This window comes from Pinus tabuliformis, chromosome X, assembly GCF_031772625.1.
Source record: "Pinus tabuliformis cultivar Carrire ecotype Pingquan chromosome X, CPIR1, whole genome shotgun sequence".
In the NCBI taxonomy this organism is placed as follows: domain Eukaryota; kingdom Viridiplantae; phylum Streptophyta; class Pinopsida; order Pinales; family Pinaceae; genus Pinus; species Pinus tabuliformis.
The window spans coordinates 334,022,584-334,166,762 of NC_142308.1; the positions used below are offsets into that span (position 1 = coordinate 334,022,584).

Genomic DNA, 144,179 nt, shown 5'->3' on the forward strand with positions numbered 1-144,179 from the left:
CTCTCCAGTGCCCTTAGTATGCACTGGAAGTATAGACTATCTGCCATCAGAATACTCTGCAATTACATGGAGGAACCTATATTGTGTTTTAAAGTTGTCCATGGTGTAAAGTAAGTCCCAAGATTAAGGCATGGTGAAGGCTGAAACGATCCTATATCTGATTGGGAAACGCTCAAAATTAGCCAAATGATTAGAGTAATACACGACTGAGGCATGGAATCAAACTGAGCCAAATAAGATAAATACATTACTGAGGAAAAAAAGAAGGAGAAGTGTTCAATGAATGGATCCTGCAATGTTACCCACTCATCATGAGTTGATTTTCCCACTTGCTTCCTGACCCTTGTCTAAGAATTAGTTGTATGTGGGATCCCAAAACCTCTGATATTCAAAGGAATGATCTGTAATGAATCTAATGTGATTTGAACATCAATCAGAAATAATTTTATAAGTTTATGTGTGCCATAGTAGTTCAAAAAGCTTCTCTAACCATAACATGTTCTCCGTATACATGATAGATGTCAGTCATGGAGGGCTTCAATTCTTTATGGTAGTAGGTAATTTTTATCCCAAAAAACCTGCTTTGGCTGTGAACCTTTTGAACTTTGAGCAAATGATAATTTTTTCTAATCTGTTGGCATATCATTTATGCCTTGTAAGTGCACATTTTCTTGAACAAAAAGACTCCTGGTAGCACTGAAACAATACAAAAGACACAAAATATAGGTTCTACCCCATCAAAGGTGGGAACTGTACAAGGAGCTATGAATGCAGGGTGTATTAATACATCATCTCAGAAGAGTTCTAAGTCATCTACCAATGCAACTCCTCCTTGTTATCTAGTCAAGGCAACTGTCAATCACAAGAAATTGACTGATAGCAAAATTTCATGGGATGCACTGCCATCCAGTTTTGTTGGACCTGGAAAGGTAGTTTCTCTTTTTTACATTGATTTTCCTTAGAAGCATATCTTCCCTGTATGGCTAGTTAACAGAAACTCATATGCGTTGGATTAGTATCAGTTTTTATTTTGATTTTGTTTATGATGTTCATTTCAGGAAGCTCTGCAACGATTAGATGCAGCTCTTTCAGCTGCAGTAGAAGCCTTACAAGAAGCATCATCAATAGAAAGTGTTATTTGGTGTTTAAGGTAATTGCTGACATGCTTGAAAGAGCCATCTGCATTTGTCATTTATGTATGACAATCAAGCCTACTATTGTAACAACACTGTAATTCATACCATGAATATACGACTGTTATATGTTTAGCAAAATTGGAGTCATAGACACATCAATACCCACTGCTGCCACTTCTCATGATCATATGTTAACAAATACATCTGTAGACACATCAATATCCAACACTGCAACTTCATGTGTGAAGATGTTCTTGAGTATGTTTTGAGAGGAAAATATTTTATGTGATGTGAGTAAATTTTGGAGTGGAAAATACAGAGGATGGTAAAAAAAATTCAAACAAAGCATGCTATTTTCCAATTGTTGGGGTTAAATCCCTTAAGCAGGGAGGCAGTGTCAACTCATGTGTTAAGTACAACCCGAAAGATTATCATTGAATTCGCAAATCTGTTATAGGTTTCATGTGTTATTTCTTGGTAAGGGTAAGTGATTTTTTCATCCTCGGAGAGCTATAAACCCCAACGCTGCATTATTGGAGTAAATTCTAGTTTAATCTGAGGGCTGTCAAACTTGGCCACATGATCAGGGCTCTATATTATTGGGGTTTGAACCTGGCTCATTATTCTGTAGATGCCCTGCCAGACAAATTCACAAGATTCTTTGTATTAATATGGTGAAATTTTCTACAACAAAGTAAGAAGTGAAAAACACACTTACATAACAATATTGGTGCTTAAGGAATTAGCCATACTAAAGTGTCAATGGAGCCTTAGGGGTGACTTTGAAAATAATAAATGATTCTATACAGCTATTATTCTATTTGAGGCAACCATTATTATCAAAGTTTGCATTCATGACTGAGGCGTCTCAGGTTAGTTTGTAATTTTGTATTGTTTATGTTGTTTCTAGAGATCGGTCAGCTTTTGTTTTTTTGGTTTTTTTGTTTTTTTTTTTTTTTTTTTTTTTTCAATTTCACTTTTCAAACTGATAGTATGCCTTCCAATGTTGAATGGGAGTGCCTTAAGGAAGCTCAATCGATCAGAGAATCTCTTTTTGCTCATGGTGATGTTCTATCTACATTAGCAACCAAAAATAACCACATGCCCTATAAGTTTATTGCATTGCAACTATCTAAAGGGTTCAAAAGAGTTTCACTATTGTTCATTTGTACTTTCTTTTGCATATGCTATCTCTTTTTGAAATCAGATTTAATAATGACATGACTGTTGTTTTTGGTGATTTTAGGATTTCTAAGCTTACAAATTTTCTCCAAGATTCATTAGGTGCCATTCCAATACCTTTTCTCTTCATGTCCTTTTTCCTTTAAGTTGATTGAACTTTGCCACCAGTGTGAGGGGCATAGAACTAGGTCCAACGTGGAAAAAAATTGAATCTTGTGAGCTTTTGAAGTATAAGCAAATGGTGCTTTCAAATAAATCGATTTTACATTGCTAGTTAGCATACAATTAGAATGATTTTGCATGCATCTTTTCAATGAGTATTGTTATTGAATTCATAACATTCCCTGTACATTAGGCTGGTTAGGCTATTCCTGAAAGTGTGAATGCCTTTGTGTAGTTTGAGAAGGCCAAACAAGAAGGAAAGCTAAAGGATGACATGATGCAAAAGTATAAACAAATGGTGTTTTCAAATAAATTGATTTTACATTTCTAGTTAGCATACAATTAGAATGATTTTGCATATATATTTTCAATGAGTATTGTTATTGAATTCATAACATGCCCTATACATTAGGCTCGTTAGGCTATTCCTGAAACTGTGAATGCCTTTGTGTAGTTTGAGAAGGCCAAACAAGAAGGAAAGCTAAGGATGACATGATGTAGAAGATGGATGAAAATATGCATAAATTGGACGTGAAACTTAAGGGAAGAGAAAAACTTTGTAGAAATTTTCAAGAAAAGTTATTGATTGTGCATTCATTTTTTCCAGTACATGTGATGGTCAGGAAGTTCATTTCTAGAGTGCATTAAAGATCTTGAAGTTCTGTAGGTAAAAGAACTAGAAGGACAACTTGAAGCCAGTCTCACAAAGCAACAACAACAATGGGAGAAGGAGATCATGCAATATAGGGAAAAATTCAGAGGAAATGAGAAGATGTGTAGGAAATCTTCAAGAGAAGGTAATCCTTATTTTAATTTTTTATTTAACTTTCTTTTTAAGGCTAAAGTTTTCATTTGTTTGATTCAGTGTACTGAAGTAATATTTTTCCTAATATTACTAGTCATGCAAGTAAATGATATTGAAGCACAACTTTAGGCCAAAGTGAAAGGGCAATGATTATAGACACAAAAAGAACTAGAAGAGAAAATTGAAATTAGACTCAAAGAATAGAGACAACAATCAGAGAAGGGGAGATTGCAATATCTGGAAAAACTTAAAGGAAAAGAACAGATGCCCACCACTAGTCCATCAGTTAAGGGGATTCATAACTTGCAACATATGTTGTATTGTCTGAGGGGTTTGGAAATCAAGGGAGAGTTTAGGAGGCCAAACATATTTTTCTTGAGTTTTTGTGAAAGGGTTGTTTGAGTGAGGACTCAGGAGACTCACGGTTAGTTTGAGAAACCACAATCTTATATGTTTTTTTGGATGTTTTCTTTCTCAAGGATCTAAAAAATGGTCTTATAGAATTAGTAATTATCTTTCCATCCTTGTTTTGCAGACCATTTATAAACATTATCACAACAATGGTAGTCTTACATTGAAAGAATTCATCATTTTGTTTGGAGTGTTTGAATTGTTTTTGTCATAATTTCCAGACATCCATTCTTTGAGATGGGTGCTTCAATGTACAGATTCACACTGCTGAATTTGCTACCACAGCTATCGGTTTCTCTTTATATGATGGTACTCATCTCTATCCCTCAGAAACTGATTATTGTAAGAACTTATGGATATGTCTCTTTGAGTTGCATGTATCTTTGTTTTGGGTTAATTTGATCTTTGGCTATATAATCTCTTTAGGGAAAGATTTTATCATAACCAACATGCCACTGACAAATATTTGGGATGACCACGCATTGGATGCCATGTTGAGAATTCAATAGGGAAATGAATATGTTAATTCTATTTAGCTTGATAATTGTTTGTTTTTCCATTTTTCCTTATTATCTTTCTTCCTTATTATTATAATGTGAGATACATTTGAGTGGAATTGTCCTTAGCTCAATTGTAATCGCAGCACTATGTCTTTATTTAAATTCAGTGACTGCAAAAAAATATAATGGGTGTGGATGGTTTCTAAGGTTGAAAAGGAGATGTCAATATGGTGTAATAGATGGTTATCATCAAGGGGGATAAGTTAGTGCTGGTGAAATCCCTACTTGAAGCCATCCCTGTGAGCAAATGCAGACCCCAATGGTTTATCATCCTCCACCTGCCTTGGTAATGGTCTTATTTTTGAGTTTGGGTGTTTCATTTTATCTAATTTTCCTCTCCCTTTATTTATTTGTATTGTCATGTCCCAACCATTTATGCAGGCACTTAAGGAATTGAAAGAGAGTACTTTGAGACATTTGAGAAGGAAAGGGCCAGTGAACTAGGTTTCTTTGGTTTTTAGTGCATTTGTTTGCATTCTATATTTGTAGAGATTACATCTCAGATTAAACTTTGAGTTGGGCTCATGCTCTGGCCATCAAAGCATTTGAATGCTGGGGGTTTTACACCCCTTTAAAGTTTTGCAGCGATCTTTTGATTAGATCTTCAATGTAAGACTTCACGGAAGTCAAAAACTGGCAGGCAGAAAAAGTCCTGCATGTTGTACTGACAATGAGATGTCTAGGGTAGTTTAAAATAACTTCTTGTTTCTTTTGAATAAATCTTCTTGTAATACTAGAGAGGCCACTCAGTTTTGGTGATATTTTCAGTGCTTTGTTTAGTTATGTGAATTCGTTAGATGCAAAACAAGTATTGGTTAATTTCATGAAAACCAATCTGCAGAATTGGAAATGTAAGCATATGTGCATGAATGTAGTAGAGAAAGGGGTACTGTTCTAATTGAAGTGAGAGTGAAAGAGACCTTTTGAAAATGTTATTGTTTCAAGCAGTTGGAACGGTATCAGTAGGAATCAGTATGCAGAAATTAAACAGAATAAATGGGAAATTGACAGTACTTTCAGTGTGCCTTGCTTGGCATATCTTGTTGGATGGTGCCCTTATACATAAAATTGAACAAGAACTAAATCGTATTATATCATGGTACTGATTTGTTATAGCGCTTCAATATTTCTAAAATAGTTAAATTGATGTTCACTAGAAGTGTAACAGAGGAACTGAAACTATGAACAGGTTGGACAATCATTGCTGATTCAAATATAACAAAAGATATAATTAATGTTTCTAGAGTAGAAGATACATTTGAGTGGAATTGTCCTTAGCTCAATTGTAATCGCAGCGCTATGTCTTTATTTAAATTCAGTGACTGCAAAAAAATATAATGGGTGTGGATGGTTTCTAAGGTTGAAAAGGAGATGTCAATATGGTGTAATAGATGGTTATCATCAAGGGGGATAAGTTAGTGCTAGTGAAATCCCTACTTGAAGCCATCCCTGTGAGCAAATGCAGACCCCAATGGTTTATCAACCTCCACATGCCTTGGTAATGGTCTTATTTTTGAGTTTGGGTGTTTCGTTTTATCTAATTTTCCTCTCCCTTTATTTATTTGTCTTGTCATGTCCCAACCATTTATGCAGGCACTTAAGGAATTGAAAGAGACCACAATTCAGTTGGCCGCAAGTACTGGGAATATGGATGCCCCAGTTGATGAATCAATTTTTAATGTTGACAAGGACGTGGATGACCTGCTTCCTGTTGAGGTGAAAGAACGGCAATTGAGTAATTTGTTGCAATCTCTGATGGTGGTTGGCTGCTTTGCAGTAATGCCCATCATTAGAAAGATCCCAACTTCTGTGCTTTGGTCCTGATTGCTGGCCATCTAACTGGCAGCGTGCACCAGTCTTTGTCCTTAGAACACCAGGCGAATCAAGCATTGTATTGCATATCAAATCTAATAAAGTACCAATGATTCTACAGCTCTGGTTAAGTACTCAATAGTGCTTCCAAGGTTGCAGAACTTCAATCTACAGTCATAGATATTGAATGGGTGTTTGCAGTTATATTATTCCTCTTCCAAGAACTCTGCTCTTTTGGACCTCAATTCCCCTCAAATAAAAATGTTTTGTTTAATTGGAACTTATTTACATCCTAACATGCAGGTCGATTTCTCCAAGAGAATGTACCTGGGCAATAAATGATATCCAAGTTGAAATCTTAACAATGGAATTAACTAATTATTTTCAATCGATTTCCTTCATTGTTGCTGGTTGATTTTTCCTGGGATTATCGACATCTCATTTATTGGGTTCACCTCACCCTGATTTGAACTTATTTCATTTGAATCAACTTCATCTCTGGTTAGAACATTTTTTGATTGATTTCATTTTCCAACGAATGTGGTATTTAAGTTACTTTCTTCTTGCAAGTCGATTTTACCTTTATTAGTACACTGCTAGTAGATTTGTTTGACATGATCATTTTCTTCAATTTCAGGGTCGACTAGCTTAATGATAGTGTCCTTTTGCTTCAACTCATGTTCATTCATCAGTTCTCAATTGATTCTCTCTATGTTCAAAATGGATTTAAGTAGCTTAGGAATTACATCGATTTCCATGTTCATTCATCATTTCTCAACTAATTCTCTGTGTGTTCAATGGATTCAAGTAGCTTGGAAATCACATCAATTTCCTTTTATATTGTATTAAAATGTACAGGAATGTCATAGTGGAATTGCTTTCCACAACAATACTTCTTTGTAACTATGGACTTTATCTCAACTCAACTGGATTTCATTTCTAACAAGAGATTTCCTTAATAAATTCCTCTTAACAAATTTTTCTGTTATAAAACTTTGCAAAAGCATACCCTTGTGTATAGCTCACTACACAAGAAAATTCATTTTTGAAGCATAATATACTTGCAACTTTCATTTCTCTGTATAGACTTTCTAGAAAATAAATTGCGTGTGAAGAGTCTATATTCCACTCTTGGATTCATTTTGTTCGAGAGTTATGTGAAGGACTAACGAACCTAGTAGTCACAGGACGAAACAAACCCTGAGGCAGTAAAAATTTGTACATGGGTCCACATTTGCTCCCGTTATGGTCCTTACAGAGAGTGCATTGAAGGTAGGTATGTTGCAGTTGGTAGAATATGACGAATGTGCTCCCTTCATGTTCTCTAAGACGACAACTTACAATTATTTGACAATTTCCTCATCCAAATGATTTTGAATGAGTAATTTCATCTAAATTTAACTGATTTTCAAACTGGGATTTAGTCTTCTTAATTTAACTGATTTTCAAACTGAGATTTAGTCAGTGTTATTGAGGAGTTAAATAGAAACTGATTTTCTCTTGCAGAGAATAACAAGGATTGGTGTGAGCTTATACTCTGCCTTATAGACCTTCAAATACAAATAAGCTCTTGTATCCCTATTTCAATCACATAATTTAAATGAATATAATGTCATTTTATTAGAAAAATGCAATGAGTATGAAATAGATCATCAGAATGGCCACTGTAGCCCAGGCTGGTGAGAACTTAAGTATTTTATATCTGACTAAACACATGCACATGAAAAGAAACATCACCTGACACAGACATGAACAGGATAGAATCTAGATATTAGAATTTTGGGGAAAAAAAATTGCGCCTTAACAGAGAGCTTCTTATCCTACACCACACATTTCACTCTTTCAAGGTGGAGTTACAAACTGAACATGCAATGACTGAGCTGCATGGTCACCAAAGTTGTAACACACCCAAAAAAACAATGCTTCATATCGGCTTCTCAATTATGTGTGCTTAGCATTAGTGATATAGTCTCTTCTGAACTTTTATTTCAAGTAGAAATTTGATTAAATTTCAGAAGTGCAAGAAATCACAGAAAACCCTCCGGCAGTAAATTGATAGGAGAAATCTTCAAAAAAACCTGGAAGCTGTCCTGTTCATATTGTCCTGGACTTTTCAGCCAAGTTAATATATCTGTAAAGAATACTATTTTATCCTGAGAAAAGATTGGTACTTTGTTTATCACCAGATGAAAATAAATTAGAAGCAAAACATCAGGTTGGTGACAAATCCAAAACAAGTTGCAAGACTGTAACCCAATCTGCAAAACATCAAAAAACTGATTGTCCCAGAGTGGGATGCACTATGGGAAGCTGTGCTGTCCCATCTTTTACTAGTGTCAGCTTCATAGCACCTGCTTCCATTTCCAGCAGCTCTGTCTTTAAGAGAGCATCGGCCTCTATCTTGATAGTGTTGTCATCAAGAGATTTGTAGCTGATTTCCATTTTTAATCTTTATGGCAGCTGTTTATAGTCCTGTAGGACTGGAAGTATGGATGTTGCAAAGCTTCATTAGCTGTTATTCTTTTGTTTCCATCCACTTGTAACATTTGTTTCAGCAAATCCACACCTTCTAGACACCCAACATTTTTAACAAATCTTGTGAGGGATGGGAAAGGCTTTCCTGGATTTGGAAATATGATATCCAACTGCTCCTTTACAGATTGCCCACGAAATAGTAGCTCACCGATGAACAATTCTGCCGACATGTTATTTGTTGCTTTTTTCTAGACTAGCTCTCACAAAGCATTTGAGTTGTTCCTGTTCCTGGTTGGTTTTTTTATAATTTTATAGACAAGTTCCATGTCGTGGAAATGTGAAAACAGATAGTGATATTGCCACCATGTGGCTCTTATCATATATGGTTTTATACTTCTTCAAAAAATTCTCTAAGAGTTCACAATGCTAAAATTCACTAGGACTTTACAAAGTTTTATTATTTAGTGAAAGACTTGCCAAGTTCTTACAAGATTTTATAATTGAGTAAAATATTGGCCATGCCTGGTGAGAGATTCGCCAGAAAATTATATATACATATTATATTATTGATAAAATCGCCTTCCATTTTTCCTATATACCATGGAGATTCGCCAAATTATTATATTTATAAATTTGGGGGGGGTTCTTAAAATTTTCCCTGCTTTGCAGAATTCAGACTCATCTCTTTGTGCAACTATGTGTACAAAATTGTTTCAAATATTCTAGCCTCTAGAATAATTTTTTATTATCACAAATGCCATTTCTCGAGAGCAGTTTGGCTTTCTTGGAGATAAGCAACTTTATGAAGCAATTGGTGTTGCCTAAGAAGGGCTTCACACAAGAAAATCTAAAAAGTGCAAGGCAACAATTTTAAAACTTCACCTCTTCAAGGACTATGATCAAGTTCTATCACACAGGGCCATGTATCCTACTTTTCCATGAGTTCAACATGTAAATTAGTTGAAACACGACATGTCTTCTACATGCCTATGAGAAATTTTTGTATAGCCTCAACTTTTGAAGTGATTGAAATAATTTTTCTAAGCAGATTCAAAATTGTAGAATCCTTCATTTGTTTTTTAAACATAACATATTATTTTAATAACTTTTGAATGTTTTTCATAAAATCAAAATGAATCCTCTACCTTTTCTAAAAACGAAATGATATTTTTTGAACAACTGTTTTTGACTCCATTTTTTTAAACTAGAATGATTGGCCGTAATCATTCATATTTAAAATCACAAACTACTAAATTAGTTATAAGTTCTTCATACATTTCTGAGCCATCCATCCTACATTTTGAGATCTTCCTTTCTATAAAACAACAATTAAATAAATATGGACTTTATTGCAAATATAGGTAGAAAAAGTCCCTATCCAAAAAGATGAAATTAGCATAATCCCAAGACAATATTAAAACAAGCTCTATCTACTTGGAATTAGATATGGATCCCCCTCCTTGCTCTGCTAGTTTCACTTCCTTGCTCAGCTCCTCTGTCCTTTTCATCTCGTCTCCTTCGCTTCACATAAATTGTTTCATTGCAGTTATCAAGTCATTCCTATTGAGCATTGTGGTGTCACCTTCAAAAAACCTAATTTCCACCTTGAGATAATCAACTAATAATGCATCAATATAGTATTTATCTGCAGTCATGGGCCATGTTATCAGTGTGACTCCCATTGTGATGCTCTCTAGGGTAGAATTCCACCAACAATGGTTAAGGAATCCTCCAATAGAGGGGTGTGAGAGGACCAAGAGATGGGTTGCCAAACATATAACTACCAAGCCTCTGCCATTTGTTCTCTCTTCAAAACCTTGAGGAAGCATTCCATATTCATCAACAGGCATACTAAAAGGTGGATCCCTAATGACCCAGATGAAGGAACCTTCACTTGCCTCTAGCCTTGCTTCCATCTCCTTTATTTTTTTATTTGAGACAAAGGTCTGGCTGTCAAAGAAAATATAGATAACAGACTTCTCCTTCTGATAATCCACACATTGCAGACATACCGATTCCTTGATTAAAGTAGGTTTCCCTCTCTCAATCATGTTTGTTCCTTGCTTCAACCCGAAAACATTAGAAGGAAGCAAAGGACCTACATACCAAACAGACCTACCAAAAAAAACCATGTGCAGATGATGTATATAAACGAGTTCTAGATCATAAAAAGTATTGATAAGGGTACCCCAACTTTCCACATTCAAATCCATGTTATATCTCACGAATTTAATGACACTATCTGAATTCTTGTACCTACAGAAAAGGGGGGAGATTTGATATCGGAGAAAACTAATAGGGTGAGGTAGATCAAGAATATGGACTGCATCATTATCTGCTGATACTTGTTCATGCGACATGTATTTCTAGAGAGCATGAATGACAGAAGAAAAAAAAGCAGCGATGGGGTAGAATACTATCCTGGGTATGCCGAACTTGGCAGCTGTGTTATGAGTCCATCCAAGGAAGAAATCGTTGATAATGCAAACAGGAAGGTGAAACCCATCTGAGCTCTTCTTCTGATGGTTGAACCAATCTTCTATTGGATGAGTGAGCTCCTTGATTGAATACATGAAGAGTAGGAAGAGATGAAGGGCAAGAAGTTGCTCCGTGTTTTCACATCCCGAAGGAATTCCTTGGGTAGGAAGGAAGGGGATTATAAGAGGTTGAATGTGAAGGCCCTCTGTACAAGAGAGAATTAAGGAGGGATTAGTTTTTTGGAGTTGTGAGGACTGTTAGCAAGAGCCCATGAGACGCGAGAGACTCGAAAGATCAAGAATATGAATGTATATGTTCGAGGGTACATAATTTTAGGTGCATCTCATCTTTTTTAAGTCCTCATATATGGATTTTTAGAGAGTCTATTTAGTGTTAATTATGCATGTTAGGAGATAGTATAAGGGGATAAGAAGTTTGGCATGTGATTACGATATGAGAATATAGGAAATGAGGTGGAGATCTAGATATATTATGTCTTTATTTTCATCCACTAAATATGTATGAAAAAATAAAAAACTCTACACATGGGCATAAATAAAGAGGTGGGAAATAGCCCAAATCAAGTAGACAATTTTTAATTGAAGAAGATATGAAAAAACCAAAATGGTATCAAAATACGTATTATGGTATTTAGATGAGACCCTTTATATAAGAGACAAGGGAGAGAAAAAATAGGTAAGCCATATCTTATTATGAAGTATGATTTTATAGCTAACCTTCAATAAGAATATGGGATAGAGGGTTATGGAGAAGTCAAGGGAAGACTACAATGAAAGTAATCTATGAAACTTGAATGTGAAACCTTAATAAAGCTAGCATTAGAAAAGAAACCCATTAAAGAAAAATGGTGTTATCTAAAAGACATTCAAAATACTTGATAGAAACAAAGTAAGCTATGTAGCAAAGGGTTTTGGCTAAAAATAATTCCTTGATTACACCTTTTTTTATACTACACAAAATGAGAATAATTTACATGTTATTAACAATAATAAGGTAAGGATAAAAAAATTATCAAATGAATAAAAAATACCTTATCATAAAGGAAGAAAACTACATTTACCCATCATAAGGTCACAAGAATTTCAAACTCTAGCAAAGAACATCTAATTTGTATATGGAAGAAACATGGTTTCCTTTCATATGACAATCCACTCACCTGAAGTCTTCATATAGAAACATGTTTGCCTTTCATATGACCTCCTCGCATTCCCAGGAGACCCTACAAAAAGTATATGACATCTGAATCATAAAATGTTGCTTCGAAAAATTCACATGCTTTTGGGTATGAAATTTAGCATTACTAAAATTTGGTTGTATTTTGTTCACCACATGACAGGGGTAAAACAAATTCTTTTTGGTATCATTTAAAAAGTGATTATGCAAAACCGATCAACATATAACAAAACATTTCACACAAACAAATAGAACATATAACAAAATCCAAAGTAAAACACTCTTCAACAAGCATCCTTAGATACAACAAATATATCATCCCATGGTGAACAACAAGACTATTTTAAATTAAAAAAAAAAAATACTAGACTTGTTGGTAGATCATACCCTGTTAGTCTTGAGCTTTCATTATCTTTACGATGTTAGCATAGTAATAAATGTCCCTAATAACCTAAGGTAATGCATTGTCTATGGTTTATAGAGGTGAGGGAAGCAAATAAATACGAATGGTGCCCATAGATGAAAATATATTTGTGACAAGGTAACTTTCTCCTAAGATAGAGGATTTAGGAATGATTCGTTGGAGGCCTTGAACTAGTCAACTCTATTCTATATTACTAGAATATTTGTTTGATTATTACATCAATAGCAATATGAACATGTGTGGAACAAACATAGACACTTTTTATTGCATAAATTACGAATTCAAGGAACATATCCAATCCTACCCATTGCGTATACAAAGACATTCCCTAGCCCATTGTATTACATATGCCTCCTAATTTTGAAAATTACTTCTGATCAATAATAGTTCATTCTAAGGGAATTTCTTTCATCATTTTGTTGTATTCCTATTGCCATTTGGATGTTTCCTGTTCTATCTTGAATATAAGCAACTAGGGATTACATTTCATCTCATTGATTGGTTGATGTGAGAGCCACCTCTGCTGACATTATCAATAGTTTAAAGTATTATTATCTAGGGTAAGCAATGAATTCAGGCAACTTGTTTCTGCATACTTTTCCCTATGCAATGCAGCTTTTAGGGAAAATTTCTTAAAGCGCTCTCAGAAAGAATTGTTGAGACAAAAACTAGTAGGAGTAGACCACACCCTGTACTACCACTCTATTCAGTTGTTGATTACAAAATCCTAACAATTGACAATGTATGTTAGGGATACATTTCTACACTCACTAGATGAAAGAAAACATAGGAATATGTGCTCAATTTCATTGGAAACCACATTTATTCCAAAAATTCCAATGAAACCTTGGCTAAATCATGAGCTCCTCTGGCCCCAATTCTCCAATTCTCACTATGGTGTGCTCAACCAGTATGACATTTCAAAAAGGAATGAGGCATCTTTGATTTCACACAAATATAACACCACAAAGAATTCTAAGAGAAAGCATGCATCTTGAGGTCTCTAATTTGCAACTATGCTCGTGACATGAAAAATAGAGGTGAATATTCATAGAAAATACACAACTAAATGAGCTCTATATCCTTCTAATTTATATGCAATGTATGTTAATCATGATATAAGAAAGGCAGTTCAGAATTCCCTAAAATAAACAAAAAATAAAGAGATTTGTCACAAAGGGAAATTTTTTTCAATGTCATCTCCTAGGGTTTTAGCAAAGAACAAAAAATCAATAAGGTTCGAGCAAGAAGTATAATTAAGACATTTGACCATACCTCAACATGCAACAAATAGTCATAATTTATGTTCTGGCCATATTGTGAAAATATTACCCTTGTTGTGGTTGTTGAAAATCATGGAGACATTGGATGGAGAAAGGGCTATGAGAACCCTCCATTTTGCAGTGCATGGCATGATAGTCACAATGTCAGATTGAGAGTGGTGTGACTGGTAAAGAATGGTTTCCAAGCCTCTCAGTGGCAGTAATAAATGCATGAAAACACAACCGCCCATCTCCATTAGCCTTTATAGATAGATAAAGCTCGTGATGCAGTGCAGTCCCGGAAAGAGAAATCTCGATTTTCTTAGTGCCCTGCAATGCCATACCATGTACCCATATCGTTAAGCATATAATATGCAAAAACCCCAGGTGAAAAATCTCGTCCGATAAGCCTCTCTCCAAACAAATGTTCCATGACCTTCGACCCTGTTGCTCCCTAGGAAAGAGACAAGTACTTAGACACGTCTAGCCCAACTTTATCATCAAATACAAGGCCCTCGCTCAGACTTCCCAGGTTCACCACAACCATAATTTGATTCACTATTTTGCAGCTCTGGCTTGAGCCTGAATGCCCTAGATAAGTCGATAATCCCATAGCCATGAACAAGGAGTCCAACTTCACCACAGTCTTGGCATGGCTCCCCACCACGATAGCCAGTGTTGACCTTAGCCCCTTTGCCCCCTTCAACACTGACGCATCCATGGATTCACAGCCTGTAACTTGGTCATCCCATAGCCTGAAATAGGGATTCTAGGTGTTAGGGCCTAAATCTGCCTCAGGCTGAAGGAAGGCATGTCTAGGGTAACATCAAGCCACACTTAACCTGGTATCTAGCCCTACCAGGTCGGGAGAGGGCTCTCTCCTTCTCAATCTCAATTAGAATATTGGTAATTAGGGCTTGAGATGACTGAAATGAATTCTGATTTTAGGCTAGGTATATTAGGTTAGAGGATTTTGTTTGATTTTGATGGTTGGTTGCTGGATCAAATGAAGAAGGCAGCTTGGGTCCGAGAAATCAACTTAGATTTCCATGATGTTCTGTGGGGCGAGGTAGGTAGGTGTTTTGGCATTTTGAATTAAGTGTGATGATAATTCTAAGACCAGTGAGGAGTTAGGGAGGGCATGAAAAGTTCATGAGTCCTCCTCAAGCAACAAAAAACACTAAAAACTAAATGTATTCCCATTGAGGCAGAGCACTGAATATCAATGGATTCCACCTATCTATCTTGATTCATTTAGTTATGAAGAACGAAATAGATGCTGGCACATATAACACATAAGAGAAACTAAATAACAAAGGAATAAACAATGCCAAGACACATTACCACAAGAATCCCACAAAATTTTGCAAAACCCTAGTTCATTTCCTTGCCAAACTGCAGAAGTGATTTACAATGAAGCTCAAAGCATCCACAAGAGTCCAACCTTTACAAATGACTAAGAAAGTACATAATATAAGAATAAAACCACCTATTCTCACCATCGGGGGTCGAATCCATGAGAAGAGAGGTGGCTTCAACCATATCTAAACTAAGAACAGGAATATAGGCAGTGGAACATCTTGCCCCTAAAACCATGGAAATAGATTCATTCAACCTCAAAGCACCTCTAACTGATGTATCTACCCCCTCAAGTCATTTTTCATCAAATTTACATCATATTACATCATTTACCATCACAAATTTACCAAGGAGAAGAGAAAAAGTCAACTAGTAGTCAAATTGGGCGAAATTCTGAGTTTTAGGCAAAATTGGCAAAAATTTGCCTGATGCGCAGCGCCCTGAGCCTAATGTATAGTGCCGCTTCAAGGCTGCTTTTGGAGGCCTTGCGCTTCACCAAATCAGGCCCAAGATAGCTTGTTGGAAAGCTCTGCCTGTCTAGTTTCTGGAACACTTTGAATTTTCTGATTTGGAGTTGATTTTCCCCTTCAAAAATTATTTCTCCCAAGACTGCTTCATGTGGGTCCAAAAAGTGGAAAAGAGGGCATTTTTTAGGTGTTTTTTGCCCTTTAAGTGACCCAGATCTCCTCCAAAATTTATGAAACTTTCTGGGTTTCATTGCTTTTTCATGAGGAATCCAAAAATACAAGCCATTTGGCAAAAGAGTGAGCCAATGCAATGCGAAGTCCCACTGAAATTTCATGTGTTTTTATTTACAAAATTGCAAAATGACAAAAATTTCCCAAAATTTCTTCAAATTTGGCAAGAGGCAACCTCATTAAGTTCTTTTATAAGCTAATGAATCTTTATCCAATATCTTGAGCTTATCTTGTTCTTTCTTGGCCCTCAAGGGTCTCTTTAACTTAGCTTTTAGCCTATTTACCCTTGTTTTGCAAATCTTATTCCGAGCTAAGTAATGATAGGCCATATGGCGCAACATTTTCTTTTCTTTGTTAGCTTTTTCAAGCATCTTCTCAAGGTGAACGTTCACCCCCTCCAACCATGATTCTCGGTCAGCCTCAATTTCTTGCTCAAGGGATTCATCTTGATTTTTCTTCTCTTTGCCTCTTGCCTATTTGCTCTAATCATTTGCAACTCCATAATAGCTTGCTTATTTGTCAGTTGCTTGTTTTCCTGCTCAAGAAGGTTGATGATTCATTTGGCCCTCTCAAGGTCAAGTGATAAGGCTTGTATTTCAGCCTCCTTCTCTTTGATAATCATGTCCTTGAGTCTTGAGCTTTGAGAGCACAAATCAGTGACATCCTCCTCAATCAAAACAAAATCCCTGTCTTGCCCTTAAGTAGGGCCCTCCTCATGCATCTTTTGTTTCCTTTATCTCTGCCCTTTGACTGTTGGTCAACCTGTATAGCTGGAGAAGAAGGAAAATACCCTTTCACCCTTGGTGAAGATAGCATTTGCCTATGGTCTGGTGAAGAAAACGAGACCCCTTCCACCCCTGGTGGAGATAGTACTCGCTTGGAAGCTGCAAAAGGCATCCTAGTGCCTCTTCCATAAGTGACAAACATAGGAACATGAGCCTCCTCTGTTTACTTTCAGGCTCTTTTAGTTGCCCAGAAGGTTCACCTTCCTCTTCAGGATCTGGAAATATTTGTGGCCCCTTGAAGCATTCATGGGCAATGAAAGTTTCCCATGACACTCCCAACTGAGTGAGTTGATGCAAAACAACAATTTTGATGACATAAAAATGAGAAATACTATTGAGCTACTGTGGATATGGTTTTGTTTTTGTAATCACTATCATCCTCTCTATGTTTTTACATTTGAAAAAAGGAATTCTCATCATTTTGACCCTGGTGAAGTGAATAAGCAATTTGATGTGGTAGGCATAAAGTCTAGAGAACCTACCCTCACATGTAAAGTATTTGATTATAAGCTTCATAAGTGGAACATACTTTTCCTCCAAGAATTTGAAAGGAAACACCTTGCTAAGTTTACCATGTGTCACGCGGAAAGAGTCGTTAGTGTGGACACAACCGACCTTCCTAGAAAGCCTAAGACTCTCTAATGACAAACAAGAAAAATAAGAGAAATCCTTCCCTAAATATGCTTTTACAATATGAGAAATCAAGTGTTTAGATCCTACATGTAATCCAACACTGTTGTAGTAGTCCAGCTTCGTTGATCTGGATGAGCTCCTCCTTCCCTTCGAAACCTGCATTCACCAACAATCAAACGATTAAATAGCACCTGAATATCACATAAAATAAAACATATTTAACATGTAGACCAAGGAGTACATGAAACAACTCATTAATAACAAATTGTTGAGAAGAATGGACTAATTTGTATTAAAAGGTAACAAAAGGAACCATTACAACCTGAGCCTTGGTGTTGTGCAAGCTCCTCCCAGGGTCCACAAGAGTTCTCCCTTACTCTAATCAGCTCACACACCTCCCGATGGAAACAAGTAAAGATGGTAATCTCTCCTCACAAGCTTCTACAAGGAAGTCCTAATTCCAGCAGCATCTACCCTTAGGAATGTTCAGCTTTCAACCTCCCCTCCCTTTGGCCCAATGCCTGTATTTATAGTGCTCTAGAGGAAGTTATTCAGGTCCACCATCAATGGGATAAGTCCCTCTTTGGATGGGATAGCTCCCCTATTGATGGGATAAGTTCCTCTTTGGTAGGGATACATGAACCATCTGGAGGCGCTTCATACACGTCAAACATACTTCTAGAAGACTCTAGAAATGACCACAAGTAACTTTTTTGGAGTGAAACTTGCGCCTTTTGACCTTTACAGGAGTACGCACCCACCCCTTTACATACAGAGCGTACAAGTACGCAGGTATTGTGAACTTGGGTTGCGTACCCGCAGGTAAGGCTAAGAGAAACTGCGTACCAGAGATAATTGACTTTAAATGACTTTTCTCTCTTTCTTGAAGTTTGACATGGAGAGCAGAGGCATGAGACTTGCCAAGGAGGATAGTATGACAGTGGATGGAGCCATACTAACTGCAAATAGTCATGGTGACATTTTTTAGTGTAACAGATTGCCCCCTAAAGTGCGAAGCCTGTAGTAGATTAGGTTTTTTATGATCCAGGAAGGGTGAAGTACTTTATCATTTCAAGGAGTATCTTGTGGAGGACCCGGTCAGAACCTGCAAATATTCAACACAAAACACATATATAAGATGATATCATCGCTGAGGTAGGCATTCTCATACTCAGATTGAAAACTTTAACTAATGATCTAACTACTGCTCTGATACAAGAATGATTTTGCAGTACATCACAATCATAGACTTTTGTAGACACAGTATGGACGAAACCATCTGTTTATGATTAGTCTACTGTATAATGAATACAAAACTCCTCACATCCTGGATGGTGGAAACTAAATCCAGGGTCTTCATTTCTACTTCCCAAATTGGTACGATTCTATTCATGCGAATAAATGAGTTGATGTCGAGCATGGTAGAAACCACTTGATTACCAGTCAATGATGTAAACCGTTAACAAGTGTGAGAGAGACCACCAGTGATGTCAATGGTTCTCAAAGTACCCAGTACAATCCATGAAATGTGAATGAATGAGTTGATGTCGAACACGTCATGGAATCCTTCGATCGAAAGTCAATGATGTAAACTGTCGTCAAAGGCGAGAAACCTGCCATTGATGCATGCAGACTTCAAGGTACTGTCAATTTCTAAGTCATCTTTCTAGATAATGTGCTGATGTCGATATAAAGCGACTCGTTGCGGGCAAGCCCACAACACGAAATCATTGTTCAAGTTGAAGAAATGTTGCTGTAAGGACTGACTCAAGGATGGTCAAATGGATGACAAGTATTTTGCATATGAATGGTTTATTTGCAGAGACCTCTTGAACACATAACGACACGACAGATGGTTTAGTGACGATTGACCCAAAGTTAATACCCAAAAACGGTTGAAGACTTTCAAAGTGGTTTGATCAACTTTTAAGGCAAAGGATTTCCCAACCCAGGTGAATGAAAAGTGTCGTGTTCAAGAGCGGTGATAAGGTTCTTCTGTAACAAAGGATGACAAATCGGTTCATTCTTCTCTCTTTTCCCCCACCATTTCTGGCAAGTACCTCTTTATTTTTTACAAGCTTGAGGAGGATAACATATGCTTAATTATAAGCTCATCCTTCGGATGAGTCCAACTTAGTTTAGATTCGGAACCTAAGAAGGAGTGGTCTGCTCCTGTTTGTAATCGAACAGGTCCTTTACTGTGAAATTTTAACGAGTCCAGTATAGGAGAAACTCGGCGTTTTTCATTTTTAGAGACTCTTAGAAAACTAAAGAAGACTCCACGGTGAACTTTTTCGTAAATTTGTGTCTCCCAAGACCGAAAAAGTATAAAATAATACCTGAGAGAACCGCTTGATCTCACAACCAAGGAGTACTTTCATGATTATTGTCTCTGACCTGAAAAGTAAAAAGCGATCAAGGACACGTCGTTTTATTTCCGTATCGAGTTTGAAACGACAAAAACCCGGCAATCTTTTCCTGTTTTTACGGTCAAAAAAGAGCTATAAGGGGACCGTCTTTTAGTTTCGTTTTAACGAGTGAAAAAGAAACGCTCGACAATCTTTTCATGTTTTAGGAGTCAGAAAAGAGCTTAAAAGATGACTCTGATGTTTTGGTTCATGAAAAATGATGATTTTACTCTAAAGTCCTTTTGTCCTGCACAAAAATGACACATTACTCATACCTGTTTAAGATGGGTAAAAATACATCGAAAAATGTCCTTTCATGGTGAAAAATAAACAAACTTAGCATTCATTCATCCAAAAAAACCTATAAAAAGACTTTTTACCATGTCATTTTTACCATTTTACTGCTGAGATTGAGAAAAGGGCTTTTGACAAGAAAACTTCCCGTGGACTTTGCGGAGAATCCGACCGTCAGAATCGAGCGCCGTCTCTTTCAGGTATTTCACAACATCCTCCTCTTAAATTTCATCCGTTTAGAATTTCATTTCAAGTTTTAGTTTGATTTTTTGGAGGGTTTAGGGTTTTAAAATGCATTTCTCGGGGGACGCAGGTGCCCCATGGGCGACCTGCGTACCCCGGCTTTTTTGTATATGGGAAAAAGGTCGGGGTACGCAGCCCGCCTTCAAACTAGCTACGTACCGTCGCTCTGTCTTCTGAACGCGGGGTGCGTACCCTGGGAAACGCGGTTTTTTAAACCCCAAACCCCATTTTTAACCAATCAAAAATTGTTTAATGAATTCTAACTATTGTTTTTTGGTGTGTAGGTCACTCACCATGCTGGATTGGCGTGAAAGAGAGCACGAAGACGTTGATTTGGCCGCAATAGGTCATCAAACCTCTATTGATGCGTTAAAGGCATGCAGTCTCTATAAGTACTGGGCCATACCTGGCATGAGGGCCCAGGTGCCATTCTTAGAGTGGCTGGTTGAAAGGTGGAACATTCAGGATCAATGTTTTTACATTGGAGAACACCAACTCGAGATAGAGTCCTCCGACATATACTTTCTCATTGGCTTGCCTAACAGGGGCGAGCAACTCTCTCTATTCAGGACTAGGCCGGGTGGCCAATCCCTTGCTAGTCTTCGGCTAGAGTGGTGCAACAATCAAAACCAGGAGAAGGGGATAGAAATCAAATATATATCCCGACCTGAACTTATGGTAATTGCCTTTACAGTTACCAGAATTTGCGGCACTTTCGCCTTGCACATGGCCACTGGATCCCAAATGCGGATGGCTATAGATTGCTTCCAAGGCACCATTTTCAACTGGTGCGATGCTGTGTTGGCCAATATGAAGGGCCAACTAACCAGGGCAAAGAGAGGACAACTGAAGACATTTGGATACAGGCCTTTAGTTGTGAGCTTTGCCCTAGAGAGAGTTCCAATGCTGATCCCCCAGCATCTTACAATTCCAGTTGGGGCTCCTCGGGAGCCTAAGTTGACGAGATGGGTTGCGGTAATGGCCTGGCATCCTGACGAGGGAGCAGCAGTTGTTCGATTTCCTGATGGTTACTTTCACTGGCTGGAGGGCCAGGTCTTTGCGATTCAGGATTTTCCTTATGGCGGAATGGATTTTCGCAATGATCCGGACATGGTTCTTCCACAGGGAGAACAATGGGACGACAGAGGTACTTCATTCTTCACAAGTTCTTAAATTATGTATTTTTTTTGTTTTTTATATATCGTCTCAGAACTGACAGCACAAATTTTCAAAATGCAGATGTAGGTCCACGGCGTCTGGCCAACCTCCGGGCTTTTGAGAGGAGAGTACCAACTGTACCAGCACCAGCCCCACAGGATGCAGCCACAGAGACCTTAGCCGAGCTGGAACAAGATCTAGAGCGTCTAACGGCGGATATACCAGAGACCACTATAGATGACATTCCTATCCGACTTCAGCGCTACGTGGTCGCAGTCCCAGGACCTTTCAGAAGGTTTCTGTGTAGGGTAGCGCGGGCAATGGTCTCGTATAGAGAGCACCACCAGTGATTGGCTAGTCACTTTTGTAGACACATATGACATTTTTGGTTTTTTGTACTTATCATTTTTGCCGATCATAAGGTGTTTTTCAACCTATGATCGAAGACGATGTATATTTTTGACACACTCCTATCTATATATATCATTATTACCGGCTTATTTTGTTAAACATGTGTGATGAAATGTTTATAAATTTAAATTTATGATTGTTACAAATGTCTATTTAACATTCAAGACGCCATTGCATCTGCTAATGTATTTAAAGACCTTGGAATATGCTGATATTCAATGTAATCAAATTCACGTGCCAAGAGACGCACCCTCAAAAAAAATCTTAATAACACTGGATTTCTAATGGCATAGACTCTATTAAGCTGTAACACAACGAGTTCAGAATCTAACCTCACTATCAAACTCCGAATCCCAAATGAAATAGATTCAGATAATAATTCAATCACTACACTGTATTCTGCAATGTTGTTTGTTGTTTGACCGAGGCTCACCCCATGCATAGAAACTAACTCGTCAGAGGGCGAATAGATAACCCAAGCTGCGGAAGAGATATTCCGTGTACTACGACAAGCACCATCAGCAAATCCAATGTATGTTTGGAGAGGCGTTGACATCTGCAATATCAAGAGTAAAACCAAGATAAGCCAGAATAACGACAAAAGCACACTCTTTAAACTAAGCACACAGCCTAAACTAAGCAAACACTCCAACTAGAAAGAATATTAACCTAACTAGAACTAACTAAATCTCCATACCCACCATTTAAGCATAATACCTCTTTAGGTAAAGGCCATTTCTGGGCTTACCCAAAGAGTCCCCATCAAAATCTACCAACTCATAGGCCCCTTTTTCCAGCTTTCGCTTGACAATGTAGGGCCCATGCCACATGGGAATGAATTTTCCAGCACCTAATTTATTGTTAGCTTGATCATATAATAGCACTAGGTCTCCTTACGAAAAATTACGAGGGGTCACGTTACGGTCATACTGAGCTTTCATCCTTTTTGCATGAGTCTCGATTTCCAAAGCAGCATCACGCCGAGTCTCATCTAATTTAGCTAAGCATAACAGACGCTTCTCCTCTTCGGAAGTAGCTGGGAGTAATTCGATAGCCATTTGAAGTGATGGGATTTCGCATTCAATGGGCAACACTGCTTCCAAACCATAAACTAGCTGGAAAGGAGTGAACCCTGTTGATGTTTTTACTGAGGTTCGATATGCCCAAAGCGCTGAGAATAACATGTTGTGCCAATTCGACCAATGAATACCAATGATTCGTCGGATCATGATAACTAGAACTTGGTTGATGGATTCAACCAAACCGTTTGCTTGAGGATAATAAGGAGTAGAACTATCATGGCGTAAACCAAGCTGGCTTGTAAGTTCTGTCATCATAATGTTTCAAAAATGGCGCCCATGGTCAGTGATTATCTCTTGTGGGACACCAAACCTAGAAATAATATGATTGAATACGAAAATCGCTGCTGTTTTGTCGCTTGCCTCGAATGTAGGCATCGCCTCGGCCCATTTAGTAAAATAATCAACCGCAAGGATGATATACGCATGCCCCCCGGCCGAGTGAGGGTTACAAGTAATAAAATTGATACCCCATTTAGCAAAAGGACCAACGGAAATTATAGGGTGGAGAGGAGCAGGTGGTGCGCGCATCTTGCGATCAAACACTTGACAGTTGTGGCATTTTCGGATCGCAATGATACAATATTTAAACATGGATGGCCAGAAATAGCCAGCACGCAACACCTTCTGAGTTGTGGCATACCCAGACACATGACCGCCACACGCTCCAGAATGACAGTCATTCAAAACCCTTTCTGCCTCTTCATGAGTTAAACAACGACGAAAAACCAAGTCCGTCCCACGACGATAAAGAGTATCTCCAATAATTCTGTATTGTTGGGACTGGAATTGAATTTTCCGGCGTTCCGACTTTGAAGCTTCGGGCCGAAAAGATTGGGTTTGGAGATAGACGATTATATCCCCATACCAAGGATCTAAAGTGCTGATAAGAAACAGAGATTCGTCCGCAATGGGTTCCTCTGCCACAGTCTCCGTGTCAGCACGCAGGAAGTCACACATCAATTCCGCAAAAACTAAGGATTTCTTAGACTTGGACTTCTCGAATTCCAAATCGAACTCATGCAGGATAACAATCCATTTGGAGTACTTGCCACCTAGCAATTTTTTTGTCAAAATGTAGATCATAGGGTTGCAATCCGAAATCACTGTAGTTTTACGGAGAAGAATGTAATGACGAAAACGCTGGACAGCCTGAACAACTGCCAGGGCAAATTTCTCCACATGCAAATATTTTAGCTCAGTGGGATTTAACGTCCTACTAAGATAATATATCACATGTTCCGTTCCGAATTCATCTTCCTGAACTAAGACCATTCCAATGGTGGAGTGGGAGGCGGCAAGATACAAAAAGTAGTCCTGGTTGTAGTTGGGAGGATGCAGCAACGGTGCATGGGTCAACGCGTGCTTAAGTGCATCAAAAGATTTCTGAGCTATCTCATCCCAAGAAAATTGAGCGTTTTGTTTCAACAACCAGGTGAAACCCTTTGTAACCTCGGCGTAGTTAGGAATGAATCAACGTAAAAAGTTTGCTTTCCCTTGCAAACTTTGGAGTTGGCGCAAACTCGAAGGAGGAGGCAATTTGATGATAGCTTCGACCTTCGAGGGATCGACGCGGATACCGGCTTTTGAAACGACAAATCCTAGCAATCGTCCCACTTCTATGCAGAAGACACATTTGTGTGGGTTCAACCGAATTCGATAATGCCGACACCTCATAAAAATAGCGCGTAAGTGGACAAGGTGATCAGCTCGATGTAAAGAATGAGCAGGCAAATCATCGAGATATGGTTGCACAATGTGCTTGATGTCGTGAAACGCGTAAGACATTGCCCATTGGAAAGTGGCTCCGGCATTCTTAAGTCCAAAAGGTAATTTGCAGTAAGCAAATGTCCCCCAAGGACAAATGAAAGCCGTTTTTGGTTGATCGGCAGGTAGAATATTGATTTGGTTGTAACCGGAAAAACCGTCCATAAAGGAAAATATTTCACTGCCGGCACAATCATCAATTATTTGATCGATATAGGGTGTAGGATAGTTGTCTTTCGGACAAGCACGATTTATATCCCTATAGTCGATACATATTCTTATTGTTCCTTGTTTCTTGTTAACCAGAACAATATTCGATACCCAATCCGTTAACGGGATCGGATAAATGAAACCTGCTTTCAATAGCTTCTCGACTTCTGCTTTAATCGCAGCTGCTTTCCTAGGGTGTATCTGACGCAGACGTTGCCGAACGGGTTTAACGTCCGGGTAGGTCTTGATTTCATGAACAACAATGGAGGGATCAATTCCTGGCATTTCCTCATAGGACCAGGCAAACACGTCGCTGAATTCTTGAAATAGGACCTTGTATGTTTGAATTTCATTATCTGTACACGAGGCACCTATATGAATGTTTTCAATAACTCCAGTTTTGACTGAAATGTCGATGGCAATAGTTTGGGAAATATTTCCCAAATTCAACTCTGAATCAAGATGTTTCATGGGATTCTGAGCTTCTTTGACATATTTAGCTGTAAAAATTGATGAAAAATCATTTCCAAAGTCATCAGCCTCAAGTAAAAACGAAGATCTATGATGAAGATCTTCCCATGGTAGATCGTCTACACTTAGGATTTCGCGAAGTTGTTCGTCAGATGACACAACTTCGGGAAACGTTATCCATTCTGAGGTTGATGTGAAAAGTGATTCCTCACAGACCACATTCATTTGGTCGAATTGGGTTGAACTGGAGTCGGAAAAAGACTACACGGCCTCATAAGCAATTTCAAATGGACTCAAAGGCATTGCATTACCAAAGGAGTCTATTTCAGATTCAGATGGGACAATCCAAGGATCATCGTAAATAATAGTGTCTGAAGTAATCATATGAATGGATGCGAATGAAGGGTCTGCATTGATCGAAGGAAAGGGAAAAGTTCCCAGTAAACCGGAATCTTTAACCAATCCTACACCAACATCCCTGTAAGGGATAGTCATTTTACCGACATGCTGGATACTCTCTGAAGAGGCTGGGTCGGATGGAAAGTAAGCCAGCTGGTCTATCGTCACGATCTTACCATTATGTGGAAACTTTATAACTCTGAAGACTGATTACACGACTGCTGTCATAGAATAAGACCAACTACGACCCGAAAGAAGGTTGTAGTCTAGAGGGGCATCAACCACCTCCACATCCAGACTAACGGTTTTTCCTTCAACCCCTATAGGCAAATCCTGTAGAATGCCAAACGGATGGAACCCACGGCCATCAAAGGCCTTAAGAATCGTCGGGGATTGGTTCAGTGAAGGAGAACCAAGCGATCTCCAACATAATACACGTAGAAGCTCCTTCATCAATTACAGTCCGATGAATAGGCCTGTTTTTTACTATCACTGGAATCTGGAAAGCCATTTGATGAGGGAGACGCAGTGTACTATTTTCTAGATCAAAGATTATCAGGTTCGGGTCCTGAATATCAACAGCACCTATAGCCGACAAGAGTAATTTTCGTTGTGCTGGGCATGACTGTAGCACTTCCAAAGCCGACATTGCTGAGGGTGAAACAGCTAAATCCTCAACAATGTTATAATTCTGAGCTGCTCTCGCATGTGGATTGAAAGCAGACTTTCGAAGTATACCCTTGGCGGGCGGTTTAATTACCAAGTCCGGGTTAGGTTTCTCGATCTGTAGTGGATCGGAACCGGGAGCTGAGGTTGATGGATTAGAATGAGAAGATTCTGCTTCTTTACCATCAACAGGATTCTTACTACCATAATCTTGCGATCGAGTCGCAATCCGTACATGAGACATCATCAATATGGGTTCTTCACTGGCACTCGAGGAAGAACCTATCATTTTACTCTCCTACTTCGGAAATGGATCTTTCAAAACAGCAGGAGTTGGGGAACCCTTAACGATTTTCACAACCTCTGCCCGATGAGGGCAATCTCTTGTTAAATGATCTTCTTCACAAATTAGACAAGGATAGCGAGGTTTGCGCTTTTCGTCGTTAGATTCCGACTTCTCTTTTTTCTCCTTTGGAGCCTTGTCTGCTTTATCCTTCTTCTTGCCTTTCTTCTTACCACCGTTTTTTGATTTAGCCGAAGATGACTCTACAGCGTGAATATCGGCAGTAATTTCAGGGGAAGACTCTCCTGTCGGGGAGTCTGGTAAGGTTATTATTGGAGAAGAATTCTTTGAGGATTTCTTCTTACTTTTAGTATTTACCGTACTAATCATGCCATCAGCAGCATGAGACCCCGAAGGAGCAGCAACAATTTGATTCGACTTAGGAAGATCTGGGATCTTCTCGTGCAACGTACCCGACTGAGTGTAAACTAAGTCAAGGTATTGGGCTTGAGCAATAACTTGCTCCTCAGTAACTACTCCAGCCTTAGCTACATCTTCACTAATCTTTGGTAATAATGATTTTACAAACCATTCAGCTAAGATTTGGTCCGAGATAAAAGCTTTCACTAAACGTCTTCGACGTCTCCATTCATGAATATGATCGGAAATATAAGTGGAGGACGACTGTTTTAATGAAGTTAATAGCTCCGTGCCGTTATCGTATCTGACTGGCAACTGAAAATGAGTTAGGAACGAGGTAGCTAACTGGCTAAAATTGTAAAAAGAGGCCCGTGGTAAATCAATGTACCACTTGGCCGCGAGACCAATGAGCGTACGCTGGAAAAGACGTAAACGGATCGAATCATCTGAGATAGAATTTGAAGCACACCAGAGGTGGTAAGTCATCACGTGATTGGACGGATCCTCTCCAGACTTACCTTCAAACTTGGGTATATCACTGGGCAGCTTATTTGGCATTGGCGGCCAGAACGGAAGATATTGAATTGGATCGTTCGCTAGGCGCATCAAGTCTGGTAAATCCAAAGTTGCGATAAACGGTAATTGCTGGTTAGGATCTCTAAAACTTTGGGTCACAAGACCAGTCCCAGGAGGAGGATATCTAGGATAACTAGGGACAGGAATCGCATTAGGGATATTATATCCTCCTGGAAAACCAGGATTAACCGGACCATACTGGGGTTGTTGAGGTTGTTGATAAGTGTACCCAGGATACGGTTGATACTGGTAAACCGGTTGTTGGACAGCAGGACCGAATTGGTACTGTCCCTGGTACTGTTGGTGGGTAAATTGAGGTTGACTTGTTACAACAGTACTTATACCAGGCGGCCCTACAGGCATCTGGACCGTAGTTTGAATCGTAGATCCGGACAACGGTAAAGATGTCTGAGGAGTGGTTGTAGAGACAGTAGAAACTGGGGTTGTCGACACTCCAGAAGTAAGTGCGGTAGATGTTGCAGTAGTTGCAGCAGCCGTTTGAGATGGAGTACTAGGTGCAATTGGCGGTTGAGTAACTACCAAAGTTACAGAAGTTTGAACGTTTGACTAGACAGGTTGCGGTTGCTGGGGTGAACCAGAAACTACGGGTTGTCCAGTTTGAGGTAACAACTGTATACTTGGCTGCAACACCTGTTGACCCTGTGATGGATCCCACACTATCATCCCGGGGTATTGACCCGTAACAAGTTGAGGATACTGAGATCCATAACCGGATTGAGGATAGGATTGATAACTGAAAGGCATAGTTCCCAGACCTTGAACATATGACTGACCTTGAGGTGGTTGATAACCTTGACTCGAGTATTGACCTTGAGGTTGATAACCTTGGGGTAAATACTGATACTGGGGTTGACCTTGACCTTGAGGTTGATACCCTTGAGGTTGATACCCTTGGGGTAAATATCGATACTGAGGTTGACCCTGGGGTACATATTGAGGCTGGGGTTGACCTTGAGGCATGTATTGTACCATGGGTACATACTGACCTTGAAGCTGCCCCCCAGACACAATTTGTGTACCTTGAGGTTGCCCCCCAGGCGTTAATTGAGGCTGCCCCCCAGGCGGTAATTGACCACCTTGAGGTTGAGAAACGGGAATTGAACCTGACATCATGTAAATGTCCCCTACACCCAACGGTTTATTACCATTGTTTCCAGCTAATAACCCATGATCAATGGGTTGAGGAGATGCCCCCGCAAAGGTACCAGAAAGTGACTGATACCTGGTGGGAACAGAAGGACCGCCGTGTAAGAAAGATTCAGGAGATTGAGTAAACACGGATGACTGACCAGACATATTTACCGAAGTATAAATACCTCCAGGTGGAAAAGGAGTACGAGGTGGAGAAAAACTTACCCTTGAGTTGTCTAAATAATTGGTTAACGAAAGGTACCAAGTAGTACTTCTAGGAGGACTGTAAAAGATAGATTCACGCTCCCTTAGATCAATAGTAGGTTGAACTTCAAGGGTAGATACACCTAATTCTTCCTCTGGAGCAAGTTCTTCAATAGCTATCAAACCAGTAGGAATATTTTCGGTGATGACTCTTTCTACCCTAGGTGAATCTGGTACACTAGAAGTTGGAGTAACAGGTTCAGATATTTCAGGTTCTTCGCCTATATCACTAGTAGATGAAAAACTACCAGCAAGCTCAGAAACTTCAACTGCTTCAGGATTATAACCTGTTTCTAGACTTTGGTAATCTTGATGGACTACCAATGAAGACTCTCCTTCTTCTGGTGAACCTACTCTACTGCCGCTAGGAGGAGTTACAAGGACCTTTAAACCTTCGTAATGACTTGGGACCTCTTGAGGAGATTCACCCCGAAGTCTACGGGAGTTTCTCAACAATTCGGCCACAGAAACAACCTCAGGAGACTTTCCCCGAAGTCTACGGGATTGTCTCGGTAATTCCGCCATAGTTAAAAACTTTTAACTACTGCACACGCAAACAAAGTAAAATCTCAAAGCAAACCACCTAAAGTATCTAAAGAATCAAACAAATTTGAATCATATGCCTAAAGAATCTAGGGCGTCAAACCAAGCACAAACAGTAGCCTTCCACACCGAAAACGCTAGTTGGAGATGAAACCCAACATCGCCGGATTCAGTACAGAAGTGGCGGGTGGAACAGTTACCCCGACAACCTGCTTAATGAATAGACTGGCACAAGTTCCTCCACTTTAACCGTCTCGAGTGAAGTGAACCCCCCGGAAAATCCAAGTGAGTCTGGCCGACGTCTGCTCCAGGTACAATGGGATCTTCCCTCCACCGTCGCCTCGGTAGAATCCTAAAGATAACGGTCTCTAAGGTCACCAACCGCAAAAAATGCACCTGGGGGAACAGTCTAAACTCCGACAACACGCAAGGGCAGAGTATCAAGCTCAATCCCCTAGCCGGTTCCTTGACAATAATCCAAGGTTTACCGACAAGTGACCCCTGGCTCCTCGACAATGGTTAATTCGAGGTTTACCGTTTGTAATACGTGCGTGTCTGGCGTCGTTCCCAACGAGGGAGGATTGATCCCCTCACTGGTTCGGACACGAGCTCGTGCTTCTCCTTTAAGAGGAGCTTTCCCAGAGTACAAATGAGACAATTGGATTTATTCTATCACAAGATAAGCTACTTGTTTGGTTTTGTTGTCTTGGAGAGTTAATTACTCTCCTACTCTAGGACACTAGCCTGATCTAAATTGGTGTTTCAGAGCCCTAGTAAATAAAAGTTTCTATGTTGATTTTACTTTAAGCGTTAATTTTATGGTTTTTCTTAAAAACAAAAATGTGATGGAGATGAAACTGGTGGTGTGTAGACTCGACTCGCAACCACTACAAAGATGCATCTAAGATGATTTACACTACCTTTCCTTTTCAATGAATCTCCTAACTTAAGAGAGTTGGAAAATGAAAATTTTATAGAAAACAACTTTCTTAGTAAAGACAATCAAAGAAACAATTCTCTTTATCTTTTCAAAACACACAACTCATGACCATTAATTACTCTACGAAATTTCCTTTTTCTCTCAAAAGTCTACAAATGCTACCAAAGCAAACTTTTTCCAAAGAATTTTTGTGTTTTTTCTATGTTAATAAAGCATATAAAACTATTTTATCAAATTGAATTTAACAAATCTAAAACAATCAAATCAAATTCATTCAAAAGCAAATCAAAAGCAAATTTACCTAAAAGTAAAAATAATGAGGACAAAAGCCTACAAGAATGATTCCCGGATGTTTTACTTAGTCAAAATGCAACTAAGGATCAGTTCATGCAGAATCATAAACTAACCAAAAACAAAATCGAAATCTTTTTGTTCTGTTTTCTCAAGAATGGAATTCAAGGCTTTAACAAACAAACTTTTCGAGATTCGCTAAGAGAAGACACAAAGGTAGGTCTCTCACTAGGGTGACTTCTATGATAGTCCCGACTCCTAAGAGGACTGATCAAAACCAGGGAGATCCAAAGTTTGACAACCCCTATCGCCAAAGTCACTACAGGACCAGTTAAAAATCAAACCCTAAGGCAAAATCCCTATGAATTCCACCAAAACCCTCGACACTAACGGGACAAGTTCAGGTGAAGATCTTTGACAGTAAATTGATGGATCTGGGCAGTAAAAACAAATTGAAAACAAAATCTAAAGAGCAAAAAGCAAAAATTGAAATTTTCTCAAAATTGACAGGGGTACGCAGGTCATCTGTTTACACAGGCGCGGGTACGCACTGTGCAGAAAGACGCAGTGCGTACAAGTACGCACTGTGTTAAAACCAGAGACTGCGTACTGCTGGCAAAGCTAAGAAAAATAAAAACTAAATTGACTCTAAGCTAACCCACCCAAATACACAGCTAGACAACCAAAAATCAGAAAACAAGCAATTTTTCTCAGACCAAAATATCAAATCAAAAAGAACTCAAACATATTAATGGATTCCCCAGCGGAATCGCCATTTTGTCACGCGGAAAGAGTCGTTAGTGCGGACACAACCGACCTTCCTAGAAAGCCTAACACTCTCTAATGACAAACAAGACAAATAAGAGCAATCCTTCCCTAAATATGCTTTTACAATATGAGAAATCAAGTGTTTAGATCCTACCTGTAATCCAACGTTGTTGTAGTAGTCCAACTTCGTTGATCCGGATGAGCTCCTCCTTCCCTTCGAAACCTGCATTCACCAACAATCAAACGATTAAATAGCACCTGAATATCACATAAAATAAAACATATTTAACATGTAGACCAAGGAGTACATGAAACAACTCATTAATAACAAATTGTTGAGAAGAATGGACTAATTTGTATTAAAAGGTAACAAAAGGAACCATTACAACCTGAGCCTTGGTGTTGTGCAAGCTCCTCCCAGGGTCCACAAGAGTTCTCCCTTACTCTGATTAGCTCACCCACCTCCTAATGGAAACAAGTAAAGATGGTAATCTCTCCTCACAAGCTTCTACAAGGAAGTCCTAATTCCAGCAGCATCTACCCTTAGGAATGTTCAGCTTTCAACCTCCCCTCCCTTTGGCCCAATGCTTGTATTTATAGTGCTCTAGAGGAAGTTATTCAGGTCCACCATCAATGGGATGAGTCCCTCTTTGGATGGGATAGCTCCCCTATTGATGGGATAAGTTCCTCTTTGGCAGGGATACATGAACCATCTGGAGGCGCTTCATACACGTCAAACATACTTCTAGAAGACTCTAGAAATGACCACAAGTAACTTTTTTGGAGTGAAACTTGCGCCTTTTGACCTTTACAGGAGTACGCACCCACCCCTTTACATACAGAGCGTACAAGTACACAGGTATTGTGAACTTGGGTTGCGTACCCGCAGGTAAGGCTAAGAGAAACTGCGTACCAGAGATAATTGACTTTAAATGACTTTTCTCTCTTTCTTGAAGTTTGACATGGAGAGCAGAGGCATGAGACTTGCCAAGGAGGATAGTATGACAGTGGATGGAGCCATACTAACTGCAAATAGTCATGGTGACATTTTTTAGTGTAACACCATGGTACTTGGCCTTGATATAAGGTTCATAATGCTGCTTACTGATATTTTGCCTTTTGTTCCACTTTTCCCCTACATCTGGCATTCTTGTGGCGTCTGCAATGATATTTGGTGAAAGAGTGAAATTTACCCCAGCAAGATGCACCATATTATTATCCATGTTTATCACAAACTGCTTTGCTAACTCATGGTGATATTTGACCCTCTCAACCATTTCACAAAACTCAAAATAGGACTGATATCTAAAACATGTGGTGGCTAGTGGGCAAGCAAGGAGTTCAATCATGCTGATAGGTTCCTCCCTAATGATTTTTCCACCTTTTTGAGGCTTCCTAGACTGCACATTTCTTTCCCTCGAGCTATCACTAAGTGTGTCCTCTTCAAAATCTGATTCACTGCTTCTTTCCATGATGCTTGTCTTAATGATGTAATGTGATGATGGTATGGTGAAAAATGACAATGGGTGAGGACAAAGAAGATGAGTATGAAGAGATTTTGCAAATGTGAAGTGGAGTAGGGGAATGAAGGGAAAGATTTAGGAAATTAGGGTTTTGACTTATGAGGGACTTAGGGTTTAATAAAGGGAATTAGCTTCTTAGGGGAAAAGGGAAAGGGAAAATGAAATCAATGGGTAGTTTTAGGGCAATGAAGCTTGGGAAAAGGGAAAAAGGATGGCGGTTTTGTAATGAGGTGAAAATTTTGCAATGAGGTGAAAATGCATGAAGGCAAGCTAGGGTTTTGATTATAAGAAACAAAACTCATGAACAAAACATGAAGAAGACTAATTTCAGCTCAAGATGGATGAACACTTACTTGTAGGAGTGAAATGCAACATTTGAGAGAATTGGGGATGAACTTAAGTGATTTTGGAACCTCCCTAGCCAATGTGCAGTGCACTGGGCCTAATGCGTAGTGCCTGTGTATTTTTACACTAGGAAAAACTGTCTAATGCGTAGTGTCGATCTGATGCGCAACGCCAACCCTCTGATGCACAACACCAGGCAAATTTGCTGCAAATTTCAGGTTTTCTTCCTCCTTTGCTCAATTTCCCTTCAAATCACGATTTTGGATCTCCACTTGATGTTTTGCACAATGAAATGGATAGATAGCATGAATTTGCTTTATAAATGATGCACTTAAATCTTTCCTCATTACAAAAACCCAGTTTTATAAAGTCTTAGTCACTTTTTCTCAAGAACTTTGTTTTTCATTTGAAGTTTGACTTTCTCTTGACCATTTGATGGGCTAATGCCTTGGTGCTTTTGTTTTTTGCAGTGGCAAGAGTTGGCAAGGTGAACAGGAACAACTGTTGAGCTTATTACATATAGAAACACTTAAATTACATGAATTTTCTTACAAAACATGGAAAAACTCTCTTTTCACCTCAAAACAGAGTTTTGAGGTAAAAAAGATTTATTGAGCATATCAAAAGTAAATTTATGATTTTATGAACTTATCTATCCTCCTCATGTGCCTGCTAATCTTTTTATTCAATTTTGGATGACCATGATGACAAACCCTAGACCTAGTGAAACTAAACCCTAAAACTAAATGAAATGCACTGAAATGACTATAAATGATTGAAAATGGGTTTTGAACGGGCCAGTAGGTATATTACATGAGGGAAACTGAAATGAAACCACTACCATCAGTTGATCTATGACCTAATGGAATGCAGATGGTCGAATGAGACACCTAATGTGCGTGCAAAAGAGAAATTTGATCACTGATGGAAGTGTGAAGACACTAACACTAATACTAGGTTCGCCACAGTCTTCGCACGACCCTCCACCAAAATAGCCAAAGTGTTTCCCTTATCCCATTTGTCCCGGCCAGACATTGGCACGTCCACAAATTCACAGATCCCATAGCCCTAAACAAGAAGTCCAAGTTGGCCACAATCTTGACATGCTCCTCCACCAAGATAGCCAAAGTGTCCTTAGCCCCTTTGTCTGCGCTCAACATAGACACATCCATCGATTTGCAGATTTACCTTAGTATTCTATTTCCCTAGAGGATAGGTTACGAGTCAAATCGACCAAAATTATTCCATTCCCAGGGACCACGATTCCCTTTTCACAAGGGATGTGATCTTTCCAGGCTTCGAGACATGCCAATTATTTGTGTTCTTCTTCCCCAAACATAACAGGTATCCAACTACTTGCGCTCTTCTTCCCCAAAGACATAACAAGTAGCTAGCTACTTGTGCTCTTTCCTGGATAATAACTTAGCCATCAAAATAATAATTTAATATAAAATAAGTTTTCGAAACAAAATGTAATTTTAAGCTGAAATTATAATTTCGTTTTATAATTTGGTTCGGTAGACTTTATTTTCCTTCTTTTCTTGGTCTTATAGATTATTTTTAGTATTATAGACTTTAAAACATCATTTCATTTTATTTCAATAAATGTCTTAAACACTCCTTAGTTGTGGCAGTGAGGATTGTTTAGACTTGTGGCAAGGCATGATAGTATCACCAGTTCCTAACCAGACAAATAGGGGATGCTTAGAAATGAATGAGAGACGTCACAGTGTAAGCCACAATTATCAAAGCCAAAATTATCAATAGTGTAGAGTAACATTTGGTGGGAACCTTAAGGTACATGAATGATGTTAAAGGTGGAATGAAGAGCACAAGATTACACAGAAACTATAGAGAAACATTCCTTAATGTTTTCACCATCCTGACCACACTATATATATATATGCAAGAAAAGCCCCTCAAAGATCTTGACCCACTACATTCTTCAAGCCATTAAAGATCATAAACCCTAATTTTCCCAAGGTCGATCCTTTGAAGACCCTTCAAGGTAGATGCCAATAGGACCACATTGTTAATTAGAGGATAATAGAGAACAAGACATGTTTAAAGAATCAAGGGTTGAATGTGATCCTACAAAAAAAATCATGCTCATTGATATATATCCTAAACAACACGGATGAGAGAGGATGCATGTGATTCACCCCAATGTTCTTCTTGATAAAACTAGACATTACATTCATTATTTGGAGGCAACCAAGAACAAAGTAATAGACATATAATATCAGTAAAAAAATGTTTGAAATGCCAATGTCATTCATGGAACAATGCCTCCCTCAATATAACATCAAACAACTTTGAAAAAACTACAAAATAGAAGAAGCCTTTTGAAGAGAAATGTCTCCCCTCCTCCATGATGGCACAAATGTTGAGGATATGGTTGATGGTTTGATATTGAAGCCAAAATCCTTCCTTAACCCTTCAGCCAAACAGGTCTCTCCTCAAGTATCTCTACTAATATCCTATGAAGAGGCATAGCATTTAGCTTTGAAAGTATGACCCACCATGATCATATTAATAAATGGCAACCACTAAAATAATGTGATAATGTATTTGTATTTTCCTTGCCAAAAAAATTAACTTCTTGTTTGCCCATTTTCTGTAGTGAAAGTATATTTCTTTCTCTAAACTAGCTCGACTTAACAAAAAAATAAATGTATAATTTCATTTCAAATATGATAATAACCAACCTCAATTTATTTATTTTTATTTATATGGTGTCACTTGTGTAATTTGAATTGATATATTAAATTTATTGAAGTGTCTTCATTGTTCCTAATAGGTAGAACTAGTGGACTGCAATTCCAATATGAACAAATATCATTATCATTCCACTATGGAGATTTATATATTTAGAGGTCATTAATAAATGTTAGTGCTTGATATGTTTCTCAAGAAAGGAACCTCTTGGACTTTTCCATGCACACCATAGAACTAAGCTACTTCAATAATATTTGTCCTCATGCCATTGAAATTTTTTTCCCTTATTAACTAATGGGTATTGTGATTATTATGTTATTTGATAAATTGGAATATATTGACCATTAATTTTACATGTTTTTTATTTCAATGTTTTTAATAATAAAGTGTCAAAGGTTTAGCTAAGAGCTAGTAGAAATAAGGATTATTTAAATTGGTAATTCCCTTACAAAATTATTCATAGAGCTCTCGATACAAAATCTTATTAATTCCCTTAAGGTTACTAGTTGGTATTTTAGTTTGCAGTTACTATTGTGCTCCATTTGAAGACCAAGAAAGGGGGTAAATCTATGGGGATTGACAATGTATCACCGGCCTCCCTTAACACTTTTAATACATTGATGAGTGAGGGAAAACGTTTTTTGAAAAATGAAATGAACAATAGCTCATTTACTAAGTAATATCCAAATATTAATAATATGTAAGATATATATGATAAAATTAGTGGCCCCATTTGTAACACCCACTGCCCAAATATTTTATGTTATGATTAGTTATTATCCTAACTACTAAAAGGTTGATTGCTTGATAATTTCTTGTTGGTGTTATTAGTATATATACAAGGTATGTGTATGCTATCTAAATACCTATAACTCACATCGATACGATAGTATTCTATGGTCTATTATGCTAAATGATTAATCTTGTGATTAGAGTTAAGTTTGATTAAGATTGGTTATGCTTTTAAGTATAAAATTATAAATTAATTTTGGTCCTCTCATGACTCTTAGACTTTGATTAAATAATTAAATCTGTTTAATTATTTATTATGTATTAATTCTTATGAATCCGTCATGAAGAACAATGAATCCCTCATGAAGAACAATGTATGGGAGGTGGTGTCGAGGCCAGAGAACAAGTAAGTAGTTGGTTCCATATGGATCTACAAAGTGAAGCATGTAGCTCATGGGAGCATCGAGAAGTACATGGCTAGATTTGTGGCCAAAGGCTCCTCTGAGGTAGAGGGAGTGGACTATGAGGAAACATTTGCATCAGTGGAAAGACATTCCTCGATCATAACCATTCTAGCATTAGCTACACAAATGGGGTGGAATATCCACCAGATGGATGTGAATACCACCTTTCTAGATGGTGTTGTTGAGGAAGAAATTTACATAGAGGAGGCAGAGGGATTTGAGACATATGACTGGAGACGTGTGTAGACTAAAAAGAGCCGTGTATGGTGTCGAACAAGCACCAAGAACATGGTACGCTCGAATTTATACATATATCAATTGATTGGGATTCACCAAAAGTGAAGTAGATGCCAACCTCTATCACATTGTGGTATATGTCAAATTAAAAAAATCTTTCCGTAAATATCACATAAAAACCAATTAATTTGCATCTGATAAATACAACATCTCCATATTTAACTACCCATAAACCTTTTCATATTACTCAGCTCAACTAAAAATTTAATGACCACATCCTTATAGAATGTCAACTAAAAAATTAATGACCACAAGCTTAATAGAATGTAGACGAATACCTTTATGACAGTCCATTTAGACCCTTTCATATCACTCATCTCAACTAAAAAATTAATGACGACAACACTATTAAAGTCACCTTCTGCTATAGTTTTATTTATAATAAAATTAATACTTTTATTTTTCCTCCTCCGTATAGGAGGAAAGGTGACCTTATATAATCGTACCCAGAAATGGACAAGTCGATGAGATGGACCCTCACAGGCCGAGATCGCACCATTAGGAATTAAAATAATGTGAATAGGATTAATATTAAACTTTTTATAAAATAAAAGTATTACTAATTATTATAAATAAATGATTACATTCTTATAAATAAATATTATTAGACCATTATGATTACATATACACTATTAAAAACACAATCTTTTTCTTTTATACAATATATTTAATTCAAATTTTAATATAAAAATAATAAAATAAAATTTATTAATTTAAATTTATTTTAATATATTAAATAAATACATCTAGATTAATTAATCTCACAATGAATATATCTAAATTAATCAATCACACAATAATTTCAATGAATTAAAAATGATATAATTTTTAGTTTACATACTCTAATTTAAATCTAACCCTACTTTGATTTAATCCTAATAGTGTTTATAATCTACAATTAACCATACTCTGATTTAACCCTAACCCTACTCCAATTTCATAGTTTACATACTCTAATTTAAATCTAACCCTACTTTGATTTAATCCTAATAGTGTTTATAGTCTACAATTAAACATACTCTGATTTAACCTCGATGACAGTCCATTTCAATCGGGATTAATGACCACATCAACGTCTGAACGAGTAAATGTTTTTTCGGAAATGGTATCATAATAAAAAGGAAAATTAAGTTTCTTTTAATAAAATAAAAATAAAATATTTAATAAATTTAATAATATAATATTTATGTAAAAGTTTATTATAAAAATAAATAAATAAAATATTAAATTCTACATCTTAATAATAAATCACGATAAATGATTTGAAACTAGTTTATATTAAAACAAAAATTGAATGGTATACATAGAAACAAAAATTGAATGGTTGGGTGGGGCACAACGACATATACATAGTATAATTTGATTTGCATATTGTGTGCACATACTTCATTTTCATTAATGAGAATGAGGGTGGAAACAAAATTTGAATGATTGGGTGGGCACAATGGCATCATATGCATAGCATAATTTTATTATGATTCGCATATTATGTGCTTATATATTATTTTTATTAATAAAAATGAGGGTGGATGAGAGTGAGGCATATATATACAAATCATATTATTATTATTATTATGATATGCAGATTAGATATATTATATTTAGTATGCATATTTATATTATTATATGATGTGTATATATGTCTTTTCACTTTTACTATCATTTTTATGGGGCTCAAGAGATAATATAAAATTATAATACTAGTGTAGCCATATAAATTAAATTACTAGCTATCCATGTTAAACATCAAAACACCTACTCCATGATGCATCTAGCATTGTCCGTATTTTAAAAAATCATACATTAAGGGAATTTGGCTCCTAAGGAAAATAACAAAATAAGAGATGAAGTTTTAACTAAAAAAAATGAAACTTATTGTACTTTTGGCTTATCTCCTTGTAGGTTTACACATGACATTTGAGTAAACCTACAATAAGATAAGCCGAAAATACAATTAAAAAAAATAGTTTTCTTTATTTCCCTCCAAAATATAGACATTATCATCTTGAATCTAATTGGTTCTTTTAAATTTAATTTTGTTATTAATTTTTTGTTTTGAAGTTCATTTTGGCTTCAAAGTTCCCCTAATGAAAATTAATTAAATTATAACTTTAATTTGAATTATTATTATTATTATTATTATAAAAAATAATATATGGGTTAAAACATATATATATATATATATATATATATATATATATATATATATATATATATATTAAAAAACATGTAATAATATTATTAACCATAAAGACTGATCCACATTTTATCATGGAAATTCTTAACTCATAAATAACTTTTGTTACAATATCGTAGACCCGCATGCCTAGTATGATACATATTGATATGACATTTATATGCATATTGTCTCTCCTGACCTATTATGGTGTGGGTAGGGGGAGATAATATACATATCATATTAATATTATGATTTGCATAATATCTCACCTACACCCCACACCCCACCCTCACCCTCACCTTCATTAATTATTAAGGTGTGAGTGATGGAAGACAATATGCATATCACATTAATATTATGATTTACAAATTATCTTCCCTGAACCCCACCCTCTAATGATTAGGGTGGGGTGGAGGGAGATATTTTGTAAATCCTAATATTAATATGGTATGCATATTATCTCCAGTACCCTACCCTAATTGTTATGATTTGCATATTATCTCCCCCTACCCCCACACTCATTAATTATAAGGTGGGGTGGTGGGAAAATATATGAAAATCATATTATTAATATGATCAATATGATTTGCATATTGTCTTCCACCCACCTCCACCCTCAAGAAAAATGGTACTTCCCTATGGTGATACAATAATGGTATTCCTAAATATGCCTATAAATTAATATAAATTTATTCCTAAATATGTTTGTAGAAATATATAACTTTATTTTTATATATGCATGTAAGCTAATATATGATTTCCATATTATCTCCCTGCACCCCCACCCTTATTATGAGTGTGAGGGTAGAGGGAGATAACATGAAAATCATTTTAATAGGACGAGGTTGAGGGGGGATAATATGCAAATCATTTTGTCGGGATGGGGTTGAGGGGAGATAATATGTAAATCATAATATTATCTTATGAGTTGCATATTTTCTTTCCCCATATTATCTAATATACAAATCATATTAATATTATGATTTGCATATTACGTCCCCTCACCCCCATCATCACCCACATTAATGGGGGTAAGAATGGGGTTAGGATGAGGGGAAAACATATGTGAATCATAATATTAATATGATTATCTTCCTCGACCCCTAGCATGGCCCTCCTTAATTAGTGTGGGGATGAAAGGAGATAGTATGCAAATCATAATATTAATATGATATGCATATTAATATTCCCCCACCACTACCTCCATTATCATCATTAATAAGGGTGGGGATGGAGGAAGACAATATGCAAATCATATTAATATTATGATTTACATACTATCTTCCCTAACCCCCACCTTCATTAATGGGGGTGGGGTTAGGTGGAGATAATATGTAAATCATAATATTAATATGATATGCATATTAATATTCCCCCACCACTACCTCCATTATCATCATTAATAAGGGTTGGGATGGAGGAAGACAATATGCAAATCATATTAATATTATGATTTACATACTATCTTCCCCTAACCCCCACCCTCATTAATGGGGGTGGGGTTAGGTGGAGATAATATGTAAATTGTAATATTAATATGATATGCATATTATCTTCTCCTCACCCCCACCCTCATCCTCACCCTGTCCTCATTAATGGGGGTGGCGGTGGAGGGAGATAATGTGTAAATCATAAAATAATATTAATATTATTATTTCCATATTATTTCCCCCCACCATGACCATCACTCTCTTTAACGAGGGTGGTGGTGGCCAGAGATAATATGTAAATCATAATATTAATATGATATGCATGTTAACTTCCTCATCCCCACCCTTATAATGGGCATGAGCGTGGGGTAGATAATATGCATATCACATTAATATTATTATTTACATGTTATCTCCCACAACCTCAATATGAGAGTGGGTTTCGGAGGAGATAATATGAAAATCATACCAATATTATGATATGCATATTATTCCCCCCCACCCCCATTATGAGGGCCAGGGAACAATTTAGTGACCACGATGCATTAAATTGGGGGGCTAAAAAAGATTGTTTGTTCCAACCAAAGTTTGAAATTTGCATGTTTAGAACCCAATATTTAACAAATCCAAAGCAAAGAAAAGAAGAAATTGAACAAGAATTGAAAAATACTCCTACATGGAAATATGTAGAAAGAGAAAATCTGAGAAGCGAAAAATATCAATTATGAAGAAAAATTTCTTCTTCACAAAAGAAGCAGTTTGCAAAAGGAACTCCTTGGAAGGCGTCATCCGATAAGTATGATCGAACTAAATTGTATATTGATTATAGGTCTATCCATCAAGATAGGAAAATTTTCGTAAATGATAGAGAAAGGATTTTAAAGATATAGATCAAGAGTATAAAATAATAATTCATTAGAATATGAGTTGACATGAATCTACGAAGAATTATTATAGACTCATAAATCATATAGAAGGAAGTGCCCAAATGGAGAAAAGATATAAGAATCTCGTAGATTAGAAAGCTCTGATTTTGAATATTCACACTCCCTAAAAGAAATACAACCATCACTATTAACTTTTGGAGGAGAAAAATATATATTAAGTTATTGTTCCACCAAAAGTAAAGTGATATGAGAGAGATTTTCTTATTGATTCTAGATGCCAACTTAATGTACTAAGAAGAAATGTGATCCCAAAATTTTGTTGGGAAAACCCTACAGTAATGGGAAAATATGTAGATTGGGGAAATGTACCAATCCAAGGGCTGACACAAAATTTCCCAATAAAGGTATGAGATTATAACTTTAATATTTAATTCCATTGTGCGAACCATATCAATGATGATTTTATATTAGGGTTGGAATTCCTAGAACTAGTTGATCTAGTAAAAATAATAAAGAAGGAAATATTTTTGAATTCCACACTAGTACAATGAAAATATAGGCCCCATTATTTATGTAAAGGAAAATTAAGAGTATAAAAAAACAATAGAAGTCCCATGGGACTAGTTCTTAAATAACCTCTAATGAATTGAATAAGATGGAGGGTACTATTTGTTATGATTAAATTCATGACAAAGAAATGCTAGCTGTAATTTATGAGAAAACCATGAAAGAATGCACTTCATAAGCACCAAATTCCTTTTGGAATAGAGATAAATATTATGTCTCTTTTCCATATACCTTGTTGTAGGGGCTACAACCACCCTCCAAAATTTTGGCCTGCACCCAACTTCGGAGCCTCCCTTGAGAGTTTCACTTGATGAGTGCACACACTCGGGTTCACTTCGTGAGCTCATGTGATTTTTCATTCCCACCTTGCTTGATAATTTCACCCAAGTTTTTCCATGTGGGGGTCAATGTCATGCTTGCGACCATGTTCTGGTCATGATCAAAGTCTTCGCTTCGAGTGTACATTTTGTGTTCGCTATGTAAACATTTGTCGCACTCACACACAGAGTCACACACGTTGTCACATAAGTGTCATCACTGTCAACCAACGCTCAATCACAAGTGTCACGCTTGTCGCTTACACCGTCAGTCAGTCATACTGATCATGTGTGTTTGGATGGTTTATGTCGTCTCGTCGCTAAGACATGTAAGTGTGTGTTTTCAAGATCACACATGCATCTTTCACTCATTCACACACTTAGTCATTTTGCTGAAGTTTTGACGACCAGACTTCCCTTTGATAGCCAAAGCATCACGCCACTATCGACTCAATTGACTGTCCCCAGAACAATGCAAAAGCACCAAGCAAGCCATTTCAAGCTTCATTTCCCACAAGCAAATCAATCAACCTTCATGTTGGTCAACCGAAGAGTTTGACCTAGAAGCCACCCACGGGACTAACTCCCCTTAAAAATTGCGCAGAGGATGCAGACCTCGCCTGCTCTACTGACTAGGAAAATTACGTAGACAAGTCGGACAGACACCCAGTGCCCATCCTTGTCTCCCTCAGAAAATTGCCCAGTTTTTCCAGCCAGACTTCCCGATAGTCGACCGACTGCTCAGTAAGAAAATTGCACAGTTTTCATGAGCAAGCCCTCTACTACCCAGCATTCCGCTCAGCTCAGAAACTATGTAGAGGTGATCGGTAGGCAAGCCTCCCAGCACCAGCGCAGTTTTTTCTCAGTAGCTGATTGTTGGTTCCCTCCAGGAATTGTGCAATTTTTGCTACCAAGCTCCAGCAAATGACTACTAGTTCCCCTCAAGAATTGCGCAGATTTTGCTACTAGTGACCCAGTAGATGACTACTAGTTACCTCTAGGAATTACGCAGTTTTTGTTGCCAGTGTCCCGACAGCCAGCTGCTAGTTCCCTCTAGGAATTATTCATTTTTGGCTACCAAGATCCCACTGCTCACTCGCTTCGAAAATTGCACAGATTTGGCCTGCCTAGCCTTCTTGCAGCCTAGACTGTTCCTCTCAAAAACTGTATAATTTTGTCCTTCAGCTGAGACAGACCTCGCGGATAGACACTCTCGATTCGGATTTCCGATCTTCATCACCCAGTGACTCTTGCATAGTTCGCGGAGCTTCCATCCCACCTCACAACCTTGCTACCTCTCCCAGTCGCCTACATCCGAAATGATCATGAATCATTGTAGACTAGGATGTTTGGATTTGATGTCATCTCTTCATGAGTGACTACAGGTACAAGTACACAAATAAACATGGTGCGATGACGAATGGGATGAATGAAGGGAGCACATACACAAGGACAGATTCACCAATGGATGAAAAAACGATGCATGTGAAGAGATATGCTCGTGAACAGATGATCATGCAAAGATGTGTCTGCAGATGGACGGATGAGAAAACATGTAAGATGTGCTCACGGACCGACATACATGCACCTTTCATGAACAAATGAACCTGTCAATCCTTCCAACATGCAAGCAAGGAGCAATGTGTAAAAGAAACATCAAGTGAACCAATGATCATCGAAGACTCCGCGCATTTTGCCATGCGGAGGTGAAGCTGTGACACACCATGAGGACATCCATCACCCAGTAGCACTACAGCTCGACATGCACACCAGCAGCAACACGAATGTACCAGCACTGTCATGTCGAGTCATGTCGTCCACATCTCTATTTTGGGCCACACTATCAATCATTGTAGAGTAGCGTGGAAGTCCAAGAGACCGACTTGTTGTATGAAGAGTCATGTAAAGTCGAAGAGTCATGGAAGTCAAACAATCATGAGGGTAGTCGAACAACCACATGGGTCAGTTTCACCTTTGGCTATAAATACCCCCTCATTTGTACATGGAAGTATCTTTCACCTCAACTCCTCCCACATAGCCTCGAGAGTCTGTAATCCTTTCTTTGAGGAGTAAGTAGTGGCTCCAACGACCCACCCACGGGGTTAGTGATGTATGGTGTAACGATGTGTCTTAGAAATTTCACTTAATTTAGAAGTGTGCTAATAGGCCATCATGTTTTCACACATGTATTGTAACTGTTGTAAGTCTAATCTTGAACACTTGTAATGCATGTTTTTTAAACCCGTGTTTAACACTAGAACTCATTCACTTGTTGTAATGCATATCTACTAATGAAAATGTGTTGTATATGATGTTAACATTGTCCTCTTGTGGTGGCTACCTCCCGAGACATCAGATATACCTTTCACATAAAACTTGCTATAAAAACCGTTGCACTCGTGTAGACTCATCCACTAAATGTTGTATGTGTTATCCTTCCTTGTGTGTTCTAACTTCTGCATCCGTGTGGACTATTCTTCTAGAAGCTATGCACGTCATGTTGTGTTGTGTGTTCCTAACAGAGTTGGGGCTTCCTCCCAACCAACTTGGGACTCACTCCCACCTGCTCCCTCTACAGTGAAAGAACCATTAACACAAGTAACACTAGCAATCACTAGGCACACGAACCTCACTTCTCGAAGAAAAAGCAGAACACTCTCCTGTGTTGAAAATGAGGCAAATCATTAAGATAATGGTAATTGGGCCATGATACCGGATGGGACTCCCACACCAAACAGTGTGAGGTCTATTTGGGACTTCATACTGGGGTGATCCCATGAATGTTGGGGGGTCAAGCATCATTAACATTTTTGGTGATAGAAGGAGGGAAGCCAGTTGTATATGGTTGAACGTCCTTTCACACTCATTCATCAACCATCTAGTTGAGGTAGTAACTCGCACTCCCTCTTAGCTACGCGCGACTCTGCAGTTGGTTACTTCTCACTTCCCAGGACTAAACACAAGATTTTGTATCATCACCCTCGCTCTGTCCATCCAATCACTTGCTAGTTCGCGAAAGGATTCAGACTGATCCCAAGCATACAACATCTTCCATATGCATCAAGGAATCCAAAAGCCACTCCCATAGGGGTTGTTGTATCATCCATGGAAGAAATAATTCTTGCGACACTTCAAGGTCTTATAGAAACTATTGAAGACGGAGAGGAACCTCCAGTCTTCTGGCAAGGCGAATGAGATACCCTTATGATTTGGGGGTCAAACTCCAGTATACGAGGTGGAGGGGAAGGTAGCGGAGGAGGTGGATGCGGAGATGAACCAACAGACTCAGAGTCGAAACCATCAGGTTCTGAAGGAGAGGAGGAGGAAGAGATGGCTGACCCAAGTTTGGAATGGATGACTCAGGGACCATTGGCTCTCCCGGGTGTCTTTCATAAGATGCCGAAGCGAGCAGAGAGAATGAACATCAATTTCAACCCTGACAACACAATGAAGGCAGAAGACTATTTCGACAACTTCTAGCTACAACTGCAGACCCTTGAGGTATGATATGACAACATAGCATGTAGATTGTTTCCATGTACCTTGGAGGGTCACACAACTACATGGTATCACAACCTTCCACCGAACTCCATACAAAACTACGGTGCATTCAAACGCATGTTCCTTAAAAATTTTGCTAATGACAAGACCCCAGCGATGCTGCTCAAAGAATTGGGAACCCTAAATATGGAGGGAAAAGAAAAAGTAAAAGACTTCAATCAGAGGTTTACATACATATTGAACAAATTTGCAGTAGAAACCAAAGCTCATGACTCGATCAGTTTTGATTACTACACGTTAGCACTACCGACCAACATTGCGCAGTTCATCAAATGAGCTACGAAACCAACACTCTTGGAAAACTACAAAGAGGTTATTGTTGTTGAGAAATACCTACACGCAATTGAAATCATCAAGGATGATGAATCAGCAAAGGACTCCAAAGATGCAAGCAAGAAGTCCCAAGCAATGGCGAGCAAGGGTAGGGAAAAGGAATCAAATGATATTGAAACCATCACTTGCCTTGTTAAGAAATTGGCTACGGAAGTGTCCAAGCTCAAACAATGGAAAACAGACAATCTACAAGCATCCATCTGCCCAGACAGAGACAGGGAAGCAACTCATCAGGAAGCAATCGGTTCACTCCAAAAACTACGTAGAAGTCTGTGTTCCAAGTCAAATAGTGCGCAGATCCTAAGTTTTTTCATTCCACGAAGAACATCACCCCGAGAACTCTTGTTCGGACTAGAAGTGAGTCACAAATTTAGTATGTAGTCATACTTTCAATGCAGAAAAAAATATGCAGGAACAACCGAAAGACACTGATAATGATGAAGAGGGTGCACCTGATGAAGCATCAAGTTCTGGGCATGTAAGGACCCGCGGTTCTTACTACCACTGAGCGACGAGTTATGACCATCACGCGCAAGGAAACATAAGGTTGAAGTGCGTAGATGGGATGAGTGACCACGTTTATACGATGGTTAAGCATGGGTGCCTGTGAAGTGAAGTCGATGGTTGAAGTAATGCTTGAGGGCATTGGTTGACGGGGCAACCAGCCACAAGCATAGACAAAATGCATTGGTTGAGGAATTGAATAGGTCGGCCAAGGAGGATAACACGACCGCTTGTGAAGTGTATAAAATATACGCTTGGTGGATTCATTTGGCATCAATCAATCACTCGCTCATCGCTCAAACGTGTAGAAGAAATGGGTAGAATGAAGAGTAGCCGCAACAAGTAAAAGGAGGTCGCATAAAAGTGATGCGCCCAACCTTGGGCAAGGCTACACGAAGGAACACGATGTCTTGGTTTTGGGTGAAGGGCACGGGTAGGGTCGCCCGCCAGATGGAGTGAGGCGTGCACAGGTGTGTGGCGCCCAGTTTGTGTGACGACTTGGCATGGGTTCTTGGGTGACTTAGGTGAGCGTCTGCCCATCGTGCAAGTGTGCACGGTGACTTGGTGAAGTGTTGAGATTGTGGATAAAGGTGTGTCTCGAGTGGAGGTGCCCGTGTGTGGCGACTTGGAGGTGCACCCAAGTTGGGCAAACAACACGATCGTGCGACAAGGTGAACGAAGGGTTGGTGAGTCGTGCGACGACCATGCAGAGGTGCCGACGAGATGGGCAACTGAGTTTGCCGAAGATTGTAAATTTGGCTAAGTATGAAACTTGGAGTTTCCAAGTATACTTGTAAAGCTTGTAACTTGTAAAAGATTGTATAATATATTATTGGGCAGACTCATTGTTCAGGGAGTTGCCCCTCCCTTTATACTGTGCAATTGTGTTCTTCATGTATAATTGCTGATGTTAATGAATGTGTATGGGTGTTCATTGGTATGAAGGATAACATAATAATACTTGGTTTCGAAACACAAACTAAGTAGGAATAAGTGGTTAGGCATAGTCCACGAACATAAGTATTGGTGAAAAGAAAGTGTTTGGTGGTGCCACACCTCGCTTAGAGCGGTTGAAAGACTACCGCCAGCTTGGGGGCGTGACAGTTGGTATCAGAGCTAGTCTGAAGACTTGGAGGAGTCTTGCAGGAAGTTGGGTGAAGCAGGTGTGTAAACACTTGACAGTGGTGTTTGAGCAGGGTTGCTCGTGACAGGTACTTGCAGGTGAAGGAAGCTGATTTCACATACAAGTGGGACAAGAGCTGGTTCATGTCTTGTAGGGAACTTGGAGAAGACTGAAAGGCAAAGATGGTGGATGAACCTATGGCAGGTGAATCTAGCCATGATGCAGGTGAAGTCTTCCGGTACAAAGTGTTGGAACAGATGGGTCGATGGAGTTCTAACTGGGTTTCGATGAAGGCTGAGAACATGAAGATTCGGGAACGTTGTTCATAACTAAGAAGGGAACTTGAAGAACTCAAGAGCCAATGCGAAAGTATGACAAATGTTGAACTCAAGGAACTTGATGAGGAGATCCGCTAAAGTGGTCTTGGTCTTCAAGAGCTCTTGGATGAAAGAGCCCGATTGAGGAAGAAAAGTGCCATGGTGGAAGCCGAAATCAAGCAAGTTGAGGAAGAGATAAAGAAGAAGCTTCTTGGTAAGAAGATCGTTGTAATTGAGTAGGAAGAGCTTGACTACATTGACAGGCTGGGGACTCACTACTGAGACAATCCAGAGGATGTTCGGAAGCTTATTTCTATGGAATTAGTCAGTGGACACTTGGTTGGTGCACTTGAGCAGAAGTCGATGGAGGACAAGCTTGATGGAAGACAGGCTAGACCAGGACCGAGTTGCTTAGAAGAGCCAAGCAAGGAAGTGAAGTACCTTAGGAGGAATGTCAAGTTGGAGCACAAGCCAATTGACACTTCTGAGGCCGAATTCTTGAAGAAGGTTGCCGATGTGAGACACAAGACAAAGCCGATAGAAGGAGGTGATGCCTTGAAGCTGAGTTTTGTGCAGGTGACCATGAATGGCAAGAGATTTGCAGCTTTGGTGGATACGAGAGCTACTCATAGCTTCTTAAGCAGGAAAGTAGCAAAGTCTTTTGGGAAGAAAGCTGAAATGGAGAGGGAATGGAGTGCTTTCAAAGTAGTCAAATCTACCATGAAAGTTGTTATTGGTGTAATGGAGAACACTCAGGTGATAGTGGGATCGTGGTTTGGAAAGTTGGACTTGAGGATCATGGACATGGATGATCATTCTATGGTGCTGGGGCAAGATTTCATGAGACTTGCACAAGCCATACCGATGGTAGACTGGTACATTCTCTTGATCACAGCTGAGGGAAGAACCATGATGGTTTCGATGAATAGAAGGAGTTTCTTGGGGTATAGACCAAGGATGAATTCTATGACCTTGTATCCCAAAGATCCGAATGTGAAGCATGAGGATGTGGAGCAAAGAGGACTTGGGAGTATGACTCAAACAACGAAGGAAGGGAAGTTGATTGACTTCGTTGCAAGAGCGAGGAAGAATGAAGTAAGTGAGAGGGAAATCTCACGAACCTTGAAGCACTTGACAGAGACATCTTCTACTGATGATCTTCACAATGGAGTTGCGAATGAAGGGAGTCCGAGTACTACTTCAGAGGCAGTGATTGATGAGGATTATGAAGGTAGAGATCCGGCTGGTATAGTGGACTTTTGCAGGTATGCTATGGGCATATATGACTTTCAGTTGACAAAGGACAAGCTAGGTGAGCTTGGGTGTACATGTGAAGAGATTAAGGCTATGCACAGATACTTGAGGACACAACATCAATCTGATACATGGGTGGATGAGAGTCAGGGAGGAAACTTCCTGGCCCTCCTTTCTCTATAGACAACATTGGAGATGGGTTGGTGTAGGGACCTTGTTTGGGAGGTGCTACACCAACCTAGCAAGGGGCCTTGGGAGGAGGCTTATTTATGACAGATTGCAGACTTGGATGCAGATGGCCAGATGTTGGGATGAAGTCTACATGGGTTGGACCTCATGAACAACTAGAGTCATGGACATCAGGTTGGAGATATGGAGCATGAAAGTTATGCAGGGACATTATGCAGGAGGATGTGTAGAGGTGTCAATCATGGACATTCTATGGGGAGTGCCAAAGCAAAGGATGTTGTGAAGATGCTGTTGTGACATGAAGGTGTTTTGTATGAGTTGGTGGAGAGGTTGTACACTCTTGTGCAACAAGGCCATGGTTCGAACATGTTGCAGATGGGATGGAGTTTCCATGGACCTGAGCATGGGATTGAGAGCAGACTTGATGAGTCCGAGATGTAGCAGAAGTCAGGGAAAGACTTATGGTGGCATAAGGATGTGCATTCTTGTGGTTTGGGTGTATGGTTGGATTAGCTACCCAACTAGTTTGAGTCATGAGGGGTACCAGTGTGCAGAGGTATGTTGGCATTAGTTGAGATGGGTCAATGCATGGCAGAGATGTGTCAGCGTTGGTTCTACACTTGACGAAGAGCATGTAGAGGTGTGTTTCGATGGAAGGCTACAGGATGAGGATGACACATGATGGAGATGGGAGTTCTACATATGTTGCAGGGATGTTTGCAGTATGTGGAGGAGTTGATATCATGGATAAGGCTGTTCGGATATGGAAATCTTGATCTTGGTGGATGGCTACCAGGATGGTATGTTGTCAAGGATGACAACGACTTCAGGTGGAGGAGGATGTAAGGACCTGCAGTTCTTACTACCACCGAGCGACGAGTTACGACCAGCACGCGTGAGGAAACATAAGGTTGAAGTGTGTAGATGGGATGAGCGACCACGTTTATACGATGGTTAAGTGTGGGTGCCCATGAAGTGAAGTCGACGGTTGAAGTAATGCTTGAGGGTGTTGGTCGACTAGCCACAAGCATAGACAAAATGCGTTGGTTGAGGAATTGAACAGGTCGGCCAAGGAGGATAACACGACTGCTTGTGAAGCGTATAAACTATATGCTTGGTGGATTCATTTGGCATCAATCAATCACTCGCTCATCGCTCAAACATGTAGAAGAAGTTCGCAGAATGAAGAGTAGCTGCAACAAGTAAAAGGAGGTCGCATAACGGTGATGTGCCCAACCTTGGGCGAGGCTACACGAAGGAACACACTGTCTTGGTTTTGGGTGAAGGGCGCGGGCAGGGTCGCCCGCCGGTTGGAGTGAGGTGTGCACGGGTGTGTGGCGCCTGGTTTGTGCGATGACTTGGCACAGGTTCTTGGGTGACTCAGGTGAGCGCCCGCCTGTCATGAAAGTGTGCACGGTGACTTGGTGAAGTGTTTAGATTGTGGACAAAGGTGTGTCTTGAGTGGAGGCGCCCGTGTGTGGTGACTTGGAGGCGCGCCCAAGTTGGGCAAACAACACGATCGTGCGACAAGGTGAACGAAGGGTTGGTGAGTCGTGCGGCGACCGTGTAGAGGTGCCGACGAGCTAGGCAACCGAGTTTGCCGAAGATTGTAAATTTGGCTAAGTATGAAACTTGGAGTTTCCAAGTATACTTGTAAAGCTTGTAACTTGTAAAAGATTGTGTAATATATTATCGGGTAGACTCATTGTTCAGGGAGTTGCCCCTCCCTTTATACTGTGCAATTGTGTTCTTCATTTATAATTGCTGATGTTAATGAATGTGTATGGGTGTTCATTGGTATAAAGGATAACATAATAATACTTGGTTGCGAAACACAAACTAAGTAGGAATAAGTGGTTAGGTGTAGTCCACGAACATAAGTATTGGTGAAAGGAAAGTGTTCGGTGGTGCCGCACCTCACCTAGAGTAGTTGAAAGACTACCACCGGCTTGGGGGCGTGACAGGGCATGTGGTGAATGTGTATCAGTTCTCGCAAGAAATGTTGAAGATGAACACCGAGAAGTAGCCCCAAAAGTAAAATGACTGTTACAATCTCAAGAGTTCTCCCCTTACACTTGGGGAAGCATAAGAAAATATGAGACTGTGGATGAGGAAGGTTGATCCACCAACCTCCCCGAAGCAGAAAACACAAAACAAGTCTGGGAAGACAATGACGGACAAGAGTACATCCATAAGCAGTAAGCTACAGAATGCTCTGTCAGGCAACACGAACATCCATTCTACCCCGGACACCTTAGTGAGTCTACCACCTCTGGACGACAACATTGTAGATGACATGAAGAAAACTCTAGAAAACATTAGTTTGTTCGAGTTAGCTAAGATCTAAACTAAACGAGATTTCCTGTTGCATGCATTAGGATAGACAACAATGGACAACTCAACCTCTACCAGCAAGGGAGAAAGAACACCTCCTGGATCACTTTCTACCATGCTCAACGCACTATGGATGGAAGAAGTAAACTAAGGTTGCCCTCCATTCCTGCTATCATTAGAAATTTTTAACTGCAATGTTCACAACTACTTGGTTGATTCTGACATGGCAGCCAACGTCATGCCACTCTCCATTACGAAAAATTTCAATGCACAATGGAGCGAGACATTCGTGCGAATCATCCAGCTTGATCGAACATCGGTACCAACCATTGGCGAACTGTGAGACATGATCATTTGACTATCTCATGATGGTTAAGTCCACCAATGCATCAACATAGTTGTTGTGGATATACTAGAAGCATATGATCTACTACTCAGCAGAGACTAGTCCATCAAGCTAGACAGATACTTTGCTACAGATAGGTATCTCATGTTGCTTCCATACAAGGGAAAATGCAACTGAATCTGGGTGTTATCCGAGAGGTATATGAAGCACAATGTCACTCCCCTTAACAATGAGAATGAACCATTGGCTTTCACAGAACTCATGTTTGGCAACTGCCTCTTCAAAACAACATTGGGGTGTTATCCGGCACGGCCAGCTCCAACCCCACCAGACACGCAATTGGGAATCCTTCCTTGCCCAACTAATGGTAATGAAACATGTATAGTACATTGTACCAATAGTATTTGTAGCAGTAGCAACAGTAGTAGCAGTAGTACTAGCACGTCCAATGGTCCGTGTACATATAAGTTGTGGACCATTTACTTTGACGGATGAAAGATAAAGGATGGCTCAAGAGTCGGGTGTGTCTTGATCGACCCTTATGACAGGAAGCATCTGGTTTCAAGTCACTTGGAGTTTGAGTGCACAAAAAATGTTGCTGAGTATGAAGCACTTTTGTTAGGCTTGTGAAAGCCATCAACCTCAACGTGGTCATGCTCAAAGTGCTAGGTGATTCAGAGATAGTGTTACAGCAGGTAAGTAATACCATTCACTATTTGTCACGCATCTGAAAAGTTACCAGCAAGAGATATGGCTACTAATCTATAGCTTCCAAGCATTTAACATCATTGATGTACCATGTACGCGTAATGCAGTTGCCAATGCTATAGCAAATGCATCTTTGGATTTACTATTGAAATTTTGTACAAATCATCTATCCCAGATAACATAACTAATTTACGCATGTTTAATGATGATCAATAGATACTGCATTTCATGGCCAACGCTGATGTCTTCAAAGATGCAGCAATAGATGATGGCAAGCACAAGCGCTCTCTACAAGTAGAAGCTGGTAACAGGAAAGGCCACCTTATCACAAAATGTGTGGCCACATTTGAAAAGCTTTATGAGTTGCAAGAACGTTTTTAGGGGTCAAGGAATAGAAATACCCATTGTTCCACCATGATGCATGAATTGATAAACATGAGAATAGAACAAGATCTGAAGTTTGTTAATCTTGGTACATGCTGCACACAACAAGAGTGGCAAGCCTCTGTCTGCTTGTTCAAACAGTATCGAGATGTGTTCACGTGGACATATGATGATTTAAAAACTTATGACACATGGATCATCCAACACATCATCCCGATCAAGGAAGGGGTCAATCCATATCAGCAGAAGCTGAGAAAAGTACATCCGTCACTTGAACCCCTCATACAGAAAGAGCTCACCAAGCTGTTGGATGCATGGATCATATACAAAGTTCTTCATTCCACATGGGTTTCAAATCTTGTTCTTGTACGTAAGAACTCTAGGAAAATCCTCTTGTGTGTCGATTTCTGAAACGTAAACCTCACCTCGGACAAAGACAACTTGTCGGTGTTGTCTATGGACCACATTCTGCAAATAGTATCTAGGGTACAAATGTTTTCTCTTCTTGACGGTTTCTCAGGATACAATGAGGCTCTTGTAGCAAAACCTGATAGACTTAAGACTACTTTCGTACCAGTGGGGTACGTTCGCTTATAGATGAATGCCATTTGGGCTTCTAAATGCAGTCGCAACCTTTTATCGTGCCATGGACATCACTTTTCACAGACTCATCAGATAGAGCATAGTGGTATACCTCGATGATGTGATTGTGTTCTCAAGAAGAAAAGAGGACCACATACACCATTTAAAGAAAATATTTGAGTGATGTCGGAGATACAAGATTTCCTTGAATACTAAAAAGAGCGTATTTGTAGTGTCTGAGGGGAGCCTTCTCAGACACATTGTTGCCAAAAGTAGGATCAAGGTGGATCCAGATCGGGTCCAGACTATTACACAGATCCCTCACCTAGCCAAAAAGAAATCCATGAAGTCCTTCTTGGGAAAGATAGTCAAGACCATGCACGACATGATCAAGAAAGATACAGTCTACAACTAGGGCAAGAGGGAAAAGTATGCAATCGCCCAAATAAAGTAGGCCATTGTAGAAGTGTCTGCACTCTACAACCCAGACTTCAAGAAAGAGTTCTTGCTATACACCTTTGCCTTCGATAATTCACTAGCTACAATACTTACTCAAAAGGATGAAACAAATGATGAACATCCCATCTCCTTCATGAGCATAAGCATGCAGGGACCAGAACTCAACTACCCCATCGTTGAAAAGAAATCTTATGCAGTTTACAAGGTGGTGAAACACTTCAGGACCTACTTGTTGAAGAACTATTGTATAGTCTTCATCCCTCACCTAGCAGTCCACACACTACTTGTAAAACAAGAACTAGGTGAACGACGTGAGAACTGGATGACAAACTTGCAATCAAGCTAGTTCACACGATCAAAGGACATGGGCTTTGCAGACTTGCAGACAAAGCAGGACACGCACCAGAGAGTGAAGAAGAGCTCGTCGGTTGGGAGTATGAAATTGAAATGTATGATATAAGGTGAGCAACGCACACTGAAGACGAAACCTATTGGTATGAAGATATGTGCTAGTACCTTCAGCATGACATCATACCCTCTCACTTTTCCATCAAACAGAAGAGGGAATTGTGCCTCAAAGCCTTAGCATATCAATCAGTGCATGAAGCGATTTACAAAAACCACAGTAACAAAGTCTCGCTCAGGTGCTTGGAGGCACATGAATTAGAGAAGGTATTTCAAGATCTATATGACAGACCCGCTGGGGGTCACTTTGCGGGAAACACCACTACGCACAAAGTTATGCGAGCCGGTTTTTACTAGCCCACATAATTCAAGGATGCACATGCTTATGCCCACAAGTGCCTAGTCTGCCAGCAGCCCCACTGCACCCTGTTGCAGTGACCAAACCATTACAACAATGGGGCCTGGACATTATTGGGGAAATCTTCCCTCATTCGCCAAATCAACACTGTTACATTCTAACAACGAATGATTACTTCACGTGGTGGATAGAAGTAGTTACACTCAAACAAGTGAATTACCAAGAGGTCATCAACTTCCTCCAGCAGAACATTGTCTCACACTGGCATTCCGGTATCACTTATTTTTTATAATGCAACGTGCTTTTTCTCTTTGAAACTCTATGATTTTGCATTACAAAATTGTATTTTTCTAAAACATTCATCTAAATATTACCCACAAGGAAACAATTTTGTAGAATCCACGAATAAAAACTTCATTCGCATAATCAATAATATTGTTTTCTCTGAGCAGCGCAATTGGCATACCGCCTTGACAAATGCATTATGGGCTGACTGTGTAACACCCAAGCCCTCTCTGAATACCTCACCATATTTCTTAGTTTACGATAAAGAATCCATCCTTCCAACCAATATCTACTTTCCTGCACTTAAGATTTCCCAAGAGTCCCAAGGCAAGCATTGCCAACTACTTCAGATTAGGATGGATGCTCTCCATAAGCTTCAGGAATAAAGGATGAAAGAAAAAGAAAAAATCACACTCCATCAGAACCGTATCAAGAGATGGTTTGATAAGAAGTCTGCAGGGAAAGCGAATTTCGGTGTTGATGACTTAGTTCTAAAATGGGATAAGTGTTATATAGCATTTTGTCACTGTCCCTGTACTCTTTGTTCCTTGATCTTGGAGGACCTCTACAGTGAACTCCACATGCTTTTCCTGCATGAAGAAACTCCCATTGTGTCCCTCTTCATGAGCAGATCAATTCCCTTTTGCATCATTTCCCTTGAATCTTCTGTTTTTCCTAGTTTACAAGACCAACGCTAATAGTCTTTATCTCCCCTATGCCGATGTGTAGAGATTAGCACTACCCCTCGTGCCGACCATGTTGGAATTATGATACATATGTTGTACTTGATGGCAACCCACTCATCACAAATGATAAATTATAGTGCAACTAATTTATTTGATAAATTATAGTGCAACAAAGTTTCCTTCATGTAGAGAAAAGTTCACGCACTTTTATGCAGAGAAAAGTTTATTCCATGTAGAGAAAAGTTCATGCACTTTTATGGAGAGAAAAGTTTATTCCATGTAGAGAAAAGTTCACGCACTTTTATGCAGAGAAAAGTTTATTCCATGTAGAGAAAAGTTCACGCACTTTTATGCAGAGAAAAGTTTATTCCATGTAGAGAAAAGTTCACGCACTTTTATGCAGAGAAGAGTTTATTTCATGTAGAGAAATGTTCACGCACTTTCATGCAGAGAAAAGTTCCCTTCATGCAAGAGAAAAGTTCACGCACTTTCATGGTTGGTTCATGGTATTAGTCCGACAGGTTTTGATCCTATGGTTTTGGTCCGTGGTATTGCATCCAAAAGTGTTGATCTCACGCACTTTCATGGTTGGTTCATGGTATTATTCCGATAGTTTTTGATCCTATGGTTTTGGTCCGTGGTATTGCATCCAAAATTGTTGATCCCAAGTATTGGGTCCGTGGTATTGTGTTATTATGGTTTTGGACCGTGGTATTGTGAAAGGCCTAAGACTATAAAAGAGGAAGGAGATCATTTGGCAAAGCATCTCCTGAATTATTGAATATTTGATAAAGTGCTAGATCTGGAATATTGTGATTGGGTTATGGTGCAGATCTGGATCTGAATGAAGAAGGAACCTGAGCGTAAGGAGAAGGATAAGTTCTATTGATGGGTCAAAATCTTAAGGCTGGAATAGTGGTATCTCTATATGATTTTGATCTGTGATATGTGGCACACGCTTGATCTCTAAAATCTAATGATCAGGGTTAACTAAATATTTGAAAGAATGAATTTATAGATCTGAATTATTGACGCATGTTTTATTGTACACATGTTATGATCTGGGTATACTGCAAAGTTATAAGGAAATATTTGCAGATCTGTATACAGGTTGGTTTTGGTGAAAGCATTGATTGATGATGCAAGTGTAGTTGATGGGTTTTTGATGTTCTTGGATCCAGTCTGAAAATTAATGAAAAGTTGTCCTTGAAAGAAAAGAAGTAGGGGGTTGTAGCTCCCTTCCAGGAGAGACTGGAAAACGAGAGAGAGAGTTGTAGCTCTCTGCAGGTTGTATCCTGCGTACTGGTAAAGGACTGCACCAATACAAAATCATTGTAAAAGGAGTTTCTTATTAAAAGAAGATAGAGACATATTGCAGCAGGTGGTTTTCACCCACATTGGGTTTCCAACTTATATCTGGTGTTCTTTTGTGTGACTATTTTCTTTTCTTGTTCCTTCTCATTATTTTATGGTACCGACATACAATAATTCAAAGTATAAATATATTGAAAAAGAATTTGATAATACTGATTCACCCCCCCTCTCAGTATTATTTCCAACAATTTGGTATCAGAGCAGGTCCTTCTAAAGGAGCTTGATCGCTTGAAGGAAGATCTATCATCATGAGCAACTACGAGAGGGAAGCATCAATCAGGCCACTGATTTTTGATGGGACAAACTTCGTGTATTGGAAGGTAAGAGTTACTGCCTATCTTCAATCTTTGGGTACAGAAGTCTGGGACATCATAGAAACAGGGTATACTTTTCCATCAGCTACTCCCACAGATCCAACTGAGAAGAAGAAATATGAAACAAATGCAAAGGCAGTCAATACTCTTCTAGGATGTCTATCTCAATCATAATTTGTGAAAGTTATGCAGTATAAATCCGCAAAAGAAATATGGGACAAGATTGTTCTGAGCTATGAAGGAGATGATCAGGTAAAACGTGCAAAACTTCAAACCCTCACGATTCAATATGAAAATCTCAAGATGTATAATGATGAAAGTGTGGCTAACTATTTTCTTCGTGTGGATGAGATTGTTAATTGTATGAAAAATTTGGTTGAAGAAATAAAAGAGGCTATTGTGGTTGAAAAAGTTCTAAGATCTTTGTCACCTAGGTTTGAATCTAAAGTTTCTGCTATAGAAGAAAAGGAGAATCTACAACACCTTAAAATGTCACAACTACATGGAATTCTAACTGCTTATGAAATGAGAAAAGGAGGTCCATCTGACAGGAAAGAAGCTGGCTTCAAGGCTTCAGGTAAAGGAGAGTACTATGAATCAGGACATGGGTCAGAAGAAGAAGAAGAATCAAATTTTGTCAGAAATCTTCAACGGGGTGCTGGACGGTTTAGAGGTAAGTTACCCTTCAAATGCTTTGCTTGTGGAAGAGTAGGTCACTATGCTGCCAAATGTCCTCATAAGGATAAGATCGACAAGGGAAAGGAACCTATTAGATGGAACACGAAACAGAATGCAAATAAGAAAAGCTACTACACTCATGAAGACAGTGATGGTCTATCAAATAGTGATGAAGATGAACGAGGTAATGACTATAAACTTTTAATGGCCTTTGAAGATGATGATTACATGGATGCTATACATGTGGATAGTTTTTATGAAGAGATTTCTAGACTCAAGACATGTATAGAAGAAAAGAATGTGATCATTGATACTCTACAATTTTAAATTGATGAAAAAGAAAAATTTATTGAAAAGTTAGAATGTGAAATTGTTGGCCTTAGAAAAGAAATTGAGAAAACAAAGACTATTAATCTTAAGTTTGTCAAAGGATCTGAAACTCTGGATGAGATCATCAATGTACAACGTTCTCTGCTAAACAAGACAGGTCTGGGGTATAATGGAGAAACATCTTAAGCATCCACCTCAAAGAGTTATTTTGATGTAGCAAGAAGGAATGAGCAAAAGCATAATGGAGATCACCAGGTAAAGCAGGGACAAATTACATCAAGAACTAACAAAGACTACCAGGTAAACCAGAGGCAATCTGCCTTAAGGGTGAACAAAAGCTACAACCAGCCACAGGTAAAATCTTCTCAATTTGCTTCAAGAATGGATGACAATAAGAATTACAATCATTTGGGCGGTAGATTTGATAACTGCAGAAGTTTCTTCAATGGCCAATGTTTCTCTTGCCATAACTTTGGTCACAAAGCAGTTCAATGTGTTGCATATAAAACAATCATGACTAGAGAAGCTCAAAAACAAAGAAGTATGACTGGGATTACAAAAATGACCTATAACAACTTTTCGGCTCTTGAAAATGAAATTGAATGTTCTATTTGTAATAACTTCAGTCATGAAGATTCTGAATGCAGGAGCAGATTTCAGCAGACAAAGGAACAAGCCTCAAGCACCAGAACATGGAGAATAAAGGAACCACAATCAGAAAGATGTGGGATAGCCTTTTATGCAGAGGGACATGAAAATCTATGGTACATCGACAGTGGATGTTCGAAACATATGACAGGTGATAAAGAAAAACTTGAATCATATTCTGCTTTAGAAAAGGGAAAGAAAGTTTGTTTTGGAAATGATACTCCAACAGCTATAAAAGGAAAAGGCACAGCTCAGTTAAAAGAAAAGGTCAAAGCTGGAAATGTTTTGTATGTTGATGGCTTGAAGCATAACCTTCTGAGTGTTAGTCAGATGTGCGATCAAGGAACCAAGGTGATATTTCGATCAAATGGATGTAGAGTTCGTGATCTTGATACAGGGAAAACAGTGATCAAAGGTAGAAGAACTCCAAATAATCTATACATATTTGAAGAAGGACAACAACAATGCTATTTGAGCAAGGATGATGAACATTGGTTATGGCACTGGAGGTTGGGGCATCTAAGCTTTTCACAAATAAGGAAGGCATGCAAATATCAGGCAGTTCGTGGTCTTCCAGATATCAAAATTCCAGACAACACTATATTCAAATCATGTCAGTTTGGTAAGCAAACCAGAACCAACTTCCCGAAGAAGGAAGGATCAGCCAGCAGGCCTCTTGAACTAGTCCATACAGATGTATGTGGTCCTTTCAGGATGAGGTCACCTCGAGGAGAAGAATACTTGATATTATTCATTGACGATTTCTCCAGGTTTGTTTGGTTAGGACTTTTGAAGCACAAAGACGAAGCATTCGAAAAATTCAAATCCTTCAAAGCCTTGGTTGAAAATGAATCAGGTTACAAAATTAAGTGCCTCAGGTTCGACAGAGGTGGGGAGTTTACCTCAAATGAATTTTTCGATTTCTGTGAAGAACATGGGATAAGAATGGAATTCTCTACAGCTAGAACTCCTCAACAAAATGGAGTGGTGGAAAGGATGAACAGAACAGTCCAACAAATGGCCCGTGCTATGATTGATGAGTCCGGAACTCCCGCAACTTTCTGGGGTGAAGCTGCATATGCTGCGGTTGTTATTCTCAATAAAACAAATGTCAGAGTGAACAACACTCAAAATCCTCATGAACTCTGGTATGGTGAGACTCCTTCGGTAAAACACTTCAAAATCTTTGGGAGCAAATGCTATATTAAGAATACTGATGAGCAACTTGGCAAACTTGAACCTAGAGCAGATGAAGGCATTCTTCTTGGTTATTCTCCACACAGAAAAGCATATAAGTGCTACAATAAAAGACTTGGAAGAATTGTTGACAGCATTGATGTAGTGGTTGATGAAAAAGGATACATTCCTAGGCAAGTAAATCATGAAAATATCGAAGAAGATGAAGACTACCCTCAAAGACAGAATGATGAAGAAGAAGAACCTCAAGAAGCACCAGAGGAACAGATAAGGGTAGAAGAGAAGACTCCATCCAGGTACGTTCAGAAGAATCATCTAGAATCTCAGATTTTGGGGCAAAAAGAAGCAGGTGTACAAACAAGAAGAACAATTGCAGAAGCTTCAAGCTATTTGGCATTACTCTCATCCACTGAACCACAAAATGTAAAAGAGGCATGCAAAGATGAATTTTGGGTCAAAGCAATGGATGAAGAACTTGAGCAAATCGAAAAGAACAACACTTGGGAGTTGGTTCCTAGACCAAAGGATACGAATGTTATAGGGACAAAATGGGTCTTCAAAAATAAGTTGAATGAAAATGGCGAAGTAATTAGAAACAAGGCCAGACTTGTTTGTAAAGGGTATGCGCAACAAGAAGGAATAGATTTTGAAGAAACTTTTGCTCCTGTTGCAAGACTTGAGGCCATCCGAATGTTCCTTGCTCTCTCATACTTTCAAAAGTTCAAAGTATTTCAAATGGACGTGAAATCAGCCTTTCTGAATGGAGACTTAGAAGAATAAGTATACATTGAGCAGCCAGATGGTTTCATTCTTGGAAATGATCCAAATCTTGTATGCAGATTGAAAAAAGGCTCTCTATGGTCTTAAACAAGCTCCAAGGGCTTGGTACTATCGTTTGGACAAATATCTTCATCAACAAGGTTTTGCTAATACTTGTTGTGTATGTAGATGACATTATCTTTGGCAGCAATGAAGAATCTATGAGTCAAAGCTTTGCCTTGGTGATGCAGAAAGAATTCGAAATGTCCTTGCTTGGAGAATTGACATATTTTCTTGGTTTGCAAATCCAACAAAATGAAGGAGGGATCTTCTTGTCTCAAACCAAGTATCTCAAGCAGATTTTGAAGAAATATGGTATGAAAGAAGCAAAACCAGTATGTACACCCATGGTCACAGGATGTAACCTCAGTGCAAATTATGAATCAGCAACAGTGCATCAACCAACTTACAGATCTATGATTGGAAGTCTACTTTATTTGACAGGTACCCGACCAGACATCATGCATGCAGTGGGAATAGTTGGAAGATTTCAGGCAAATCCAAAGGAAACTCATCTTCAGGCAGTGAAGATAATCTTAAAATATCTTCAAGGGACTAAAAAATATGGCTTATGGTATCCTAGAGATACATATCTCACACTTCATGCTTATACAGATGCAGATTGGGCCGAAAGCGTGGATGACAGGAAGAGCACAAGTGGTGGTGCATTCTTTATGGGTTCCCGATTAGTATCTTGGTTCAGCAAGAAACAGAGTTCAATTGCTTTGTCTACAGCTGAAGTGGAATATGTGGCTGCTGCATCTTGATGCACTCAACTCCTTTGGATGATGCAGACCTTACAAGATTTTCAAATCACTTGTACACCACCTATCTCCATCTTATGTGATAATACAAGTGCAATAAGCATTTCAAAGAACCCATTCATGCATTCAAAGACTAAGCACATATCAATCAAATATCACTTTCTCCGAGAACAAGTGCTTGAACAAAAGGTCAAGTTGGAGTATGTTCCTTCTAAGGAACAAGTTGCTGATATACTCACCAAACCATTGCCCAGGGAGACCTTTGAATACCTCAGGCAAAAGCTAGGGGTTGTTGATGCATGATCTTGTTGTTGACTCTCTTCTGATTGTTGGTTGTACGCAAGGTTCATCTGGGGTATATGCGTACATTTGCTGAGTTGCAGATTGGCCAAAGATCGAATGGCACAAGTTCAGGGGGAGCATATAATGCATTGTTGGCATTATGGAGGAAGGACAGAAGGAATATTGCTGCAATATGTCTCTATCTCTTTCATGGTCATTTATGGTGATTATCAGATGCTGCTGCTATCAGTTATTGACCTTGCTTATAATCAGGGGGAGCATGAACAACACACTTCAGTAGAGCAGAGACTTCAGCATGTACTCAGAGGAAGCATGGACAGAGTGGTACACCTTGGCATATACAAAGGGGGAGCTCTTTCGGAGATGTCAGCAGATACTCAGGGGAATATGGGTAGCAGCATGTTTCTCTAGAAAAGAGATTATCTTGGTTTGCCCTTTGCCCTTGATGTCAAAGGGGGATAGTGATTGTTTGTTGTTGCCATCAAGTCCAAAGGGGGAGATTGTTGGCATTATGATACATATGTTGTACTTGATGGCAACCCACTCATCACAAATGATAAATTATAGTGCAGCAAATTTATTTGATAAATTATAGTGCAACAAAGTTTCCTTCATGTAGAGAAAAGTTCACGCACTTTTATGCAGAGAAAATTTTATTCCATGTAGAGAAAAGTTCACGCACTTTTATGCAGAGAAAAGTTTATTCCATGTAGAGAAAAGTTCACGCACTTTTATGCAGAGAAAATTTTATTCGATGTAGAGAAAAGTTCACACACTTTTATGCAGAGAAAAGTTTATTTCATGTAGAGAAAAGTTCACGCACTTTTATGCAGAGAAGAGTTTATTTCATGTAGAGAAATGTTCACGCACTTTCATGCAGAGAAAAGTTCCCTTCATGCAAGAGAAAAGTTCACGCACTTTCATGGTTGGTTCATGGTATTAGTCCAACAGTTTTTGATCCTATGGTTTTGGTCCGTGGTATTGCATCCAAAAGTGTTGATCTCACGCACTTTCATGGTTGGTTCATGGTATTATTCCGACAGTTTTTGATCCTATGGCTTTGGTCCGTGGTATTGCATCCAAAATTGTTGATCCCAAGTATTGGGTCCGTGGTATTGTGTTATTATGGTTTTGGACTGTGGTATTGTGAAAGGCCTAAGACTATAAAAGAGGAAGGAGATCATTTGGCAAAGCATCTTCTGAATTATTGAATATATGATAAAGTGCTAGATCTGAAATATTGTGATTGGGTTATGGTGCAGATATGGATCTGAATGAAGAAGGAACCTGAGCGTAAGGAGAAGGATAAGTTCTATTGATGGGTCAAAATCTTAAGGCTGGAATAGTGGTATCTCTATATGATTTTGATCTGTGATATGTGGCACACGCTTGATCTATAAATCTAATGATCTGGGTTAACTAAATATTTGAAAGAATGAATTTATAGATCTGAATTATTGATGCATGTTTTATTGTACACATGTTATGATCTGGGTATACTGCAAAGTTATAAGGAAATATTTGCAGATCTGTATACAGGTTGGCTTTGGTGAAAGCACTGATTGATGATGCAAGTGTAGTTGATGGGTTTTTGATGTTCTTGGATCCAGTCTGAAAATTAATGAAAAGTGGTCCTTGAAAGAAAATAAGTAGGGGGTTGTAGCTCCCTTCCAGGAGAGACTGGAAAATGAGAGAGAGAGTTGTAGCTCTCTGCAGGTTGTAGCCTGCGTACTGGTAAAGGACTTCACCAGTACAAAATCATTGTAAAAGGAGTTTCTTATTAAAATAAGATAGAGACAGATTGCAGTAGGTGGTTTTCACCCACATTGGGTTTCCACCTTATATCTGGTGTTCTTTTGTGTGACTATTTGCTTTTCTTGTTCCTGCTCATTATTTTATGGTACTGACATACAATAATTCAAAGTATAAATATATTGAAAAAGAATTTGATAATACTGATTCACCACCCCTCTCAGTATTATTTCCAACAGACCAGAGCGACTGAGATGTGTTCCAGTCATGCCGGTCCTATTATGGAAAGTTTTTTAAATTAGAGTTGAAGCTTCCAGCTCTAGAAGCTTCGTAACAAGAATCTATTAAATGGTTTGGCTGGATGGGGTCGAGGATGATAGTTTGGGCTCCTTTCCCCTATAATGATGGAACTACCTAAAGGGATAAGTCCTTCTCCCATGAGAAGAGGATCCGTCTCCCATCCATATTTCCTATATAAACCTCCCTTCTTCCCAAGCACAAGCTAGTCATAGTTTTTGGTTGAGTGTTGATGCTATTTTGGTTTGGACTAGACAAGCAAGATGTTACTAGTTGTAGCTATCTAGTTGTGTGAGGGAGAAGTGTGATTTGGTTTGGAGTGAAGCCTAAAGGGAAGATCTTTAAAACTTTTGTTGATTGAGGCCATCATAGAATGCTAGCGGAAGTGTGTGGGAACCTAGTCTTGTCAGAGGAGGACTGCAACACCAAGACAAATGGTTGTAATCTCTCGTTGATATTAATATATGCAACTATCAATTGATTTCCTACATGTTTTGTAATATTACATATCCATGTCTTAATGCTTCTTGACTCTTTAGTTAGTTTGAATTGAAATTTGTCTATTATTATGTTTGTGTGTTGTTGTAGTTCACTTGTTTCAGGAACTTGAAGAAGGAAGTGAGAGATTGCTGGAGCAAGCAAGCGAGGACATCATCAAGCAGGATAAGTGACCGAGAGGTAGGCCCTCTTGATTGATTCTAACCTAAGGAAATGTTCCATAGAATGTATCTATTTTGGCTAGACCCATTATCAGGCTAGAGGAATTCATTCGTGTCCGCACTTATAATTTTACTTCACCACAAATTGGTGACTCCACTGGGGATCTAATCCTTTTGTTTTTCTTGGATTTCATGATTTTGTGAGAACTTTTCTAGTTTCACATTTTCCCTTTAGTTCTGTTTCTTTTCTCCTACTTACTCGTCTGAGTTTAAAATTCATAGTAGCATATCTGGTCCCTGTTTTCATTTTTTTTTCCTTGGCTACCTCAATCAACACTCTTAATCCGCTAACATTCACGCTGACCAGCGCAAGTTACTAAGAAACAGTCATGACGAGCAGCATCTGGCGCTTGTTGTCAGTTAGGGAGTCGCGCCAATGCCTGTAAGTGAGGATTAGGGCTTGACACCAATCTTGGCTAGTGTGTTTTACTCTTGTGATTTTGACCTCGTAAGCCTTTTAGACCATTTTCTCCCTGACTAGAAAGCTTCATTTAGCTCGCTTTGTGTGATTTGCTTGGTTTAGCCCACCCTATGATGTGTTAAGTCTGGCCCTGTGTGAAGTTATTTTCTATTTTTTCTTTGAATCCCTCGATCGGCTATATTTGGCTAAAAAGTTGCGATGATCAGCCATTAGCACTAGTTATAGTATTGGTCAGTCATGCCGATCGGCACTACTTTTGGCCCAAAAGTTTCTTCGATCTCAGGGGTAAGAAAAAATCAGAATTTCTCCCATTCTAGTGCCAGTGTGTGTTGACCCTCAAACTCTATTCTTACTCCCAGAAGTGACTAGGATGATTTATTTTCAATTGAATGAGTAAAAGAGTCTCGTTTGTTCTCTTATTTCGAGTGTCTCTTTTCTCTTTACAAACATAGATTACATTGCTCAGTTTCTTGATTGAAGCATTATGTGTTTGGTTTGTTTAATTCAGGGAAGAAGTTGCTTTTAGTTTCATTTACCATGCTTTCAATTTGATTGATGCTTGTTTGTTCGGAATTGTGAAAGTTTTCATTAAAGTGCTTTATGTGAAAGATGCATTTTGCATTTTATGAAAAGAAGAACATCATTCTAGTTTACTTAAGCAAAAGTATTGCATTAATAGCATTATTGAGATGCTAGAATTGCATCATCATAAGCATTGAAAATGAAATGAAACTTCTTATGTTGTTATAGGAAGATTAAGTGCATTTAAGAGATTTATTAGTGAAAGATTTCATTCTTTGATTGTTGCATTAATTTTGTGTTCGATATCTCTCAATTAGTGACAACCTTCATCGAAGACAAAGATCTCTTTTCTCATATAGCTGCATATAGGAATTTTTAGATGACATCGGTAGGGCCTTGAAATTGAGACCTAATTCAAGATCAACCGTTAAAATTTATTGAATTAACCTAAGGAAGCATTGAAACTTAAGGATCACATTTAGTGGTCTAGGTTAGAGATGTGTTCCGGCATCTTGAAACCTAGGAGTTGTCGTTCGCTTTGGCATTAGACAACACAAGTATAGACTTGTGCTCCCTGTACCATCATGTATATAAAGGGAGACCCCACTAGGTTTGTAATCCTTTATCCGTTGGAAGCCGAGTTTACTGCCTTGTTAACGTGATACAATGACCACAACATTCGGGCAGATTGCCTGCCCATACTTCTCGGTTTGCTGGGAGGTATTCTACAGTTCACAGTTACCTAGTAATCCTTCATGCTTAGAGTACCCTGAGTAGTCATTTTTTATCTTTACGGACTCTTTAAATTTGAAAATATCATCGAGCGCTTGTCTTTTCAAGCCTGTTAACTCTAAAAGCGACTAGAGTCAACTTTGATCCCTTTCTCAACTCTTAAAAAATGAAAAGGTAAAGTTTTGTTTCAGTGTTCTAAAATTAACTTCCCACGAAATATTCCTGGTAAAAGTTATCTTCCTTAGAAATTATTTAGGGTCGATTCCAATGGAAACATTTCTAGAGTCTACCAGTCAAGTGTTCCCCTCAGATGGGAATCCTTGTCTTTTTCCTTCTTTTGGAAATGCGGGTGCTCCTTATATGTCAACGTTGTCCCTCCCTGGGTTAACCATTGGTTTACTTGGCTAGTTGTTTTCAACCTCAGTGGTCTCGAGCATCCCGACTCCTGTCCAAACATCTCCTTCATTCAAATCACGTCACGATGATTCTAAGGTTGACCCCTTGCCATCTTCCCCCATTTCTTCATCTTCCTCTTCTACTTTGTCTAGTGAAAATTTGAAATCGAGTAACCAAGAGGCTAAGAAGAAGACGAAGAAGATGAAGAAAAAGAAGTCAGATAAGAGAGAGGCCAACCATACAATTGTTACTCCAAATGCACCTCCTGTAGACAAACCTTCTCATCCTCCACAGAAGGTAAAATTTCCTTGCAGGCTATGTAAGGGTGACCATCTCCTTCGGGACTATCCTGGAATTCCCAGAGTCTTAGAGATAGGGTCTTAAAACCTGAATCGACCATCCCCATCGACCTATAGCGATCATGTCGATGTTACCCCTTCAACTAATGATGGTAAGAAGAAGGTAAATATTAGATAACCCTATAGGTTATGTGAAGGAGAACATCTTCTTCACCTTTTCCCTCTCATGGATAAAGCTTCCAAAGTTTTGGAAAACCTTGTTGTTCCTCAACCCCAACTTCATGTTGGTTATCAGAGGCTTACTTCTAACCCTCTCCTAGTTGGTAAAGAGATTGACTTGGATTCATCTCTTTCCCATCCTGCTCTTCCTGAGCGAGACTCTCTTGTGTCTGTTCCCTACCAACCATTGGTTGAAAAGAGTTTCAACTTGGTTCCGCCACCAGTTTCTCACTATGTTCCGGGAGTGGTGATCATACTGCTCATGTTCTTCCTTTTTCCTCAGATTCTCATGAATCGAAGAGTGACCCTCCTGTCCCAGTTGTTCAGGAGAGTCCTTCTACTATTCCTGTATAGCATGGGGAAATGATATGATTCCCTCACCAAGTAGTTATGTCATCTCTTTTGATCAAGGTCCATTGACTGCTTTCCACCTCCCATCTTATCTTCCTTTTCCAGTCATAGTGCAAGCCTATAATATGGTAGTACTTGGCACTATATTAGATGAAGGTGCATCTGTTAGCATCATGTATCCTACTACTTGGCAAGCTTTGCACTCCCCATAGCTTGTGCCTGTCACTAAGAATCTGTTGGCTTTCAGCAGAGGAACCAGTCAACCCTTAGGGGTCCTTCTGAAGTTCCCTATTACTTTGGAATGGAAGATCATTTATATAGACGTGATGGTAGTCCGAGGTGTTGACATTATGATGCATGTGTTGTACTTGATGGAAACCCACTCATAGAAGAACATCTCACTTATATACATTCAGATGAATCTACAGAAGAGATATCAGATATGACAAAGTGCATGGGGTACCGGACAGCTCAAAGGAATCAGATGACAGTTCACAAGTAAGCTTTTCCATCAAGTCCAAAGGGGGAGATTGTTGGCATTATGGCTAAAGTGTTGTCCTTGATGGCAACCCATACAGGTGATAGATCACAGTACTTCAGGTCACTAGCAGAGATTGATGATCAGCTCTCAAATATTGAAGAAAATAAGGGGTACGCAGGCACACCGTACAGAAGGTGCGTACACGCAGGCCTGTCTTACATAAAGTGCGTACATACCTGCAGTTATCCCGTTCATAAGGTGCATACCCCCAGTTCACTCACTTCAAGGCAGAGAAAAGCACATGTGGGGTTTCTTATGTTTAAACCTTGGTATTTAGCTGACGGGATTGTGTTATTATGGTTTTGGCCCGTGGTATTGATCCATGATTTGAGGAAGAGCTTGCCTATATAAAGCAAAGGAGATTATTTGGCTTGTGTATGCTTTTTCGTTGAACATCTTATGGGAGCTAGATCTAAAATACTATGATCTCTTGGGAGTAATGTCTAGATCTAAATAAGGCGAATCTACTGATGGGTTGAGATCTCTTCGGCGCATGATCAGATCTGTAGATCTGACAGTCTGGGTTATTCTTGAAGTCTTGAAATTATCTATACCCGCAGGTACACAAGTACAGTGAAAGAAAAGTGCGGAGATACGCAGGCGCAGAAGTGCTGCAGGTGCGCAGATACGCAGGCCCAGAAGCGCTGCAGTTGCGGAGGTGCGTAGGCAGTTCAGTGGACACAGAGTGCAGGTATGCAGGAAGTCTATGAGGCACAATGCGTGGGTATGTAGGTGCACAGTTGGGAACAATGCATACTATACGCAGGAATTACATGGGTGAAGCTGCGTACTTCACTTGAAATCTATTTAGCTGTCCATGTTTATCATTGCTGTATTCTGGGTTTTGAAGTAATGTCTGGTTTCTGGTATTATGTTCTGATAACAGCAGTGATTGAGTGAATGATTATAATTGATGGATGAATGGATCAAGTTCTTAATAAATTATCCTTATATGATCTGGTGGACTAGATCTGGTTGATTGGGTGATTCAGAAGGTTCTTTGATTATGAGCTTAAATTTTGTTGGTGGGTCCAGTATGAAAATTGGATGAAATGTAGCCTTTCAGATTATGTGTTGTGCTTCAGTGTATCCAGTATGAAAATTGATGAAACGTGGTACCTGGAGGAGAGAAGATTGTAGGTCAGCACCTACGTACTAGTATCTAAGCTAGTACAAGAGCTAAAGGAAAGTTTTGGAGCATTGTAGCAGGTAGTAGCCTGCGTACTAGTAAATGGATCAGCTAGTACAAGAGCAAAGGGGGTTGTAGCTCCCGTAGTGGTATAAGACTACACCAGTACAAATATTGTAAAAGGATTTTCTTATTAAGAAGAAGATTGAGATGACTTGCAGCAAGTGGTTTTCTCCCGCATTGGGTTTCCACCTTATATCATGGTGTTCATGTGTGTGCCTTATGTGTGATGATCTATTCTATGTTATTGCATCTGTTAACTGATAATATGGTTGATAATGTTCTAATGCACTCATTGAAGATCAATTAACTTAATCATAAGAAGTTATGGAAGTAGAATATATGAATCTGATTATGGAAATGAAAAAGTTTTATTAATGTGATAATACTGATTCACCCCCCCCCCCCCTCTCAGCATTATTTCCAACACAAGGTCCTTTATATTTCAATCTTCTCCTTGGACGCAACTATGTTTATGTCATGGGAGCTCTTGCTTATTCACTTTTCTGTGTGGTTTTCTTTCCACACGAAGGGAGAATTGTGACTATTGATCAATTGTTGTTCATTGGTCACAAGGTGCCTCATTTGCAACCATCATCCCCTATCGACTCTTGTTTGCAAGTAGTACCTTCCCCACCATAGGTCAATTATGTGGCTACTCATTCCATCTACAAATTTGCTGATGATCACACAGATGGTATTGTACATTATGTACTGGGGGCATTGGAACCTGATCTGTCTTTAGTACCAATTGACATGTATTCCTCGCAGAGCATGGTTCTTCCATCTAGTGAAGAGCTCTTGGGAGCCATGTTCTCATATGGTTCATGAATAGATGTATGAGGAGAGTTCCTGATCTTTTGTCAAGCTCATTAAAAAATGAAACAAGGAGTCAGTGAGGTTAGTTCCTGGTCTTATGTCAACCTCTTTAAAAAATGAAACAAGGGATGAGTATAGTTCCTTGTCTTGTGTCAAGCTCGTTAAAAAATGAATGAAGGTGTCAGAGGATAGTTCTTTTACTATGTCAACCTCGTTAAAAAATGAGACAAATCCCTATTGCAAATCAAGTCTTTGATTAATATCTCATAATATCCCAATCGAGTCTTTCCTGGATCTCGAAAGTGAACCTTCATTCCGTCCATCTAGTTGACTGAAATGAAGCTTGGGAGGCATGTACCTCGATTGAGTCATTATGCTGGGGGCATGCAAACTTATAGCAAGTGCAGTTTTTCATTTCAAGCTTGTGTAAACATGAAACTGAATCCAAGCAAAGTTCTCCATGGTTCAAGCTTGTGTAAAAAATGAACCCATGCCCAATTTACATCTCATGATTGCTATTTTTCTCAGCTAATTTCTGCTAGATGAGCCTTGGTTGTTTCATTCCATCGCCACCATCGCTTTGGCTGATCATATGCTTTCACTTGATTGCTTTTCCTTTCCTGAGGAACCATAGCGATGAGTGGTTTTGTTATCTAGCCTCTTTACCATTACATGTTTTGAGAAGTTCCACCATTACCGGAACCAATTTCTTCCCTTTATACCACTCGTTCCTCCAGTACAACTCACCTTTAAGCTCTTTTCTGACTCGTACAAAATGAAAATATCGCCGAGTATTTTGTCCTTTTGACTCGTAAAAGAGAATAAAATGAGGGGTTTGCTTTCAAGCTCTTTTCCAACACTTTTAAAATGAAAATATGGCCGAGCCCTTGTCATTTCGAACTCGTTGAAAGATGCGAAATTCCGTGCGCATAGTATAAGTTTACTCCTTTTTTGGGCTGGGATGCACTATTACGAGAAAGGTACTCCTTGACTGAAATGGTCAAGCGGTTCTCTCAAGTATTGTTTTATACATTTTCAGGCTTGAGAGACACAAATGTACAAAAAGGGACCATGTGGATTTTTCTTTTACTTGTATTTTTCAAACTCTGTAAACATGAAAAAGAAACTGAGTTACATCTTTGTCTGACTCATTAAACTATTAAACGACGTCAGATTCGTCACCATGATGAACATGAGCTTCTCCTTCCTAGGGCTCGTTAAACTTACTAGGTTGGATTCGTCTGAAGGATGAACTTATAGTGCAAGCATATGCTATCCCCTTCAAGCTTGCGATTAAAAAATAATTGGGGTACTTGCCAGAAATGGTGGGGAAAAATTTTGAAATCTATCAGTCGTGTTGGCAACTCACTCTTGAACATGACACTCTTTGCTTCATGTCGGGTTGGGGCATCCTACTTTGTATCGTTGACCTTCCTAGGTTTGGGCCATTCATTTTTGCCTTCCATTTGATCTCTACCACATCATCATGACCAGCAATCCTATGGATCGAAAAGCTACCAAACTTCCAGTTGTGTCGCTGATATGTTCAAGAGTTATCCCTCTATAGTTACACTTATCTTTTATTCTATGTATCATCCAAAATCATTTTACATCCTCTCATCTCACATCGATGATGTGGGATTCATTATGGCCCTCCTTCGACATGGTCGCTTTCCGTCAACTACAACTCATTATCCGGGAGGTTAACGGAGAGACTCCCTTCCAATACCTTAGAGCTTGCATGCCTTAATGGCAAGTTCTTTGCACTCGATGACAAGTTCACATCATTGGCTTTAGATCGAGTGATTTCATGGGTGTTCAACTTTAGTCCCTGTATTCACATTCCATGAATTGCGTTGATAGTACCTTGAGGACCATTGTCATTATCGGTGGCTTCTCTCATTCTTGTTAATAGTTTACATCATTGACTGGTAATCAAGTGAATTTTTGTTATGTTCAATGTTAACACAACTATTTGCATGCTAGGATCTGTATTTTGATCGGGTCGTGTTGGAGCGTAAGACCCTAGACTCAGATCACAAAACTCCAGGTTGCGAAGTGGTGTGACATGATTATGATGATATGCATGTCTCTTTTAGATGGCTGGCTATGACCTGACCATGAGTTATCATATGTGATCCTTCTCATTATTGGATGGCTACGACCATACCGTGGTTTCATTATGACCCTCTCTGAAAGATGTTTGCGCCCATACCTGGATCCATTTACATGATCATTCTCTGGATGGTTGCGTCCATGCCATGATTCATGTATCATTTGATAGAGATCTCAGTTTATATATATATGTATATGTACTTTCTTGTAGGTTTTCTGATGGCAGACCGGTTCCCCACACTGATTTATAAAGCATTTCATCCCTCACTCGAGCTCTGCCTTCACGCTTTAGGGGGCATCTGTTACACAACATTTTGTCACTATCCCTGTACTCCTCATTCCTTGATCCTGGAGGACCTCTACTGTGAACCCCGCATGCCTTTCTTGCATGAAGAAACTCCCATTGTGTCCCTCTTCATGAGCATATCAATTCCCTTTTGCACCATTTACCTTGAAACTTCTGTTTTTCCTAGTTTACAAACCGACGCTAATAGCCTTTGTCTCCCCCGCACCGATGTGCAGATATTAGCACTACTCCTCATGTCGATCGGAGCGATTGAGATATGCTCTAGTCACGCTGGTCCTGTTATGGAATTTTTTTTAAATTAGAGCCGAAGCTTCTAGCTCTAGAAGCTTCGTAACAAAAGTCTGGTAAATGGTTTGGTTGGATGGGGTCGAGGATGACAGTTTGGGCTCTTTCCCCTATAATGATGGAACTACCTCAACGGCTAAGTCCTTCTCCCATGAGAAGATGATCCATCTCCCATCCATATTTCCTATATAAACCTCCCTTCTTCCCAAGCACAAGCTATTCATAGTTTTTGGTTGAGTGTTGATGCTATTTTGGTTTAGAGTAGACAAGAAAGCTATTAATAGTTGTAGCTATCTAGTTGTGTGAGGGAGAAGTGTGATTTGGTATGGAGTGAAGCCTAAAGAGAAGATCCTTAAAACTATTGTTGACTGATGCCATCATGGAATGTTAGCAGAAGTGTGTGGGAACTTGGTCTTGTGAGAGGAGGACTGCAACATCAAGACGAATGGTTGTAATCTCTCTTTGATATTAATATATGCAACTATCGATTGATTTCCTACATGTTTGTAATATTACATATCCATGTCTTAATGCTTTTTGACTTGTTAGGTAGGTTGAATCGCAATTTGTTTATTATTACGTTTGTTTGTTGTTATTCTTCACTTGTTTCAGGAACTTGAAGAAGGAAGCGAGAGATTGCTAGAGTAAGCAAGCGAGGACATCATCAAGAAGGATAAGCGACCAAGATGTAGGTCCTCTTGATTGATTCTAACCTAAGGAAATATTCCATAGAATGTATCTGTTGTGGCTAGACCCATTATCGAGCTAGAGGAAATCGTTCGTGTTCGCACTTATAATTTTACTTCACCACAATAAGTCCCATGAAGACAAAGGAAAACATACGAAGTTCCATTCCCTGTGGATTGGTCTGTACACAATCCATGAGAAGCTTGGCCCATACACGTACTATTTGCAGTCACTTGATAGGAGGGTTGAAAACCTTCCAATAAATGGCTAAGATCTCAAGCATTACTTCCAATAGGTCGATCCATGCCCCGTGCCATGTACATAGTCTACTTGCTGCTTGTTGTTTTCATCTTGTTTTCTTTTCTTACTATCTTTGTTTTTATTACTATTTTTGTTTGCATTTGTTTTGTTTTCTTGATACCTTAATATTTTTGTTTCCGTAAATAAGTGTTGCCAACTACTACGTTCTAGATTTTGAATAGAGTATGTAACTGAGATTTGAAGAGACTTGTGACACTACAACACTTGGCTAGTCTTGTGTCTTTCTTCTCTATGCTTGGTTATAAACTTCAGTCATTGAAGTCTTGACGGAAAATACGAACCATCTGCAAGGGAAGTTTTGGTCCAACCATGAACCTATGTCCACACTGGGAAGCCCCATTGTTGGGTTGTGTTATATTCTTTCCACGACTAACCTACGTAGTTAAACGGGGGGTTAGAGGGGGGCGGAAGCCCCCCTTCGTTGCGCCGATTGCGCAGCGGGGGGGTCACAGGGGGGCGGCAGCCCCCCCCTGTCCAGGAGGTTTGAGGGGGGCGGGTAGCCCCCCTCTATGGGGTCCGGGGCAGCGCCCCAGGAAAATTTTTTTTGGACCCTATATTAGGTTGGGCGAACCTACCTATGGTTTTGTGCATGTTTTTCGCACATGGTATTGGACGCGATGGTTTTTCGGTTCATGGTATTGGATGCTTCGGCATGTATAAATATGTATTGTAACATTGAAAGGAACATAATGAAAAATCAAGCTGGTAGTCCCGGTTTTGGGATCCAGGGAAAAATCTCTGTGCATATGTGTTTTATGGGTTATGCTCTCGCATTGTTTATTTTCTTTGTTTAAGAATTCGTATGCAAGTACTAATTTCTGTACAGGGTTAAAACCTACATTTGGTATCAAAGCTGTTTTGGCTTCAAGGGGACGGCTTTGTTGCTGAGGGGTTTCGCTCGGGCCTGTGGTAGACCCTGTTCAGTGGGAGATCTGCGAGATCGATTCTGGTGGTGAAAGAAGATGGCGAGCAGTGGAAAGATCGAGATTGAGAAGTTCAATGGTCAGAGTTTTGAGTTGTGGAAACTCAAGATGGAGGATCTGTTGGTCAATAAAGATCAGTGGATCGCGGTAGATCCGGGTACTAAACCATCGGGAGTGACCGATGAAGAATGGAAGAAATTGGATCGGAAGGCAAAGAGCACAATACGATTGTGTGTCTCAGATTCAGTATTGCTGAATGTATCATGGGAAGCTACAACAAAGGCTTTGTGGGTCAAGTTAGGGACTTTGTACCAATCTAAGTCTCTGGTGAATAAATTGTTCCTGCGGAAAAAGCTGTATAACCTGAGGATGAAAGATGGAGACTCGGTGACAGAGCATCTGAATGCGTTTAATACTGTGGTAATTCAATTATTATCTGTTGATATTAAAATTTCAGATGAAGATAAGTGCATCAGTCTATTGTGTTCTCTACCAAATTTGTGGGATAGTCTGGTTATTGCAATAGGTAGCAATGCAACTTCTTTGCAGTTTGATGAAATAGTCTCAGCCTTGCTGACGAAGGAGATGAGACGGAAGAATATGGACAACCAGAATGGTGATGCCTTGTCTGTACGAGGATGGTCCCAGAACAGAAACAAAAATAAGTCATTGAGTGGGAGATCTAAATCTAGAGGGAGATCTAAATCTCCAGGAAAACCTACAAAGGTGGTGTGCTGGAAATGTGGAAAGGAAGGGCACTTCAGAAGGGATTGTAAATCTAAAGCTCCTGATAAAGGAAAGGGATCTGATGATGCTCCTTCTGCAGAGGCGAAAACCACCTCAGATGAAGGTGGGGATGTGTACTTGGCTTCTTCAAGTACACATGTAGATCATGAGGCATGGTTGATTGACTCAGGTGCATCCTTTCACTTCACTCCCCATAGAGAGTAGTTCTGCGAGTATGAGAAATACGATGGTGGTGATGTCTTCTTAGGAGATGATAGGAAGGCTAGAATCATTGGTCGGGGAAAAGTAAAGTTGAAGTTGCAAGGTGGAAGGGTTAGAACACTTCCGGGTTTTCTACATATTCCTGCATTGGCCAGAAATCTGATTTCTGTAAGCAGGTTGGATGATGCAGGTGTAAAGACGGTGTTCGAGAAAGATACCTGCAAGATGGTTCGAGGAGCACTGATATTGATGCGGGGAGTTCAGACTGGAACTCTGTACAAACTGCAAGGTAGCACTGTTGTTGATGGGTGCAATAGTTCTATGGTTCCTGAAAATGGAGTAGAAAATCTAGTGGTCTCTGGAGAGAAGACCATGTTGTGGCATCAAAGGCTTGGACATATTGGAGAGAAGGGCCTTCGAATACTTCATGGTAAAGGTATGGTAGAAGGTATGAATGATAGCTCTCTGGATTTTGATTTCTGTGAAAATTGTGTGTATGGGAAGCAGAATCGAGTGAGTTTCCCCTCTGGTGGTAAGAGGACGAAACAGATATTAGAGCTTGTGCACAGTGATGTGTTTGGACCTGTGAAGGTTCCATCACTGGGTAAGTCTGTGTACTATGTATCATTCATAGATGACTTCTCAAGGAATACATGGATATATTTCCTTAAGAAGAAATCTGAAGTCTTTGACAGGTTTAAAGAATTTAAGGCTCTGGTGGAAAATCAGACAGAGAAGAAGATAAAGGTGCTGAGGACAGATAATGGTGGAGAATTTTGCAGCAAGGAATTTGAAGAATTTTTTAAGAAGTGTGGTATAGCACGGCAGAAGACTACTCCATATACACCTCAGCAAAATGGAGTCGTAGAAAGAATGAACAAGACGTTGATGGAAAGGGCAAGAAGCATGCTCAGTGGTGCCGAGTTAGGACATGAATTCTGGGCAGAGGCGGTGGATACTGCACACTACCTGATCAACAAATCACCCTCATCAGCGTTGGAGGATAAGACTCCAAAAGAAGTATGGACTGGTAAGAAACCCTCTCTTTCACACCTGAGGGTATTTGGATGTGATGCATATGTACATGTTCCAAAGGAGAAACGAACCAAGTTGGATAGTAAATCTGAAAAGTGCATCTTTATTGGGTATAAGGATGGTTTAAAGGGTTATAAGCTTTGGAAACTAGTCACACAAAAGGTTGTGTACAACCGAGATGTGGTGTTCAGAGAGGTAAAAGATGTTATTCAATCTGAAGTCCAACCAAAGGAATCTGAGAAGATAGAGTTTGAGCCAAAGGAGGAAGAATCAGACTCTGCAGCAGAGGAGGAATCAGAAGATGAAGAGCCACAAACTCTGGCTGTGAGAAGATCAGGTCGAGAAAGAAGGAAGCCAGAAAGGTATAGTCCATCTTCTTTCAGTTCAAATTTTGCTTTGTCTGTTACTGATGATGATCCCAGAACTGTGAAGGAAGCAGTGGATTCAGAGGATGGAAAACTCTGGAAAGAGGCCATGGTTGATGAAATGGCATCTTTGCACAAAAATGAGGCTTGGGATCTGGTAGAGTTGTCGGCTGGAAGGAAACCCATTGGCAGCAAATGGGTGTTCAAGAAGAAGACTAATGCAGAAGGAAAGGTCGAGAAATACAAAGCTCGGTTGGTAGCAAAAGGTTATTCCCAGGTGCTGGGAATTGATTTTGGTGATATTTTTTCTCCTGTTGCCAAGGTAGCTTCTATTAGATCACTTTTATCTGTTGCTGCTGCTTTTGATTTTGAGGTAGAACAGATGGATGTGAAGACAACATTTCTTCACGGGGATTTGGAAGAGGAAATCTACATGAGGCAACCTGAAGGCTTTGTGGTGAAGGGTAAGAAAGAACTGGTATGCAAGTTAAAGAAGTCTCTGTATGGGTTAAAACAGTCACCAAGGATGTGGTATCAGAAATTTGATACATTTATACGGGGACTTGGCTTCACCAGAAGCAAAGCAGATCATTGTGTGTATTTTAAATTAATTGGTGACCGTGTTATTTATCTGGTCTTGTATGTGGATGATATGTTGCTGGTTGGAAATGACAAAGAAATTATTTAGGATTGAAGACCCAATTGTCCTCCAAATTTGACATGAAAGATCTTGGTGCTGCAAACTATATTTTGGGCATGGAAATTAAAAGAGATCGGGCAAAGAGGAAGATCTGGTTAAACCAGAGGAAGTATGTCGAGACATTACTGCAGAGGTTTAATATGCAGGATAGTAAACCGGTGAAGGTTCCTATTCCTGTAGGTGTGAGGTTATCTGCTGAACAGTGTCCCAAGACACAAGAAGAGGAAGGGGACATGTCCCGTGTTCCATATGCAAGTGCAGTCGGTAGCCTGATGTATGCAATGGTCTGTACTAGACCAGACATTGCATATGCAGTGGGAGTATTGAGCAGGTTTATGTCAAAACCTGGGAAGGAGCACTGGACAGCAGTGAAGCGGGTTTTCAGGTATTTGCGTGGCACTAGTGATTATGGTTTGTGCTACCAAGGAAGACCAGGATTGGACAGAGTGTTGGATATTCATGGTTTTGTTGATGCAGACTGGGCTGGAGATCTGGATCAGAGAAGATCTACAAGTGGGTATGTGTTTAACCTATTTGGAGGTGCATTCAGTTGGATGAGTAAGAAACAATCTGTAGTGGCACTATCAACTACAGGGGCAGAATACATGGCAGCCACTCATGCAAGCAAGGAAGCAGTTTGGTTGCAGAGATTGTGTTCAAGTATGGGGTTAGTACAGGGAGCTATAAGAATAGACTGTGACAGCCAAAGTGCAATTTTCTTGGCAAAGAACCCTGCTTATCATTCAAAGACAAAGCACATTGATGTTCAGTATCACTTTGTGAGGGATATGATAGAAGACAAAAAGGTGTTGCTGGTAAAGGTGGACACTTTGAAGAATACTGCAGATGCATTGACAAAATCTGTGAGCTCTGAGAAGTTCTCTTGGTGTAGAGAAACAATGGGTGTTTCAGGGCTGGAAAAATGACTAAGCTCTCCTATGGCCCCCTGTGGAAAGAAAACAACAAGTGGGAGATTGTTGGGTTGTGTTATATTCTTTCCACGACTAACCTATATTAGGTTGGGCGAACCTACCTATGGTTTTGTGCATGTTTTTTGCACATGGTATTGGACGCGATGGTTTTTCGGTTCATGGTATTGGATGCTTCGGCATGTATAAATATGTATTGTAACATTGAAAGGAACATAATGAAAAATCAAGCTGGTAGTCCCGGGTTTGGGATCCAGGGAAAAATCTCTGTGCATATGTGTTTTATGGGTTATGCTCTCGCATTGTTTATTTTCTTTGTTTAAGAATTCGTATGCAGGTAATTTCTGTACAGGGTTAAAACCTACACCCATGCATGTACTCAGCCTTCTGCTCTATGTGTTCAAGCTCATCTAACTAGTAGAAACGAAGAAGGGGGGAATCTAAACGAGAAAACCTATGTCAGAGTTATTACATGCTTCTTTGAAGGAACAACCTCTTCTGCTCTCAATAAGTCGGGATCCCTCTTCCGCATAAAAAAAAAATAAGTTCCTATGCACATTCCTCTTGAAAAAATACAAAGGTGAAAGAAGAGAAAATTTTCCTATGTAGAGAGGTGAAGCATACAACTCCACCGAGGTACTAACCAAGCTCGATGGAAGTGGAGCAATGCATGTGTTCCCGCGTGACTCTGCTGGGGTACTGTCCAAGCTTGCTGACAGCAGAGCAACACCAAAGATGAAAACTTATACTCTAAAAATTTTCAACTTGTGATCTAAACTACCCTTCCCAGATTCAAAAAACTATGATCAAGCTGAAATTTTGACTGATTTGGCAAAAGGTGAACCATGTGTGTCCATGGGGTAAGTGGGGAAGCCGAGGTAACCTACACAATGATTCAATATTCCTTGAAAGACTAAGGCCCTGTGCTAGCATTGAAGCAAAATAGAGAAGCTGGAGTTCTACCAATGTGTCGCCAAGTGTTGTAGCGCTACAACCGCCCTCCAAAATTTTGGCCTACACCCAACTTTAGAGCCTCCCTTGAGAGATTCACTTAATGATTACGTACACTCGAGTTCACTCTGTGAGCTTGTATGAGCCTTCCCTCCCACCTTACTTGATCATTTCACCCAATCTTTTGCATGTTTAGGTAATTGTCATGCTTGCAACCATGTTATCGTCATGCTCAAAGTCTTTGCTTCTTATGTACATGTTGTGTTTGCTATGTAAACATTTATCGCACTCACACATGGAGTAACACACACTATTGTGCAAGTGTCATCACGGTCGAACAACGATCAATCACAAGTGTCGCACTTGTCGCTCACACTGTCAATCAATCATGTTAAGCATGTGTGTCTGGATGGTTTGAGTCATCTTGTCATCAAGTCATGTAAGTGTGTGTTTTCAAGATCACAAATGCATATTTCACTCATTCACCCACTTAGTAATTTTGTTGAAGTTCTGATGAGTGTACTCCCCTCAATCGACTATCCCTAGAACAACGTAGAAGCACAAAGCAAGCCATTTCAAGTTGCACTACCCATAGGAAAATAAATCAACCTGCATGATGTCCAACCGTAGAGTTTGACCTGGAATCCACCTTGGGACTGACTCCCCTCAAAAATTGAGCAAAGGCTGTAGACTTTGCCCACTCCGCTGAATGGGAAAATTGTGCAGACAAGTTGGACAGACACCCAGTGCTCATCCCTATCACCCTCAGAAAATTGCATAGTTTTTCCAGCCAGGATTCCTGATAGTCGACCGGATGCTCACCAAGAAAATTGTGCAATTTTCATGAGCAAGCCCTCTGCTGTCCAGTAGTCCGCTCAGCTCGGAAACTACATAGAGGTGATCAACAAGCCAACCTCCAAGCATCAGTGTAGTTTTTCCTACCAACAGCTCCTGGCCAATTCCCTCTAGGAATTGTACACTTTTTGCTACCAAGCTCCAGTAGCTGACTGCCAGTTCCCCTCAGGAATTGCGCAGTTTTGGCTGCTAGTGACCCAATAGCTGACTGCTAGTTCCCTCTAGGAATTGTGCAGTTTTTGCTGCTAGTGTCCCGGTAGCCAGCTACTATTTCCCTCTAGGAATTGTGTAGTTTTGGCTACCAAGCTCCCACTGCCCAGTTGTTCTAGAAATTGCCCAGATTTGGCCTACCCGGCCTTCCCATAGCCTTGACTATTCCTCTCAAAAAACGCACAGTTTTTTCCTCCAACTGAGCGAGACCCCACAGATAGTTACTGTCGATCCAGATTGCCCATCTTCATCACCCAATGACTCTTGCACATTTTTCATCAGTAGTGCCTAAAGCCTCCATCCCACCTTGTAACCTTGTTACCCCTCCTAGTCACCTGCATTCGAAATGATCATGCATCATGGTAGACTAGGAGGTTTTGGATTTTATGGCGTCTCGTCATGAATGACTGCAGGTACAGGTACACAAACAAACATGGCATGACAACGCGTGGGATGAACGAAGGGAGCATGTGCAGAAGGACACTTTCACCAATGGACGAACAAACGATGCATGCGTAGAGATGTGCTTGTGAATAGATGATAATGAATATATGTGTTCACGGATGAACGAACGCGAAAACATGCAAGATGTGCTCAAGGACAGACAGACAGACAAACATGCACCTTTCACACACAGATGAACCTGTCAAGCCTTCCAACATGCAAAAGAAACATCAAGCAAACCAACGACCATCCAAGACTCCGCACACTTTGCCATGCGAAGGTGAAGCTGTGACACACCATGAGGACATCCATCACCCAATAGCATTACAACTCGACATGCACACTAGTAGCAGCACGAATGTACTAGCACTGTCATGTCGAGTCATGTCACGAGTCATGTCATCCATATCTCTACTATGGGCCACACTATCAATCAATGTAATGTAACGTGGAAGTCCAAGAGACCCACTTTTTGTATGAAGAGTCATGTAAAGTTGAAGAGTCATGGAAGTCAAATAGTGATGAGGGTAGTCGAACAGCCACAAGGGTCAGTTTCACCCTTGGCAATAAATACCCACTCATTTGTACATGGAAGGATTTTTCACCTTATCTCCTCCCACATAGCCTCGAGAGTCTGTAATTGTTTCTTTGAGTAGTAGTGGCACCAACACCCCGCCCATGGGGTTAGTGATGTATGGTGTAATGATGTGTCTTGGAACTTTTGCTTAATTTAGAAGCTTGCTGACAGTCCAACACATTTTCACACATGTATTGTAACTGTTTTAAGACTAATATTGAACACTTGTAATGCATGTTTCTTTAACCTATGTTTAACACTTGAACTCATTCACTTGTTGTAATACATATCTATTAATGAAAATGTGTTGTATATGTTTTTAACATTGTCCTGCCTATGGTGGCTACCTCCCTAGACATCAGATAGACCTTCCACATAAAACTTGCTATAACAATTGTTGTGTGCATGCAGACTCATCCATTAAATGTTGTACGTGTTATCCTTCCTTATGTGTTGTGACTTCCACATCCGTATGCACTGTTCTCCCGGAAATCATGCATGACCTATTGTGTTGTGCATTCCTAATAGAGTTGGGGCTTCCTCCCAACCAACTTGGGACTCACTCCCACCATCTCCCTCTACAGTGAAAGAACCATTGACACAAGAAACACTAGCAATCACCAGGCACACAGACCTCACTTCTCAAAGACAAAGCGGACCACTCTCCTGTGCTAACAAGCAAGAGTTGAGGGAAATATTTCAAATAATGGAAATCGAGCCATCATATTGGATGGGAATCCCACACCAAATGGTATGAGGTATATTTGGGACTTCATACCAGGGTGATCCCCTAAAGTTTGACGAGTCCAACATTGTCAACAAGTTCCTTGATAAAGATAAATCCCCATAAACTTCTACAACATTTATGAGTCCTTCTGAAATCAAGACTTGCCAGGAAGAGATAAATTATCTCTTGAAAAAAGGTTTGATAGAACCCTCCAGAAGATTTTTGGGCTTATAGAGGATTTTATGTGAATAAACACTATGAGAAAAAGAGAGGTAAGCTAAGATTTGTCATGGATTATAAACCTATGAGAAAACTTCTACAAGACATTTAGTACCCCTTGCAAAATAAAAGTTCAATATTACAGAAAATAAAACGGACAAATATATTGAACAAATTTGAATTGAAATATGGTTTTTACCAGATAGGAGTAATCCTAGAAGATAGACATAATACAAACTTCATATTTTTTCATGGACACCATCAATGGAAGCTAATCCCTTTTAGTATAAAAAATTTCCTTGTGAAGTCTAAAAGAGAATGGAAGACATTTTCAACGAATATCCCTTGATAATTGTCTATATTGATGATATATTAATATGTTCTAGAAATCTCCAAAAGAATTGAAAACATTTGCTAAAATTTTGTAACATGGCCTTGTACTCTCAAAGAGAAAGATGGAAATTGGAAAAATGAAATTGAATTTTTAGGATTCAAAGTTACAAAAGGCTAGATATTGCTATATAACCATATCCTCAAATCCTTTAGCCATTTTTCAAATTGCTTGCCTAGTGAAACATAACTACAAATATTCTTAGGGAGTCTAAGATATGTGAGGCATTTTTATAAGGGGAAAGATAAAGATATATTAGTATTATAACAAAGGTTGAAGAAAAATAGTCCCTCCTTGGTCTCCAGAAATTACCAAAGCAATTAAGAGGATTAAAGAAAATGTTTAGGATTTGCCTCCTTTATCCTTACCCACAGATGAATGAAAATACAACATTGAGATGGATGCATCAAATAGTACATGGGTCATGGCATTGTTTGAGAAACTTAATGGGAAGGAGAAAATATTCTCATATGCTTTAGAAGCATTTCATGGAGTAGAATTAAGTTATCATTCAACTCACAAAGAGATACTTGTAGTTAAGAAAATTGTTTATCATTTCAGACCATATCTAAAGCCTATGCATTTTTTAATCATAAACAATTTAAAAATCCTTCCTAGAATGTTAAAATATGACAAGTTACTCAACTAAACCCATTATAGGATACATAAATGGGCACTTTGTTTAGACAATTTTGATTTTGATATAGGACATAAGCCTAGAAGACTAAACTACTTAGTTGACATGTTCACCAGGGAAGCAAGAGTTGTATATATAACCATTTTTTTGAAGGATCATAAGTCAAATGGAAGAGGCCAATGAATTTAGTAGAATTAGCTATAAAAATAAATAAATAGAATAGAATAAAATAAAAAATAAAAAATTAAATTCAACCATGAAGTTGAAGAAAGGAGACTAAGGAGAATCTAAGTAATTTATATAGAAGCATTAAAACAACATGTGCTTGAAATCATGATTAGAGAAATAGAATAAAAACAATTCTCCAAAAATGTGTTTTTAGAAATCAATTCATCTCCCATTCAAATCCAAATTCTTGATAAATGGGAGCAACAAGCCATTGAAGGGATGAGGAAGGCAGAAAACATAATTGGAAATTATGCCAAGCATATGTTAATTGAATATGATGATTATGCGATATTTTGTTGTGATATATGCTTAGGAATGTTATCATGGGAAAACTATTCATTAATTTTGAGGCATGTGAGACATTGCGCAACATACCTATGGCTATCACTATCATAATATCTGAACGTAAGCATAAAATCCTACTTTGCAACACCATTTCAAACTAGAAATGCAACATTGATTCATTACATTTATAGTTACCATTTCAACCTAGAAATGAAACACCTTTTAAAACAAAAAATGCAAGATAGATTCATTAACATTTTGATCCGGATTTAAATAGAAACGCAACAAATTACAGAGATAACCATATACACAAAGATGCAGTGGAAATAATACTTCATTTCATTAATGGAAAATACTGAAATATGCTTACAAACAGAAATGGCAATAAACTAGCTAGGGCGATGGTAGCTTATCTCTGAGAAGAGATGTGATGGCTACATGCCTCTGAACTGTGTTACAATGAGGCTCGAAGGCCTATTTATTGTTGAGAAACAATGGAAAAACCCTTAACATTCCAAAACCTAACCCTAGGAGATGAAACGCCAAACTGTGGGCCCCGTTTGGGGGTAAGTTGGTACATCAACTTCCCGGGGTCGTAACTTTGGCATATGATCTCCGTTTGACGCATACAATAGCTCATTAGAAAGATCTATCCAAGCACTATCATTGTTGGAACGAGCAACACCAGTCCATTCCATGGACTCGTGTTGCCCACGAATTCCCCAAAAAACTTCGTTTAGGGCCTCAAAACAGCTCCGAAAGTTCAGGACCCGAAAAACTGCTAAAAATAGTAAGTTGTGCTACAATTAAGGAAACTAAAAATGCTGAGAAAGACAATGGTGGGGGTCCAGGTGGACTTGGCAGGTGGCCACCAATATCCACTTGGATCACATTTAAACAAATACATAATAACGTTTATCTTATAAGTTTCTATGGAAATTGAGTTTGGGAGAAGGAATATCCACCCAAACTTGGACATTTGTAGCCAAGCTCACTTGTAGCAGTCACCCGCGAGCCAAATTCCAAAGAATGAGGGGATTGCTTAAAAGTTGAAAAACACAAACTTCCAGCTAAACAAGGACTCTAGAGGACCTCCTTCCTCCACCCACCAGCCATTCAGCAGTCAAATTATGCAAAGGGAATCTAAAGGCCAACTACCTCCACCCTCCACCTATCCAATGGCAGGAAATCAAATGCATTGAGAATCCATATAATTATTCTCCACCCAAGCACATATAATGATTCTAGAGGCCAAATACATCCACCCAAGGAATCTAATGGAATATAGAGAGGTAATTCTCTACCCAAGAATATACATGGAATGTAAAGGCTTCCTCTCCACCCAATGACACATATAGAATCCAAAATCCAACTGCCTCCACCCCAAGAATTTCATTGGAATTTAGAGAAGCAAGTAAGTATCCAAGAACACACAAGAATCTAGAGGATTCCTCTCCACCCAAGGGGAAACAAGGAATCTAGAATCCAATCACCTCCACACTAAGAATTTTAAGGAAATCTAGAGAAGCACTTCTCGACCCTAAATCCAGTGGCTCCACCCACTCTTTGGAATCTAGAACTCACTATAGAATTACATCAAGAAAGGCTTCAGAGGTCCTCCCTCTTGGGATCCAAGGGTATAATCCTCCGCCCACACCATCAAGGGAATCCATAAAATACCATCTCCACCCTCTAGCTTTACAGGAACTCGAGAGGCATTGTTCCTCACCAAGGAGAGACCATCATGATTCCAATAATGCCAACCAACTTATTGTCATTGTGTTCCATTCTCATAAACAATCCTTGTTGTTATCTTCTTTCTCTTCTGCACTACTCCTTATTGAATGTTGATAGTGTTTTCACTCACTGCATTATGAGTTTTCAGTTGATCAAAGTTTCCAAAGAGCAGTGAAATTTTAAGCCATCTTCTAGGCCACAAAAGAACTTAAAGCGTGATCAAACCCTCTCCATTGCATATTGCTCGGAATGAGCTTTCCAATGGCATATGGAAGGCTGAAAACAAACTCCTCGATTAGACGTTAGAGCAAATTAAAGATACCCTTTCCAAGCCACTAAACAAAGGAAAAATGGCTAAGGGTCGGGCTCATCACAAATTGCAGATCGGGGCTTACCGTAGCAACTACAAAGAGGAAGACACCTGAATTTGTGATCAGTCAATCACCAATATTGAAAATCACATATCCATGGGTTTGGTTTATTAGCATATCAAGCATATCGGGGGATTTCAGGGTCCATGACATTGCAATCGGTGAATCGGCGTGACATCGGGGATACAACTCTAAAAACCTTGCAATATCGCTTTGTTGCAATAATAGTGTTAAATCGCCGGGGAAGGCTGAAAACATTTAACAAAGGAAATCAATGCAAAAACAGGGATGGGCGAGCCTTTTTCTCTCTCCTCTAGGGGGCACGTGGCAGAGCACCATTGGTCCAGATGAATCCACATGGCAGCTGACAACAGCATGACGTGGTTGTATGGAGGACATGTGGCACACATATTCAGCATTTTCAGGGTCCCTATGGGGGCATTTCTAAGTGACACCTATCACCACTCAGGAGGTGCCACATGGCACTGATGATGTCATCAATCTCAAAATTAGTGATCGCACAAAGCAAAGCCCATCCTCTGCCAATGTCCCTTCTGGCTTGCGATTGCAATATGCAGGAACTCCCTGTAAGCGATATTTTATACAATGGAGTTTTAAAGTTGGCGATCCATCCCTTTCAAAGGCTGCATGCTCATTTAACACCCCCCATCTATGGAAAATCCATATCGAATTTTCCAAGGTCAACGACTCCCAACCATTCCCTCCCCCTTCACTTACCATTTACAACTCATGACCCCTCTGAAAACCACTCATCCTCAACTATCTCTTCCGTATGGCGATTGCGATACTTTTGGTAGGCCCAACCCCGCAGATCGACGATTGCAAGGATCTAGAGGAAATATCATTGGAAAACATAATAAATATCTGAAGTGCCGGATTTCATGTAATAAAGGAAAAGGGCCCCCAAACATGCTTTTAAACGCTCTAGCGCCTTCGGACTAAGAACCGAGTTCAAGACCCCAGTCATATGAAGAATATTACAGAAAAGGGTCGAAGCAAAGGGGCCTAAAGCATATTGGGGCTCGTATGTTCCACAAATTTTTTATTGATAGGGGCCAACACTGGAAAGTACCCCATATTACACCATAACCACATCACCAGGCATATCAAGGCACCAATAGTGTAGTGCAAGACTTTACAGGCATGATGGGTCGGTAGCTATGGCTTTTAAGAAAACATATGGTGCATTAAAACACAACATGGGCTAATCGAGAAAGGCCCATTGTGACATGGAACCAGGGTCGATGCTAAAAAGAGTAAAAAAGGACTTAGTAGCTCGGGAGGATTTAATTATCTGGCATGGTATCCCATACAGATGGGAAACGAGGTACCGTCCAGGGGTCCCCCGCTTTAGTACTACAACATGGAACTGATAGTGCCCACTCTCAGCTTTAAAGTAAGGATGATACAAGTAGTAAAGGCTGAATAAATGGGAGTTAAATAAGTAACATAGGAGGCCAGACCATGAGCACAATTCAACCTAAAGTAGTGGTGATCCCAGAGAGGGGCGCGAAGATATATTCTTATCATCGTCATTTAATTTTCAATGATCTATTCTCCTTTAATGTACCACCCTTAATGAGGCATTTAATATGTTGTAATTTTTTTGGGCCACAGAACCATCCCCGACCGAGACATCTAGTCAATCTGACATCTATGACTCGGTCGAAGATTTTTTTTGTAATGAATCTTCAAACACTCCCCCTCTCCAGATAAATAGGGGGAAGTAACACTTCACAAAGGTTCAAAAATTCCAAAGAAAAAACTGCATGCTATTTTCAGACTATATAACTTTACATTAGAGATCTTTCAGAATATGAAGCAAATGGTGGTGATTACCCCTTCGAGTATTACAATATGTTATCCCTCTGTTAAAATCCTTTATGTTCATATTTCTTCTTTGAATTCATGCAACCTTAGCTGCTAGAAATATTTCATACTTCCTTACACATTCACTTGTATTGATTTTCTAATGCATGTGCTTGTATGAATTGTTGAAATTATAGCTTTAAACTGCACTATATGAATCATAACACTTAGTGCCTCTTCTATCCATTATATCTACCTCTACCTCAAATAAGTACTCAATGCATAATGCACTCCATGGAGAGGTATGTCTTAGCCCTCATGACTCTTCAACAATAAGAGGAAGACATTGTTGTTCAAGGGTAAAGATAACTCAACCTTACTTGATGTTGGGCTAGGCCGCAAGCCATAACTAGCAGCATGGAGGACTAAACACAATGAAAGTACAATGCAACAGAATGGACAATATGGTGCAACACATGATGTAATAAGATGCAACATGGTTGTATTGTCAACATCAACATGGTTGTATTGACAGTATGTTTAGATGCAGCATACTTGGATGGATACTGCATGATAAATGCAATGACTGTTGTGGGCAGCATGGATGCAGTACAATGCAGCAAAATGGTACATCATGGTGATGATGGGCATGTAAATATAGCAGCAACTCAATGCATTGCAAGAAGTAGTTGATGATGAGTATAACATGATGATGTGGTACTTCTCAGTGATGGGAGCAACATAGTGATGAAAGTAGCTCAGTGATTGAGTGCAACAAAATGTTAGGTGCAACATGATGATGAGGTGTCATACAGTGATGGGTGCAGCATGGTGATGGAGTCACCTTGGAGGTTCAGTTGAAGCAGTATGCCTTCACCTGAGGTCAGATCAACTACATCATTTTGTTATCTTCATGTTGAGGATCTATGCTCTTATCTTGTCAGGTCAAAGTGTTGACTTCTGATGTATATGTACTATCTCTCTTTGCTGAACTATTGAAGAATACATAATAGAATTTATCAAGGGTTTCCCCACATTGGGGTTTGTCCCTGGTTAGAGCCACATCTTGTGTCCTTTTGTCATGGCTTGTTTTATACGATTTATGTTTATTTTCTATCTACATTTTACTATCATGCTAAATGTGATTGCTAATCTGGAATTGATATTGAGCTAATATGGAAAATTGAAGTAAATTTTCTCTCAGAATAAAACATACCTAAATATAACACTTCTCTAGTATGTGTCCATCAATTTACATAACATAGCCAATTGGGGCATTTCTAGAAGCAAACATAATAGAAATGACCATTGAAGAAATATGCAATGAAATTAGAATGAGCTATGTTAATAGTCAAAAATGTTGATTTCAAACATAACAAGCTACCCAAATTAAACCAAGATAAACGGAGTTCAATTTGAAAGATAAAAGAGCACAAACCTCAACATGCCCATGCTAGCAGAATTCCATTGTTGAGTAGTAAATGGGCCCGTGGATAAGATATTTTCATATTGATTTCGAGACAATGCATTAGCTTCTGCATTTATATGTCTGACCAACTTTTCACCTTCGACCATCTGATGCCCAATAATGGAATTTGCAGGCCTCTTGAAGGCACCTGTTAACAATGGCCTTCTACATGTTCGACATGAGTATGTCTCTCCAAGGCCTTGGTCCAACTTGAAAATATTTTTAAGATCTATGAGAAGAACCCATATTTGCATCTTTCATAAAATAAAAATGAATCCTCTCCTTTTTCTAAAAACAAAATGATATTTTTTGAGCAATTGCTTTTGTCTCTACTTTTTTTAAAACTATAATGATAGGGCTATGATTTTGTAATCATTCATATTTCAAATTATAAAATACTAAATCAGTTATAAGTTCTTCAAACATATCTCAGCCAGACCTCCTACATTTTGAAATTTAGCGTATCATTTTTTTCTCTTTCGATCAATCATTCATCTTCCCTTTTTAGTCATTTTTTCTCTCTACTCTTTCAATTGGTAGCTAAAGGCTTAAGTAGATCTATAAGAGAAGCCAAGATATCAAATGGTTTAAATGGAATTAAAATAGGGATCTCTTTTACTGTAAATCATGTTTTATTTGTGAACAATGTCTTGTTGTTTATAAATGGATCTGTTTGGAAAGTAAGTAAACTTAGAGAGATTTTGGACAATTGCAATATGGGTTTAGAGATGGAAGTAAACTTCAAAATCAACCACTTGTTTTAATGGTTTGAATGAATAATGAATAAAGGGGCCTTCTCTATTTCCATATATGTTATTTATTTTCAATGTGGGGTCAAATACATGGGTTTAAAACTTGAAGCCCAATGACTACAAGAAAAAATATTGGGGATGGCTGTTGGAAAAGCTGTATGCTCAAATTCCACATTGGAGTAACAAATAAATGTCACTTGGAGAACAACTGACATTGGTCAAATCCGTATTAATGTCATCCCAATATTTTGGCAAGCTCCCTAAATTCAATGTTCATTGTGCCCTGATTCCAAAGAAACATAGGCTAGAATCCTTTTGCAGAATTCATACTCATCTCTTTGTGCAACTATGTGTACAAAATTGTTTCAAATATTATAGCCTCTAGAATAATTTTTTATTATCATAGATTCCATTTCTAGAGAGTAGTTTGTCTTTCTTGGAGATAAGAAACTTCCTGAAGCAATTGGTGTTGCGCAAGAAGGGTTTCACACAAGAAAATCTCAAAAGTGAAAGGCATCAATTTTAAAACTTAACCCCTTCAAGGACTATGATCAAGTTCTATCACACAGGGCCATGTATCCTACTTTTCCAGGAGTTCAACTTGTATATTAGTTGAAACACGACATGTCTTCTATATGCCTATGAGAAATTTTTGTATATCCTCAACTTTTGAAGTGATTGAAATAATTTTTCTAAGCAGATTCAAAACTATAGAATCCTTCATTTTTTTTAAACATAAAATATTATTTTAATAACTTTTGAATGTTTTTCGTAAAATCAAAATGAATCCTCTACCTTTTCTAAAAACAAAATGATATATTTTGAACGACTGTTTTTTACTCCATTTTTTTAAAACTAGAATGATTGGCCATATTCATTCATATTTCAAATCACAAAATACTAAATCAGTTAGAAGTTCTTCATACATTTCTGGGCCATCCATCCTACATTTTGAAATCTTCCATTCTATAAAACAACAACTAAATAGATATGGAATTTATTGCAAATATGGGTAGAAAAAGTCCCTATCCAAAAAGATTAATTTAGCATAATCCCAAGACAACATTAAAACAAGCTCTATCTACTTGGAATTAGATATGGATCCCCCTTCTTGCACTACTAGTTTCACTTCCTTGCTCATCTCCTCTATCCTTTTCATCTCGTCTCCTTCTCTTCCCATAAGTTGTTTCATTGCAGCTATCAAGTCATCTCTATTGGGCACTGTGATGTCACCTTCACAAAACCTGATTCCCACCTTGAGATAATCAACTAATGCATCAATATAGTATTTATCTGCATTCATGGGCCATGTTATCAGTGGGACTCCCATTGTGATGCCCTCCAGGGTAGAATTCCACCCACAATGATTAAGGAAACCTCCAACAAAGGGGTGTGAGAGGACCAAGATATGGGTTGCCCAACCTCCAATTACCAAACCTATGCCCTTCGTTATCTCTTCAAAACCTTGAGGAAGAATGCCATATTCATCAGCAGGCATACTACTAGGTAGATCCCTAATGACCCAGATGAAGGAATCTTCACTTGCCTCCAGCCTTGCTGCCATCTACTTTATTTTTTTATTTGAGACAAAGGTATGGTTGTCAAAGAAAATATAGATAACAAACATCTCCTTCTAAGAATCCATCCATTGCAGACATATTGATTCTTTGATTAAAGCAGGTTTCCCTTTCTCAATCATGTTTGTTCCTTGCTTCAACCCAAAAACATCAGGAGGAAGCAGAGGACCTACATACCAAACATACCTACCAAAAAAACCATGTGCATATGATCTATATAAATGAGTTATAGATCATAGAAAGTATTGATAAGGGTACCCCAACATTCCAAATTCAAATCCATGTTATATATCATGAATTTAATGACACTATATAAATTATTGTGCCTACGAAGAAGGGGGGATATTTGATACCGGAGAAAACTAATAGGGTGAGGTAGATCAAGAATATGGACTGCATCATTATCTACTGATACTTATTCATGCGACATGTATTTCTAGAGAGAATGAATGACAAAAACATAAAAAGCAGTGATGGGGTAAATACTATCCTAGGTATGCCAAGCTTGGCAGCTGTGTTATGAGTCGATCCAAGGAAGAAATCGTTGATAATGCAAATAGGAGGGCGGAACCCATCTGAGCTCTTCTTCTGATGGTGGAACCAATCTTCTATTGGATGAGTGAGCTCCTTGATTGAATACATGATGAGTAAGAAGAGATGAAGGGCAGGAAGTTGCTCTATGTTTTCACATCCCAAGGGAATTCCTTGGGTATGAGGGAAGGGGATGATAAGAGGTTTAATGGGAAGGCCCTTTGTACAAGACAGAATTAAGGAGGGATTAATTTTGCGGAGTTGTGAGGACTGTTAGCAAGAGCCCATGAGTGGCGAGAGACTGGAAAGATCAAGAATATGAATGTATATGTTCTAGGGTACATAATTTGGGGTGCATCTCATCTTTTTTAAGTCCTCATATATGGATTGTTAGAGAGGAAATTTAGTGTTGATTATGTATGTTAGGAGATAGTATAAGGGGATAAGAAGTTTGGCATGCGATTACGATATGAGAATATCAGAAATGGGGTGGAGACGCAGATATATTATGTCTTTATTTTCATCCACTAAATATGTATGACAAAATAAACAACTCTACACGTGGGCATAAATAAAGAGGAGGTGGGAAATAGCCCAAATCAAGTAGACAATTTTTAATTGAAGAAGACATGAAAAAACCAAAATGGTATCAAAATACTTATTATGGTAGTTAGATGAGACCCTTTATATAAGAGACAAGGGAGAGAAAAAATAGGTAAGCCATATCTTATTATGAAGTATGATTTTATAGCTAACCTTCAATAAGAATATGGGATAGAGGGTTATGGAGAAGTCAAGGGAAGACTACAATGAAAGTAATCTATGAAACTTGAATGTGAAACCTTCATAAAGCTAGCATTAGAAAAGAAACCCATTAAAGAAAAATGGTGTTATCTAAAAGGCATTCAAAATACTTGATAGAAACAAGGCAAGCTATGTAGAAAAGGGTTTTGGTTAAAAATAATTCCTTGATTACTCCTTTTTTTCTACTACACAAAATGAGAAAAATTTACATGTTATTAACAATAGTAAGTTAATGATAAAAAAACATTATCAAATGAATAAAAAATACCTTATCATAAAGGAAGAAAACTACATTTACCCATCATAAGGTCACAGGATTTCAAACTCTAGCAAAGAATATCTAATTTGTATATGGAAGAAACATGGTTCCCTTTCATATGACAATCCACTCACCTGAAGTCTTCATATAGAAACATGTTTTCCTTTTATATGACCTCCTCACATTCTGAGGAGCCCCTACAAAAAGTATATGACATCCTAATCATAAAATTTTTCTTCGAAAAATTCACATGCTTTTGGGTATGAAATTTAGCATTAATAAAATTTGGTTGTATTTTGTTCACCACATGACAAGGCTGAAACAAATTCTTTTTGGTGTCATTTAAAAGGTGATTATGCAAAACCGATCAACATATAACAAAAAATTTTGCACAAACAAATAGAACATATAACAAAATCCAAAGTAAAACACTCTTCAAAAAGCTTACTTAGATTCAACAAATATATCATCCCATGGTGAACAACAAGACTATTATAACTTAAAACTTTTTTACTAGACTTGTTGGTTGATCATACACTGTTAGTCTTGAGCTTTCATTATCTTTACGATGCTAGCATAGTAATAAATTGTCCATGATAACCCAAGGTAATGCATTGTCTATGGTTTATAGAGGTGAGGGAAGCAAAGAAATACGACTGGTGCCCATAGATGACAATATATTTGTGATAGGGTAACTTTATCCTAAGATAGAGGATTTAGGAATTATTCGTTGGAGGCCTTGAACTGGTCAACTTTATTCTATATTACTAGAATATTTGTTTGATTATTACATCAATAGCAATATAAATATGTGTGGAACATTGAACATAGACACTTTTTACTACGTAAATTACAAATTCAAGAAACAGATCTAATCCTGCCCATTGTGTATATAAAGACATCCCCTAGCCCATTATATTACATATGCCTCCTAATTTTGAAAATTACTTCTGATCAGTAATAGCTCATTCTAAGGGAGTTGCTTTCATCAGTTTGTTGTATTCCTATTGCCATTTGGATGTTTCATGTTCTGTCTTGAATATAAGCAACTAGAGATTACATTTCATTTCATTGATTGGTTGATGTGAGAGCCACCTCTGCTGACATTATCAATAGTTGAAAGTATTATTATCTAGATAAGCGATGACTTCAGACAACTTGTTTTTGCATAGTTTTCTCTATGCAATGCAGCTTTTAGGGAAACTTTCTTAAAGCACTCTCAAAAAGAATTGTTGAGACAAAAACTAGTAGGAGTAGACTACACCCTATACTACCACTCTATTTAGTTGTTGATTACAAAATCCTAACAATTGACAATGTACGTTAGGGATACATTTCTACACTCACTAGATGAAAGAAAACATAGGAAAATATGCTCAGTTTCAATGGAAACCACATTTATTCCCAAAATTCCAATGAAACCTTGGCTAAATTGTGAACTCCTCTGGCCCCAATTCTCCAATTCTCACTATGGTGTGATCAACCAGAATGACATTTCAAAAAGGAATGAGGGCTCTTTGATTTCACACAAATATAACATCACAAATAATTCTAAGAGAAATCGTGCATCTTGAGGTCTCTAATTTGCGACTATGCTCGTGACATGAAAAATAGAGGTGAATATTCATAGAAAATAAACAACTAAATGAGCTCTATATCCTTCTAATTTATATACAATGTATGTTAATCATGATATAAGAAAGGGAGTTCAGAATTCCATAAAATAAACCAAAAATAGAGATATGGGCCACAAAGGGAGATTTTTGTCGATGTCATCTCTAGGGTTTTAGCAAAGAACAAAAAATCAATAAGATTCAAGCAAGAAGTATAATTAAGACATTTGACCATACCTCAACATGCAATAAATGGTCATAATTTTAGTTTTGGCCATATTGTGAAAATATTACCCTTGTTGTGGTTGTTGAAAATCATGGAGACATTGGATGGAGAAAGGGCTATGGGAACCCTCCATTTTGCAGTGCATGGCATGATAGTTGCAATGTCAGATTGAGAGTGGCGCGACTGCTAAATAATGGTTTCCAAGCCTCTCAGTGGCAGTAATAAACGCATGAAAACCCAAACTCCCATCTCCATTAGCCTTCATAGATAGATAAAGTCGTGACGTAGTGCAGTCTCGGGAAGAGAAATCCCCATTTTCTTAGCACCCTGCAATGACATGCCATGTACCCATATTATTAAGCATATAATATGCAAAAACGCCAGGTGAAAAATCTCGTCCGATAAGCCTCTCTCCAAGCAAATGTTCCATGTCCTTCGACCCTATTACTCCCTGGGAAAGAGACAAGTACTCAGACATGTCCAGCCCAACTTTGTTAGCAAATACAAGGCCCTCACTTAGACCTCCTAGGTTCGGCACAATCGTAATTTGACTCGCTATTTTGTAGCTCTGGCCTGAGCCTGAATGCCCCAGATAAGTTGATAATCCCATAGCCATGAACAAGGAGTCCAACTTCACCATAGTCTTGGCATGGCTCCCCACCACGATAGCCAGTGTTGACCTTAGCCCCTTTTCCCCCTTCAACATTGATGCATCCATGGATTCACAGCCTGTAACTCGGTCATCCCATAGCCTGAAACAGGGATTCTAGGTTCACCACAGTCTCTGCACGACCCTCCATCAAGATAGCCAAAGTGTTTCCCTTATCCCATTTGTCCCCGCTAGACATTGGCACATCCATGGATTCACAGATCCCATAGACCTAAACAAGAAGTCCAGGTTGGCCACAGTCTGGAAATGCTCCTCCACTAAGATAGCCAAAGTGTCCTTAGCCCCTTTATCGCTACTCAACACAGACGCATCCATCGATTCAGAGATTTACCTTCGTCTTCTATTTCCCTAGAGGATAGGCTATGGGTCAAATCAACCAAAATGATTCCATTCCGAGGGACCACGAATCCCTTTTCACAAGGCATGTGATCTTTCGAGGCTTTGAGACATGCCAATTATTTGTGCTCTTCTTCCCCAAACATAACAAGTATCTAATTACTTTCACTCTTCTTCCCCAAAGACATATAAGTAACCAGCTACTTGTGCTCTTACCTGGATAATAACTTATCCATCAAAATAATAATTTAATATAAAATAAGTTTTCGAAAAAAGGTAATTTTAAGTTGAAATTATAATTTCATTTTATAATTTGGTTCCGTATACTTTATATTCCTTCTTTTATTGGTCTTATAGCTTATTTTTAGTATTATATACTTTAAAACAACATTTTATTTTATTTCAATAAATGTCTTAAACATTCCTTAGTTGTGGTAGTGAGGTTTGTCTAGACTTGTGGCAAGGCATGATAATATCACTAGTTCCCAACCAGACAAATAGGGGATGCTTAGAAATGAATGAGAGACATAACAGTGTAAGCCATAATTATCAAAGCCAAAATTATCAATAGTGTCGAGTAACATTTGGTGGGAACCTTAAGGTACATGAATGATGTTAAAGGTGGAAAGAAGAGCACAAGATTACACAGAAATGGTAGAGAAAATTTCCTTAATGTTTTCACCATCTTGACCACACTATATATATGCAAGGAAAGCCCCTCAAAGATCTTGACCCACTACATTCTTCAAGCCATTAAAGATCATAAACCCTAATTTTCCCAAGGTCGATCCTTTGAAGACCCTCCAAGGTAGATGCCAAGAGGATAATGGAGAATAAGACATGTTGAAAGAATCAAGGGTTGAATATGATCCTACAAAAAAAAATCATGCTCATTGATATATATCCTATATAATGCGGACGAGAGAGGATGCATGTGATTCACCCCAATGTTCTTCTTGATAAAACTAGACAATACATTCATTATTTGGAGGCAACCAAGAGCAAAGTAATAGACATATAATATCAGTAAAAAATATATTTGAAATTCCAATGTCATTCATGGAACAATGCCTCCCTCAATATAACATCAAACAACTTTGAAAAAACTACAAAATAGAAGAAGCCTTTTGAAGAGCAATGTCTCCCCTCCTTCATGATGGCACAAATGTTGAGGATATGGTTGATGGTTTGATATTGAAGTAAAAATACTTCCTTAAACCTTCAGCCAAAGAGGTCTCTCCTCAAGTATCTCTACTAATATCCTATGAAGAGGCATAGCATTTAGCTTTGAAAGTATGACCCACCATGATCATATTAATAAATGAAAACCACTAAAATAATGTGATAATGTATTTGGATTTTCCTTGCAAAAAAAAATTAACTTCTTGTTTGCCCATTTTCTATTGTGAAAGTAGATTTCTTTCTCTAGACTAGCTCGACTTAACGAAAAAATAAATGTATAATTTCATTGCAAATATGATAATAACCAACCTCAATTTATTTATTTTTCTTTATGTGGCACCACTTGTGGAAGTTGAATTGATATATTAAATTTATTGAAGTGTCTTCATTGTTCCTAATAGGTAGAACTAGTGGACTGCAATTCCAATATGAACAAATATCATTCCACTATGGAGATTTATATATTTAGAGGTCATTAATAAATGCTAGTGCTTGATATGTTTCTCAAGAAAGGAACCTGTTGGACTACGTGGAAAAACAAAATGCATTAAGGTATAAAACAATTTCCATGCACACCATAGAACTAAGCTACTACAATAATATTTTTCCTCATGCCATTGATAAAATTTCCCTTATTAACTACATACCTATAACTCACATGGATACGATAGTATTCTATGATCTATTATGCTAAATGATTTATTAATGATTAATCTTAATCTTGTGATTAGAGTTAAGTTTGATTATGCTTGATTATGCTTTTAAGTATAAGCTTATAAATTAATTTTGGTCCTCTCATGACTCTTGGACTTTGATTAAATAACTAAAATTGTTTAATTATTTATTATATATTAATTCTTATGAATTTTTCATGAAGAACAATGAGTCCCTCATGAAGAACAATGTATGGGAGGTGGTGCCGAGGCCAGAGAACAAGTCAGTGGTTGGTTCCATATGGATATACAAAGTGAAGCATGTAGCTCATGGGAGCATCGAGAAGTACAAGGCTAGATTTGTGGCCAAAGGCTTCTCTGAGGTAGAGGGCGTGGACTATGAGGAAACATTTGCACCAGTGGAAAGACAATCCTCAATCATAACCATTCTAGCATTAGCTACACAAATCATCTGGATGCATAAGAATCTAATTATACCCTGAAGGTTATCTTCCCCTGATCATCTGGATGCACAAGAATTTGATTGTACCCTGAGAAACCATCAAGCATAGACATTCTTTGCGAACCAACGATATTTTGCAGAATTGAATCCATCTTGGGAAGAGGATAGTTGTCCTTTAATGAAGCCTTATTCAAATTTCTAAAATCAATACAAATTATGATTTCTCCACTCTTCTTTCTAACTGGAACCAAATTTTCAAGACAATTTGATAATCTGATTGGGAAAATGATTTTAGCATCAAAGACTTTCTTAATTTCCTTTTCAATCAATGGAATAAGAAGTGGATTAATTCTTCTCAACTTTTGTTTGAAAGGTTTCTCATTTTATTTAATAGGGATAGTATGCTGAATAATGGAGGGGTCATACCATTTTAAATTAGCATAACTCCAAGCAAAAACATCAACAAACCTTTTCATCATCTCAACATATTTGCCTTTCATATCAGCTAGAAGAAACTTTGAAATTTTGATCATTTTGGGTACAACTGGAGTGCCTAAATTGCAGCTCTCTACATCCTCCTCATCATCTTGTATCTTTGGGTATTTGAACACATCATTCTGATCGAACAACTTCTCAAGAGGGATTAGACCCTTTGGTATTGAATTGTTTTTTAATTGTAAGACTTCAGAATTTTCTTTTGACTGAACAAACATGTTTTGTTGATCCATTGAGTGCTTTCAATTCAATAAAATTCTTTACCTATTGATCATCTTCAAAGACTTGCCAATTGGTGATGTTATATGGTATAGCTGGTCTATGACGAACTTCCACCTCATACTTTTCAGAAGAATGAATAGGAATGACAAACAAACTTGTTGAAACAACAAGAGAATCAACAATGGAGTTTTGGTCTCTAGTTTTGATAGTGAAAGAATATGCTTGAAAATTTTCCAACATATCTAAAACTATATTTCTGTATGCTCTCATTCTTACATCCTTTGTTTGATAGACACTCTCCACTTTTCTAATAACCAATTCAAAATCTCCAAAAACATAAATATTTTGAGCCTTCATTTTCAACAATACTTCTAAGCCCAAAATGAGAGATTCATATTCAACCATATTATTTGTGCAATCAAAGTTCAGTTTGTAAGAGTAAAACTTACTTTCATCACTTGGACTTGTGATCCAAATTCTAGCTCCTGCCCCTTCTTTTCCTGTTGATCCATCAAAGTACAAAGACCACCATCTCATCATCTCTTTCCCATTTTCTTGCTGATTTTCTGAGTGCTGATTTTTTGTTTTCATCTCTTTTGGTCCACTATCAATCGACTCATTGAAAAGAATGGGAGATCCAAGTTCAGTATCAAATGAATAAATAGGAAAATTTTGAGGGTTGTCTTTTTTGATTACCATATAAGCCATTCTAGTCTCTCGATACGATCTCCTTTGCTCACAAAAAACAGGGATGGTGGCATAGGTAAGGTCCATCTGCATTGTGCCTTGGATTTTTGTTGCCCATGATCTTGATAGCAACATCCCAAACTTTGGTGGAATATCAACCACAACAATGTCCATAACAATTGTCTTTGCAAGGATTTGTGTTAGACCAACAACAACATCTTTGATCAAACCAATACATTGGACTCTTTTTGAATCAAAAGAAAATAAATCCTTATATGGTCTTGTTACCTGAAATCCTAACCTTTCCATAATTACTTTGGGCATAAGATTATGAGAGGCCCCTGAATCCAACATAGCATTATGTAAGGTCATATCATGAATACTAACGCTTACATTGAAAGGAGGAAACTCTTCATTCTGATCATCTTCTATCCTTGGACCCAAGTATATATTAGGATTATATTCTTGCACATTTAAGATATCAGCAGCTCCTGGTTGTGAATTTAACATCTCTACGATCTTGCTTCTGTATTTGTCTACCTTGAGAATTTCACTAAAAGGGATTGATATTTTGATTTTTGCAATTTCATTCTCAAGGTTGAAAACAAAAACAATTTTTTCAACTTCTTTGATAGGAGATGGAGGTTGAATGTCCTTTTTACCAAGTGGAGAATTATTTTTACCTTCAACAACATTTGGGGTATCCCTTTTGGCTTCAACAACCTTTGAAACAACCTTCTTGGGCTATGTTTTGTTTGCAATAATTGGTACATTTCTATTTTTGGGATTGTATTGTTTTTGCATTTAAAGATAGGATGTTGATATCCTTTTAAATAATCTGAAGGCTCTTCTCCTTGCTTGGTCAAATTGGACTCATCATGTTCTTCCTTAGTCAAGATAATTCCTGACATTTCTTCATCAAGACAATAGATTCTGCCGAAATCTCAGGATCATCTTCTTCATCAACCAAATTCTGCTGAAAAGGAGGTCTCGCTGGAGGATAAGGGTGTTGATTCCTATTTTCTCTTGGTCTTTGTTGGTTTTGAGGTATCCTAAATTGAGGCTCTTGTTGCACGAGAGGAGCAGAGGTGTTTCTAAGAGCTAACCTATCCATAAACTTCTCCATGGTCTTCATCATTGAATCTATCTTATCTTCAGGAGTTGAAGAGGAAGGTTTCTCTTCTTCTTTCAATTTATCTTTTCCCATTTTTTATTTTTTGGCAGCTACCATGTTTACTTCCACCTTTATTGCATCATTCTACATATCAGCAAGTGTGGTAGACTCTCTCTCTAAGTAAAAGAGAAAAATCAAAATCAAATGCTTTAGCATATCTCATTTGTGCTAAGGCTTCTAGAGGTTTCAAGTGAGTTGGGATTGAGTTAAACACTTTGTTAAACCTCTTTGAGAAATTTTGAATGGTTTCATCAGGTGCCCTTCTAAGATTGTTGCACTTAGTAAGTGCTTGAACTGGATTGGTTCTATTTCCCCATTTCCTTAGAAATCTATCTTCAAATTCTACCCAATTATGAATGCTTCCTGCTGTGAGGGCTTTAAACCATTTTCTAACTTTGCCAATAAAGGTCTGTGCAAATAATATTAGCTTCACATCCTCATCATCAACTTCCTCTCTATCAGCAAAATCATTAAATTTGTCTACATGTTCTTCTGTTGTGATTTTTTCATCACCACCCCATGTTGGAATTCTTGCAGCATATTTGTTAGGGAGATCATGCAAAATAGCAGGGAGTGCAAGTGGGGCATAGCTAGCAGGTATGACCATGATTAAAGGAGGAATAGTAGTGATAGGGATAAAAGGGACAGAGGATGAAGAACTGATATGAGGAGGACTGCTTGGTTTCTGAAAGCCACTAGGAATAGCAGAAACATAAGATGAGGAACTGATACGAAGAGGAATACTTGGGCTTTGCAAACTAGTGAGAAATGTACTCCAATTTGGAAGGTAAACCAGCTTTAGATCTTAGCAAGACTTCAAAAGGATCAAGTTCTTTCAGTTTATCTAAGGCTTCCCTTTCTAAAAATAACTCAGAAGTAACTACTTCCAAAAATTCCTCTTTATCTTCTTGTGATACTAAGGCTGAGGTATCAATTCCTATCTTTTGCAAATCTAAGATAATACCAATGATTTCTTGTTTGCTTTCTGATCTAAACAACACCTCATGAATTTTATCATCAACTATTTTGTTTTCAACACTTCTAGAGAATTCAGAGAGCAAAGATTTTGAATAAGATGGATTACCTGGTGTTTCAGTAAATCTTTGTCTGCTTCTTGAAAGAGTGTTGGGATTGTCCATAGGTGTAGGCGGATTTGCATCAGGATTGCTTCGTGTATATCTCCCTCTCGAAGCCACCTTTAAAACTTTGAAAATGTATGGAGTCACCATGGTAGATTGTAGCCTCGAAAAGTTTTCTGAGCTCCTGCTACCTTCAAAAGTTTAGCTTCTTGATTTCGGGAATGAGTAATCTTCAAATTCCCGGCAAACGCACCAAAATGTTATCACAAAGCTTAACCATGATAGGCTGATGATCAGGAAGACCTGGAGTAACTGTTTCAAACCAACTTTTGGCTGAGGCTTAGCCTCCTCATCGTGAGAGGGCTCTCTCACTAGGTTAAAGATTTTAGTAAAAGATTATATGGCTAACTCTATGAAACAAATGAAGGAGTGTGAATGGTTGAAACACACTCAGTAAACATCCATTGGGCTTATGGAGTCAAAAAAAAATTAGTATGACAACAATATTAGCTTAACATGGAAGTCAAGGCATCAAGAGTTCAATATATCAGTTAACACATAAGAACATGTAGGAAACACAGTCTACAAATGCATGAAGGAAGCTAGAGCATTGCCAATGAGTTCTAAGTAACATACATTCATACTACTGCAAATGAGGAAATTGGGGCAATTATAAAAGAAGAAAGCATTGAACTCTTTCTGAATCCTGAGAAGTAAAGCCAAACTTTGTATTACATAAGAAACATAGTCTTCTACAATGACACAATATGAGTGTTTTCTCAAAAAATTTCCAACCCTTGATGCATTACATCTCTTGTCATATATAGAGTTCATTACAATCTTGGATTCCTTCCTCCATCATGAGGGGAATTCGAATTTCACTTGACCTGACACCTATTGATCCTTAAACAAACTATTAATTACAACTAGCTGTTAACTAGCACTCCTAGAGACCTAATACAACTAGGAGTGTAACTTGCTTCTTTCTTCATTTGACCCTTATCAAAAAAATTTCCTAAGCTACGAAATAGATAAAAAGGTAAGTCTAGAGATATTTTTCCAGTGAAATGTAATAGAATCTTAAACTAGTAAGAGTACACCTTATGGTATCTCCCTTCACAGGTAAAATATCTTTGGATGCATGACAACAAGTTGGCATATGAATCTTTTACATAGCTTCTAGGCACTGATTTGGTTAACTCCAAGCCTATGAATTCTGGCTTTAGAAATTCTTGGCTGGGTGCCATTTCAAATTTTATGTTCTTGAACCATCTCTCCTAGCCTCTAGGAATCTCTGTGACTGTAGATATAACCTCAGGAGAAATTGGTATTTCTAGCACTCCAACCCTTGAATTCAAACCGGTGAAATTGAAGGCAAAGTCCTTGGTTACTTGAATGTGACTACCCTGAAGTTTTTCATAGAATCTCCATCAGCCCACCTGTTTGAATGCATGTTCAACCTCTTTGTTCCTCATAAGAACATCTAAGCCTTCAGACTCAACTCTAAGACATCGGCCTGATCTATGATTTTTCCTTTCTTTAGACATTTCTGTGAGACACCTGCAAGGAGAATTGAAAGAACCCACACTGTCTTAGTTTGGAAACTACCTCTCTTGAGCTTTCAAAGAATTCTGGTGAATTCCATCTCTGAGCTTGTCAATTGTCTTCTTATGCATGAAGGAACACAGAAAATACTAAGACCAACTCACCTTACCTTACCCTTTTTGAAATTTTAAAAGAGTGCATAAAAGATCCCTAACAAATCTAATGATGAGAATGAATGGCTGCATGTGATAAGCAAGGTTCATGGACTAACACATGGTGATGAAATATTAACAGATTTTGATGGATTATATAGCTAGACAAGATCTGGCACAAATCCCTGATTTCGTAGCGCAGCTAGTGAAAATTATGGGTTTTGCGCTACGAAATCTCCTAACTTTGAATCCCTAATTTCGTAGCACACACAGTGTATTTTCTGAGTTTTGCGCTATGAAAACTCCTAGGTGATTTCGTAGCGCATGTCAATTTTGAAACAGCCTTAACACATGACACTTTTGAAATAATGAGGGATCAATGATAGGTAAGACAATATTGTTGACCTTATTTGAGGATGGGAACAAGACTCCACTCTATGATTTTAGACTTCCTAAAGAAAACAATAAAGATGACTTGACCAAGACTAACATAAAATTTTGGAACGATACCAGTTGTACAAAATCTTAGATTTTTTTTTTTTTTTTAGTGATAACAACTCACATGGATACGATAGTATTCTATGGTCTATTATCTTAAATGATTGATTAATGATTAATCTTGTGATTAGAGTTAAGTTTGATTATGCTTGATTATTGTTTTAAGTATAAGCTTATAAATTAATTTTGGTCGTCTCATGACTCTTGGACTTTGATTAAATAACTAAAATTGTTTAATTATTTATTATGTAATTCTTATGAATCTGTCATGAAGAATAATGAATCCCTCATGAAGAACAATGTATGGGAGGTGGTGCCGAGGCCAGAGAACAAGTCCGTAGTTGGTTCCATATGGATCTACAAAGTGAAGCATGTAACTCATTGGAGCATCGATAAGTACAAGGCTAGATTTGTGGCCAACGGCTTCTTTGAGGTAGAGGGAGTGGACTATGAGGAAACATTTGCACCAGTGGAAAGACATTCCTCAATCATAACCATTCTAACATTAGATACACAGATGGGGTAGAAGATCCACTAGATGGGTGTGAATACCACCTTTCTCAATGGTGTTGTTGAGGAATAAATTTACATAGAGCAGGGAGAGGGATTTGAGACATAAGACTGGGAGACATGTGTAGACTAAAAAGAGCCCTGTATGGTGTCAAACAAGCACGAGGAGCATGGTACACTCAAATTTATACGTATATCAGTTGATTGGGATTCACCAAAAGTGAAGTAGATGCCAACCTCTATCACATTGTGGTATATGTCAAATTGCTTATCTTGGTATTGTATGTTGATGACTTGATTCTTAGAGGAGATAAGTAGTGATTCAAAGACGAAGGACATGGGATTGATGCATTACTTCCTTGGGGTGGAAGTATGTCGCGGTGATGGTGAGATGTTTGTGAGTCAATGTAAGTGTTCCTCTGAATACTTTAGAGATTTTACATTGAGAAATGCAAGCCTATGGACATGCCTCTAGCTACAAACTGGAGGAAGGAGAGTTCTTCTTTAGAAGAGGTAGTAGATGCTACCATCTACAAACAACTTGTGGGATCCTTGATGTATCTAGTGAACACAAGGCCTGACATATGTTATGCAGCTAATTAGTTGAGTCAAGCCATGGTTAAGCCTACCAAGCTTTATTGGAAGGTGAAAAATCATGTGTTGAGGTACAACCAAGAATGGTGTATGGTAGAGGAGGACAAAGGGAGTGAAGCTCCAATGCTTCACTGATGCAGATTAGGCAGCGAGTCCATCAGACAAGAAAAGTACTTTGGGTGCTATCTTTAGTGTTGGGTCTGCAACTATTTCCTGGTATAGTAGGAAACAAAGGTATGTGGCATTCAACTCAACAAAGGTTGAACACATGGCTACAAGTCAAGAAGCATGTGAGGCCATATGGATGAGGAAAATACTTGTGGGTATTTTTAGTCAACATATGGATTTTATAATGATTTATTGTGATAATCAGAGTTTATCAAACTCCTTGAGAATCCAATATTTCATGACAGGTCCAAGCACATTGTTATCGGGTATCACCACTTGCAGAATTGTGTGCAGAAGAGAATTATGATGTTATAGTACATTCCAAGTGAGAAGCAGGATGTAGATATATTGAAAAAGGCATTTTCAAGAGGAAAATTCAAATTCATAGGGGCATGATATGGGTGGTAAAAAATCTGTTTCTTGCTAAGAGCGAGCGTTAGAAAATGTAGCAAGAAAGGCTAAATTTGACTTGTTCCTTAGTAAAATTTAGTAATTCGATTTTGTAAATCAACAATATGACTTGAATGGAAGTTAACTTTTGTGACATGGCCGTGTCTACTTGTTTACTAAGTAAATTCTAGTTATAGGCTAGAAGTAGAGTTGCGCATGTAGTGTTGCTAAAATTTAGCAATCTAATTCAATTATTTTCAGTTTGACTTAGTTAACTGAGCTCAAGCAACTAGTTGAGTCAGTTGAAGGTTAGTTGAGTAGTAGAATTGTTGTTAACTCAATGATTTCTCGGTTAAACTAGTCAATCAGTTAAAAATAACCTAGACATGCATGGAATTCGAATTTCCAAACTAAAGTGGAGGAAAAGGCACATTATAATTATTAATTGTATACTAGTTGAGTTTACATGCTGGTCATTAAGGCAGGCAATCAATTACTTGGGATTTGCACAAGGGAATAACGAATTACCATATTATTTAGGAGCTATTTTCCTTGGGAATCGTGCAAGGAAATAAGAGAAAGATGGGGCTTTGAATTGACTAGGGGTTGGCCAGAGTAGGACAACCAATAGGAGAACAGGTTTATAATGGGTGTGCTTCAGGATTGAAGCAAGAAATTGTAATAGTTTTTCATTCTCATATGATTAATGAAAAGCAATGGAATGGTCTTTCCCTGTTGGGTTTCCCTATAAATAATTGTGTTCTTGTGTTTTTTTTATGGTTGCATGTCATTGCATGTATTTCTAAATTGTGATTTTCATTTCACAAAATAATAGAGGAAATTTCTAATCTCTTGTTTTCAGTTCGAATACATCAGTAGTAGCAAATTGGGTGTTGTAGGATACAAATATCTAAGCGATGGGTAGCTAAAAATGTTCCCAACACTCCCAGTTCTGCCTGGACTACACTCTTAGCTTTTAGGATTCTCACCTAAAATTAATAAAAAGATAAAAACATTTGGCCAAGTGTATAGGCCCTACCCTTACCTCAAATTTGATCACTGGGGTCGATGGATTATGGTTGGTGTCTATACACACAACATGGTTCCACTAGGGTGTGGTTTCACCAGTGCTCATTGGGTGTTGGACTTGCTAACATGTCAACAAAGTTATGTTCTCCCACATCCTCTCGACCTCGAAAACATAGCGTATATGAACTAAAAAGAAACCTAGGCTAGGTTCATAAAGAAGAACTACAATTGTTTTGCACCCACCCTCCTGTAGTTTCAAGGAGACTCATGGCCCAATTCCTGATACCTAAATTCTTAGTTTTGATAGAATAAATAGCGTAGGGATTGGCTAAACTAAGTATACCCATAAATTTTGAAATCATTTGATTGAATATGAAGTACACATAATTTCACATTCACCATGCACATAATAATGAATAGCATATTCTAGGCACACTTTAAAATTCATATGCATACATGACACCATTCTAACCACGAAGACATAGTGAGCATCAAAACTCAAACATTCATTTACATTTACAAACACACAAGATATTGCACCATTCACAATGTAACAAGATTCATCACACTCCATAAGGCAATACACATAAGAAATGTACACTTATCGATTTGTGTGTTTAACGATGACTGAAAAATGAAGGAAGAACTTCAACTCCCCACCTAATTGTAAGCCGGCCACATTTCAATCTTTCTTGCAGCTAATTCCCATATTCGCTCGTCTCCACCTAGAGTCCTCAATATTTCTAGAAGGAAGCAACCGTCCAAAACCAAATCGCATGACTTATCAATGAATTTCTCTTCGTAGTTGTTCCACACTGCTTCCTCATCCTGGCTGATCTTACCACTTGCGCTATTGTAGAGTTCTCTATTATGCGGATGATTACCATGCTTAATATTGAACCTGGTCATCATTCTATGCCGGGCTCTCTTTTTGTGATCGTCCATTCCAGAAAGATTGGCTCTACTGGAATGATAGGGACCCAGCGAAACAACTTGAGGGACATAAGCTTTCTTGCTTTTCGAGTCTTTGAGGAAATTAGGATATCTAAATATTGTCACAACGGACGGTATCCTGCGATCAAGAAAGTATTCTTGTGGAATACCATTGCCGCATGTTGCTTCTTCCTTTATCAAGTTTATGAGAAAGAAGGCTTCTGTGATCCATATCAAGTTTATGAGAAAGAATTTTTTGGGGCAAATTACATGATGATGTATTTGTCATTGATGAACCTTAGTTGTAATAGCTATTCCGTGCCAAGATCCAATTGTTGAATTGAAATTTTGTGATTCATATCAAGTTTATGAGAAAGAATTTTTCGACGTAAATCACATGATAATGTATATTGAATTGAGGCTTCATGTGATTACGCCGAAATTTCTTCTCATAAATTTGAAACTTATTTACATTAAAATTGTTGTGATTTTTCAAGAAAATATTATGTATAAATTATACACTTATATTTTATATAAATTTATTCCATATTTATATTAATTTATAAGTAAAAAAATTACAGATAACAATTTTACATCGCATAGTTTAAATAGAATTTCAAAACCTAATAGATAATTATTGTTGGCCTATGCTTGATATTATAAAGTCTTTTATCATAAAAATATATCAAAAAATTAATGGGATAACTAACATGTCACTTGTACTTGAGATTATAAAGTCTTTTAAGATAAAATATATGGAAAAATTAATGTTGTTAACTAACATGGTATACATGGAAACAAAAATTGAATGGTTGGGTTGGGCACAACGACATTATATTAAATGGTTGGGTTGGGCACAACGACATTATATATAGTATAATTTGATTTGCATATTGTGTGCCCATACTTCATTTTCATTAATGAGGATGAGGGTGGAAACAAAAATTGAATGATTGAGTGGGCACAATGACATAATTTTATTATGATTTGCATATTATGGGTCTATATCTCATTTTTATTAATGAAAATGAGGGTGGATGAGAGTGAGACATATAATATACAAATCACAATATTATTATGATATGCATATTAGATATATTATATCTAACATGCATATCTATATTACTATATGATGTGCATGTTATGTCTTTTCACTTCCACCATCATTTTTATGGGGCTCAAGAGATAATATAAAATCATAGTACTAGTGTAGCCATATAAATTAAATTACTAACAATCCATGTTAAACATCAAAACACCTACTCCATGATGCATCTAGCATTTTTCATATTTTAAAAAGTCATACATTAAGGGAATTTGGCTCCTAAGAAAAATAACAAAAAAAGAGATGATTTTTTAACAAAAAAAATGAAACTGTTTTTTTATTGTACTTTTGGCTTATCTCCTTGTAGGTTTACACATGACATCTAACTAAACGTACAATAAGATAAGCTGAAAATACAATTAAAAAAAATAGTTTTCTTTATTTCCCTCCAAAGTATTTTCATCTCGGATAGACATTATCATCTTGAATCTAATTGGTTCTTTTAAATTTAATTTTGTTATTAATTTTTTGTTTTGAAGTTCATTTTGACCTCAAAGTTCCCCTAATGAAAAATAATTAAAGTATAACTTTACTTTACATTTAAATTATTATTATTATTATAAAAAAATAATATATATATATATATATATATATATATATATATATATATATATATATATATATATATATATATATATATATATTTTAAAAAACATGTAATAATATTATTAACCATAAAGATTGATCCACATTTTATCATGGAAATTCTTAACTTATAAATAACTTTTGTTACAATATCGTGGACCCACATGCCTAGTATGATACATATTGATATGACATTTATATGCATATTGTCTCTCTCGACCTATTATGGTGTGGGTAGGGGGAGATAATATGCATATCATATTAATATTATGATTTGCATTTTATCTCACCTACACCCCACCCTCACCCTCGTTAATTATTAAGGTGTGAGTGTTGGGATACAATATGCATATCACATTAATATTATGATTTACAAATTATCTTCCCCGAACCCCACCCTCATAATGATTAGGGTGGGGTGGAGGGAGATATTTTGTAAATCATAATATTAATATGGTATGCATACTATCTCCAGTACCCCACCCTAATAATATGATTTGCATATTATCTCTCCCTACCCCCACACTCATTAATTATAATGTGGGGTGGTGGGAAAATATATGAAATCATATTATTAATATGATCAATATGATTTGCATATTGTCTTCCTCCCACATCCACCCTCAAGAAAAATGGTATTTTCCTATGGTGATACAATAATGTTATTCCTAAATATGTTTGTAGAAATATATAACTTTATTTATATATATGCATGTAAGCTAATATACGATTTTCATATTATCTCCCTGCACCCCCACCCTTATTATGAGTGTGAGGGTAGAGGGAGATAACATGAAAATCATTTTAATAGGATGAGGTTGAGGGGAGATAATATGCAAATCATTTTATTAGGATGGGGTTGAGGGGAGATAATATGTAAATCTAATATTATCTTATGAGTTGCATATTGTCTTTTCCCATATTATCTAATATACAAATCATATTAATATTATGATTTGCATATTACGTCCCCTCACCCCCATCATCACCCGCATTAATGAGGGTGGGAATGGGGTTAGGATGAGGGGAAAAAATATGTGAATCATAATATTAATATGATTATCTTCCTTGACCCCTAGCATGGCCCTCCTTAATTAGGGTGGGGATGAAGGGAGATAGTATGCAAATCATAATATTAATATGATATGCATATTAATATTCCCCCACCACTACCTCCATTATCATCATTAATAAGGGTGGGGATGGAGGAAGACAATATGCAAATCATATTAATATTATGATTTACATACTATCTTCCCCTAACCCTCATTAATGGGGGTGGGGTTAGGTGGAGATAATATGTAAATCATAATATTAATATGATATGCATATTAATATTCCCCCACCACTACCTCCATTATCATCATTAATAAGGGTGGGGATGGAGGAAGACAATATGCAAATCATATGAATATTATGATTTACATACTGTCTTCCCCTAACCCCCACCCTCATTAATGGGGGTGGGGTTAAGTGGAGATAATATGTAAATCATAATATTAATATGATATGCATATTATCTTCTCCCCACCCCCACCCTACCCTCATTAATGGGGGTGGCGGTGGAGGGAGATAATGTGTAATTCATAAAAATAATATTAATAATATGATTTCCATATTATCTCCCCCCACCATGGCCATGACTCTCTTTAACGAGGGTGGTGGTGGCCAGAGATAATATATAAACCATAATATTAATATGATATGTATATTAACTTCCTCATCCCCACCCTTAAAATGGGCATGAGAGTGGGGGGAGATAATATGCATATCGCATTAATATTATTATTTACATGTTATATCCCCCAACCTCAATATGAGAGTGGGTTTGGGAGGAGATAATATGAAAATCATATTAGTATTATGATTTTCATATAATTACCCCCACCCCATTATGAGGGTGGGGGGAGATAATATGCATATCATGTTAATATTATGATTGACATGTTATCTCCCCAAAACTCATTATGAATGTGGTGCTAGGAGGAGATAATATGAAAATCATATTAATATTATGATATGCATATTATTCCCCCCCACCTCCATTATGAGGGCCAGGGAACAATTTAGTGACCACTATGCATTAAATTGGGGGGGCTAAAAAAGATTGTTTGTTCCAACCAAAGTTTGAATTTTGCATGTTTAGAACCCAATATTTAAGAAATCCAAAGCAAAGAAAAGAAGAAATTGAACAAGAATTGAAAAATACTCCTACATGGAAATATATAGAAAGAGAAAATCTGAGAAGCAAAAAATATCAATTATGAAGACAAATTTCTTCATCACAAAAGAAGCAGTTTGCAAAAGGAACTCCTTGGAAGGCTTCATCCGATAAGTATGATCCAACTAAATTGTATATTGATTATAGGAATATCCATCATGATAGGAAAATTTTCATAAATGATAGAGAAAGGATTTTAAAGATATATATCAAAGAACAACAATTACTCAAGAAGAAAATAAAATATTAGAAAACTAAAATTGAACTCAAAGGAGTAAGAGTAGAAAATAATAATTCATTAGAATATGAGTTGACATGAATATACGAAGAATTATTATAGACTCATAAATCATATAGAAGGAAGTTCCCAAATGGAGAAAAGATATAAGAATCTCGTAGATTAGAAAGCTCTAATTTTGAATATTCACACTCCCCAAAAGAAATACAACCATCACTATTAGCTTTTGGAGGAGAAAAATATATATTAAGTTATTGTTCCACCAAAAGTAAAGTGATATGAGATAGATTTTCTTATTGATTCTAGATGCCAACTTAACATACTAAGAAGAAAGGTGATCCCAAAATTTTGTTGGGAAAACCCTACAGTAATGGGAAAATCTGTAGATGGGGGAAATGTACCAATCCAAGGGCTGACACGAAATTTCCCAATAAAGGTATAAGATCATAACTTTAATATTTAATTCCATTGTGTGAACCATATCAGTGATGATTTTATATTAGGGTTGGAATTCCTAGAACTAGTTGATCTAGTAAAAATAATAAAGAAGGAAATTTTTTTGAATTCCACACTGGTACAATGAAAATATAGGCCCCATTATTTATGTAAAGGAAAATTAAGAGAATAAAAAAAAAATAGAAGTCCCATGGGACTAGTTCTTAAATAACCTCTAATGATTTGAATAAGATGGAGGGTACTATCTGTTATCATGAAATTCATGACAAAGAAATGCTAGATGTAATTTATGAGAAAACCATAAAATAATGCACTTCATAAGCACCAAATTCCTTTTGGAATAGAGATAAATATTATGTCTCTTTTCCATATACTCCTGTTGTAGGGGCTACAACTACCCTCCAAAATTTTGGCCTACACCCAACTTCGGAGTCTCCCTTGAAAGTTTCACTTGATGAGTGCACACACTTGGGTTCACTTTGTGAGCTCGTGTGAGTCTTCATTCCCACCTTGCTTGATGATTTCGCCTAATTTTTTCCATGTTGAGGTCAATGTCATGCTTGCAACCATGTTCTGTTCATGCTCAAAGTCTTTGCTTCGAGTGTACATGTTGTGTTCGCTATGTAAACATGTATCACACTCACACACGGAGTCACACATGTTGTTGCATAAGCATCGTCACTGTCAACCAATGATCAATCACAAGTGTCGTTCTTGTCGCTCACACTGTCGGTCAGTCATTCAGAGCATGTGTGTCTGGATGGTTTGATTCATCTCGTCGTCAAGTCATGTAAGTGTGTGTTTGCAAGATCATGCATGCATCTTTCACTCATTCACACACTTAGTCATTTTAGTAAAGTTTTGATGACCAAAATCCCCTATGATAGCTGGAGCATCACCCCACTATTGACTCAATCAACAGTCCCCAGAACAATGCAAAAGCATCAAGCAAGCCATTTCAAGCTGCATTACTCACAAGAAAATCAATCAACCTTCATTTTGTTCAATCGAAGAGTTTGACCTGGAAGCCACCCATGGGACTGACTCCCCTCAAAAATTGCGCAGAGGATGTAGAACTTGCCCACTCTTCTGATTGGGAAAATTGCATAGACAGGCCGGACAGACAATCAGTGTCTGTCCATGTCTCCCTCAAAAAATTGCATAGTTTTTCCAGCCAGACTTCCCGACAGTTGACCAGCTGCTAAGCAAGAAAATTGCGCAGTTTTCATGAACAAGCCCTCTACTGCCCAGCAATTCGGTCAACTCAAAAACTGTGTAGAGGTGATCAGCAGGCCAGCCTCCCAGCATCAACATAGTTTTTCCCAGCAGCTAACTACTGGTTCCCTCTAGGAATTGTGCAGTTTTTTCTACCAAGCTCCAAAAACTGACTACGATTTCCCCTCAAGAATTGTGTAGCTTTTGTTGCCAGTGTCCAGGCAGACAACTGCCAGTTCCCTCCAAGAATTGTGTAGTTTTGGCTGTCAAGCTCCCATTGCTTGCTTGTTTTGGAAATAGCACATATTTGGCCTGCCCAACCTTCCTATAGTCCAAACTGTTCCTCTCACAAACTGCACAGTTTTGTCTACCAGCTAAGACAGAATCCACAGACAGACACTCCCAATCCGGATTTCCCATCTTCATCACCTAGTGACTCTTGCGCGGTTCCCGAAGCTTCCATCCTACCTCACAACCTTGTTACCTCTCTCGATCACCTACATCCAAAATCATAATGAATCATGATAGACTAGGAGGTTTTGGATTTGATGTCATCTCGTCATGAGTGACTGCAGGTACAAGTACACAAACAAACATGGTGTGACAATGAATGGGATGAACGAAGGGAGCACATGCAGAAGGACAAGTTCACGAATGGATGAACAAACAATGCATGCAAAGAGATATGCTCGCGAATGAATGATCATGAAAAGATGTGTCTGCAGACGGAAAAATGAACAAACATGCAAGATGTTCTCACAGACAGAAAAATGGACAAAGATGCACCTTTCGTGAATAGATGAACCTGTCAAGCTTTCCGACATGCAAGTAAGGAGCAATGTGAAAAAGAAACATCAAGCGAACCAACGACCATCGAAGACTCCGCACACTTTTCCATGAGGAGGTGAAGCTCTGAAACACCATGAGGACATCCATCACCCAATTACGCTGTAGCTCGACATGCACACCACCACCAGCACGAATGTACCAACACTGTCATGTTGAGTCATGTCATGAGTCATGCCATCCATATCTCTATTTTGGGCCACATTGTCAATCAATGTAGAGTAACATGGAAGTCCGAGAGACCCACTTGTTGTATGAAGATTCATGTAAAGTCGAAGAGTCATGGAAGTCAAACAGTCATGAGGGTAGTCAAACAACCACAAGGGTTAGTTTCACCATTGGCTATAAATACCCCCTCATTTGTACATGGAAGGTTTTTTCACCACAAATCCTCCCACATAGCCTAGAGAGATTGTAATCTTTTCTTTGAGGAGTAACTAGTGGCTCCAACGCCTCACCCATGGGGTTAGTGATGTATATTATAACAATGTGTCTTATAACTTTCACTTAATTCAGAAGCCTGCTAACAGGCCATCACGTTTTCACACATGTATTATAACTATTGTAAGCCTAATCTTGAACACTTATAATGCATGTTTCTTTAACCCGTGTTTAACACTTGAACTCATTCACTTGTTTTAATACTTATCTATTAATGAAAATGTGTTGTATATGTTGTTAACATTGTCCTGCCTATGGTGGCTACCTCCCCAGACATCAGATAGAACTTTCACATAAAACTTTCTATAACAACTGTTGCACTCGTGCAAAATCATTTACTAAGTGTTGTACGTGTTATCCTTCCTTGTGTGTTTTGACTTCTGCATTCATGTGGACTATTCTTCCGAAAGCTGTGAACCTTGTGTTGTGCTATGTGTTCTTAATAGAGTTGGGGCTTACTCCCAACCAACTTGGGACTCACTCCCACCCTCTCCCTCTACAGTGAAAGAACCATTAACACGAGTAACACTAGCAATCACCAGGCACACAAACCTCACTTCTCGAAGACAAAGAGGACCACTCTCCTGTGCTGACAAGCAAGAGTTGAGGCAAATCTTTCAGATAATGGCAATTGGGCCATCATACTAGATGGGACTCCCACACCAAACAGTGTGAGGTCTAGTTGGGACTTCATATTGGGGTGATCCCATGAATGTTGTTGGGTCCAACACCATCAACATTTCTGGCACTAGAAGGAGGGTAAGTAGTTTTATATGGTTGAACATCCTCTCACACTCATTCATCAACCATCTGGTCAAGGACGTACGTGCAACTCTATGGTTGGTTACTTCTCACCTCCCAGGACTAAACACAAGATTCTGTATCATCACCTTCACTCCATCCGTCCAATCACTTGCTAGTTCGCGAAAGAAGTCGGACTAATCCCAGGCATACAACATCTTCCATACGCATCAAGGAAGCCAAAAGCCACTCCCATAGGTGTTGTTGTATCATCCATGGAAGAAGCAATTCTTGCCACACTTGAAGGTCTGTCAGAAGCTATTGAAGACAGAGAGGAACCTCTGGTCTTCTGGCAAGGTGAACGAGATACCCTTGTGATTTTGGGATCAAAATCCAATATAGGAGGTGGAGGTGAAGGTAGTGGAGGAGGTGGAGGCGGAGATGGACTAACAGACTCAGAGTAGAAACCATCAGATTCTGAAGGAGAGGAGGAGGAAGAAGAAGAGGAAGAGATGGTTGACCTAAGTTTGGAATAGATGACTCGGGGACCATTGGATCTCCTGGGTGTCTTTCACAAGATGTCGAAGCGAGCAAAGAGAATGAACATCAAGTTCAACCCTGACAGCATGTTGAAGGCAGAAGACCATTTGGACAGCTTCTACCTGTAGCTATAGACCCTTGACGTACGATATGACGACGTAGCATGTAGATTGTTTCCATGTACCTTGGAGGGTCGCGCAGCTGCATGGTATCACAACCTTCCATAGAACTCCATACAGAACTGAGGTGCATTCAGATGCATGTTCCTTAAAAATTTTGTTGATGACAAGACCTCAGCCATGCTACTCAAAGAATTAGGAACCCTGAAGATGGAGGGAAAATAAAAAGTAAAAGACTTCAATCAGAGGTTTACATGCATATTGAACAAATTTGCAGCGGAAACCAAACCTCATGACTCCATCACTGTTGATTACTACACATCAGTACTGTCGACCAGCATTGTGCAGTTTGTCAAATGAGCTGTGAAAGCAACACTCTTGGAAAACTACAAAGAGGTTATTGTTGTTGAGAAAGACCTGCGCATAATTAGAGTCATCAAGAATGACAAATCAACAAATGAATCCAAAGATGCAAGCAGGAAGTCCCAAGCGATGGTGAGCAAGGTTATAGAAAAGGAAGCAACTGATATTGAAACAGTCTCTCACCTTGTCAAGAACTTGGCTATGGAAATGTCCAAGCTCAAACAATGGAAAATGGACACATCTGCAAGCAGCCATCTACCTAGACAAGGACATGGAAGCATCTCATCAGGCAACAACCAGTTCACTCCAAAAACTACGTGGAGATCTGTGTTCCAAGTCAAATAATGCGCAGATCCTAAGTTTTGTTCATTCCATGAAGAACATTGCCCCGAGAACTCTTGTTTGGACTGGAAGCGAGTCAAAAATTGAGTATTTTGTCATACTTTAGATGTAGAAAAAAATATGCAGGAGCAATCAGAAGACACTGATAATGACGAGGAGGGTGCACCTAATGAAGCATCAAATTCTGGGCATGTGGTGAATGCATATTAGTTCTCGCAAGAAATGCCAAAGATGAACACTGAGAAGCAAATCAAAAGAAAAATGATTGTTACAATCTCAGGAGTAAAGGGGCTCCCCTGACACTTGGGGAAGCAGTAGAAAATATGAGATTGTTGATGAGGAAGGTTGATCCACCAGCCTCCCCAGAGAAAAAAACAAAAAACAATTCTGGGAAGACAATGACAGACAAGAGTATGTCCATGAGTAGTAAGCTGTAGAATGCTCTGCTGGACAACATGAACATTCGTTCTACCCTAGACACATCAGTGAGTCTACCACCTCTAGACTACAACACTATAGATGACATGAAGAAAACTCGAGCAAAAGCTAGTTTGTTTGAGTTAGCTAAGATCCAAAGTCAGCAAGACGTCCTGTTGTGTGCATTGGGACAGACAACAACGGACAACTCAACCTCTACTAGCAAGGGAGAAAGCACACCTCCCGAATCACTTTCTACTGTGCTCAATTCACTCTGGATGGAAGAAGAAAGCTAAGGTTGCCCTCCATTCCTGCTATCATTTGAAATTTTTAACCGCAATATTCACAACTGCTTGGTTGATTCCGACATGGCAGCCAACTTCATGCCACTCTCCATTGCGAAAAAGATCAATGCACAATGGAGCAAGACATATGCACGAATCATCGAGCTTGATAGAACATCAGTACCAACCATTAGCAAACTGCAAGATGTGATCATTTGACTATCTCATGATGGTCAAGTCCACCAATGCATCAACATAGTTGTTGTGGATATACTCGAAGCATATGGTCTACTACTCAGCAGAGACTAGTCCAGCAAGTTGGAAATATACTTTGCTATAGACATGTCTCTCATGTGGCTTCCATACAAGGGAAAATGAAATTGAATCTGGGTGTTATCTGAGAGGTATATTAATCATAATTTCACTCCCCTTAACAATGAGAATGAATCGTTGGCCTTCGCAAAACTCGTGTTTGGCAACTGCCTCCTCGAAACAACATTGGGGTGTTATCCGGCACTGCTAACTCCAACCCCACCAGATATGCAGTTAGGACTCCTTCCTTGCCCAGCTAATGGTAATGAAACATGTATAGTACATTGTACCAGTAGTATTAGTAGCAGTAGAAATAGTAATAACAACAGTACTTGCATGTCCAACGGTCTGTGTACATACAAGTTGTGGAACATGTACTTTGACGAATCAAAGACACAAGACAGCTCAAGAGTCAGATGTGTCTTGATCGACCCTTACAACAGGAAGCATATAGTTTCAAGTCACTTGGAGTTTGAGTGCATGAACAATGTTGCTGAGTATGAAGCACTCGTGTTAGGCTTGTAGAAAGCCAGCAACCTCAACGTGGTCACGCTCAAAGTGGTAGGTGATTCAAAGATAATGTTACGGCAGGTACGTAATACCATTCACTGTTTGTCACACATCTCAAAATTTATCAGCAAGAGATATGGCAGATAATCTCTAACTTCTAAGAATTTAACATCATTGATGTACCACATATGCGTAACGCAGCTGCCAATGCTCTAGCAAATGCAGCTTTGAGGATGTCACTGATTAAGGATAGATTTACTATTGAAATTTTGTACAAATCATTTATCCTAGATAACATAACTAATTTACATGTGTTTAATGATGATCAATAGATATTGCATTTCGTGGCCAATGCTGACGTCTTCAAAGATGTAGCAATAGATGATGACAAGCATGAGCGCTCTCTGCAAGCAGAAGTTGGTAACAGGAAAGGCCACCTTATCACAAAAGATGTGGCCACCTTGGAAATGATTTATGACTTGCAAGAATGTTTTTAGGGGTCAAGGAATAGAAATACCCACAATTCCACCATGATGCACAAATTGATAAACCTAGGAACAAAACAAGATCTGAAGTTTGCTAATCTTGGTACATGTTGTACACAGCAAGATTGGCAAGCCTCTGTCCGCTTTTTCGAACAATACCGAGATGTGTTCACGCCGATGTATGATGATATGAAAACTTATGACACGTGGATCATCCAACACATCATCCCGATCAAAGAATGGGTCAATCCATATCAACAAAAGCTGAGAAAAGTAGATCCGTCACTTGAACCCCTCATACAGAAAGAGCTCACCAAGGTGTTGGATGCACGGATCATATACAAAGTTCTTCATTCCACATGGGTTTCAAATCTTGTTCTTGTAAGTAAGAAGTCTGGGAAAATCCTCTTGTGTTTCGATTTCCAAAACAAAAACCTCACCTTAGAAAAAGACAACTTCCCGGTGCTGTCTATGGACCACATTTTGCAAACAGTATCTGGGGCACAAATGTTTTCTCTTCTTGACGGTTTCTCAAGATATAATGAGGCTCTTGTAGTAGAACCTGACAAACTTAAGACTACTTTCCTTACCAAGTGGGGTATGTTCACTTATAGATGAATGCCATTTGGGCTTGTAAATGCAATTGCAACCTTTTAGCGTGCCATGGACATCACTTTTCATGGACTCATCAGTCAGAGCATAGTGGTATACCTCGATGATGTGATTGTGTTCTCAAGAAGATGACAGGACCACATACGTTATCTAAAAAAAATCTTTGAGTGATGTCGAAGAAACAAGATTTCCTTGAATACTAAAAAGAGCGTATTCGCAGTGTCTGAGGGGAACCTTCTTAGACACATTGTTGCCAAAATCAGGATCAAGGTGGAGCCGGACTGGGTATAGGCTATTACACAGATCCCTCACCCAGCCAACAAGAAAGCCATGAAGTCCTTCTTGGGCAAGATAAACTTCCTCCGGAAGCTCATCTCGGATTATGCACAGATATGTAAGACCATGCAGGATATGATCAAGAAAGATACAGTCTAGAACTGAGGCAAGAGGGAAAAGTATGCAGTCACCCGAATCAAGCAGGGCATTGTAGAAGTACCTGCACTCTATAGCCCAGACTTCAAGAAAGATTTCTTGCTATACACCTTCGCCTCCAATAATTAACTAGATGCAGTACTCACTCAGAAGGATGAAATTAACGATGAATGTCCCATCTCCTTCATCAGTGTAAGCATGCAGGGACTAGAACGCAACTACCCCATTGTTGAAAAGAAACCTTATGCAGTTTACAAGGCGGTGAAACACTTCAGGCCCTACTTGCTGAAGAACCATTGTATAGTCTTCGTCCCTCACCCAGCAGTCCACACACTGCTTGTACAACAAGAACTGGGTGAACAACATGTGAACTGGATGATAGAATTGCAAGAGTATGATCTTGAAATCAAGCTGGTTAACACGATCAAAGTACATGGGCTTTGCAGACTTGCATTTGAAGCAGTACATGCACCAGATAGTGAAGAAGAGCTCGTCGGTTGGGAGTAGGAAATTGAAATGTATGATATAAGGTGAGAAACATGCACTGAAGATGAAACCTCTTAGTATGCTGATGTGTGCTAGTACCTTGAGCACGACACCATACCCTCTCACTTTTCCATCAAAAAGAAGAGGGAATTGCGCCTCGAAGCCTTAGCATATTAGTCGGTGCATGAAGTGATTTACAAAAGGCATAGTAACAAAGTCTTGCTTAGGTGTCTGGAGGCACATGAATTAGAGAAGGTACTCAAGATCTGCATGAAGGACCCACTGGGGGTCACTTTCCGGGAAACACCACTACGCACAAAATTATGCGAGCCGATGTTTAATAGCACACATTATTCAATGATGCACATGATTATGCCTACAAGTGCCCATTTTTTCAGTGTTGTGCTGACAAAAAACGAATATCAGCAACCCCACTACACCTTGTTGCAGTGACTGAACCATTACAAAAGTGGGGCCTCGACATTATTGGGGAAATATTCCCTCATTCGTCAAATCAACACTGCTACATTCTAATAGCGAATGATTAATTCACGCGGTGAACATAAGCAGTTCCACTCAAACAAGTGAATGACCAGGAGGTCATTAGCTTCCTCTAGCAGAATAACATCTCACACTTCAGCATTCTGTTATCACTTATTTTCGATAATGCAACATACTTTTCCTATTTGAAACTCTATGATTTTTCATTAAAAAATGGTATTTTTCTAAAACATTCATCTAAATATTACCCAAAAGGAAACGGTCTCGCACAATGCACAAATAAAAATTTCATTTGCATAATCAAGAAGATTGTTTATTTTGAGCAGTGCAACTGGCATACTACCCTGACAAATGCATTATGGGCTGACCGTGTAACACCCAAGCCCTCTCTAAATACCTCATTGTATTTCCTGGTTTATGGTAAAGAATCCATCCTTCCACCCAATATCTACTTTCCTGCACTTAAGCTTTCCCAAGAATCCCAAGACAAGCCTTTCTAGCGAGTTCGACGTAGGATGGATGCTCTCCATAAGCTTCAGGAAGAAAGGATGAAAGAAAAAGAAAAAATCATGCTCCACTAGAACTGTATCAAGAGATGGTTTGATAAGAATTATACAGGGAAAGCTAACTTCGGTGTTGGTGACATAGTTCTAAGATGGCATAAGTGTTACACAACATTTTGTCACTGTCCCTGTACTCCCTATTCCTTGATCCTAGAGGACCTCTATAGTGAACCCCACATGCTTTTCCTGCATGAAGAAACCCCCATTATGTCCCTCTTCATGATAAATTTGACTTTTAATCAATTCCCCTGAAACTTCTGTGTTACCCAATTTACAAGACCGACGCTAATAGCCTTTGTCTCCCCCGCGCCGATGTGCAAAGATTAGCACTACTCCTCACGTCGACTGGAGTGATTTAGTTGTGTTCCAGTTGCGTTGGTCCTGTTATGATTTTTTTTTTTAAATTAGAGTCGAAGCTTCCAGCTCTAGAATCCTCGTAACATAAATCTAGTAAATGGTTTGGTCAGATGGGGTTGAGGATGACAGTTTGGGCTCCTTTCCCCTATAATGATGGAACTACCTTAAGGGATAAGTCCTTTTCCCATGAGAATAGGATCCATCTCCCATCCATATTTCCTATATAAACCTCCTTTCTTCCCAAGCACAAGATAGTCATAGCTTTTAGTTGAGTGTTGATGCTATTTTGGTTTGGAGTAAACAAGTAAGCTATTACTAGTTGTAGCTATCTAGTTGTGTGAGGGAGAAGTGTGATTTGGTTTAGAGTGAAGCCTAAAGGGCAGAGCCTTAAAACTATTGTTAACTGAGGCCATCACGGAATGCTAGTAGAATTGTGTGGGAATCTAGTCTTGTCAGTGGAGGATTGCAATGTCAAGACAAATGGTTGTAATCTCTCTTTGATATTAACATATGCAACTATTGATTGATTTCATACATGTTTTGTAATATCACATATCCATGTCTTAATGCTTCTTGACTCGTTAGGTAGGTTGAATTGCAATTTGTTTATTATTACGTTCGTGTGCTCTTGTAGTTCACTTGTTTGAAGAAGGAAGCGAGAGATCGCTGGAGTGAGCAAGCGAGGAAATCATTAAGCAGGATAAGCAACCAAGTGGTATGCCCTCTTGATTGATTCTAACCTAAGGAAATCTTCCATAGAATGTATTTGTTGTGGCTAGACCCATTGTCAGGCTAGAGGAATTTGTTTGTGTCCGCACTTATAATTTTACTTCACCACAGATTGGTGACTCCACTGGGGATCCAATCCTTTTGTTTGTCTTGGATTTTATGATTTCATAAGAACTTTTCTATTTTCACGTTTTCCCTTTAGTTCTGTTTCTTTTCTCCTATTTATTGGTCTACATCTAAAATTCATAGTAGCAGATCTGGTCAATGTTTTCAATTTTATTTTATTTTTCCTTAGCTACCTCAATCAACGCACTTAATCCATTGATAGTCATGCCGAACAACATGAGTTGCTGAGAAACAATTGCGCCGACCAGCCTCTGGCACTTGTTGTTAGTTAGGAAGTCACACTGATGCTTGTATGTGAGGATTATGGCTTAACCCAATCTTGGCCAGTGTGTTCTACTCTTGTGATTTTGACCCCGTAAAACTTTTAGACCATTTTATCCCTGACTAGAAAGCTTCATTTAGCTTGCTTTGTGCGCTTGCTTGGGTTAGCCCACCCTTTGACGTGTTAAGTCTGGCCCTCTGTGAAGTTATTTTTTATTTTTTCTTTGAATCCCTCGATCAATGCTATTTTTGGCCAAAAAGTCACATCGATCAACCATGAGCGCTAGTTGTAGTACTGGTTAGTTGTGTCTCAGCGCGAATTTTGGCCCAAAAGTCGCCCTGGTATCAGGGGTAAGAAAAAATAAGAATTTCTCCCATCCTAGTGCGAGTGTGTCTTGACCCTCAAACTCTCTTCTTCCTCCTAGAAGTGACTAGGATGCTTTGTTTTCAATTGAATGAGTAAAAGAGTCTGCTTTGTTCTCTTATTTTGAGTGTCTCTTTTCTCTTTCCAAGCATAGATTACATTGCTCGGTTTCTCGATTGAATCGTTATGTGTTTGGTTTGTTCGATTTAGGGAAGAAGTTTCTTTTAGTTTGATTTATCATGCTTTTGATTTGATCAATGCTTGTTTGTTTGGAATTGTGAAAGTTTTCATTAAAGTGCTTTATGTGAAAGATTCATTTTGCATTTTATGAAAAGAGGAACATCATTCTAGTTTACTTAAGCAAAAGTACTGCATTAGTAGCATTATTGAGAAGCTATAATTGAATCATCATAAGCATCGGAAATGAAATGAAACTTCTTATGTTGTTATAGGAAGACTAAGTGCATTTAAGAGATTTGTTAGTGAAAGATTTCATTCTTCGATTGTTGCATTAATTTTGTGTTCTGTATCTCTTAATTAGTGAAAACCTTCATCGAAGACAAAGATCTATTTTCTCATATAGCTGCATATAGGAATTTTTAGATGACGTTAGTAGGGCCTTGAAATTGAGACCTAATGCAAGATCAACCATTAAAATTTATTTAATTAACCTAAGGAAGCATTGAAAATTAATGCTCACATTTAGTGGTCTAGGCTAGAGACATGTTCTGACGTCTTGAAACCTAGTAACTGTTGTTCACTTCGGCATTAGACAGCGCTAGTACGGACTTGTGCTCCTCGTACCATCGTGTATATAAAGGGATACCCCACTAGGTTTTCAATCCTTTATCCATTGGAAGTGGAGTCTACCACCTTGTAAATGTGATACAACAAACACAACATTCGGGGAGATTGCTTGCCCATACTTCTCAGTTGACGGGAAGGTATTATGCAGTTCACGGTTACCTGGTAGTCCTTCATGCCAAGAGTACCTTGAGTAGTCATTTTTGATCTTTACTGACTCTTTAAATTTGAAAACATCATCGAGAAATTGTCCTTTCGAGCTCGTTAAATCCGAAAGTGACTAGAGACATATTTCGTCCTTTTCTCGTCTCTTAAAACATGAAAAGGTAAAGTTTCTTTTCAATGTTCTAAAATTAACTTCCCATGAAATATTCCTGGTAAAAGTTATCTTCCTTAGAAATTATTTAGGGTTGATTCCAATGGCAACTTTTCTAGAGTCTACCAGTCAAGCGCTCCCCTCGGATGGGAATCCTGGTCTTTTTCCTTCTTTTGGAAATGCTGGTGCTCCTTATATGGTAACATTGTCCCTCCCTGGGTTAACCATTGGTTTACCTGTCTGGTTGTTTTCGACCTCGGTGGTCCCAAGAGTCCCGACTCCTGTCCAAACATCTCCTTCATTCAAATCACATCACGATGATTCTAAGTTTGACCCCTCGCCTTATTCCCCCATTTCTTCATATTCCTCTTCTACTTTGTTTGGTGAAAGTTTGAAATCCAGTAACCAGGAGGCTAAGAAGAAGAAGAAGTAAGATAAGAGAGATGCCAACCGTACGGTTGTTACTCCAAATGAACCTCCTGTAGACAAAACTTCTGATCCTCCATGGAAGGTAAAATTCCCTTGCAAGCTCTGTAAGGGTTACCATCTCCTTCAAGACTATCTTGGCATTCCCAGATTCTTAGAGGTATGGTCTCAAAACTTGAACCGACCATCCTCGTTGACGTTCGGCAATCATGTCGATGTTACCCCTTCAAATAATGATGATATGATGAAGGGAAATATTAGATTCCCCTATAGGGTATGTGAAGGAGAGCATCTTATTTTCCTTTTCCCTCTTATGGATAAAGCTTCCAAAGTTTTGGAAAACCTTGCAGTTCCTTAACCCCAACTTCCTAGTTGTTATTAGAGGTTTTCTTCTAACCCTTTCCTAGTTGGTAAAGAGATTGAATTGGATTCATCTCTTTCCTGTCTTGCTCTTCTTGAGCAAGACTCTCTTGTGTCTATTCTTGACCAACCATTGGTCGAAAAGAGTGTTGACTTGGTTCTGACACCAGTTTCTCACTTTGTTCTGGGGGTGAGTGGTGATAATACTGCTCATGTTATTCTTGCTTCCTCAAATTCTCATGAATTGAAGAGTGACCCTCCTATCCCAGTTGTTCAGGAGAGTCCTTCTCCTATTCCGGTACAACATGGGGGAAATCATATGATGCCCCCACCATGTAGTTCTGTCGTCTCTTTCGATCAGGGTCCATTGACTGCTTTTTGCCTCCCATCTTATGTGCCTTTCCAGATCATAGTACAAGCCTATAATATGGTAGTACCTGACACTATATTAGATGAAGGTGTGTCTATTAGCATCATGTCTTTTACTTGGCAAGCTTTGGGCTCCCCATAGCTTGTGCCTATCACTCAGAATCTGTTGGCTTTCAACAGAGGAATCAGTCAATGCTTAGGGGTCCTTCCAAATTTCCCTACTACTTTGGAAGGGAAGACCGTGTATATAGACGTGATGGTAGTCCAAGGTCCTTTAGATTTCAATCTTATCCTTGGATGTGACTATGTTTATGTCATGGGAGCTATTGTTTCTTCACTTTTCCGTGTGGTTTGTTTTCCACACGAAGGGAAAATTGTGACTATTGATCAATTGTCATTCATTGGTCACCAAGTGCCTCCTTTGCAACCATCATCCCCTATCAGATCTTGTTTTCAAGCAGTACCTTCCCTGCCACAAGTCAATTATGTGGCTACTCATTCTGTCTCCACATCTGCTAATTATCACACATATGGTATTGTACATTATGTACTGGGGGCATTGGAACCTGATCTATCTTTAGTACCAATTGACATGTATTCCTCCCAGAGCGTGATTCTTCCATCTAGTGAAGACCTCTCGAGATCCATGTTCTCGTATGGTTCATGAAAAGATGTATGAGGAGAGTTCATGGTCTTGTGTCAAGCTCGTTAAAAAATGAAACAAGGACTCAATGAGGATAGATCCTGGTCTTGAAACAAGGGATGAGCATAGTTCCTTGTCTTGTGTCAAGCTCGTTAAAAAATGAATGAAGGTGTCTTAGGATTGTTCTTTTACTATGTGAACCTCATTAAAAAATGACACAAATCCCTAGTCCAAATCGAGTCTTTGAGTAAGATCTCCTAGTTGAGTGTTTCCTGGATCTCGAAAGTGAACCTTCATTCCGTACACCTAGTTGGTTGAAATGAAGCTTGGGAGGCATGTACCTCAATTGAGTCATTATGCTAGGGGCATGAAAACATATATCAAGCATAGTTTTCTTTGTTTCAAGCTTGTGTAAACGTGAAACCAAATCGAAGAAAAGTTATCCATGGTTCAAGCTTGTGTAAAAAGTGAACCCATTCTCAATTTACATCTCGTGATTGCCGTTTTTCTCAGCGAATTTCTACTAGATGAGCCTTGGCTATTTGATTCCATCGCCACCATCTCTTTGGCCGATCATATGCTTTCACTTGGTTGTTTTTCCTTTCCTGAGGACCACAACGATGAGTGGTTTTGTTAGCCAGCCTCTTAACCATTACATGTTTTGAGCAGTTCCACCATTGCCGAAACAAGTTGCTACCATTTATACCACTCGTTCCTCCAAGACAAGTCACCTTTAAGCTCTTTTTTGAATCGTACCAAATGAAAAGATCACCGAGTATTTTTCCCTTTTGACTTGTAAAAGAGAATAAAATGGGGGCTTCGCTTTCAAGCTCTTTTATGACCCTTTAAAAGCGAAAATATGGTCGAGCCTTTGTCGTTTCAAACTCGTTAATGGATGCGAAACATCGTGCAACCAGTATAAGTTTACTCCTTTTTTGGGTTGGGATGCACTATTTACAAAAAAGGTACTCCTTGAATGAAATGGTCAAGTGGTTCTCTCAAGTATTGTTTTCTACCTTTTCAGGCTTGAGAGACACAAATGTACAAAAAGGGACCATGTGGAGTTTTATTTTACGTGTCTTTTTCAAACTCTCTAAACATGAAAAAGATGCCGAGTTACACCTTTGTTGGACTCGTTAAACTATTAAATGACATCGGATTCATCACCATGATGAACATGATTTTCTCCTTCCTAGGGCTCGTTAAACTTACTAGGTTAGATTCGTTTGAAGGATGAACTTACAGTACAAGCATATGCTATCCCCTTCAAGCTTGTGATTAAAAAATAATTGGGGTACTCACCAGAAATGGTGGGGGAAAATCTGGAAATCTATTAGTCATGCCGGCAGCTCACTCTTGAACATGACACTCTTTTCTTCGTGTCGGGTTGGGACATCCTCCTTTATATCTTTGACTTCCTTGGGTTTGGGTCATTCATTTTTTCCTTCCATTTGATATTTGCCACGTCATCATGACCACCGATCCTATGGATCCAAAGGCTGCCAAACTTCCCATTGTGTCACCGATATGTTCAAGAGTTGTCCCTCTGCAGTTACACTTTTGTATGATTCTCTATATCATCCAAAATCATTTTACATCCTCTCGTCTCATGTCAATGACGTGGGATTCATTATGGCCCTCCTTCGACACGGTCGCTTTTTGTCGACTGCAACTCATTATCCAGGAAGTTGACCGAGAGACTCCCTTCCAGTACCTTAGAGCTTGCATGCCCTAATGGCAAGCTCTCCACACTCGATGAAAAGTTCACATCATTGGCTTTCAATCGAGTGATTTCACGAGTGTTCGATTTCAGTCAATGTATTCACATTCCTTGAATTATGCTGATAGTACCTTGAGGACCATTGTTATTATTGGTGGCTTCTCTCATGCTTGTTAATAGATTACATCATTGACTGGTAATCAAGCGACTTTCTAGCATGTTCAATGTCAACACATCTATTCGCATGCTAGGATCTATACTTTTATCGGGTTGTGTTGGAGTGCAAGACCCTGGACTCAGATCACAAAAGTCCAGGTTGCGAATTGGTGTGACATGATTATGATGATATGCATGTCTCTTTCAGATGGCTGGCTACGACTAGACCATGAGTTATCATATGTGATCCTTCTCATTATTGGATGGCTGCGACCATACCATGGTTTCATTATGATCCTCTCTGACGGATGGCTACGCCCATACCTGGATCCATTTACATGATCACTCTCTGGATGGCTATGTCCATGCCACGATTCATGTATCATTTGATAGAGATCTTAGTTTATGTATATGTATCTGTACTTGCTTGCAGGTTTTTCGACGACAGACCGGTTCCCCGACTGATTTATAAAGCATTTCATCCCTCACTCCAGCTCGGCCTTCATGCTTTAGGGGGCATCTGTTACACAATATTTTTTTCACTGTCCCTATACTCACCGTTCCTTGATCCTAGAGGACCTCTACAGTGAACCCTGCATGCTTTGCCTACACGAAGAAACTCCCATTGTGTCCCTCTTCATGAGCAGATCAATTCCCTTTTGCACCATTTCCCCTAAAACTTTTGTTTTTCCCAGTTTACAATACCAACGCTAATAGCCTTTGTCTCCTCTGTGTCGATGTGCATAGATTAGCACTACTCCTCACACCGACTGGAGCGACTAAGATGTGTTCCAGTTGCTTCGGTCCTGTTATGGATTTTTTTTTAAATTAGAGCCAAAGCTTCCGGCTCTAGAAGCTTCATAACAAAAGTATGGTAAATGGTTTGGTCGGATGGGGTCGAGGATGACAGTTTGGGCTCCTTTCCCCTATAATGATGGAACTACCTTAAGGGATAAGTCCTTCTCCCTTGAAAAGAGGATCCAACTCCCATCCATATTTCCTATATAAACCTCCCTTCTTCCCAAGCACAAGCTAGTCATAGTTTTTGGTTGAGTGTTGATGCTATTTTGGTTTAGAGTAGACAAGCAAGCTATTACTAGTTGTAGCTATCTAGTTGTGTGAGGGAGAAGTGTGATTTGGTTTGGAGTGATGCCTAAAGGGAAGATCCTTAAAACTATTGTTGATTGAGGCCATCATGGAATGCTAGCAGAAGTGTGTGGGAACCTGGTCTTGTCAGAGGCAGGCTAAAACATCAAGACGAATGGTTGTAATCTCTCTTTGATATTAATATATGCAACTATTGATTGATTTCCTACATGTTTTGTAATATTACATATTCATGTCTTAATGCTTCTTGACTCGTTAGGTAGGTTGAATTGCAATTTGTCTATTATTATGTTTGTGTGCTATTGTTGTTCAATTGTTTCAGGAACTTGAAGAAGGAAGTGAGAGATTGCTGGAGCGAGAAAGTGAGGACATCATCAAGCAGGATAAGTGACCAAGAGGTAGGACCTCTTCATTGATTCTAACCTAAGGAAATATTCCATAGAATGTATCTGTTATAGCTAGACCCATTATCGGGCTAGAGGAATTCATTCGTGTCCACACTTATAATTTCACTTCATCACAATAATTCCCATGAAGACAAAGGAAAACATACAAAGTTCCAATCCCTGTGGATAGGTCCTTACATAGTCCATGAGAAGCTTGGTCCACACATGTACTATCGGCAATGACTTGACAGGAGGGTTGAAAACCTTCCCATCAATGGCCAAGATATCAAGCATTAGTTCCAGTAGGTTGGGCCACATCCCATGCTATGCATTAGTTCCAGTAAGATGGGCCACACCCCATGCTATGTACATAGTCTGCTTGTTGCTTTCATCTTGTTTTCTTTTCTTACTATATTTGTTTTTATTTTGTTTGTTCTGCTTACTATTTTTGTTTGTGTTTGTTTTGTTTTCTTGATACCTTACTATTTTTGTTTCCATAAATAAGTGATGCTAACTACTACGTTCTAGATTTTGAATAGATTATGTGGCTGAGAGTTAAAGACACTTGTGGCACTGTAGCACTTGGCTAGTCTTGTGTTGTCTTCTCTATGCTTGGTTATAAACTTTGGCAGATGAAGTCTTGACAGAAAATACGAACCGTCTACAAGGGAAGTTTTGGTCCAACCATGAACCTGTGTCCACATTGGGAAACCCCATGCTTATACTCAAACATCTGCTCTGTTTGTTCAAGCTCATCTAAGTAGTAGAAATGGAGAAAAGGGAAATCTAAATGAGAAAACCTATGTCAGAGGTATTACATGCTTCTCTGAAGGAACAACCTCTTCTGCTCTCAATAAGTTGAGATCCCTCTTTCACCCCAAAAATAAATAAGTTCCTATGCACATTCCTCTTGAAAAAATACAAAGGCAAAAGAAGAGAAATGCTTCATGCACGGAGAGGTGAAGCATGCAACTCCACTGAGGTACTAATTGGGCTCGATGGAAGTGGAGTAGTGAATGTGTTCCTATGTAACTCCACTGGGGTACTGTCCAGGTTTGCTGGTAGTGGAGCAACACCAAAGATGAAAACTTATACTCTAAAAATTTTCAAGTCGTGAGCTAAACTACCCTTCCTGAATTCAAAACATTCTGATCAAGCTGAAATTTTGACTGTGTTTGACTGAGTTGGAAAAATGTGAGCCATGTATGTCCACAGGGTAAGTGGGGAAGTTGAAGTAACCCACACAATGATTCAATACTCCCTAAAAGACTAAGGCCCTGTGCTAGCATTGAACCAAACCAGAGAAGCTGCAGTTCTACCAACGTGTCACCAACTGTTGTAGCGGCTACAACCACCCTCCAAAATTTTGGCCTGCACCTAACTTTGGAGCCTACCTTGAGAGTTTCACTTGATGATTGCACACACTCGGGTTCACTCTATGAGCTCGTGTTAGTCTTCGCTCCCACCTTGCTTGATCATTTCACCCAAGCTTTTGCATGTTGAGGTCAATGTCATGCTTGCGACCATGTTATGGTCATGCTCAAAGTATTTGCTTCTTTTGTACATGTTGTGTTTGCTATGTAAAAAATTTTCGCACTCACACACGAAGTCACATTGTCGCACAAGTGTCATCACGGTCGACCAATGATCAATCACAAATGTCACGCTTGTCGCTCACACCGTCGGTCAGTCATGTTGAGCATGTTTGTCTAGATGGTTTGAGTTGTCATGTTATCAAGTCATGTAAGTGTGTATTTTGAAGATCACACATGCATCTTTCACTCATTCACACACTTAGTCATTTTGTTGAAGTTTTGAAGACCGTACTCCCCTCTGACAACCAGACCATCACCTCGCTATCGAATCGATCAACTATCACTAGAACAACGCAGAAGCACCAAGCAAGCCCTTTCAAGTTGTGTTGCCCAGATGAAAATCAATCAACCTTCATGCTGGTTAATCAAATAGTTTGAATCGGCATCCACCCCTGGACTAACTCCCCTAAAAAATTGCGTAGAGGCTATAGACCTTGCCCACTCCACTGAATGGAAAAATTGTGCAGACAGGCCGGATAGACACCCAGTGCCCATCCCTGTCTCCCTCAGAAAATTGCGTAGTTTTTCCAGCTAGGATTCCCGACAGTTGATCGGATGCTCACCAAGAAAATTGCATAGTTTTTATGAGCAAGTCCTCTACTACCCAGCAGTCCACTCAGCTCAGAAACTATGCAGAGGTCATCAACAGACCAACCTCCAAGCATTAGTGCAGTTTTTCTTGCCAAAATATCCCAGCCAGTTCCCTCCAAGAATTGTGTAGTTTTTGCTACCAATCTCCAGCCACTGGCAGCCAGTTCCCCTCAGGAATTACGCAGTTTTGGCTGCTAGTGACCCAATATCTGACTGCCAATTCCCTCCAGGAATTGTGCAGTTTTTGCTGCCAATGTCCCAGTAGCTAGCTACCAATTCCCTATAGGAATTTCATAGTTTTGGCTGTTAAGATCCCACTGCCCAGTCGTTCCGTAAATTGCGTAGATTTGGCCTGCAGCCTTCCCACAGCCTAGATTGTTCCTCTCAAAAACTGTGCAGTTTTTTCCTCTAACTGAGCGAGACCACACGGATAGTCACTGTCTATCCAGATTGCCCATCTTCATCACCTAGTGACTCTTGTGCATTTTTCATCAATAGTGCCTGAAGCCTCCATCTCGCCGCACAACCTTGTTACCCCTCCTAGTCACCTACATCCGAAATGATCATGTATCATGGTAGACTAGGAGATTTTGGATTTGATGTCATCTCATCATGACTGACTGTAGGTACAGGTACACAAATAAACATGGTGCAACGACGAGTGGGATGAACGAAGGGAGCATGTGCAAAATGACACATTCACCAACGGACGAACAAATGATGCATGCATAGACATGTGCTTGTGAACGGATGATCATGAAAATATGTGTTCATGGACAGACGAATGAGCAAACATGCAAGATGTGCTCTTGGATAGATAGACAGACAAACATGCACCTTTCGTGAACAGAGGAACTTGTCAAGCCTTCCAACATGCAAGAAAGGAGCAACATGTAAAAGAAACATTAAGCGAACTAGTGACCATCGAAGACTCTGCGCACTTTTCCATGTGGAGGTGAATTTGTGACACACCGTGAGGACATCCATCACCTAGTAGCATTGCAGCTTGGCATGCACACCAGTAGTAGCATGAATGTACTAGCACTGTCATTTCAAGTCATGTCACAAGTCATGTCGTCCATATCTCTACTATGGGTCACACTGTCAATCAATGTAATGTAACGTGGAAGTCCAAGAGACCCACTTTTTGTATCAAGAGTCATGTAAAGTTGAAGATTCATGGAAGTCAAACAGAGATTAGGGTAGTCGAATAGCCACAAGGGTTAGTTTCACCCTTGGCTATAAATACCCCCTCATTTGTACATGGAAGGATTTTTCACCTCAGATCTTCCCACATAGCCTCGAGAGTATGTAATCGTTTCTTTGAGGAGTAAGTAGTGGCACCAACACCCACACCACGCCCACGGGGTTAGTGATGTATGGTGTAACGATGTGTCTTGGAACTTTTGCTTAATTTAGAAGCCTGCTCACAGGCCAACACATTTTCATGCATGTATCTTTAACCTGTGTTTAACACTTGAACACCTTCACTTGTTGTAATACATATCTATTAATTAAAATGCATTCTGTATGTTGTTAACATTGTCTTTCCCGTGGTGGCTACCTCCTAGGAAATCAGACATAACTTTCACATAAAACTTGCTATAACAACCATTGCACTCGCGTGAACTCATCCACTGAGTGTTGTACATGTTATCATTTCTTATGCATTGTGACTTCTACATCCATGTGCACTATTCTTCTTGAAATCGTGCACGTCCTGTTGTGTTGTTTGTTCCTAACAGAGTTAGGGCTTCCTCCCAACCAACTTGGGACTCACTCCCACCATCTCCCTCTACAGTTTAAGAACCATTGACACAAGTAACACTAGTAATCACCAAGCACATGAACCTCACTTCTCAAAGACAAAGAAGACCACTCTCCTATGTTGACAAGCAAGAGTTGAGGGAATATTTCAGATAATGGAAAATGAGCCATCGTACCGAATGGGATTCCCACACCAAATGGTGTGAGGTCTAGTTGGGATTTCATACCAGGGTGATCCCTTGAATTTTGGCGGGTCCAACACTATCAATAAGTCCCTTGATAAAGATAAATCCACATAAACATCTACAACATTTATGAGCCCTTCTGAAATCAAGACTTGCCAGGAAGAGATAAATTATCTCTTGAAAAAGGGTTTGATAGAACCCTATAGGAGTGCTTGGGTTTATATAGGATTTTATGTGAATAAACACTATGAGAAAAAGAGAGGTAAGCTAAGATTTGTCATGGATTATAAACCTATGAGAAAAATTCTACAAGACATTTAGTAGCCCTTGCCAAATAAAAGTTCAATATTACAAAAAATAAAACGAACAAATATATTGAACAAATTTGAATTGAAATATGGTTTTTACCAGATAGAAATAATCCTAAAAGATAGACATACACTATAAGAAAAAAGGACATTGTTGAGGGGCGAAAAATGTCACCATAAGCTCATTGGTGATGGTCAAAAGAGCATTCATCACCAAAAACTGAATGTCACCAAAGGTGGTGTCACCAAAAGTATAGGTGTTGTAGTGACATACAAAGTCCGTCACCAATAATGATTTATAATCACGGATAGCAACCATCACCATTTCATATGAGCAATGGTGATGGACCATAGCCTCCATCACCAAAAAATGATCATCACCAAAGGTGGCATCGCCAAAATTATAGTTGTCGTAGTGACATTCAACTTTTGTCACCAATAATGATTTATAATGATGGATATCGACCGTCACCATTGCATATTAGAAATGGTGACAGACCATAGCCTCGGTCACCAAATAATGAATGTCACCAAAGGTGGCGTCACCAAAAGTATAGGTATTATGGTGACATTCAAGGTCCATCACGAATATTGATTATAATGATGGATAGTGACCGTCACCATTTCATATGAACAATAATGGTTTATTATGATGGATCGTTAATGACTGTCACTATTGATGCATATATATGGTGACGTTCATTGACCGTCACCAAAAGTTGGATTGCTAGAAGTATAGGTGTTGTGGTCACATTCAAGGTCTGTCATGAATAATGACTATAATGACGGACAATGACTGTCACCATTTCATATCAACAACAACGATTTATGGTTATGAAACTTTGAAGGTTGTCATTATTGATGTGTATATATGCTGGCGTTCGTTGACCGTCACCATTTCATATTTTTGGTGAGGGTCAAAACATGTCCCCAAAGCTCATTCGTGATGGTCAAAAGAGCCTTTTTCACCAAAAATTGATCATCACCATTCCATATGGATGTCAGGGCATGATGGAATCGAACCACCAACCTCCTGCTTGTAAAGTAGGTGCTCTTCCATTGAGCTAGCACCCTTTAAAGAATTATATTTTTAAAAATTAGACCTTGAAATTTCATAAATTGTAAATTCTACAACTTTCAATAAATTAAAGTCTCGGAAATATTTTACTAAACAAGAAAAACAACATCAAAGTTGTAGGTCCCTACCTAATGGTTACTGAAGTTATGAAAATTGGGTGGAGGGAAAAATAGTTATGTATACGAGAATCAATATGTTCAGTTGAATACTCAATTATAAGTGAAACTCTGAAGACATTTATAACCTATAAATGACCTATAACTATCAAATGCACCAAATATTGCGAAGGAAATGTCATAAGTGGATAGCATATGGAAGAAGAGGAGGCACGGACTTGGAACCCTTGTACATCTTGGCATGCCTTAGCACTTGGCACATATTAGATTGTTTGACATGTCTTCGTACTCTCTAGCACATCTTAGCATGCCCTAACATTCTCAAACACACCTTGGTAGTCATGTCCTCACAACTAGCATTGCATTTCTCCATGACTTGGGAACCTTACATTCACTAGAACACCTTGGAACTCCCTATTTGTCATGCCCTCTGTTATCCTCCATAATGTCCCAGGCTAATGGGGAGATCGACGGAGGTAGCCACGGAACAAGATTTTAGTTTGGTAGCTAGCCATATCAAACTAGAGAGGGCTCTCTCTATCAAATCACAACCAATAGATGACTGGAATGTAAAGGATTTTAGGCTAGATAGCTAGGCTCAGGTGTGTTTTTGGAAAATTTAGGGACTTGGAACTCTATCCAACGGTGTCTTGTCTAGTAGGGACTTTTTCAAGGAGGCAAGGACTTGGAACTCTGTCTAGGATAAAGCACCTAACATCCATGACAGACGCTCCCTAGAATAGAGTACCTCCTAGCTAGAAGAGTGTCCCATTCTCAAAGTATAGAACCCTTCTCTACTGTGCTCTTTTCTTAAAGATAAATCTGTGCATATAATAGTACTAGGAAAAAAACCTCAATTAAGAAAAGTGAACATCTAAGTCAAACTATAAAAGTATAATAAATATGGCTCTATATAAGTTTGGGAAACACTAGAAAAGCATGATTTGGTACAACAACAATAATATTCCTAAAATCGATGCGATTCTTTCATCATTGCTATACCCTCACAACAAAACTAGAATCTATATCATGTACCCCAAGGCTGTGTGCATTTGATGAAGGTGTAATTGAAAGGATCTGCTGAGATGAAGTACTATTGAAGGAGAAACACCTTCAAAACAATAGATAAAGTCTAGTATGAATTCAACCCATTTTCACATAGACCAAGGCTACTACTGGGTACACTACTTTGCTAAATGGAAAATGTAATGTATTGTTGTTTTGCTAAAGAAAAAACACCTTTAGTGCAACACAGATACAACTCTAACAGATATTATCACTGTGGCCTCGGTTTTCGATGATATCATCAATATAGGTAACAACTTCGATAATTGAAAAACCAAAAGGTGATATGCATGATAATTTGAAATGACAGATTTGGGCATACTTTATTATTGTTTAGGTGTGTTAGTATAGAAAATGCAAGGTAGCCTGTTGCATCTTTATGTCACAGGCCAAGGATGTGAAGAAATACATAAAATATTAAATAGCATGGTATAACTCAATTGCAGGTTCTTTTGAAACGGGAATGGAATTCTCCTTGTGCGGGTTCTAATTTAGTGGGTGTAACTTTAAATAAAAAATTGATAGCTATGGGGTTGAAATTGTCTCACAATTCATGAAAAGTCCCAAATTTGTTCACTAGAAAGAAGCAGAGCGAGTCATCAGGTTTATGGAAGGGAACACCCTATTCGTAGGAAGATAACTTAAAATTAGTTGGGCATATTATTTCTCATCTTCTTTTACGTGTGTGCTTTCAAAAGATAACCACATCCAAAGACTCAATAAAAACTCTGGTAAAGTTTATAGATGTAAAGCACTTCTGAGAGAACCCATCGCTTAATGACAATTAAGCGAGGAATATGTCGAAGGATTCAATCTTGCACTCAGTCATAAAAAGTAAGTTGGGGTATCCAGCATCTTGCCAACAAACTGACTCCAACCGTAATGTGAAAGAAAGGTTAACTATGAAACCTCTTTCCCACTTTGTAGTATTGTTCCCTCTTAAATTCCAACAAGTATCTAGCTCCTTAGATCCACAAAACTTGTGCCAAGTAAACTCTGCATGATACAATTGTGATGTGCAAGCTTGACACACACTCTAGTTTCCCTCTAAAATAGGGTAAGTCAAAATATTATGATAGTCTTAACTGTAATTTGATCATACAGTATTGAGGTATTGCATGGAATAAACAATATACTATCAATGCACTAATGAACTCCTCAAAATAAATGAATTTCTTATTGCTGCAATAGAACCTCTTGGGATTCTCGGATAAAGCACCTAACCTACATGGCAAAATATTCCTAGAATAGAGTACCTCCTACCTAGAAGTGTGTCCCCTACTCAAAATATAGAACCCTTCTCTACTGTGCATTTTTCTTAAAGATAAATCTGCGCATAAAATAGAATTAAGAAAAACGCCTTAATTAAGAAAAGTGAGCATCTAAGTAAAACTTTAAAATCATACTAAATATAGTTGTATATAAGTTTGGGAAACACTAAACAAACATTCTTTCATACTACAACCACAAGATGCCTAAAATCGATGCACTTCTTTCATCGCTACTACAACCTCATAGGAAAACTATAATCTACAACATGTATCCCAAGGCTGCATGCATATACTAAAGGTGCAAACCAAAAGGATCTACTGAGATGAAGTATTGTTGAAGGAGAAACACCTTCAAAATAATAGATAAGGACTAATGTGCATTCAACCCATCTGCACATAGGCCAAGGTTGCTATTGGGTACACTTCTCCCCTAAATGGAAACTGCAATGTATTGCTTCTCTACTGAAGGAGAAACACCTTCAGAGAAACATGGATAAAACTATAACATATGTTGTCACTGTGGTATCAGTTGTTTAAGATATCATTAATATAGGTAACAACTTTGATAATTGAAATACCAAAAGTTGAGCTACATAGATCATTTGAAATGATATATTTTTGCATACTTTATTTTTTTTAGGAGTGTTAGTATAGAAAATGCAAGGTAGCCTGTTGCATCTTTATGTCATAGACCAAGGATGAGAATAAATATAGAAAAGATTAAATAGCATGGTATAAGTCAATTTTAGGTTCTTTTGAAACAAGAATGGAGTTCTCCTTGAGAAGATTCTAAAATATTGGGTATAAATTTAAATAAGAAATTTATAGTTATGGGGTTGGAATTTTCTCACGATTCATGGCAAGTCCCAAAGTTGTTCACAAGAAAGAAGCAGAGTGAGTCATAAGGTTTATGAATGGGAACACCCTATTCACAAGTAGATACCTTCCAATTATCTGGGCATACTATTCCTCCTCTTCTTGTACATGTGTGCTTTGAAAATCTAACCACCTCCAAAGTCTCAAGAAAAACTCTAGCAAAGTTTATAGGTGTGAAGCAACAAACAACTCCAGCCATAATGTGAAAGCTAGGTTAACTGTGAAACCTCTTTCCCACTTTATAGTATTGTTGCCTCTTGAATTCCAATGGGTATCTTGCTACTCAGATCCACAAAACTTTTCCCAGGTAACATTTGCATGATACAATTGTGATGTGAAAGCCTGACACACACTCTAGTTTCCCTCTAAAAGAGGGTAAGTCAAAATATTATGACAGTCTTAACTGTGATTTGATCATACACTGTTGAGATATTGTATGGAATAAATAATATATTATCAATGCACTAATGAAGAACTCAAAATAAACAAATTTATTATTGCTACAATAGCGCCACTCTTGGGATTCTCCAAGGAGCCACTAATTTATACACATTTGGAATATTTACTTGGTCTGCAGAAACATTAAGAAATGGTAGTGATCACTATTTTCTCTCCCATGGAAGGTTTATACATAGTCAACAGTAAATTGATTTAAAAGTGAGGTATATGCCTGAAAAATAGGGGTTTGACTCTTCAACTCTAATTTAGTGGCAAGGAAATATTCAACTGTAAATACTTGATCTTCTATAGTGTAAATTTCTAGATAAATGGCTAGCGTAAATTTGTCTACTGTCCACATATCCCAAAAACCATGTATGTCTAGACTCTGGTTGTGTGGAAGAGAGGGAAGATCACATAAATAATCAATTATCAAAATAAAAAGTTAAAGCACAACATTCTATGGAGAGTTTTTAAAAAAAATTATTACATACCTTAGAATGTTTTAAGGGACATAACTGAAGCTTCCCTTTCCTTCCACACTTCATTAAATATGCTCCTTTTCTAATGTAGATGTGGCCTACATAATAAAAATCAGAAAATAGAATATGAAAAGTAAGTTTAATGAATTAAAGTAGCTTTGTTATACCTCAAGCAAATGGAAAATGAGAAATTGAATTCATTCTCTACAAAAGATGATATAACAAGATCTAATTACATTTTAAACTGAAACAAAGGTAAATTGGATTCATGCTCTGTAGTAGACGATGTAATGAGATCTAATGACATTTCCAACTAAAACAAAGGTAAGTTGAGTAAGCTCAAGGTAAAAAATGATGGCATCCAACTTCTCAATGGCAGTTACTGTATATGTATAGTTAGAGGCTATAACATAAAGATATTTGTTATATGTGAAGATAAAAAAATGAAAGGAATGTGAAATTTTGACCATCAAATATAAGTTCCTTTCAAGGACTAGATCAAACCATAACATTGTTATCAAGATAATCAACTCACCCATGCTAGTACACTTCTAGTAGTTTCATGATAAAACTCAAACTCAATAAACTTCAAACAACATAAATTAACCAATAATATGTCTAAGGTTGGTTACCTAAGGATTATATCATATTGAATTACCTTTTGCATCTAACATTGAAAATGACTGTGAAAGAAATGAAGACAAATCAATGATTATGATGGATGCATGTAATGAAATAAAATAAAAAGAGACATTTATTCTCGCTACTGATGAGCCTTCTAGGGGATTATTGGATGAAGTTGATCCCGACCTGCTTTCTGAAATCAAGGAGACACTTTCTAGCTACTCTAATTTGACAGAAAACAACCCTAATGCTTATGAAAATGAATATGGAAATAAATAAGTATCGATGAACCTGGTCTTGAAGAAGGTGTCTCAAAGTCTAATATGGATAGTATTTTAAATTTCTATAGCTAGCAGAGGGTTTTCCTAGTTGGGTTCCCTAGAAAATTTTGTTTTTATTGCTATAGTGTGACTATGTTTTGTTTTTGTTCCATTCCGCTACAAATTGGTAGAGATATTTTTTGTCTTGGTGCAACAATTAGTTTCATATTTATTCATTCAAGCAATAGTAGAATTTCAAGGAAATTCTACACAAGGGACAAGTAATCTATATTTTCACTTATATATTTTGCAAGTAAAATTCACAACTAAATTTTCATCCAAAGTGTTTAGGTTACTAGCAAGTGGTATCACAACATATCTCAACATTGCAAGGCATAAATCATACTATTCAATAAGCTCGATACTTGAGATACAAAAATCTTCCCAAGTTATGCAAGCAAGAAAACTGCTGATTTTTAGTTCTAAATATATCCAACCAGAACAAAATTCTGCCATTTTCAACACCCTTTAGTCAAAGTTATTCCTAGCCTCATTCAAATCAATTAAGAATATGTCAATCTCATTGAGATTTCTTCTTCAGTTCATGCTTCTAAGTTATATATTTATGGAACCTAATATATCATTTATGCTAAGTGATTATTCATTCAAAGTTATTTAGTCCGTCCAACACATCTACCTAATTTTTCGATCAGTTTATGGGTAGACTCTATGAGACATTTGCAGTAGAAAATGAGTTATATATTTATGGAACCTAATATATCATTTATGCTAAGTGATTATTCATTGAAAATTATTTAGCCCGTCCAACGCTTCTACCTAATTTTTTGATCAGTTTCTGGGCAAACTCTATTAGACATTTGCAACAGAAAATAGAAGACTATTTTAGTACCTAGTGTTATAAAACTCTAATATGGAAAAATTATTTTGGGTTTTTTCCCTAAAAATATTTACAAAATTTTCAATCCCAAAGCCATTTCACGGAGAATTTTAGTCAGGGAGAAATTTAGTATTATTTTTATAAAATTTGAATGCAACTAAAAGAAATTCTTCCCATTTTCTCAAAAGATTCCAACACCAAATATGAGTGAATTCATAGAACTTAAGATTTGGAAATAATTAAATTTCACTTCGTTTTTCCAGGACCATATATGAGTGAATTCACAAAACCTGAGATTTGGATTCTAGAAACACTTAAATTTCACCTCATTTATTAGGATTGGAAGTTCCTTGAGATGCAAACATGTAGCATTAAGGATCTACTCTGCTTATTTAAGGACAATGTTTGGTTTATAAATAGTGATACAAGAATCCTTGTATACATGCCTGACATAGTTCTTTGGTCACAACTAATGAAAATGAACTCCATCAATACATAAAAGTCAAGGTAGAATGTAAGAGAGCATCTACTTTTCAACATATACTCTAACAAAAATAAGCATCTATACAGTGGTATAAAGTTGTCACCACACCAAAAAATGAATTAAAAACCAAAACAAAAATAGGAACAGACTTGGATTGTTATGGTTACTCTAACAAAATGTTAAATAGGATCAATATTTTAATAAGGCAAATAGTGTAGTTGATTATGATCTATTGATCCCAAGGGGTTAGCCCAACCGAATTTCATTAATGCTACATGGTATTTGGCTAGTTCTGTGCTGGAAGGTGCCTTGTTCGAAATCCCTTGGGTGAGGTGCAATAGTTAATGCCAATGGGTTTACCATGGATGCCATCCATGAATGTGGGGAAACATCCATTAGGATTCCCTAGAGAGTTTTTCTTGGAAA

At 38.5% G+C, this 144,179-nt stretch overlaps 1 long non-coding RNA gene and 2 pseudogenes across 2 annotated transcripts; 1 reads left to right on the top strand and 2 right to left on the bottom strand.

The window, feature by feature from the left end:
• Positions 1 to 2,971: 2,971 nt before the first annotated feature.
• LOC149139819 (uncharacterized) lies at positions 2,972 to 5,257 on the top strand. 2 transcript variants are annotated; one of them, XR_016264830.1, is made up of 3 exons: positions 2,972 to 3,277; positions 4,364 to 4,542; positions 4,638 to 5,257. It is a non-coding gene; the product is annotated as an uncharacterized LOC149139819 (long non-coding RNA). The 2 variants fall into 2 exon arrangements; XR_016264831.1 differs by having other exon boundaries at positions 4,404 to 4,542.
• Positions 5,258 to 14,066: 8,809 nt separating this feature from the next.
• Positions 14,067 to 93,551, bottom strand: LOC149139820 (uncharacterized; annotated as a pseudogene).
• A 3,765-nt stretch (positions 93,552 to 97,316) lies between these two features.
• Positions 97,317 to 97,715, bottom strand: LOC149139821 (putative 3-hydroxyisobutyrate dehydrogenase-like 1, mitochondrial pseudogene; annotated as a pseudogene).
• Positions 97,716 to 144,179: the final 46,464 nt, after the last annotated feature.